This window comes from Drosophila grimshawi, unplaced genomic scaffold (assembly GCF_018153295.1).
Source record: "Drosophila grimshawi isolate 15287-2541.00 unplaced genomic scaffold, ASM1815329v1 contig_1367, whole genome shotgun sequence".
Classification (NCBI taxonomy): Eukaryota; Metazoa; Arthropoda; class Insecta; order Diptera; family Drosophilidae; genus Drosophila; species Drosophila grimshawi.
Window position 1 is genome coordinate 2,987,850 of NW_025062889.1, and position 102,797 is coordinate 3,090,646.

The 102,797-nt window shown below is 40.7% G+C and overlaps 21 protein-coding genes across 32 annotated transcripts; 13 read left to right on the forward strand and 8 right to left on the reverse strand.

Moving 5' to 3' along the window:
* Positions 1–21,044: 21,044 nt before the first annotated feature.
* LOC6569140 (GPI mannosyltransferase 2) lies at positions 21,045–25,841 on the reverse strand. Of its 3 annotated transcripts, none has more exons than XM_001995038.3 (5): positions 25,674–25,841; positions 25,405–25,614; positions 23,349–23,922; positions 22,500–22,931; positions 21,045–21,217 (listed from the first exon to the last, which is right to left on the reverse strand). In XM_001995038.3, the coding sequence occupies exons 2-4, from the start codon at positions 25,607–25,609 to the stop codon at positions 22,502–22,504; spliced, it is 1,209 nt and encodes a 402-aa protein (XP_001995074.2). In that variant the 5' UTR covers positions 25,610–25,614; positions 25,674–25,841; the 3' UTR covers positions 21,045–21,217; positions 22,500–22,501. The 3 variants fall into 3 exon arrangements, with proteins under 3 accessions (XP_001995074.2, XP_043072128.1, XP_001995073.1); XM_043216193.1 differs by having other exon boundaries at positions 23,349–23,940; XM_001995037.3 differs by lacking the exons at positions 21,045–21,217; positions 22,500–22,931; positions 23,349–23,922 and having other exon boundaries at positions 24,099–25,614; positions 25,674–25,834.
* Positions 21,366–22,533, forward strand: LOC6569141 (glyceraldehyde-3-phosphate dehydrogenase). Its single transcript, XM_001995039.2, has one exon. The coding sequence runs from the start codon at positions 21,404–21,406 to the stop codon at positions 22,460–22,462; it is 1,059 nt and encodes a 352-aa protein (XP_001995075.1). The 5' UTR covers positions 21,366–21,403; the 3' UTR covers positions 22,463–22,533.
* Positions 25,842–26,094: 253 nt separating the features above from the next.
* On the reverse strand, positions 26,095–27,293 carry LOC6569065. The gene has a single exon (XM_001995036.3). It carries the CDS (start codon positions 27,126–27,128, stop codon positions 26,151–26,153), a length of 978 nt encoding a protein of 325 aa, XP_001995072.1. The 5' UTR covers positions 27,129–27,293; the 3' UTR covers positions 26,095–26,150.
* Positions 27,294–27,726: 433 nt separating this feature from the next.
* Positions 27,727–34,474, reverse strand: LOC6569064. Of its 2 annotated transcripts, XM_032741190.2 has the most exons (10): positions 34,429–34,474; positions 33,772–33,903; positions 33,538–33,707; positions 32,369–32,567; positions 32,087–32,291; positions 30,091–32,018; positions 29,927–30,029; positions 29,586–29,862; positions 29,234–29,528; positions 27,727–28,819 (listed from the first exon to the last, which is right to left on the reverse strand). In XM_032741190.2, the coding sequence occupies exons 1-10, from the start codon at positions 34,457–34,459 to the stop codon at positions 28,308–28,310; spliced, it is 3,852 nt and encodes a 1,283-aa protein (XP_032597081.1). In that variant the 5' UTR covers positions 34,460–34,474; the 3' UTR covers positions 27,727–28,307. The 2 variants fall into 2 exon arrangements, with proteins under 2 accessions (XP_032597081.1, XP_001995071.2); XM_001995035.2 differs by lacking the exon at positions 34,429–34,474 and having other exon boundaries at positions 33,772–34,207.
* A 434-nt stretch (positions 34,475–34,908) lies between these two features.
* On the reverse strand, positions 34,909–37,776 carry LOC6569063 (WD repeat and HMG-box DNA-binding protein 1). The gene has a single exon (XM_001995034.3). It carries the CDS (start codon positions 37,706–37,708, stop codon positions 34,997–34,999), a length of 2,712 nt encoding a protein of 903 aa, XP_001995070.2. The 5' UTR covers positions 37,709–37,776; the 3' UTR covers positions 34,909–34,996.
* Positions 37,777–38,143: 367 nt separating this feature from the next.
* LOC6569062 (arginine-hydroxylase NDUFAF5, mitochondrial) lies at positions 38,144–39,372 on the forward strand. Its single transcript, XM_001995033.3, has 3 exons — positions 38,144–38,241; positions 38,304–38,559; positions 38,625–39,372. Exons 1-3 carry the CDS (start codon positions 38,186–38,188, stop codon positions 39,231–39,233), a joined length of 921 nt encoding a protein of 306 aa, XP_001995069.1. The 5' UTR covers positions 38,144–38,185; the 3' UTR covers positions 39,234–39,372.
* A 513-nt stretch (positions 39,373–39,885) lies between these two features.
* Positions 39,886–46,748, reverse strand: LOC6569061 (USP6 N-terminal-like protein). 4 transcript variants are annotated; one of them, XM_032741007.2, is made up of 6 exons: positions 45,608–46,061; positions 44,093–44,774; positions 43,651–44,033; positions 43,517–43,581; positions 40,578–40,683; positions 39,886–40,503 (listed from the first exon to the last, which is right to left on the reverse strand). In XM_032741007.2, exons 1-6 carry the CDS (start codon positions 45,802–45,804, stop codon positions 40,437–40,439), a joined length of 1,500 nt encoding a protein of 499 aa, XP_032596898.1. In that variant the 5' UTR covers positions 45,805–46,061; the 3' UTR covers positions 39,886–40,436. The 4 variants fall into 4 exon arrangements, with proteins under 4 accessions (XP_032596898.1, XP_032596899.1, XP_001995068.1 ...); XM_032741008.2 differs by having other exon boundaries at positions 40,578–40,632; positions 45,608–46,044; XM_001995032.2 differs by lacking the exons at positions 39,886–40,503; positions 40,578–40,683 and adding exons at positions 41,099–42,333; positions 46,643–46,744 and having other exon boundaries at positions 45,608–45,950.
* Positions 46,749–46,899: 151 nt separating this feature from the next.
* On the forward strand, positions 46,900–50,781 carry LOC6569060 (F-box only protein 28). The gene is made up of 6 exons (XM_001995031.3): positions 46,900–47,085; positions 47,305–47,685; positions 48,556–48,804; positions 48,876–49,071; positions 49,143–49,450; positions 49,513–50,781. Exons 2-6 carry the CDS (start codon positions 47,392–47,394, stop codon positions 50,251–50,253), a joined length of 1,788 nt encoding a protein of 595 aa, XP_001995067.1. The 5' UTR covers positions 46,900–47,085; positions 47,305–47,391; the 3' UTR covers positions 50,254–50,781.
* A 247-nt stretch (positions 50,782–51,028) lies between these two features.
* On the forward strand, positions 51,029–53,548 carry LOC6569059 (SET domain-containing protein SmydA-8). Its single transcript, XM_001995030.3, has 3 exons — positions 51,029–51,286; positions 51,348–52,611; positions 52,688–53,548. The coding sequence occupies exons 1-3, from the start codon at positions 51,234–51,236 to the stop codon at positions 52,838–52,840; spliced, it is 1,470 nt and encodes a 489-aa protein (XP_001995066.1). The 5' UTR covers positions 51,029–51,233; the 3' UTR covers positions 52,841–53,548.
* Positions 53,549–53,596: 48 nt separating this feature from the next.
* On the forward strand, positions 53,597–55,447 carry LOC6569058 (SET domain-containing protein SmydA-8). The gene is made up of 4 exons (XM_001995029.3): positions 53,597–53,778; positions 53,838–53,966; positions 54,045–55,167; positions 55,230–55,447. The coding sequence occupies exons 1-4, from the start codon at positions 53,678–53,680 to the stop codon at positions 55,398–55,400; spliced, it is 1,524 nt and encodes a 507-aa protein (XP_001995065.2). The 5' UTR covers positions 53,597–53,677; the 3' UTR covers positions 55,401–55,447.
* A 191-nt stretch (positions 55,448–55,638) lies between these two features.
* LOC6569103 (uncharacterized protein KIAA0930 homolog) lies at positions 55,639–61,761 on the forward strand. Of its 4 annotated transcripts, none has more exons than XM_032740906.2 (8): positions 55,639–55,701; positions 55,992–56,182; positions 57,389–57,555; positions 57,618–58,040; positions 58,112–58,556; positions 59,809–61,200; positions 61,310–61,459; positions 61,526–61,761. In XM_032740906.2, exons 2-8 carry the CDS (start codon positions 56,068–56,070, stop codon positions 61,564–61,566), a joined length of 2,733 nt encoding a protein of 910 aa, XP_032596797.1. In that variant the 5' UTR covers positions 55,639–55,701; positions 55,992–56,067; the 3' UTR covers positions 61,567–61,761. The 4 variants fall into 4 exon arrangements, with proteins under 4 accessions (XP_032596797.1, XP_032596796.1, XP_001995064.1 ...); XM_032740905.1 differs by lacking the exon at positions 55,639–55,701 and adding an exon at positions 55,759–55,895; XM_001995028.2 differs by lacking the exon at positions 55,639–55,701 and having other exon boundaries at positions 55,903–56,182.
* Positions 61,762–63,023: 1,262 nt separating this feature from the next.
* LOC6569101 (spondin-1) lies at positions 63,024–69,429 on the forward strand. The gene is made up of 5 exons (XM_001995026.2): positions 63,024–63,315; positions 67,008–67,402; positions 67,456–67,917; positions 68,000–68,225; positions 68,303–69,429. Exons 1-5 carry the CDS (start codon positions 63,114–63,116, stop codon positions 69,325–69,327), a joined length of 2,310 nt encoding a protein of 769 aa, XP_001995062.1. The 5' UTR covers positions 63,024–63,113; the 3' UTR covers positions 69,328–69,429.
* LOC6569102 (protein teflon) lies at positions 63,442–66,810 on the reverse strand. The gene is made up of 4 exons (XM_032740873.1): positions 66,307–66,810; positions 64,905–66,250; positions 64,626–64,850; positions 63,442–64,554 (listed from the first exon to the last, which is right to left on the reverse strand). Exons 1-4 carry the CDS (start codon positions 66,734–66,736, stop codon positions 64,024–64,026), a joined length of 2,532 nt encoding a protein of 843 aa, XP_032596764.1. The 5' UTR covers positions 66,737–66,810; the 3' UTR covers positions 63,442–64,023.
* A 517-nt stretch (positions 69,430–69,946) lies between the features above and the next one.
* Positions 69,947–71,376, forward strand: LOC6569100 (sulfotransferase 1C4). Its single transcript, XM_001995025.3, has 5 exons — positions 69,947–70,072; positions 70,132–70,366; positions 70,430–70,634; positions 70,691–70,817; positions 70,870–71,376. The coding sequence occupies exons 1-5, from the start codon at positions 70,000–70,002 to the stop codon at positions 71,268–71,270; spliced, it is 1,041 nt and encodes a 346-aa protein (XP_001995061.1). The 5' UTR covers positions 69,947–69,999; the 3' UTR covers positions 71,271–71,376.
* A 144-nt stretch (positions 71,377–71,520) lies between these two features.
* Positions 71,521–73,191, forward strand: LOC6569099 (probable asparagine--tRNA ligase, mitochondrial). The gene is made up of 4 exons (XM_001995024.2): positions 71,521–71,659; positions 71,718–71,925; positions 71,983–72,209; positions 72,278–73,191. The coding sequence occupies exons 1-4, from the start codon at positions 71,570–71,572 to the stop codon at positions 73,133–73,135; spliced, it is 1,383 nt and encodes a 460-aa protein (XP_001995060.1). The 5' UTR covers positions 71,521–71,569; the 3' UTR covers positions 73,136–73,191.
* A 59-nt stretch (positions 73,192–73,250) lies between these two features.
* On the reverse strand, positions 73,251–74,794 carry LOC6569098 (nuclear inhibitor of protein phosphatase 1). The gene is made up of 4 exons (XM_001995023.3): positions 74,441–74,794; positions 74,166–74,386; positions 73,471–74,104; positions 73,251–73,410 (listed from the first exon to the last, which is right to left on the reverse strand). The coding sequence occupies exons 1-4, from the start codon at positions 74,682–74,684 to the stop codon at positions 73,289–73,291; spliced, it is 1,221 nt and encodes a 406-aa protein (XP_001995059.1). The 5' UTR covers positions 74,685–74,794; the 3' UTR covers positions 73,251–73,288.
* Positions 74,795–75,588: 794 nt separating this feature from the next.
* Positions 75,589–81,494, forward strand: LOC6569097. The gene is made up of 12 exons (XM_001995022.3): positions 75,589–76,116; positions 76,185–76,302; positions 76,678–77,346; positions 77,410–77,535; positions 77,595–77,954; positions 78,020–78,829; positions 78,893–79,072; positions 79,130–79,225; positions 79,294–79,329; positions 79,401–79,685; positions 79,835–80,768; positions 80,831–81,494. The coding sequence occupies exons 1-12, from the start codon at positions 75,733–75,735 to the stop codon at positions 80,943–80,945; spliced, it is 4,113 nt and encodes a 1,370-aa protein (XP_001995058.2). The 5' UTR covers positions 75,589–75,732; the 3' UTR covers positions 80,946–81,494.
* Positions 81,495–81,852: 358 nt separating this feature from the next.
* Positions 81,853–85,062, forward strand: LOC6569083 (zinc finger and BTB domain-containing protein 41). The gene is made up of 6 exons (XM_001995021.2): positions 81,853–82,614; positions 82,686–83,006; positions 83,062–83,283; positions 83,502–83,603; positions 83,677–84,463; positions 84,530–85,062. Exons 1-6 carry the CDS (start codon positions 82,047–82,049, stop codon positions 84,786–84,788), a joined length of 2,259 nt encoding a protein of 752 aa, XP_001995057.1. The 5' UTR covers positions 81,853–82,046; the 3' UTR covers positions 84,789–85,062.
* A 134-nt stretch (positions 85,063–85,196) lies between these two features.
* Positions 85,197–85,939, reverse strand: LOC6569082 (NADH dehydrogenase [ubiquinone] 1 alpha subcomplex subunit 6). The gene is made up of 3 exons (XM_001995020.3): positions 85,734–85,939; positions 85,539–85,654; positions 85,197–85,473 (listed from the first exon to the last, which is right to left on the reverse strand). Exons 1-3 carry the CDS (start codon positions 85,861–85,863, stop codon positions 85,345–85,347), a joined length of 375 nt encoding a protein of 124 aa, XP_001995056.1. The 5' UTR covers positions 85,864–85,939; the 3' UTR covers positions 85,197–85,344.
* A 692-nt stretch (positions 85,940–86,631) lies between these two features.
* Positions 86,632–96,940, forward strand: LOC6569081 (myb-like protein X). 3 transcript variants are annotated; one of them, XM_032740909.2, is made up of 2 exons: positions 86,632–86,649; positions 95,015–96,940. In XM_032740909.2, the coding sequence occupies exon 2, from the start codon at positions 95,130–95,132 to the stop codon at positions 96,555–96,557; it is 1,428 nt and encodes a 475-aa protein (XP_032596800.2). In that variant the 5' UTR covers positions 86,632–86,649; positions 95,015–95,129; the 3' UTR covers positions 96,558–96,940. The 3 variants fall into 3 exon arrangements, with proteins under 3 accessions (XP_032596800.2, XP_001995055.2, XP_032596799.2); XM_001995019.3 differs by lacking the exon at positions 86,632–86,649 and adding an exon at positions 89,107–89,274; XM_032740908.2 differs by lacking the exon at positions 86,632–86,649 and adding an exon at positions 89,147–89,295.
* An 884-nt stretch (positions 96,941–97,824) lies between these two features.
* On the forward strand, positions 97,825–102,301 carry LOC6569080 (centrosomal protein of 131 kDa). The gene is made up of 9 exons (XM_032741165.2): positions 97,825–97,908; positions 97,990–98,211; positions 98,563–99,970; positions 100,029–100,146; positions 100,370–100,507; positions 100,581–101,001; positions 101,061–101,716; positions 101,776–102,069; positions 102,137–102,301. The coding sequence occupies exons 1-9, from the start codon at positions 97,882–97,884 to the stop codon at positions 102,267–102,269; spliced, it is 3,417 nt and encodes a 1,138-aa protein (XP_032597056.1). The 5' UTR covers positions 97,825–97,881; the 3' UTR covers positions 102,270–102,301.
* Positions 102,302–102,797: the final 496 nt, after the last annotated feature.

Consider the following 102,797-nt stretch of genomic DNA (forward strand, 5'->3'; position numbering starts at 1 on the left):
AATATGACCATATGACCATGAGTTACTTTCCAACTGCGTAAATATACACATCATATAATTGCTTTGACATTGAGCATAGTTGAATAAAACTTTTGCTAACATTAAATCCTTTAAGTAGCCCTCTAGAGAGAGATAGAGGTAGAAAGCAAGAGATAGAGAGAGCGAGAGAGAGAGAGAGAGTCGACTCGCAGAAGCGGAAATTACAAATTACAATTTTCAAAGACAACAACAGCTGTGATTTTGGAGCATTTGGTAGCTCATCTCAACTATAAAATCTGGCAATAAATTTCCGTTCTTAATGCGCCGCTTATCGCTCAATTGGTGCAGACTAAGCAGCTTTTCCAGAATTTCGCTCTTACCCCGACTTTGGTACGGGTCGGGGTTTGTTCACATGTTGTTCGGGTTGTAAACAAAAAACTAACAAACGGAAATCGTTTGTATACAAAATTTTTGTTAAATTAAAATAATTAAATAGGTAATAAATGACTTTAGCATAGCCAGCACTCAAATTGTTTTTCTAGTGAAAACATTTTGAAAAATATGTAATGATTTTTGCTAAAAATACGAACATTTAAATTGTATAAGTCATATTGAAATAATCTAGAAAACATACTTTGTACAAAATAAACTCGAAAGTAAAAATTGCATGACTTCGACAAAGTTATGCCAACTTAGAAACTTGAAATGCCAAAATAAAAAACAGTGTTTTTCCTCAGAGTATCGAAAGTTTATACTAAATATACCACTATGTAAAGTTTTGTACAAGTGCTGCAGTTCTGTTTATATTATGATCCAGCGAAAAGCTTCACGAGCTGTTTTATATTTGTTTTTATCGTTTTCGCAGCATTGCCATTGAAAGCATTTCGTAATTCTCAAATGTAAATGCTGTTTTTTTTTAGCTGTATTAAAACATTTAAATGTGTAAATATGTTAATATGTTTTTGGGGGTCGCAGCCTCTGTTCGCATGAATAAAACATTCAAATGTTAAATCAAAATAAGTAAGAAATAAAAAAAACTCTCAATTTATTAGTCATTTAAATGCGGTTTCACTTTGACAAAGAGCGATAGGCTCAGAGTTGTGAGATATACAGAGGATATACAAAAATCAATTGAGAGAATTTATTGCGTTTGACAATCCCCTCCACACACACACACACACACACACACATCCACAACAAGTCAAGCAAGAAAAGAATGCTGCATATTTAAAGGCCCAAATATTTGCCACCACGACAAAAGTGAAAAGTTTTTTAATGCCCGTGTTCTGCAACGAGCTCTTATCTCGTTCCTATACCATTAAAGATACAATTTTCAAGAAGTTTTTGAATTTAAATATCAAAAATATAAGCTTATCAAAAACATAAGCGAAAATCTTTGAAAATTACGAGAATTTCAGTTGATATCAGTGGGAAAATGGATTTTCAGAACGTTACTTTCGAGTCTTTGCCTTGTTTGCACTCATTTTAATAGAAACCACCCATTATTACTTGAAAACAATGGCCTTTATCAGCTTGGAGCTTCTTCAAAGCTGCCGCAGCTTTTCGGCTAGCTGTTAAAGCATTATTTATTGTTGTTTACAGAGTGTTAAAAATGTTTTTGCGTTAAATTAGAATGAATTGTACTTGAGGCAAAAATTAAAGACAACTCAAACTTGAATCGAGCGAGCTAATTAATTAATATGCAAACACAATGCTGCACAATAAATGTTTGCCACTTAAGTCAAAGACCAAAACACAAGCGAAAAACAATTAGGAAGACGCTGATTACGAGTTGAAAGAGTCGAAGATATCCTGTGATAAAGTAAGAAGAAACGATTAACAAAAGTACAAAAGTGATGCCCACAACTTTGGCAAACCTTTCTCTTACCCACAGGGTATAGCAATGCGCAGTAGCATATTGAACCCATTCAATGCTCAATTGGAGTGATTTACTCGAATTACTTAATGAAAGTGGCCCATCGATTCAAGTGACTCACCCTACTACTGCTAATGCTGATGCTGTTGCTCCTCTGTCCCCCTATATTCCATAGTTATGGAATTGAGCAAGCCAATGGCTGAGTGGAGAGAAGTACGTGCTCGGCACTAGGTAGAATGCTTATAAATTAAGTTAATTGCTTTGCATTAATTAGGCGCATATTGTATGGCCATGCACGAGTCCCTCTCTAAAATTAATGAAATTTTATACAAACAAGAGTTTCAATGCAACAAAATAATTGCTACATTTTTCTAGCATTGTCAAAATAAAACTAACAACAATTAATTTTCATTTTTGGCATTTGTAATTTAACGCCTTGACAATTTCTAAATGCCGATGAAAACAATACTGATAGTGTGTTAAAAGCTGTACTGAAACCATGTTCATTCTGCTGCCTGTCACAATGTAAATAAACCAACATATGCATAAATCAATGTTTTGGGGGCGTTGTGCAAGCGTGACTATTGACAGATGGAGCCGCCCCCTTGCAATAATCGGAGCCTGACATGTTTTGGGCAGCATTGTCAACTCCTGTTTGCAGTATGCGCAGATTGCACATTCAGTTAAATACCCTACGAAATTGTTGAGGAAATTGTTAAGAAGCAAGAAGTAAAAGCTATGACAAAGTGAAAAACTAAATAAGTTTTTGCAGGTGTGCAGAGAATAAAATCTGAATAAACTACACTAAGAAAAGCGAGAATCCAATTAAAAAGTTAAAGACAATCTTAAATAAAAACAATAAGAGAAACAAAACTGAATAACACAATGTCAGAAAAGTGAGAGGCCAATGACAAGGACCAGGGTAGATTCGAAGTGAGGGTGAACAAAGCTCAATAAGAAAAGCGAGAAACCAATTATAAGGTTGAAGTCCAGGGTTAAGAGAAGTAGAGCTGTATAAAACCAGATAAGAAAAGCGAGAAGGCAATCAGAAGGTTAGGGTCCAGGTTATCTGTTCGTCTATCATACAATATTAGAGCACCGTTTGTCTGTTCAACTCGATTTTGTGTTTTTGACTAGCATACGGGCGCCATTTTGTGGCAACAACTGGCAGCGATTGCAGCTGCAGGCCACCATTTAATGCTACACGCAACTTCATGTCATGCATGCAGAGACACACCCACGGACACACACACACAGACACACACACGCACACAGGCATAAGCACACATACATAGTCAATTTCATGGAACTGCTTGTTTTGATATGCATTAATTTATAAGCGCCGAGAAGAGTTACAATTATAAGTTTCTGCGCAAGTTTTTGAATTGATTTGCCTTTTGGTTTTACACAAATAGTTTACAAATATTATTTTAGTTACATGGTATTATAATCTTAAATATTATTTATAATTTGCAAAATGTATGCAGAAACAACAAACTAACAGAGCTCTGTGCTTAGTTGGGTTTATAACCTGACAGCTGCTGGCATCCCTTGAGTCTACTTCTTCTTCTGCTCGATGTCTTCCTTTTGGCTGGTCTTGCACAATAGGCAAAATGAAAATCTATCTAGTACAAATTTGCATCTTCCAAATGAAAATAAGATTTTATATGAAGCAATATATAATAATATCCGATGACTAAAAATTTTCAGATTTTACAAAGTTTTTGGTATAATTTGCCAATTCTATCCACAGTGCGTGGCTCTAAGCTACTTTGTATGCAAAGCATACTCAGCATGTGGCTCATTGCTGCTCCTCTTTCGAAGGAGTGTCTCTCTGTGTGTGTGTGGGTGTGTTTGCTTCTGTGCCTGCCTGCTCGTTTGTGTTTATTTGTATTGGTTGCTTGTGGCTTTGCCTTTTTCTATGACACTTTTGGTGTGACAGCATCTGCATCTTGTGTGTTAAGTCTATAAAACATTTCTAGCACTTTTCCAATTTGATTTTATTTATATTAAAACAGTTGTGCTGCTGCGCTTGCCACACTGCCTGACACTGTTATCCAACAAGGCAACTGACTCTATCAATGTGTTTCCTTATTTGCAAATTACGTTTGCCATTGTTTGACCAAATTATCAATTCATTCTTTTTCAGCAGATGTGCAATCAAAACTTTTCACAGTCATAGCTTTGTCTAAAGTGATCCGATTTTCAAAACACCAGCATATTTTGGAAACGTTTTAGAACCCTTGAACAATACTCCCAAAAAGTCAAAACTTTCAACAGTCATAACATGGATAATATGGTCAATGCTGATTGACTATTGATGCTGATCAGAATTATATATGCCTTATGGGATCGAAGAATCTTCATTCTGCCTGTTACTTTACTAACTGTTGCACAACTTCATTATCCATCTTTATTAACTGTCAATGTGTTTAATTTGCAAAAATAGACTTAAGTCAAAAATATTTAAAATAGTGCAACGGTTTGTTAAATATAAAATCACCACAACGATTAAATTGATTAAGCTTAAGAGCAAGGACTTGAACAACTTTCATTTAATCACCTCAGAACGCTTAAATGCTCACAGCACTTATGGGTAATATGACCAGGCACTTGAGGATGAGATTTTCTAACACTTAAATGTTATATAATAAACATCTCATGGGCAAAACGTGACCTTCGTTGAGTGGTTAAACTTCAGGGACATAAAGAAATTTGAATTTTAATTAAATACACTTCAATTATAGCGTCGAGAACTGCGTTTTTTCTTTTTTTTTTTTGCAAACACGCAGCTTTGACAGGCTGCTTTGAAATGCTTAACCCATGCTCTAGCTGAAGGCAATCTCGTGCTTAATTAATATGCGTTCACGTGTCCATTTTTCCGTGAAAATCTTTGCAGCTGCTTTTTGTGATTTAACGCATCATTTGCATTTCTAATTAGTGCATTTTAGCGTTTCGTTCAACATTTAAATTGGCGTGATTTTGGCTTGCAGCTGTTTCGAGAAATTGTATGTGGCATGAAGCATGCTGCACGCTTTCTTTCTTCAATTAAATTCCATTTGAACTGATTTCTTTGACCTGCTTTAAATTGACTTATCGTTTCAATTGTCAGAAACGGTTTTAAGCGCTTAAGCTGCCATTCAATAAACATAAAGTTAAGCCAAAGCGATTAACTTAAGCATATTTAAACTGTTCAACTATCTCTTTAAGTTTGCATCTAGTTTGTTTTTTTTTTTGCCATATAGTTGAAACTGTGCCAAAGGGTTGCTGCTAAAATAGGGGTGCCTTGAATTTGAAATTGTGGTGCGCTTTTGTCGAGGGGTTTCTCGCCATCGCCCGACTCTTGACGCCCCGCTCATTATCCGTCTGTGTCACATACATTTTATGTATGTGTCATTTGATAGCGTATAGTTAAAGCTAAGCTATACTCAAATTATGTCTCCGTCTACAATATATTTGATTACAATCATGCTCTTCGACTCTCTAATTTGCTGCCAGCACGCAAGTATTGGCTTTGGGGTTGAGACAGTTTATAATACTTCATTTAACCTTCAAGCAATGTTACTTAAAGACGCAATAAGCTTATTGATATGTGATTCTTAGAAATGGGCGTTTAGTTATTATTACAATGTCAGCACACAAGACTCAATTAAACAGCTTAATAAATAAATTAATAGATCGATATTAATTAAAATAATTATAGTAATTATTCTACAAAACACATTTGTATTTAAGTACAAGCTAAAAATCAGACACCACTAGAGAAGTGCCCCAAAAAATAAGCCTTGAACCGCTGACAGCTATTCGCCTATTGATTTTACAGTGCCCGAAACTATTTAAACTTTTAGACAACGCCTCCCTCCGCCTCCGGCCCATTTTTGGTAATTTTCGGCAATACTCAACATGCTTGGCATTGGTGGCTGCAGCTGTCCCTCTTCATTGCCGCCTGCTGCGCTGCCTTGTTTCATTTCCGGTTTGTCAGGCCGAATACTATGCGGGTTTTTGGTTTGATTGAAGGTTTTCTTTTGGTAAAGAGGCAAGTGGTAAAACAAGTTGCAACTTTGCCACATTTCCACTATTGGTTATCTACATAAATTTTACTCATTTTTCTCTTTTATTTTACGAAACCGACTTATGATTAGCAAGTTTTTGTGGCAGCATTTCCGCACAATGGAAGTTCTTCGATTTCTAAATGAAACTGACTTGTTTTTAGCTCTTTTTACCGCTTTTTGTTGACTGACCTCACACAGTCGTTGAACTGTGAATGTGTCTGATATTCGGTGTAGTCGTTTGGCGTCTGTGTTCAAAATTCATTTACCGTTCTCACAAAAGTATGCTACGATTTTTGTAGCATTTGCCCCAAGGGCAATCACATGACGTATACATAATATTGCAGCTGCCAAGAGTACTTAATTTAGTCCAATGCTACCCAATATTTATTTAGTTCGTGTCTTTATTGTATATTGATGCTCTTATATGTACTTTTCTTTCCAAATTTTCTTTGAAGCCCTCTTCTTTACTTGTCCATTTTATATTTTTGGCCAGAGTTTTGACCCTTTTTTGTTGTGTACACTTTGCTGGTGAGTAATTTAGGATTGCATACGAACTCTGTAACAAAGCATTGATCAGTTCAGTTTTGAAAAAGTTAAATTGTTGACTGTCCCTTAATGGGATTTTGAAAGGACGTTGTCATAGAAACAATCAGTTAAACAAATAAGTGATTGATTAAAAAGAATTGCTTTTTTTGTTTTTGTATAATTCAAATTACAAAAGAGCTGAACTTTGAATGCAGACACAGGCCTCATGCCATTTGCTAGTCTATTCAAGCGCAACAGTCGCTTAGCAAACATATTTCCATTATAAATTCATAAGAACATTACGTACATATGTAAACTATCCTTTGCAAGGGTATTTCAATTTTGTTTGTCAAACCGTAGATGGCTTTTATGTGATGACTTTTATATTCATTGCGGCAGACGAAAAATTTCTATTTGCCATTTAGTTTTATTCGTCCTGGGCCCCAAGCACTTCGAATATTAAATTGTAGTACACCGCAGTTGTGGCTGCTTAAGGGTAGTTACAAACACAAACGAACAAATACCTAAAATATAGACATTCTATGTACAATATATGTGTCGTATACTTGATACTCGCGCGCTAATTGCATGTGAGCAAGTGCTAACCATTACCAATTCATGTGTTCAAGATGCAAGAGGCCGCAGGAATTAATAATACAAAGGTTTCAAGTTGTCTGCGAGCGCGTTTCAGTGTCATTAAAATAATTATCGACGAGTGCGTCGAGTCACCGTCGTTGAGCGTCATTTATTCAAATTATTTCCAGCTTAATGCCACATTACACATGCCCTGATTTGTAGCTCTGTTGTGTGTAAGTGTGTGTGAATTTTCTTCTTTTTTCGTTCTTTCTTTGGGAGGTCCCCACTGTACTGAGTAAAGTTTCTTTTTTTGGGTTACGTTGCCATTTCCATTTAACATTTGCGGAATGTGAAACTGACACCTAAAAGCAAAAATAAAATCGTTTTCTGGCCGACAAATGTTGACAAATTTGCATGGCACAGCGCACTTCCTGTTTTGAGGGAGGACACTAAGGGCTGCCGATAAGCAAACAAGTTGCCAATGCCTTTGGGGATGAACAAAAAATATATATACAAAAAATTAAGTTCACCATGCTCTGCCGTTTTAATTGCGCAGATAGCGTGAAATGCCCGCTCAAAGAACAACAGTCGAGAAACAACAGAGCAACGAAAATGGCTTCTGGCCATATCCGGCATTTGATTTATGTGGCAAAATAGTTAGGCATACCAAATTTGGCCGAGACTGTTTGGGGACGTTTTCTCCCTTTCGGCAGGTCTTTATGTCTTTATCACTTTGGGGAGTTAACAGGCACGTTGCACGTCGTCCAGGCAAATTAGTTTGGGGTTGTGTGTGCCTTGGGGTCATTTAAATACATATTTATAATTTGGGTCCATATCCCAGCGCAGACTTTTGTCACATATAATTGTCATTTGACAGATGCAGCATGGTCGCCGTCGGCTGCAGAAATTAACTATGATTTTAAATGTATCCAAAAATACACTCATATAAAAATGTCACTGGAAGAAAAACGCAATTTAAATTTAAAAACACACAAAGAATTTCGATCATAAAAAATATAAATAAATATATTCATCTTAATTTAAAAAAAACTGTGTGTTTTTTAATTCTCCAAATCATTATTTTAAGAGTTCGCTGCAGACAATTTTCATATTTATCATAGTCACATTTTCGACGAGTGTCGCTCGATTGTGCGACAAGCAATAATAACAAATGTCAAATGCCACAAACCTCAGTCATTGTGTGTTTAACAATAAACAACAAGCCGCAAAGCCACAGATACAGCCACACTCACACACTCACACAGCCACACACAAACACAATCACAATAAGCACACACTCACACAACATCGATCAGATGTGTCTCTGAAGGAAGCCACATCAGCTTAGCTGCATGGCTTTCAGTTAAGTCTTTAGTTTAGCCACTCTATAAATGAACAATGGCAACTATTGACAGCCACAGAAGAGAAGCACTTCAGGAGAGAGTTTAGTGTGCCAAAGGATAAGTCGATGTGTTTGGGTTTTATGTGCTCTTAGCTTGCCCTGGCCTAGCCTAAGACTTTAAGTTGTTGTTGTTGTCGTGCGGCTTATTACCTTGTTTATAGCCCATTATTCAGTTTGAGATTGTACGCCTAAGTCTTTTACGCCTCTTCACAGCCCATAAGCAGTGTAAATTGCCGCCTCTGCCACGCCCATACAATATGCAGACTAACTGCAGCTCATTAGCACGCCAATTGCTGCTGACAAATATATTCTTTTTTGGCAACGCCCCGTTGCATGCTACATTTACAAATGGCGAGACATAAGCACAGCATGAAACGGATATACATGCAACAAAAACAATAACAAAAGAGCGCAACAGTTAAAAAATAAGCCAACAGCTGACTCAGCGCTTTTAATTAATTCAATTTGCATACATTTTGACAGCTGCTGTTAAAGAGCGCTGCTCAAACGAAGCCCCAAGTCATTCTGCTGGCTAAATATATGAACACACGGCGTAACTGAAAGAAATACAATTTAATTATGTCCAGGTTTAACGAACAGTTACCCCGCAAAAAAGCCATGATAAATGTAATCTTGTTTCTTGTTTCAAATAGGAAACAGTTTTGTCAAAATAGACGGATTAGCCAGAGTAGCTTGTTAGATAGTTTAAAAATTACAAAAGTTGCAAACACTAATTGCTTCTGTCTTATTAAACGATGTATGATACTCTCTTCCTCTCATTACATTTACAGGGTATCGAAATACAGCAAGCAGGCAGCCAGGCAGCGCCTGTAAATGAGCTGCATTTAAAATGAATGTAGAAGAGGTTGACTGGAGCGCGGAGCTTGCCAATTTGCAGCTACTCAAAAGCCACACGTGTAAATATTTATTTAAAGCCAGACAGCTCTGAATTTTTGTATATGTACGTAGGTATGTATATAGGTATGTATGCCACGCATGCCACATGCCACGATATGCGGGCAAACGCGACGTATACGTAATGTACGCTTAATTTTTCCATCGACTTGCACACCAAAATTTAAATGACATAAAAAATGGTTAGTTATGCAAGCCAAATTGCATTTGAGCAAACTGAAAAAGGTTCGTTATGCAAGCCATGAAAATGCGCAAGAAGTTTAAAGTAAGCTGCTACATAGTATTTGGAAATATCACTTGAAAACTTTTTACAAATTTACAAGCGATTTTTCCAAATGCAAGCTGATGATGATGTCATCAATTGAGGCGCATCGATAACAATTCTGTGGCCCAACAAAAAATAGCTGCGAACGGCCAAGAAATTGTCAGTGAAACTTTCAGTGAGAGGTGCACAGAAAATACAGAGAACATTGGCATTCACTTGTGGCACGAGTTTCAATAAAAAAATTCACTTCAATATGCAACATGGGTGTAAATGGTGTGGTGCTGTGTATGTGTGTGTGTGTGGTTGCAAAAATGATGCGTGTAACGAACGCTGTTGCTGAGCACCCATCACATGCTGCTTGTCAGCTCTGGACACGTAGACAGAGGTTAGCATGTGCGTACTTATCAAGCCTACACTCAAAGAAAAGCCAGCAAAGGTTAAGCACATTTACAAATAATACATAAAATGAGCGTAAAATGTAATAGCGACTATTCTAAGCTAGTAGGTGGTGTATCTGTTACATAACAGAGAGCTAATTTTAGATAATAGAAAACTGCACCCACATTTTCTCAGTGCAGCCAGGCTGATAAACTGTAGTTAATACTGCACCTGACACACATATATACATATATTTATATATATGCATATAGTTGTTGAGAGCAGAGTTAAGTTTTGAATGCGCTCAATGATTGCACATGTCCCAAGGGAGTGACGCCCAATGCCACGCCCACAACACACACCTACGCACACACGAATTTGCCAATCGATAGAGCAGTCGACACTGTCACACTGAAGTGAGTGTGGCAATAATTAGCTTTGTGTTGCGGCTTAGGAGTTGCCCCAGTCACAAGTGCAATCAACTGTGGCAACATGAGTTTAAAAACCCAACGTCCCACACCTCCTTGCCCCAATAGCCGGAACTTGGCCACATTGTTGCCTATGAGAGGTGATGGTGGGGGTGGTGGAGGGGCACAACATTTTCACGCGCATTTTCCTAAATTGTTTTTGCGCGCTTGGCGTAATTACAAGAGTTGCGCCAACAAAACAAAAATATTGAAGTCAAGCGTATCCGACTGCGAAATACTCTGATTCTATGTGTAATACGAGTTGAAAATATGGGAGAAAAAGTGGAGTATGATATTAATGCTGAGTGTTGATATATATATATATGAATTTATTACAAGTCTTCAGTTTTTATTGAAGCACATTACACAAAACTAATATATTACTTTCTAATACCATCTATCAGAGTACAACAAAAAATGAGTCCAACCAAATGTATGTTGATACGTGTAAGTGTGCATAATAACAGTTAGGGGCATTTTCCACGCCCACGCCCACCTCCACGCCCTATTAATGTGTGTCGTCTGCGTTGGCTAATAGCCCAGGTTATTATATTTGATATGCATTAAAGCACAAACAGAACGAAAGAAGTACACACACATATATACATATATACATAAGCATAAAGAGTAAATGCCTCCATGAAGTCATCATCATAATCATCATCAACATCATCGATGAACAAACAACCCACGGCGTATGAGTAATCGAACATTAAACTGATGAATATGTGCTTAATATAAATATTGAAAGAGTGCCCGATGTTAAAATGAAATTTATTTATTTAAACATATGCGTTGTGGGTGCGCTTTGCGCATTTACTTTACAATTTTCATTTATATATTGCGTATAATTACAAATTGTTTATATTCCTATAGACGAATAACAAAATTATTAGGTATTTGACCGAGAGTTATGAACAGACACATATATCTTTATAAATCAACTGACGTCACAAGCACAAAATTAAAGATGAATATAGCATTAAGTACACTTTTAGTTATATGTTTATAAATATAATTATAAAGATGAACAATGAAAAAAACCCACAACTACCATTTGAATTGAATTAAATAAAAACAGATTTTTTGTATTACAATATATTCTCAAGAAGTTCAGAAAATTTGCATCAGTTATGTTAAAAGCACAAACCTTAAGACACTTCCGTCCGAAAATAAGCATAAAGCTAGGCAAATAATGCCTACTTGGCCTTAACCAGCGTATTCGAAAATATAACTCAAATACGAATGCAAATAAATTGCTGCGATATATATGTATTCTTTTTGCTTTACGCGTTCTGACTAATCAAATCGCAGCTATGAAAGTAACGAAGTAACTCTGCGCGGTCTTTATATATTTTATGCGGCAGTTGCACAAAGGGGAAGCTGGCACTCATTATTCATTTGAGGCAGTGGGAATTCCATTTTCTATTTAAAGCCGCAGTATAAGTTTTTGCCTTGTTTGCGACTCGCTTTCAATAGCCAATTAAGAGCTTTGTCTGCCTCCGTCCTCTACGCACTCGTCCATCCCAGAACGTCAATAGATGTGCTGCAAAAAGATACATAAAATATGCTGTGGACAGGAGTCTACAGAACAGCATCTGGCATCTGGCACAGTTCCCTATTGTCCCGCATCCCGTGTCCCGTGTCCTGAATTCTGTGCTTATCTCACCGTCAACAAAACGGGGAAGGAATCCGTCGAGCTCTTTATATGCATGATTCTATTTCAACGCTGCCTGTTTGTGGATTATGTGGCATTTTGTTGTTTCTCTTAGTTCTTCGGTTTTAGCGCCAGCTTCGGCAGCAGCAACCAAAGTGTGCCAACTGAAAATAAACATAAGCAAATCTTTGTTTGAAAGTTTTTCGTATGCTTGCGTTTTCCCGCAACATTTCCACGCATTTTTCGTGTCTTGTCACACACTTTTAATAAGCATAATGCTGCACACATAAGCCAAAATTCTCTGAATTTTCACTTGATAATTATTAAAAATTTTTAATTGAATCTGAAAAGCACTTTCAGCTTGTTTTTCATTTTCAATTAGATTATGTAGAAATTTGTTGGAGAGTACCAGAATTTCTAATCAACAATTTGCTTCTGTAAAGTGGCTAATGCATATTTTACATAATTTAATTCTTGAATATTTTATGTAACAGATTATAAGCAAAACTTAAATTGCACAAACATTTTTAGATCTCAGCTATAACTTTTTTCTGATAAAAATAAGTTTAAGTACAATTCAAACCAGCGAGAATACGTTTTAATATTATTAGTAATTTTAATCTCATAGTCATGTTTTTCTCGATCCACCAGAGGTGAAGCGTTTCTGTCCAAAAGCCTTCATCAATTGGGTTGGCAACAAATCCGATTAATGTAAGCATATCTTGAAACGTTAACTAACAATTCAGTTTGACACTCCCAGAAATAGGCTCTACGTAGTCCGCAGTGCGTCAGAAAAGAGAAGTGCCAAGCAATGGCCAAGATAGTGAATGCTCCTGCAGAGCCATGCTTGACGGTGAGCAAACTAACTGTTCTAAATGTCTATAGTATAATATTTATAATATAAAAACTTACTGTTAAATTGCATTGTAATAACTAAAAAGCTGTGGTTTCATCGATGGCTAATATCCTTAAAAGCTGGGTTCAGGGTATCTCCAAGAGTCTCGACATTAATAATATATACTCAGTACAGTACAGACTATAATTAAATGACTTTCGATTAAAATTTAATATTAATTATAAAGTGAAATTCTACAATGATATGGAAAATTCCATTTCATTTGAAATAATCCATGCTATCAAATAGTTTTCCCTCCTGAGCATGCCACACACGAAACGGTATTAAAATCGAATTGAATTCATAATTCATGTGGTGGAAATGTTTCATTTTGTTTCTTTTTTTTGCGTCGTGACAACTTCAACGTGGGCTCACAATTAACTTGTCAAACATGGTTTAATGAGAGTGTGCTCGGATTGCGAGTTTGTCTAAGGCTATTGTTAGCCCAGAGCGTGACAGACTGACACTCACACAGGGAGAGAGAGGGAGAAGGACAAATAGTGAGACTGAGTCAAGGTGAAGAACAAATAGCAATTCATATGCGCATTTTGTATTCATATTTATACGTAATTTGCTTTTAGCTGTACTTATATATGTAACTGGCTTTCTACCTGTCTTTGTGGTGAGTGCGCCTGCAGGTATTTAAATTAGAATACACTGTAACAATGGAATCATGGAGTGGTATAAAGTATGCATTTGTAAATGCATAAATCGGTGTGACTTTTAAGAGATTTAATGAATTAAAAAATATATATTAGATATACATATAATATATATATATTTATACATCAAATATATAAATACAAATAATCGTCACGCAAAAAAACGTCTTTAAAAATTTATTTAAATCAAAAGTAATCATTTGCATATAAACTCATATTAAATGCTGGAGAGCTTATGAGGGACTAGTATAGAAAAAATAAAAATGGAAGTAAATTTACTTAGGTTTGTTAAAGTGGAACGATAAAAAGATAAAAATAAATGGTCATAAGTAAAAAGAAAAACCAAAAACAAAAACGAGAAAGAGTCAAACTTTCTAATAGGATTTCAGATTTGTATAAAAGTCAATAAAAAAAGACTGCTATTCGAGCAATGCATTTTTTTTTATTAGCTATCAGTTGGTAAGTGCTCGAGGCACGTGGCTAGCAAACGTGTGTATATGTACATAATACAGGGCAGAAGCACATACACACACACACACACACACACACACAGATAAATAAAGCATTCCTACAAGTGCTTTGTTGTCGCTGCTTTTGAAGCACATGCATATTTACATTAATACATATTTTTAGACCACATTGCACAATGCCAGCAGCAAAATAAAGACAAGGACAAAAGCAGCTAACCTCCTTTCTCCGGCTCACCATCTGTCAAGGTAGTTGAGCTGAATGAGATGAGAGGTGCTTAGAAGGGATATCTTTGTTGTGGTTACAACCTGTGTTCATTTCTGCAAGGTTATTTTCCAGATTGAATATGGAGAAAATTGCAGTTTGTCCTCTACTCAGTCAGTTTTTTTTTGTTGATAAGCCAGTGAAGTGTTAAACTGCACTAAATGCTATTTAGCCTTGGCTAGTCGACTCATAAATTACTGATGCAACTTTATAAACAACACGACAACAAACTTGAAAGTGCCATCAACTTTGTTTGTATTCCACTCGAGTTGAAACTGCTACTCCCTAGCTGTGTTTTCAGTTTAGCTGATGTGATGTCTACATTTTACTATTATTTATCACCTCGTGCACTTTGGGCACGCAACTCAGCAGCCAAGTTGTGTCGCCATGTCGCCCACAAATGCTACCCACCCACTGACTTCTATGCTGCCAGTTGACTTCGCCTTGCATGTACTTGGCCATTGTTTGTTCCTTGCCCTGGCTGCTGTCTGGTGAACGTGCTCATAAACAATTATTTATGCACAACAAAGAATCAACTCAAATGCTAAAAAAAAAATACTTTTTTTCGTAGCTGTAACAATGAGAAGACACTGAAAATGTCAGGGCATAAATTCTAGAGTGCACAACCGTTTTTTATTTGTTTTTCTATTTGGCACGAGAAGCGCCAAATTGTCCTTTTTATGTGTTACCTCAATTTGTTTTCCTGCATGACTAAGAATTTGGGTTCTTACATTTGTATTTTTTGTTGTGATGACGAAACATTAATATGCCACCTGTTAAACGGAAGAATAATGCAAACAAATTCGATATGCATAACGAATTTACTTTATGTCTTTAAGTGACTTAAAGTTCTTGCTTTAATCAAACCAACTACAAATTTATAACAACTGTTTAAGAATATTTACAAGACTTTCAATCAAAAACCATTTCCGAAGCATTTCCCACATCTAAACAACTAAACCAAACATTTTTCCCTTCAAACATTTTCAGCCATAATTCGTGCACTTTGTCAGTTATTCATTTTTGTTCAAGTTGTTTACAATAATTTTGACAAAAAAAAAAATAAATTTAAAAAACTTTTTGTATGCCTTTCAGAACATTTTTTCTTTTGCTTTTTTGTGCCTCTTTCTATTGTAATTTAACATGCACAATACAAGGGAATTGCGCCAAGTGTCCGCGGCTTTGCCACCTTGCAGCGCATCCTATGCCGCATTGAAGTTGACAGCTGCCCTCCCCAAAAACCCGAAAAAAAAACTTTTGGAAAATGAGCAGCGGGCTGTCTGCTCCTTTTTATTCTTTTGTTGCTACCGTTTGGCCTTATAATATTTAAATAATAAATGAGTTTTTGACAGGCGGGCAACAGTTGGGATTTGTTTGGGTCAATCATCGGAGGGCGGAATTCCAGTCCTTCAATTTTTATTTGAAGGACTTGTTTATTTGGGCTGGCATGGAATTGAATAAATCACTTTAACTTCTCAGTTGCAGCTCATTACAAGAATTCACTCTCTTTTATTTTTATGGAGTGTGATATATGTGTGTGTGGATGGATATTTTTCACAGTTTTTCAACGTCATTTCCTCAGTGCAGTCATTTTTCAAGGGCTGCTGCTGTTTCTGCGGTTTTCGTTTCCTTTTCGAAACTTTATAGCAACATTGTTGTTGCTGCTGTTGACAATATTTGTCGTTTGTTGCCATTATTGTTGTTGGCGTTGTCAGTGGCGTGCAAGTGTAATTGGTTTAGCTGACAGTTTAACTCAGTATTCAACAGAAACAACAATTTTGTTGACTTCTGCACTCGAACCGTAATGAAATTTCATGACATTTGGCTCTTATGACATTACGTATACGTCGCGTTGCACGCTTAAGCTTAATGCTCGTCGTACATTTATGGGAACTGCAGTGCGCATCAATCCAATTGGTACTCTACTACTACTAATATATACTCTATATATACATACAGACATCATATATCAACGTAATTGCTGCGGTTGCTTTAGCCTCAAACTAAATTAATTGCCTAACCCTTATTGCAATTCAATTTGAGGACAATTTTTCAAGTAGCCAGCTCGTAAATAAGAAAAGAAATCTAAATCCATCGAACTTTTAAGTGCCTTACGATCTCATTTAAGCTGACCTGTCTTAAACGACCTGGCCAAGCAGCTGCAAATTTGTTTATTGCAGCAATAAGAAGATGTAAATAAAAGAAAAACTCTTTTCTCATAAGCGAGCAAAGCTTGGCAAAGTTTCTAAAGGCAAAATTGACTTTGAAATTGGCTCTGCCATCGTAACTATCAAATTCTATTGCATTTATTTTACAATTGATGGTGGGTGGAGAAGATGTGCTGCGTAGCTGCTGCAGTTTCTGAGGAGAAAATGATGCCATTTATTTTTATACTTTAAGCGCTAAAATTGTAAGAATTGTTTCTTTCTGTGAGACACGAGGCAAAGAAGAAGTTCGGGAATCATTTCTGGCACCGTATAACCATATAAAAGAAAGTACATAAAACACCTGCTCTACTTTATAAAGCACTTATTCCCTATATAGATATGAATGACTATTCTATTCTTACACATTTTCCCACACGACCTCATTTTCTCAGTTCATTTGGCCAATTGCAGAGTATGTTCAACTCGAGCAACTTCTTGCACATTGAGATATATATTTCTCTTTAGTTTACTGTCATTTTGTGTGCGCTACTCGTAAGCTGAATGGCTCGTTTCTGTTTCTTATGTACTAGTGCGATAACTCAACCGAAAGCAATGCAAAAATCCTTATGCTAAATTCTGGTGCCACGAAAAAGAATTGAGCAATACGGTTTGGTCTGGAAGTGTGTAACGCCTGCATGGAGCTTTTGATTTAATTTCCCGGCCTGAGCACACTTGAGCGAACAATTAGATGTCAGTGGTAGTAGTCGTTGTAGTAGTCTCCAAATTCGCCTTTGTTTGCCTCATTGTTCGGTGAACAGCAGTTGAAGAGCGCAGTTGGGTTTGACAATTCAATTTGTAGTCGAGTCGAATCGAATTCCGAATCTAAATTTCACTTGCAGCATGGCATTTTAAATTTGAATTATTTGGGTAAAAGAAGATGTCTGCCAACTGATTTTTGGTAAACTTGATTATTGTTGCAGCTGCTGCGTTATGCATTGACTTGCAGCGCATAATCAGCAGTTATTTTAGCCAGCTCTGTAGTATGATTATAGCCATTGCTTTTCCAGCTTTAGCCGCTTAAGTTACTGATCAACTCAGCTGTTTGCTTGCCAAAAACAATTTGCGCTTAATGTTGACAGCTTCAATTTTTTCTGTCTCTCTTTCTTTTGGCTATCACTTTCAGTTTATTGATATTGGCCATGGCTTTAATGTTATTGGCTCTTAAAGTACCACTATTTATGTTAGCTACTTATTTATGCTGCTTTCGCCAACTCCAACAACAAGTGGCCCATAAATACATTTATAAAGATACCCTTGAGACGCATTTAACATGAACCCTAAATGATAAACAATTTTCTGCACAAAACTTTTATGTAAGGGTTTAGTTTATTTATTGGTAAATAATATGAAATAGCCAATTTTGCTAGTGGAGAAATTTGCAATGTTTTCTGCGTATGAGCTTATTATTATTATTATAGTTATTGAGTATTTATTCAATTTGTTAACAACAAGAAATTTACTTACAACACTAATTCTATAATATTTTATTCTTGCTTATTAGTCTGTGCTTGTTTTTCCTAGTTTTTCCAGATATTAGCTCGTTATTTTCAACCTTGCTACTTCTTGGAAAAGATTCATTGCAAAGAATTATCTTGCAACTGCATTTTCAGAATTGCCAAGTAAAATTCCTTGAAATATCTTTTTAAATTCACCTGATGGCATTATTTTGCCACCATTTATTTTCAAATGAAACTCTGTTAAACGAAATTTTCTTACTAAGTGCAAACAAGTAATTTAAATAATTGTACATTTTTTCCAAAAGCTTAAGCCTAATAATCCATTTTACAAAAGTTGTATTAAATGTTAATAGTTAATAAAACTTTTACTTTTATCATTAACACAAAACTTTCCAGCCGAAAAACTAAAGTATACAATAAACTTTTAAGGCTAGAGTTAAGAAACGGTATATTAAGATCACGATAAGCATTAGCAGCTAAAGTTTCTTCAAAAATTACACAAGCTGACCCTCTCAAATTCAGAATTTGTGTTCGTTACTCTTGGTTGAAAAAACACCTATAATAAAATGCATCTAGAAACCTTGGAAATACATTTAAAAAAGCTTGGTTAAATTTGAACTTTGACATAAACTTTATGCAACTCAAAACTTTACTCGTGACGCCGCAGTTGGGAAAACAGTTTTAATTTTAAAGTTTGCCGCATACATTTCGACAAAGGCACAACAGAAACGTAAATAAGTAAAGCAACAAAGTCACAATGCATTTCTGTATCGAAGACTTTTGCAATGACATCTGCTGGCTGAAGTTTTATTTTCCATTTAGGCAGACTTTATGATCAGCCAGAATAAAATATACAATATATACACCATAACAATACACAAATATGAATATAATACGCAAGAACTTCACGTCTGCTGCTGCTGTTGCTGCTTCTTGATGTTAACTTCAACAATTTCGTAATCAGCGACCCCTTTTTTTTTTTGGTGCGGTGCCAGAACTCACCATGAAATGGCCAGGACCCAATGGCCAGGAGAGCGAAAGAATGGGAGAGCAAGCGAAAGAGAGAGCACAAAGTTTCCCTGTGTGTGGGCGTTAAGCTGTATTCGTCTAAGTACGAATGCTACGCGACATGTTGCGTGCTTCGAGGAGAAGTTGAGTAGCTGGCAGCACGTTGCTAAAGTAAAATGTTTCTAAGACAGCGAAACAAAGCAAAACAAAAAAAAAACAAGCTGAATAAATAGCATCATGTTGCTAGACTTAAATGTGGCTAATACAGTGAAATAAATTAAAGATGACAAGCTGATTAAATAGCAGCAAGTTCCTAACTGAAATGTTCCTAGCAAATTGTAACAACTTAAAATTGGATATATATCAATTCAAATTTTTGAAAATATATTATTATTTCTTATATTGCGGCCAATCCAAGTCGAATAAATCACAGCATGTTGCTAAAACTGAAAATGTTGCCAAACAAAATTAGGTTGACAAACTGAGTTCGCAACACCAACTTTAATATTTTCATTGAAATAAATTAATTTGACACGCCAAATATATCATTAAACTACAATACAATTTAATCTATATATTGTCAACCTTTTCACAACTTCAAACTAAAATTGTTGTTTATAACACGCAACGCTGAAAAGTTGAATATTTGATAAGCATGTTGCTAAAGCTGAAATGTTGCTAGCACAAAGTTATTTGGTCAAACTTTTCGAAATAAGCATTTGCTTAAAATATATAAATTTCGACACGCCAAACTTTCAAATTGAATGCTTAAAAGCCAGTCGACATACAAAGTGTTTCTTGGCCCAGAACCACTCCCCAAGGACCCTGCTACCACAATTTGCCATCAAATATGCAAAGGAAAGGATGTCGGGGTTGGGGAGAGAAGTGGAGGAGTATATGCCAACACACAGACAAAGGTGAATAATGGCACCCACGGCACAGACGCAGCTGATTTTGTATGTTTGAGCAATACGTATTTGCATTTTTGGTTTTGGCAACACCTTTTTGGCCCCGCAGCAACTTGGCCCCCGGCAGCTGGCCACGATTGATTTATAAGCAACACATAAAATGTAGCTCAGCATAAAATATGACCGAAAAAACGACTTCAAAATACTCTCAATGCCTCTTTTCAAAACGCTAAGCCTCATTTGAAAGCTTCACTAACTTTCGTTCCAGCTTTTAGCCAGTTTTGTTACCTCTGCTGTTTTGTTCATCTAAACTGCCCCCATGAATTTGTTATAATTTATTTAAAGCTCCATTTAACTACTGGCATTTTTGCCACACTCCACAGTTTTGTAACTTTGCCTTAAACTGTATTTGCACACACTCTTTTGACCACTTTTGCATTCGGCTTTCTTTATTGCTTTTGGCCAGTTAATTATGCGCCAACGGCGCAGTTTGCAGCAGCATCCAACAGCAAACAGCAACAACAATTTGTTGGATAAAATATAGTCGAGAGGCGGTATCTGAAAATTTTACGACTCGCAGGCTTGATTTGTTTTTGTTTGCACTGACTGCCTGAATGGAGCAGTCTGCTACCACAAACACACACATCTACACATACCCACACACACACACAAGGCAAACACAGACGCCGGGTCCTACTCGCTTGAGCTACATTCATTTCCACAAAAGGCAATTGGTTGCTTGCGTCGTTTTGTTTGGTAATTCAACCAAAACAAAGTTCAACCACGGCAAAAACTTCGGTCTGTTACGTATTCATCTAGTTAAGGGCTTACGAAAATGCGATGAAAATATCCAAAGTAAATGTACGTTTAAACTTTTTTTAATCTAACTGGACTAAAACTAAAAGTAACTAAAGTAAGATTACCATTTGATACAGCCATCCATCGATTATCATAATTAAGATCAGAACAGAAATTCAATTAACTTAGATTTTCTTAAATAAATAATTCAACTAAAATCACATTCATTATTTATAAAAATCCGTCATAAACTCAGAAATATGTTTATAAAAACACCATACCAAATTTGTTTTCTTAGCATTAATATGACTCTTTACTATTTAATAATTATAATAATGCATAATTAGATCAATTTACTATATCTAGCATATATCAAGAAATTATATAAATTATACTATAAGTCCTGTTTATTTGGAGATGCGCAAATCTGTAGAGAATAAATCTGTCCAGCGGAATTCCTAGAAGAAAAAAAGTACATTTACAGTGAAAAAATAAAATGGATTTGAAACCTGTAAGCAGCAAACGTCAAAAAGTGTTTTAAGTATGATTTAGAAATTTTAGAATATTCAGATAGCTCTGTGTGCAAGGACAGAAGTATTTTTGGAAAATTTTCCCATTTGTGTATAAAAATTTTGTTTGAAAAAATGTCTGGTATTGCTATTAACGGTTTTGGGCGCATCGGACGTGTTTTTCTGCGCGAGGCAATAAAGCGAGAAGATGTTCAGGTGGTGGCCATCAATGATCCCTCTATGGATCCCAAATATATGGCCTATATGCTGCGCTTCGATTCGTCGCATGGTATATTCCCCAAGAAGATTGCAATTGATGGCAACAAATTGGTCACTTGTGGCCAAAAGATACAGATAACCAATGAGATGGATCCCAAGAAGATCCGCTGGAAAGATATGGGCGTGGAGACGGTAGTGGAATGCACGGGAAAATTTACGACACTCGAAACGGCCAAGGCACATTTGGATGCTGGGGCCAAGAAGGTGGTTATATCCGCACCATCAGCGGATGCGCCTATGTTTGTGTGTGGCGTTAATCTGGATAAGTATGAGCCCAAAATGAAAATCATATCGAATGCCTCGTGCACCACCAACTGTCTGGCGCCTGTGGTCAAAGTGGTGCATGATAATTTTAAAATTCTCGAGGGTTTGATGACAACGGTGCATGCTTGTACTGCCACCCAAAAGTTACTTGATGGTCCTAGCAAGAAGGTGTGGCGCGATGGCCGCAGTGGCATGTGTAACATAATCCCGGCTAGCACTGGTGCTGCCAAAGCAGTGGGTAAAGTTATACCCGATCTGAATGGTAAGCTAACCGGAATGGCATTCCGGGTGCCCACACCAAATGTTTCCGTTGTGGATTTGACGTGTCGTTTGGGCACCGCCGCCAAAATGGATGAGATCAAGGCGGCGATCAAAGCAGCCGCCAATGATGAACTGAAGGGTATTTTGGGCTACACTGAAGATGATGTGGTCTCCACCGATTTCAATGGTGCACGTTACGCATCGATATTCGATGCGAAGGCGTGCATAGCTCTAAATGACAATTTCGTCAAACTAATCGCTTGGTATGACAATGAGACTGGCTACTCGAATCGCCTAATAGATCTCGTTCTATACTCACAGACATTGGATAAATGTGCCGCTGAAGAACAGAAAAAGAAGTGCGAAAGTAAGGAAAAAGGCAAAAACTAAATAAATCATAGAATAAATAAATACGTTTCAAGCTTACCGTTAAACGACACTCGAATTTCGTTGAAACTGAACCGATGAGATGCTCATTATTTCATTGTCGGCATCGATAGTTTGCTGCTGCTGCTGCTCTTCCAACGTCGTCATCGTTGTCGTTGTCGCTGCCTCAACGACAATGTCGTCGAGCGTTGGCGTCTTGATTCGATTTCTAATGATCAAATCCCGTTCGGCGGGCGCTTGTAAATGCAGCGGATTTGTGGCCAGCTCGGCGGCCACTAAATCATCGCCCTGCAGACCCAGCGTCATATTAACCTTGGCATGCTGACCAGCAGCCAATTCATTATTACTAGGTGGCTCGACGACGGGCGGCGGACGCAGTCGTGCCGGATCCAGTAGTGAATGCATCTTTTGTTTGCGTGGCGTGCGAGCGGGTGAAGCTTTCCTTGAATTATAGTTTCTTAGCTGCTTGGCACTGTTGGAGACATTAAGAATATATGAATACCATATTTAGATAGTTTTGATGAAAATTTCATGACTAGGATATATAACCTGTATCCAGATATTTCTGCCACTCAGAGAATGACACTGCTTTAAGTACAATTAAGAGTTGCAATCTTTATGTTTCAGATTTTTTTTTTTTTTATATTTTTATTTTAAACAATATTTTGTTGTCTATTTTATATTATTATCTTACATTACTTTTATTTTATTTTATATTTTCATTTTTTTAGTTTTTATATTATTATTTAATATTATTTTTTGTTATTTTAAATATTTGTTATTTACTACATTATTTTACATATTTTATTTTTTAATTTAATATTTTTATATTATACTACACATGTTTAAGCTGAGTACAGGATATAACTCCACACATATACACACTTACGCCTCCATCAGCTTGAGCAGGAGATGATGGTAAGCCTCGTATTCGTCTTTGGCAAACTCGTTGGGATCGTGGCGTGCATGCTCGTACATATCGCAGAACTGATGTATTATGCGCTGCCCCGTACCATTAAGTGTAACGGAAAGTGTGGTGAGCAGAAAGGCACGCAGGCTCTCGTGAGCGTGGCGAGTGCTGCCATCGGCACGAGCGATCTCCGACTCGAGCAGCTTGACATCGTCGACGGCACGCATGCGATAATGGTAAGGCGGCAGTTGTTGGTTTGGCGCCGGTTCGGGCTGTACAATATACTTCTGCGCATCGGTCCACAGCAGCTTTGGCTCCTGGGCAATTTTCTGTATGCAATCCAAACGGCGTTCGATTTCGCGACGCAGCCCCTTTTTCGCATCGTTGCCCACTGGGACGTGTGGGCCACGACGACTGCGTATCGTAAAGCGCATTATCTGGCGCTTGGCAAAGATGAAGAGCATAACGCACATTAGGACGCCGCCGGCAATGATAATAATTAACATAACACCCGAAAGCTCCTCCATTTTTTTGACGCGTTTTTCACACTCAACTACGGAAAATAAATTGTCTTTTGTCTTGTTATGATTGTTTTCGATAATAAACATGCGAACAATGTGAATGGCGATATATAAAGTAATCGATGTGCGTGCATGACTATTTGCATCGGCAATGCATTTATCGATAAGTGAGCGTAGAATCTGGTTTCAAACATTTATTTAATTTAGTTAAGCAATTTGCAATTGCATTGGTTCTTTTCTTTTCTTGTTTTTTTTAGGTGGTCAACATTATCACGTGCTAAAACGAGTTTAAACTAATCCAATGCTAATGCAGTCTCTCTTTGGCAAAAAATTGTTAATACGAGGTGCCCTTTCAACAGTTCAAGTCCAAGGAAAATTGTTGCAAAAGAGAACGGTGCCACAGGTACAGTAGGTGGTGCACCAGACAAACAGAGCGCCTGCCTGCGAGCGCAACGAGAGCTGTGACAACGACTTGGGCATATGATCCGCCGCAAACCAATAGAAAATAGGTGAGGCCGACGCCAAGAGACGCGTCGACACCTGAATGTTCACGAATAGGGCACAGACCATTGTAAGGAATGCGCCATGGAGTATAAATGGCAACGCCTTCTGTCCCTTGAGTAACTCTCGCAGGTTGGCGGCATTTGCTGGCCAACTCCTCGTCACCAAATGCCACAAGTAATCACAGTAATGCCAGTGCATGAAGAGCAACATAGGCAGAGCCAGCAAAAAATTGGGCAGCTGCTTCCATTGATAGTAGCGCAAGAAGCCCACATCCCAATAGGTCGATTGGACATAATTGTATGGGAATGGCAGGGTATACTGGCACCAGGGCGATGCATCCGGTCCCCGACCAGAGACCAAATAATTTCGTTCGCTTGCCAATTGCAGGACTTGCTGGGGATGATTAACTTTGATGCTGGGCATGCAATACAACCGATATATGTAGAAATAAAAGGCATGCAAGATGCTCAACGGCACCAACAAAGCCAGCGACATCTTGAACAGCGTCTGACAACGCTTCACTCCGACCGTGAGGATTAGATGTCGGGCAAAGAAGTAAATTGGAAACCCGAGGGCAATCAATCCATTCGAGCGGCACATGATGCACGCCGTCAAACTGGCACAAATGCGCATGTAATGAAATTGTTGCTTTGGTCGGACACATTCCAGCATCAAGATGAGACTCGAGTAGGCGAACAGAGTTTCCGAGTAAGCGGCACTGAAGAAAATGCTCGCCGGATTGAAGCAGAAGACGAGCGCCGCATTCCAACTCTTGTGTGCATCGTTGAATATTCGTTGGGTCAACTGATACAGATAGTTGGCTGCCTCACAGAAAAGCCACAAATTCAACAGAATTGCCACGAGTAGCGTCAACGCTGGCAACGAAAGTGGCACATTAAACACTTGGCAAGCGGTAGCCAAATTGCGCACAATAACCGGATAGAGGGGATAGAAGGCCAGCGTATTCTCGTACGTATACAAATAGTTGGCAATGTGCAGAAAGTATTCACCATCCCAGTGCCGTAATCCGCCCAAACATCCCATCACAATCTTGTCCAGAAATTGCGCATTTGTGGCATTATTATTATTGTATTCATCCAGTGGCATACGAAATACGTCGGGTTTGTGATCGGGCACTAGCCAGTTGGCCACCATTTGTAGGGCTAATATGATGAGGCGACTGGTCAGCGCCAGTTTGGTCACCTTCAGTGTCATTATTCCTGTAAATTGGAGTCATATAAATCATGTGATTCATTCCATATTTGTAAAAGTTACTCACCAAATTTTTTATGTGCTATTGCTGCTGCTGCTGCTGCAGTTGTAGTTGTAAAATCGTCTGTGTATTTTTCTAAGCTCAACAAAATAATTCGAGTGTGTTTGTGTGTGTAACAGTCGTGTGATGACTTCCTAGTTTCTATTCGACATTTAACTGGCCGGCTAGTCCATTTTAAAATCAAAATAATCAACTATATATATATATATATATATGTATATATACACATATATATATTTTGGCTAAATGCGACCGGCAAGCCAAATAACAAAAAAGTGTGACCACACAGTTCAGCTGCCGAGTATGCGATATATATTCGTATTTAAAATCGATAAGTATCAGATAAGGCGCGGATTTTTAAATTTGCACTGAATTACGGATTCTTAGTTATATATTTTATAATTAATTAAGAATTGCAACTCAATACTTAGATACATGACTCTAAAATTTGTATTTATCAGCATTCGTACATTTAACTAACAACTAGTCGCCTTCGGACCCGGATTCAATCTTTTCAGCTAAGGCTACATTATCGAACAAGCTCATCAGTTCGATCTCCTTACGCTTGATGCGCTCCTTTATGTTGGTAATGGACTCCGTCTTGGGTATGTCGCGTGTAAAGAACTCGTCCATAGATTTGAAGATGGTGCCGCATTGATTTGATTCGTATTTGGCCAGAGCAGCAGCAGCTAGAGGCGATGCTTTCTTCGGGTTTGGGCGTCGTGTTACATAGTTGCTCTCCATGAACTGCTTCAGCTCATCCAAACGATGTTCCTCGTCCTGTTCGTGTGTCGAAAATTTACGCATCGTTGGGCGATCCACCTTCCTCTTGCTCTCCAAGCGAGCTTGATCAATTTGCTTGGTCAGCTCTGGAGAGGGCGTCAATAGCTTCACATCGCCGACGATCAGGTCATGATTAAGTATTTCTCTCTCATTGCTCTGGATGCCCGTCTCAATCAGTTGCTGACTCTCTATGCGAGATTCACTTTGAGCATCAATTAGAATATCTCTCTTTAGTATTGGACTATTGACAGCTGGCCGACGTTGCTGCTGCTGCGATCTCTCCCTCGATCCGGGACTCAGCAAAAGACACTCACGATCAATGGACTGGTTGCCAACAAACGATGTGGATCTTGGCTGGCGCGGATTTGCACGCCTTGTGTCCAATACTTTGGTGCGATTGGTTGCCGCTCGTAGGGTCGAGGCAATGGTGTTCTTTTCTAGACTCCGTGCTGTCGTCGATAGCCGTGCGATTGTCATTGGAGGAGCCGATCTCTTCCAGCTAGCGGAGCCACCATCGCCATCGCCGCCGGTGCTGTGTCGTACTGCTCCGATCGTGTGTGATGATAGCGGCGCCGTTGATCTGGTACCACCTCGTGATCCTCCTTCTGTCGGCAGCCTGCGATTCCCAGTGGGTGCTGGTATGGTAGTGGGCGTGACTAGTCGGCTCCGCGCACTCATATTGAAAACGTGTATGTCGATCGTTAGGCGAACAATTTTTGCAAGTTCGTTTCAATTATGGGAAAATAACTTCCTTAGACTACACTGTAATTTGAAAGAGTTAAGGACAATTTACAAAAATTATTTTTGTCTATGGATCATTGAGCCGTGTTTAACGAAATAAAGTTGTGTATAGATTTTTTCATACCTTATGCTAAATGCCTTTTCAATTTTTAAGTGCCAACTTTGTTTGATTGTTAGCACACAGTGTCCCCTAGAATGAATGAACGTACCACCATGCCACTACGAGCAATGAGTGTAAACAAATTATACTGATGACTGTTTATGTTAGTTATGTTTTGTTATGCTTAGGTTATCAACTCACATCACTTTAGCATAATTAGCATAGGATCCACATCCTCCTCTCGACGCTGTAATTAGCTGAAGCTACCTTAAGTTTGCATAAGCAATTCATTGTTACTCAACCCTAGAAGTGTACTGAAGCAGAAAATACAAGTGAAGTTATTATTTTGAACAAAGTTTAGTGAAAATAGAACACATTGGAAGGAAAATTATTTTTTTGACTGAAGCACACAATGAAGAACACAATACAGTTTGTTGTCCAATAAGCATTTAGTTTATATTTATTCTCGATTAACATGGATATAAATGAATTTTTAAATTTTCCGCTTAATATATTAATGTGCACATTTCTTCCTTAATTTTTTTGGCATACAGAATGCACAAATCAAAATTTCGACTAAAACATATATTCGCAGAAATGTTTTGAACATTGGTGTAGCTTTTGTTACTGGCTGGGTTTCAAAACCAACAAAACATCGTGTCTAGGTACAAATTTCATTGCATTATACATAAATATGATAAGAAAAATCACACACTGACATATTTTATACACTTAGTATGATGTGCGAATCCAATTGAAAAGATTGTACATACATACATAATAAATATATAAAAATGTCATTGAAAATTCACAATTGATATATTAAAACAAGCTTTACGTAACTTGTTTTAATACACACCTTGTGAATTTTAACTGTTTGCAATAGATTGCAAAAAGAGCAGCATTAATGGCTGCATCCTTTGCAATTTGACACAAACAGCAAACGTTAAAAAAGATAACACTGGGCACATTTAAGCCCGGTGTAGTCCTCGTAGTTTATATACTATAAGACATACTTATAATATAACACATTCTGATTCTTTCTTTGCGATTGGTGGCTGTGGCCTTCTCAATGGTGATGGCTGTGGCCTTCTCAATGGTGATGGCTGCGGCCTTATCCATGGTGATGGCTGTGACATTCTCCGTGGTGGTGGCTGTGGCATTGTCCATGGTGATGGCTGTGGCATTGTCCGTAGTGGTGGCTGTGGCATTGTCCTTGGTGATGGCTGTGGCATTGTCCTTGGTGATGGCTGTGGCATTGTCCGTGGTGGTACATTGACTGGCGGTGGGGGCCTGTTATTATGTGCTAGTCGTGGTGCACGTGGAGCAATTGTCACGGGGGGCATATTAATTGTTAAATTCTGCATTTCACTTCGGATTGGCGGCTCTGAATCGGTATCGCTGTCCCCATTAGTCGGCACACTGGGCAGCTCGTCAAAAATCTCCTCAAGCTCGGATTTTTTAGCCACCAGGGTGCTCAATTCCACCAGCTTCTTATTATAGACCGCCTTGCTGCGTGGTTTTGTTGCTAAAATAAAATAAATGTAAGCCATTATATATTTAGAAAGACATTAAAAAAGACAAACAAATGGCAGCCAGAGAAATGTGACAAGTATTGTTATAAGTAGAAAAAAGATTATCACAAGCATATGCAAATTTATTACGTTATTGAATTATTGCAAATACAGTTGCTGCAATGGCTTGATTTTGGGATACAAAACAGCCGTGAATATTTTTATATATAAATATGTTATATATAAGAAATAAAACGATTTAAGAATGCTTGGAGGTATCAAAGCCAATTATCCCTTATGGGCGATCATTCGAAATCCAAAATTTGCTGCATTATAGGCATCTTTATGCAGGCATTTATGATCGTTTTCACAAATTCTTTGGTTTCTTTGGTAATGATATTGATAATTATGACAACGATTATTATTACTTCGCTTGAATGTCTGTCCCAATGACTGCGCACAGTTATTGTTGTTGGTGTTATTAATCCTTGCGATCTTTTGGCGATACCCATTTTTCAGATTATTTGTATTATTATCAGCATCGGATTGAGCGTTTGCCTCGTTCGTCTTATTATCATCCGGATAATAGGGCGAACCGACGAGCGTTTTACGAATCCGGCAAATGTCGATGATATGACGAAATTCCTCATTCTTGCTAAGCGTGCGCGGATTACCAATTAATATAAGCAAAGACATTGGACGCGATAGCAAAACGTTCAAACGCTGCGAATGATTAATGATTAGAGAAATTAAAATTTAGTTAACACGGAACACACTCACTCGACTATTATTGAGGAATCCCAAGTATTCGGTAAATGAGCGCACAAACGAAACAATTATTATTTGCTTCTCTTTGCCCTGAAACGATTCAACCGATCCACAATCGATTTGATGCCAATTGCGCATGTTGAGTTGCTCCTGGATGCGTTGATATTGATTCTTATACGGCGATATAATGCCAATATCCGTTTGTGCCAATTTCTCACCATTGATGCCTAAATACATTAGATCCTTCACATAATCCATGACAGCATCAATCTCTTTATTGTTGCATAAACTGCACACGAGAAGATAAATTGATTAGTTTTGAAATTTTGAATATTCAAGCTTGAGGAACTCACCTTTTCGAACTTTGCTGATTCATAGCACCAAAAACCGAATGAAATATGATGGGAAAATCAGCGTTAGGCGCATGAAACCAGTTTTTAGCAAGATCCACATTTTCTGCAAAATAAGAATGTATAAGAATTTGCTGTGATATATATATTTAATAATTGGTCCATACTCAATGGGGCCTTCGATTTGAGTTCACTGTTGTAGTAGAGACCATTGTAGAGCGCAACAATTTCGGGATGGGAACGATAGTTATGCACGAGTCGCGTCTGCACGGCTGCATTGTAATCACCATTCTCGTCCAGGCCATAGCAATCGCGCTGGATCAGACGTTCAAACAGCGATACGCCTAGACCCCAATCACCGGCACGTTGCGATTGCAGCACTGCCCCCAGTTGCTTATGATCTCCGGACAGTATTAGGTTTGTTGTCGGTGCAATGGTACAGGCAATGCCCATTAAGACCTCCGGTTCGGTTGATGCGGCCGCCTCATCGACGAATACATGCGAGAATACTTTGCGCTTACACTCGTCACTTCCAAAGCCACCCGTTGAGAGTTTGCCTGCCAAACTTAGTGTACAGACAACAATCCGATAATCGTGCACCGCCTCCACGGCGGGATAAAAATGCGCAGAATACATGTTGGAATATTCGAGCAAGAGATCATCGATGCCATCGATGCGACGATCGCAACTGGCCGAAAAGACGCGTACCAGCGGACGCGATTGACCGTTATTCACTTTGGCAATGCAGCGCAGCAGACGCAACGCAATCTCATCACAAGCCGTATTCGAGCCGGCGAGCACAAGAATGTGTGTCTCCGGCCGTTCCACATACAACTGATAGATGGCCTCACAAATTGTGGCAGTTTTACCGGTGCCCGGTGGCCCTAATATAATATACGGTGCTGGCAGCTTGTCGGCTAGAGCAATCTGTTGCACAGCCCGCAGCTGTTGGAAATTACAACCGATTTGCAGATTGTTCAGTCGTAAGGCACCTTTGGCCAGCGGCTGCCTGTCTATGTTCTGTGGAAAGAGCAGACGCTGTACATGATCCGCATTCATTGACTTGAGTTGCTCCAGTGCACGATACTGATAGCGTTGAATGGAACGCAGCGGACGAAAGATGAGCGTAAATGTGGTATTATCCGGTAGACTACGATCACAAGTGATGTTGACGCGCTGATCCGATACGCCCAGAATGCGTGCGAAATAAATACGCGGCTCCTTACGATTCTTCTCCGGTTCGCCAAACTGTTTGTTTGTCGCGTGGCCCCAACGGACGAGCGCATCAAATTCCATCAGTGCCAATTTCATTTGCAGCTCATTATTATCCAACAATTGGCACACACTATTCGCCATGCCAGGCCCCTTCGGAATTGAGTTGGTGCAACGCTCGTTGATGATCAGCACATCATCGCCTGGTGAAAGTACAGTATTCGCACTTGCCGTATTGGACCGCAGCTTAACGGACAAGTCTTTGCCAAACTGATGCAGCTCCATTTTTGAGTGTTTAAGTGCCACATAGGATTGTATGCGCTCAATATCCTCCACCTGGAGCAGAGTGCCCAGTGCCCCGTATAAATTCGTAGGCGTTAGTATCTTTCCGAGATCACAATAGTTGCCATAATCCTGATTGTAGGCGACCAGCTGCTTTTGGGCAATCGGCGCATTAAGTTTCACGGCCTTCAGGACCTCATCGGGCGGTATTGCCGGCTCCAGGTGTCCGCCCTTAAATTGCTTACCTTTGGAGAGTCGATATGGATTCACATTGAAAATGACATTGGGCAATGCCTCGGTGCGCATGAAATGATGCTGTTCGACATAATGTTTACGTTCGCCCTTCACCAGCTGACTATAGCCAATAACAATGGGCTGTTCCCGCAATATCATAAATACATGCGAGTCGACAAAGAAGATCATTTGGCCATTATCGGATATGTCGACCGGTAGACGATGATTGTAGACATAGTAGAACTGACGTGATTGTACAATTATAATCTTTTCAATCACAATGTCCTTGAGTTGCGTTGCAAGCGTAAATCCAAAATAATGGCTATCTACGCAGCTTTGATACGATAGCTTCAGCATGGGTTTCGCACTGTAATCATAAGAGAATGATTATAGATTAAAGATCTGGGCATCTATCTAAATATATAAATATCGTACTATTTTTCCATTTTGCGCAACGACTCAAATTCCGACTCATCGCCATGGTATTCGATGTGTTCCTCGTATTTCTCAATGCTTTCAAAATTGCATTGACAAATGTAGCATCCCATCGAATTCAGCTCGAAATTCTTGTTGCGCTTTTGAATTTGGGTCTTTTCATAATTCAATGCCACCAGTTCGGCGGAATCGTCCAGTACATATTCTATGGTAGGAAGTACAGCAGAAATCAATCAATATCCTACGATATGGAAATATGATTAAAGAATAAAGAGATATTACTCTGGGTAATCGAATCATCATCAAGCGATGCGTTTATCACACTACTAACGGCAACTGGATCATTTTGCCGCTGATTCTCTTCCATGTTGTTACATTTTTCCTTGCGAAACTCCATCATGGTCAGGTTCTTGATGCGGTAATTGTAATCGCCGCGCGGCGTATTCATCAAAAAGTTTGTACGCTTCAACAGTGTTCCGATCTATAAATAGAAAAGACAGTTATAAACATGAATATATACACAGCTATCAATCGATTTTGCTTTGTTGTCGCTTATATAGTATAAACATAAAATATATGTAAATATCACTCGAGATGAGTCAACTAGGTTTGAGTAAGGGGAATCACAGCAACACGCTAGCTCCACTTGGCATACAACTCTTTAGAAACATATACATACATAAAATGTAGTATGGGATTTAACGTATAAATTGGTTGTGCATTACACTTGCGAAAAATGAAAACTATCAGATAAAAATAATATTTGTCCTATAAATAAGCTTGTATTTAGATTCCACAAAACCGGCATAGCACACACTTCTTAATTTTTTTTGTAAACAGCTGATTAGCGTCAGATAGAACAATTAAAAAAAAAACCGGATATATTTTGTGGGCAAGCCCCACAGCCGAGACGAAAAGAGTGAGAGAAATCACAACTGATAGAACAAAGGCAAAACATCAGCATGCGATTGAGTGAGCAAAGAGTGCATGGAATTTAAGTACTTTTGGATGAGTAACAGTTATTAATTTGCACTTATCTTGGATTTGTTAATTCAATATTATCAGTAAATTCATTAATTTTCAAGGAGCTTACGATTGCAAAAGAATATTTTTTAAGTAAATACTAATTTTCAATTCGTTCTGGTTTATATAAATGCTAATAATTAAAGTTTATGGCATATTTATGGCTGACAGCCAACATAACCTAACCTAACCACTAAGCAGACAATACGATCTTAAAATTGGTCTCATTGACTCGATATGCAAATTGCTTGTTCGAACAGCCGTTTGCGCACAGTGACATGATCCCGTTGAAAGCAATCTTTGTATGAATGCGTATATTGTATTGCCTCTATTTATGGTCTGATTAGTGCTTTAACCAAACACTAGTAATGATTTGTAACTTTTGCATCACCATATCGAATTCGAAATTATAGTTAATCAATACTCACATTGTAGGGGCCATTGATGGTCAGTTTGGTGCGCAACTCTTTGGGCTCCGACTGCAGATGCTCCTCGAATTTGCATCGAAGGATGCGCTTATCCACGAACCAATCTCTGCGGGCGCTCACTACTTGTTCCTCGGCCATCTTGAGCAGAAAGCTTCCAATCAGTTCACGTTCTAATTACGGGTGTGTAAACTAGTGTTTAATTTTTTTTGTAACCTACCTAGGTTGCCTACTTACCCCATGCCTTGCGTTGCGGATCGCCATTAGAATCTTCAATTTTGTTGTCGTTGTCGTCGGTTTTATGATTTGAAAATATATCTGAATTTTCTGGCGGCGTCGCTTGCGGCGAAACGGAAGGTGGCATTGTTGCTGTGTTTGTAATGATTTTTAATTTAGTATTTACAGGAATCGCCATCTTTTGACCATTGGTTATTTGTAGTTTTTCATTTGACATGATAAATATGGGTACGAACACAAAGGAACAAACAATAAAACTGTTTCGCTGGCAAACAAACATACACCTGCATACACGTAGCGCGACGCACATACAAACTTATACGGTCACAAAGAACAAAACACACAATCGTTCTCCGTATTTTTACTTCTTCTTTTTATTAACAATCGGCAAGAGCAACGCTCTCTCACACTACACGCTGTAACAGTTAAACGGTCAATGGCGACAGCGCTTTGAGCGCAACTGTTTATATAGAAATGCACTTGCGCCTACGTCACAAAATACAAAACTATGTGATGGTCTGGTCTCTCCGTTTTATTTTTTTAAGCGTTGCTATATACATGTATGTATGCATATGGATACATATATATATATACATATACATATATATATATATGCGTATATATACTTACATGTGTGTATGTACTTCTTTCACTTACCACTGCGAATTTTTGTTTGAGTTAAAAACATGCCACGCCTTCTTAATATGTATTGAATGTATTTTTGTTTTGTATTTTGTGTGTTTGTTTGTTAGTATTAAAATATTGGGTGTAATACGATTTTAAATTAAACTGAATAGTTCCTCTGTGTGACTTAAAATTCTTTCTACTTATGAAATTACACAAAACAAACGGCACGTACACCATTTTTCAAGTAACCACGTGATAAACAAAGTGCATTTTATTCCAGATCTTTCCACTTTATCGGGGAATAACAAAAATCGTACTCTCTGCAGTGTGACCAGTTTTGGCAATTGTGAGCAAAACGTTTCTTTGACTTGGGTACAGTGTGACCGACTGCTAATGCAGTGTGACCTGAACTTGCGAATTCAAATTAATTTTTAATTTTCATATAATTACGAATAAATTCAGTTATTGGGCTAACAACTAAAATTTAAAAAGACAAATACATAAAGCCAATTAGATCATTGTATCTATTATTAAAACATAAAAAAAATTAATTCATACAACTAAACATTACAACACTATTCATAAAATGAGCAAGATTTTATTTCTTAGCCAACTTGAGTTTCTCGGAGCCAAAGATGACGCCAGTGTCGACCAGTTTGCGTTTCATGGCAAACGGATTGACCGAATTAAGAGGCGATCGCTGATCACTTTCAGTTGCTGACTTGGTGTCGCTCGTCTGCGATTCTGATTCACCAAACAGATTTTCTTGCGTATCCAATGGAGTGATGGTAGCATCTGGAGTCGCTGGACGAGATGCGGCTGCCGCTTTGAATAGATTGGGTGAATTCGAGAAGCGTTTCAGCGCACTACGTTTCGATGCGCTTAGCTCCATGGCCTTGGGCGCCAATTTCGGAGTCCCAGCAGTCGATAGCTGGGGCATCATGGGCAGCACAATGGTCGCCGCAATGCCATTGGCGCCGAGGAGCTGTTGCTGTTTACGCGCCTCCTGCACCGCCTCCAGTTGTGGCAATAGTTCACACAATCTATCCGACAGATGAATGCGGCCACGCTTCGAGGCATACTTGACGGCAAGCTGAAGGAGCTCGGTGCAGGCAATATTCTCCACAAGTTCCCTGGCGCGTGCCTCGCACTCGTTGCTACAGGCCAAGGCGAACAGCTTGATGGCCATTTCCTTTTGCAGCTTCTCGGCGCCGTCCACTTGCATAATACACGCCCGCATTAGCGTATCCTCCAGCTCCGTCTTCTCCAACTCAATGTCGCAGAGTGGCAGTTGTAGGCGCAACTCCTGCACCATTGGACGTGGATTTGTCATCGGATATGAGCTGGCGCGGCACAGCACCGCTTGAATGATCTGCCTCGGCTCTGAAAGTGAAACTATAAAATAATTATTGCAAACACTTGTGCTCTGTTTCAATGTGTCACATATGGGAAACCAGGCATTGCTTGCCCGCCTATACAGCTGGACGAGACCCATATTATCGGCCAAGCAGGGCGAGCCAACATCCGAGAAACCCAGCCAGCTCAATTGTCGACCCGGCGTCAATGAAACCGGCACCTGTTCCACGCGTAAACTCAAGCCACTGACATGGATCAACATGCCGGCGAGATGCTGTTGCTGCTGGCTGCAACCGGCGGAATGGTAGACGCACAGCAAACTATGCTCATGTCCAGCCAGCGCTAGTACAGGTCCTGGAATGCTGAGCACCTCCCTTTGGGTGCCCATCACGCTGAAGAGTCGCAGAAAGTGATTACTGGTGGCGACAGCAATCAGTTGGCTGGTTGCCACCAGCGCCTCCACGCTCTCGCAATCGGGTAGACTGAGTGACCATTCCTTATTCCCGGCCGCCGCCAAGGCAATCACGACCAGCTTGCCGCTCTCCGTGGAGGCCAAGGCCAAAGCGCTGCGACTCAAACTCGCCACATTATGTTGATTGTAATTGTTGCTCAAGTGGAGTGCATGATGCACACTGGCATCATGGAATTCCACATCAATGGCACCATCTCCATTGGGTTCCGCATGCGCTGACACAATGCCGACATCGTTCCATGCCAAATAGCGATGCTCTAGCTCATTTGGAGTAGCACCCGGCTGGAAGGCCGCCTGCTGCTTGAACAGTTTCACTTGTGGAGTTGCAGACGGTGCATGGCTGCTGCTCGCCAAGGAGTGTCGGGAGTGCTCATCATCATCATCCTGAGCCTCTGCCTCTGCATAGTTCGCATTGCTCATAACTTTGCGCTTCAGCTGCTCCAGACTAACGCCATCGCCATCGTCGGCATCGTCCACTTCCCCTCCATTGCCCTGTTCAAATTCGAAATCTGTACCTGCCAGCAGCTCATCCGATTCGCCCACCAGCTCGAGTTCATCTTGTGTCTCATCACCAAGGAATATGGTGCCCAGCTGGCCGGTGGCATCACAAAAGGCCAACTCATCCATATTAGCTGGATTCCAGGCAAGGCACGTAATCGCCTTGCAATCAGACGGTGGCGCCTCCACTTGGAGCGCCCGTCGCCGTTTCACATCAAAGATGCTCAATTCACCGCTGGTCGTCCCAGCGGCCAGACGCTCCCCGTTCGGTGAGAACTGACAGCAGCTATAGTTACTGGAGACGCGTTCATCCAACAGCTTATATGCCAACTCCCAGTTGGATGTGTTCAGCACTAAAATCTCCTTGTCCAATGCATAGGCCAATTGCTCACCGCACTGCGGTTCAAAGCTGGGCGTGCCAAAGAGGCTGGCGCTTTCGAAACTATTCACGCGAGGCAATCCGGACACGCTCTTCACCTCGACGCCCGTGGCAAAATTCCAAATCTTTAAGTGGCCATCGCCTGCAATGGAGGCCAACAGTTGTCGTTCGGCGTGCACATCCAACGCCAAAATGGGTCCCTTGTGACCCTCCAGCATAGTCTCTTGGCCAGCATTATCACCACGCAGCACTTTTATGCTGGTATCTTCACTGCCCGCAGCCGTAAATTCGCCACAAACTCGTAGGCAAGTCGCTGGCGCTGTAAATCGCATCAGGATGCCATCACTGTCCATGTCGGGGAACGTATACGCATGCACCGTATTGCGATCTGTGGAGGCGAGCAGTCGTGTGCCCGTATGGGCAATGCACATCACAAATTCACCCAGGCAGGTGGAGCGAGGATCATCGTCGCTTATGCAGGTCCAGTGGCGAATGTCGCCATCGGTGCCGCATGTGATTATGTAATCACCCTTTGGCGTGTACAGCAGTCCCGTGTAGCCATTGGTGTGCGCGTAGCGCAGCGAGCTGCGCGAGAAATTCATCATTTCAATTCAAATCAATAATACAAACGACGATCTTCACTTTTGCAGCGTTTCGCGCCAAAACAAAACTTAGCAGTGCTGAACAGCGCGGACAGTTGCCCTACGCTGAGCAGCACTGATTTGTAGTTGATAAAATCAAACTACTCACTTAAAAGTACTCAAACAAGTCTGCGAACAGTCGTACTATACAGTTATTCTAAATAAACTGCACAATTTGAATGAAATTAATGAAAAGTAGATACACATAAAAGGATGAATGCATATGGTCTCTGTTAATTGGAAGCACCCTGTATTAACAGCATATGGTATTTTGTTAACAACATACTAGCCGTAGAGAGAAACAGCTGTGATTTGTATTATTGTTTTCGTAGCCGGCATTACGGCATTAATAATTATTATTTAATGATGTTTAAAACCTGCACAAAACGCTTAACACAGAATTGTGGCGCCTGGCGCTGCTTGACAACGCAGCCAACACACATGAACATATTCGACAGGAATGCAAAGCGGCTGCAAAAGGAACGTGCTGCACTCAGGTAATTTTTATTTGCTGTTATTATTGCTGCCACTGCAACAAATAATATAAATGTTTTTACAGCGCCGATGTGGGTCTATATGATTACCTAAAGGAGGAGGTGGGCTTTCGCCTAGCGGATCGTGTGTTTGACATTAAGCGCGAGTTCAAGACAGCCGCCGATATCGGTTGTAATCGTGGCTTTATCTCCCGACACATACTCGCCGAGTGCGTGGAGCATCTGACGCTGACGGATACGAGCGCCACAATGTTGGAGCAGGCACAGGGCACGCCCGGCTTGCAGATGCACAAGCAGCTGCAGGATGAGGAGCAATTGGATGTGGGTATACGGCAAAAATCTTTTATTTTAATGGGGAATCTTAATGTAATCCATTGCTTTTGCAGTTTGAGGAGAATTCGCTGGATCTGATCATCTCCAGCTTGAGCTTGCACTGGGTCAACGATTTGCCTGGTTGTTTTGCGCGCATCAAGCGCAGCTTGAAACCTGATGGCGTCTTTATAGCTTCGCTCTTTGGCGGCGACACACTCTATGAGCTGCGCTCCTCACTGCAACTGGCCGAGCTGGAGCGGAAAGGTGGCATTGCGCCGCACGTTTCGCCCTTTACACAGATACGCGACATTGGTTCTCTGCTGAATCGGGCCGGGTTTACGATGCTAACCATTGATACGGATGAGCTGATCATTGGGTACCCGAGCATGTTTGAGCTGATGTGGGATCTCAAGGGCATGGCCGAGAATAATGCGGCGTTCAATAGGCCGGCGCATCTCAGTCGCGAGACGATGCTGGCGGCCAGTGCCATCTACAAGGAGCTGTACGGCAAACCCAACGAAGAGGGCATTCCGGCCACTTTTCAAATTATTTACCTTGTTGGCTGGAAACCGGGTCCCAATCAGCCGCAGCCCTTGCCACGCGGCACAGCCGAGGTATCCCTTAAGGATCTGGGCACAATCTTTGAAAAGGGTGGCAAAATTAAATTGGATCAAGATACGTAAAGTTTGGTGCTGTAGATTCTAATAAAAAGTTTTACAAAAAATTCAATTTTGTTTATTTAGAAACTGAATTTACATTAACCTTGAAATTTAAACAAAAAAAAAAGAAAACTAAATAAAAACCACAAATTGATTGTTTTGAGAGAGCAAAGTATCTTGATTATACTGCTTGATAAATTTAAATTTACGCATATACATAGTTTTCCATTTTTGTAAATTATAAATTACCTAAAATTAGTTATAAACTTGCATTTGGTTTTATATTAAGATACGCATACATAACTATATATATAAATAATCGTAATCATAATCATTCATCTTGTTGCTCTTGTTGCATTTATATTTGGTAGCATTTTGTTGTTGTTGCTGTTGTTTAATGCTTAATGTTTAATATACTTCATGGACGTAACTTTGTGTTTTGTTTTGAATTTTTAACGTTGCTTTGTATTTTGTTCGGTACGTATATACAAGTACAATTTACAACATGTCTATAATATCTATAATTTATATTTATATATTGTAATTTAATATGCAATTTAGTTGTTTAGTTTATCTTTGTTTTTGTTTTTTTTTGTTTTGTATTAAATACGAGTTGCTCTTGCTACAATATTTATATTTTGTATTTTATATATTTTTTGTATTCTCTTTAGTTTTTTGCGTTTAATTCTCGATTGCTTTTTGTTGCTTGAATGTTTTGTTAAATGTTTTAGGCCCTTTTCCCAGTTGGCCCTTTGTCAGTTTTATTTGTTTGTATTTATTTTTGGCTATGTTATATTCAAATTTTCTTTACAAGCACACTTTGTTAAGATTTGTTTTTGTTTTTATGTACAAAGGATATCAAAAATGGTTTGCCGAATATTATTGATATTTGAGAGCAAGAAACTTGAAATTTTCGAAAATTGTGTGTGTGGTGTGTTTGTTTTGGTTGTGGCAAGGCGACAAAGCTTAAAGCTAGACCCAGGACGACGATGACAAGATTCAGAGCTGCCTCAGCGGCTAGGCTTTGTTTGTCGTCGTCGTCCTGGCTAATCATCCAAGCGCCAGCGGCGAACGTGGCGGCACCGGCGGCGGTGTGGATGTGGCTGTGATTGTTGCTGTTGCTGTTATTGTTGTTGCTGTTGCTATTGTTGTTGTTGATACTGATGATGTTGTGGTGTTCTTACTGTTGTTTGCTACCGTCGCATTCGACGACGGCGGCAGCTGACGTCAGGTGCCTAGTAGCAGTTCGCGCTGTGGTGCATTTTGCAGCAAATTGGCGGTTTTCAAATGAACGCTACAAATATATAAATATAACAATTAGCTTCAATCGAAATCAGTCAAAATTTATATATTGAGTATTGTGCTCACTTATTGTCCTCCAGCGACATGGTCTCCGATGAGCCGTGCGAGGCAACTGAAGTACCTGCAAGCGAACTTCGTATTGAGTGCGAATCCTCGGGAACAGTAAGCGTAACTAATATTTTTGTTTTGTTTTTTTGTTTTTATAGTATTTTATATAGATAGACGTTTATACGTTTTTTTAAAGTTATTTTTTTGCCAATGTTTTTTTGTGTAGCGTTTTTTTCGTTGTTGTTCCAAATTGATTATTTCGTTTTCCCATTTAGCCAATGCGTTGTAGAATTTATTTTGTTTGTATTTTTGATGTTTTGAAAAAGAATTTGCATTTAGTTTGAGTATACGAATTTTGGGTTAGAGATGTTAGTGTATGTGTTGTAGTGGGTGTTGTGCAAAATAAAATATTTTTTTTTTTTTACTTTTTTTTTTTATTAATCAAACAAGAGCTGCATAAGTTCAGAGTTATGCTAGCTTCTAGTAATTGAGAACATGCAAAAGTCGAAAGAACATAAACAAAAACTAGCAACAAATTATGAATTCAGTACAAAAAATTATATTTTTATTTATGTGTGGCATTTAACTAATTTTGTATATTATATATATTACATACGATTTTGCTAGAGCTACAATGTGAATTTGGCTTCAACTCGAACAGTAAACAATAAACTAATGTTTTGAGTGTAGCAAAATATGTAAATGCAATACTCAACTTAGGCAGAAATAATAGTACATTTTGTATATATGCAGTTACAACATATATGTAAGCATAAGTATATCAGTAGTTTGTATATATATATATATAATATATTGTATATATAAGTAAGTAAATAAGTTCACGATAGTTTTATGGGTTGTGCATTGAAAATCGTTGTACGTATTGCTGGAATCGTTGGTTTCTTAGGAATTATCAGTTGTTTTCTTTTGTTTGTTTCTTTGTAGATATCGTATGACGTGTGACTAAGTAATATCAGAGTGTGTGAGAAATGTTTCTTTTTGCAACGTATTACACTAATATACATAAAGCAAAATGACGATAGCCAATGTTGTTGTACACAAAAATTAAAGCTAATACACTGTAATTTGAACTAATCAATTGGCATAACAATTTCAATTGAGCAAACGGCAAACCAAAAAACAAAAAAACAGGGTATAATCGTAAATTAAATACTCAAGTACAAAATCAAACTTAAATGCTACGGCATAAATATATATACTATATAGAAAGCAGACTAAAGACGCGTATTTTCCACGCTCAGCGCATCATCGTCATCTTCAACATCATTATCGATATTATGATTAAGTTCGTCTTTGTGCTGATTGTTTAGAATTTGTTGTTTCCCATGAGGAGCGACGCTGCCTGCGATTCCATTCTGATTCTGGACAAGAATGCGTGTGCCGTGAGGTGATTGTTTGATTGATGGTTGTTGGTAGTGGTGGTGATGACTCTCTGGCTGCAAATGTAGCATATGCTGGCTCTGCAGCGGCTCCAGGGCCCTGTCCAGATCGAGTCGATTGCGACTATCGCTATTATCGCTGCTGTAGCTGTGCCTCGGATTTGATAATCTATCGTGGTGCATGTGGTGGTGCTGCTGCTGATATTGCCAGGCGGCATAGTTGAGATTGTTAACGCTCTGGCTGCGATTGTCGTCGGGGCCGTTGGTGGTGGTGGTGATCACGTAGCCATTGCTGCACAGCGAATAACTGCTATTTGCGGTCGAGGTGGCTAAACTAGTCATACTCTGATAGGTTTTCATTGAATACGCATCACCTACGAACACAATGAGAGTTTTTTGGGAATTGATTGGCGGAGTTTAGTTTAATTTTTCAGATTCAGTCAGACGACAGACAGACACACACACAAGTTGGTTATCACAGTTATTATCCATATAACAGATCCAGCGCAGAGACATTTAGCGTTAAGCGTTTATGAGCGAAGACATTGTTAGACAAATGCGTTATTTTTTATTTATTTTTTTTTGAGAGAACGAGTTATAATTACAAAATGGGTGTGTTTATGTGTGTGTGTGTGGGGGGAGGGGCGTTGAAGGGGTTGACCATGTGTGAACTTAGCGCATTTATTTAATAGGCGTGACACTGCGAGGGTTAGATATATATATTTGTATATATATGATATCACTTATCAATTGGCTTATCCCTTAAAAATATATATTTACAGTTTTTATGTTTATTAATTATTATTTTTTTAGTTTAGTAAAAATATTATAAAACGAAACTGGGCTGAGTCGCTGCTAAACAGGCATATGTACATTTATAAGTCACCTAGAAATCCCAGAAAATGGCCGCTGACTCATGCAACAAATTGTTGAGTTAAAGTTCAATGCAAACAATTTAATAGAAGAGACCCATGAAACTTATTAAACTCGTTCCATTTATACGATGGCTCTTATTGTAATAAAGTTTATCATGAAATAGCAACTCGCTTAAGAACAGATAACCTCATAATAATCAAATATAAAAGAAATCTAAATAAAAATATAGCTAATTTAAATACATATATGTTCACTAGATGACAACAAAACCCATAAGTATAAGGATCGTATATATATACAAAATGGGGACATAAAACAATAAATACATATCCCATAAGCTCAAATACAAATACAAACAAGTAAAGACGATCATAAAACTATATAATACATGTGTAAAATAAAATAACAATATTTGTATTGCTTTACAAAGTAAAATAATTCAAGATATAAATTCTGATTTTAAAGCTTGCACCACACACTAAAACAACATTGTCAAGTGCTTTTTTTATATATATATATGTATACATAATTTTTATACAAATTGATTAGAGTTAGCTGTTACGTTTAGTATAGAGAAGCAAGCGTTAGTAATCGGTGTGTATATATATAAAGATAGTAAAGTAATTAGTTGTTGTGCAAAGATCATATAAACAAATTGTCATTTGTTCCTTTCAAACTCACCCGTTGCGCATTCGGATGTCTCATAGGATACTGTTGATTGTACCTCGATTGCATTGTGTTCTTGTCTGCAATTAATATATATAATTAATTGATATTTATAATACGATTAATTTGAATTAGAAAATGTTGACAACCTTGACATTATATCGGTTAAGACTTGCTTCTCCGTATTGGTATAGTCACGCCTCTGTCCCGTCTTCTTATCCCGATCAGCCTCGACAAATACGCCCAGCTCTCGTGTGGGAAACTCATTGGATTTTGCTGGTGGCGGCACATCCAATTTCAAATCCCTTAGCTTCTTCATAATACGCTCCAACGCTTGAACAGCATCGTCGTCATTATAACCGAAATTCTTGTGCAGCTTCACCTGCAAATATTCAATGATGGCATCCATATCCTTCAGGCGCAACAGCTCATCCTTGTGCAGATAGAGTATGGTAACAGCCATGGCCAAAATGACGCGATCGCCATCCAGCAGAAAAATATCCCAAACACGTAAACTCAGACTAAAAGGCACCTGTGTAGAGATAGTTCCAACTCAATTTAGTTAAGTAGACAAATATACAATTTACTTACGCGCTCCACAAAGACGACAAAGAACCACTTGATGGCATACAGCAACGCATCCACATTATGTTTGATAAAATGTTTGTGTAATTTACGCATCAACTTGGACAGAATGCGATCGTGATGCTCGATGAAGCGCGTCAGCTTGGGGAAACCCTCAATGAACAGGCCGTGCATGCCAAATTTGGGATCCGTAATCAGTGTGTTTAGAGCCCAGAATGCCTCCTCCTCCTGCATGTAGAGCAGCAGAACGCCCGCCACACACGCCATGCCCTGGCAATAGCCCAACTCTGAATTATAAACGCTATATGCATTTAATATATTGAACAGGGAGCATTGCTTGACACTGTAGCGTTCCCGATAGGCGACATTGTCTCGAAACTGACGATTGACGTCCGCATCGATTTGACGCGTCTCCGTTGCATTCTCTTTGGCCATTTGCAGCATACGCGCATAGATGCCCTCATTGGTATCCATTGACTGTTGCACGTTAAGCAATTTCTTCCAGGCTGGCCAACGCATACGATCCGGTATACCTTTGTAGACGCGCTTGTGCAGCTTCTCATGTGGCGGTGGCCAATCCTTCAACATTTTCACCCATTTCTTGTCGCGCTCCAATTCGATCTTGATGCGCTGCGCCTCTTCGGAGTCGCGTGAGGATGGCAGGCAGGCGGCGTGCATGAAGCCGTATCTAAGAACATCAAGAAACAAGAATAAACAAAAGAAAAAGAACAACAACAATTAGTTGGCAATTTGCCAGTGTCTGATAAGATATCAAATATGCTTGCCAAGCGATTTCCCACCAGGTGTAAGAAAAATTCCTATTACTTTATTTATACTTTATGTTCTGTGTGCGATAATAGCTTGATAAATGTTGTCAGCTTATCATGTGGATAATGATACTGTGTTTGAGTTCCATGAACTTTATTTACTAAACTCAGAGTTCAATTTTATAAAAGTTTTGCATGCTCTTGTGGTTGGGCATCTTAACCAAATCAATTTTTCTTTGTCTGAATCACAGCCAAAGATGTTTTTTAAATAGCCCCCGAAATCGTATAAATTTTCTAATATTTTCTTATTTATTGTTTTTAGTTTTAATTTAATTTGAAATATTCTTATCCTTTTGTATCGACTGACTTTAGTTGACATTAATCAAATAAATAAATAAATAGTCAATCAGAAAATAATTATTTAATACAATTTATAAATATTTTTTATCCTTTTAATTTGAATTTAAAATTAAATTTTATTTTAATTGAAGTTATTGGTTATTGACACTAAATAAATTAATAAACAATTAAACAGAAAACAAACACTCATCTTTCTCAATTACCTTAAGCAAAACGCCCTCAGATTTTAGTTGCCAATCATTCAAAATAAAAAAAAACAAGTCATAAGCAGCTGCTCGCTGAATTATCATGACATCATGTCATCAAATCACAACAACAAACATTGTACAAACGATGAAACAGATTTCGAGAGAGGGTGACTGACGAGGGGGGATATTTAAAGAGTTTTACTTACTTATCGGTTTTGTGATAGATCTCAAATGTTGGATTCTCCCAGGAGTCGACCTTATTTGAGGGATCCGTTCCCAGTTCATAGCGTTTAAATATATCCTCACGCTCATCCTCGGCACGTTTAACTAATGCGCATTGTTGATCATGTTGCTGTTCCTGTTCCTGTTCGCCATTGTTATGGACGGGCGGAGCGGCTGTCATTGTGGGCGTGGCAACGTCGGCATCCAATTGCAGCTTTCACTTGCAGTTGTTGTTGTTCTTGTTGTTGTTTTAGATTTGGTCTTCTTTTGCTGTCTCTGCTGTAGATGCTGCTTAGCAAGAATTCTGTTTAATGGGAGCGGCTGCTGCTGTTTGGCGATAGCGCGAAACTTTTATTTTTTTTAAGATAAAGGCCAGAAAACAATAGCATTAACATATGAAAGCGAACTCAAAGAGAGAAAGAGAGCCGCACACAAACACAGACAGCAATCAACAGTAAGTTTTGTACATTCATTTATAAATGCAAGTCTTGGATTTCACTGCAAAAAAAAAAAGTTTGCTGCATATATATGTGTCTGTGAGCTTTGCTTATTAAATATGCAGCAACAACAATAACAGAGAGTGAGCGAGAGGGAAGGGGACAGTGCTAGCAGCGTGGCCAAATGACGTGATATTCAATAATATTTAAACGCGTCCCTGAAGCGGCGGCATCAACAACAAGTAAACACAGAATGCTACTCAAAAAACGCCCCCACATTTAGCGCTTGTTGTTGTTGCTGCAAAATTCGAATTCGAAAAGCACTTGCACTAATCATATACGTTTATTTTATACATAATCCTTTTTATCTTGCACTTCCTGTTTTGATTTTGCTGCGATTTTTTTTTTGTATTTTTGTCAACAGCTCACTCACTCATACACACACACAGCACGCACACACACACGCACTCACGCACACATAAACACAATGCGTTTTGTTCTGCCTGCTTTCACTGTCTCTGCAGCTTTGCTGATGTTTGTTTTGTTTTACATTTGGTGTATATGGTTTATTGTGCTTATTACCATTTAATTTTGTTATTATTTATGTACAAATTGTGTTCAATTATTTAAAATGGGCACGATTGCTATTTTTTCAGCCCGCATGTTGAACGACTTAACAGAACTGACTGCCCACTTAACAGAATACTGCACGTTAACAGCACATACAGCGTTGCCACTTAAGTAATACATTTGGCGGGCCAGCATCTGTCTGGCAACGCCGGCGGCACTGAGCCAGCTCGATAATCGTTGACAATCGATAGGCAATTGATATTAAGTTCGTACGTCTTCGACCATTTTTTTTGCGTGTACGTAGTTTTAATTGTGCTCATGTAAAATTGTGTAAAAATCCCATGAAAACGAATTAAATATAGGAAAAAAGTGTTGTGCTGTGCACTAAACGCTTCAGCACGCTAAAAACGATACAAAAAACGATGCGCACACAATAATTCCATTGAATAAAACGGGTGAGAAAATGGTTTATGCCATTGAAGTGCGTAGCAAATTACACTATGCGAGTTTCCACTCCAGCCACTCGTTCACAACGAGTAGTTGTCGTCGATTAACGTCGCTGTCGTCGTCGTCGACAATCAGTCAATAATCGAAATCCAACAAAACCCGCCATTAACAAGCATTGCCTGTCCTCTGCTCCCCTCTCACTCCGTCTTTATCGTTGTCATTCGCAGTATTCTTCGAGATCGACATTTGAGAGCTGCAATCAAAATTTCTTTGTGCATTTTTTGGCTGCAAGTGCAACAACTGCAACATTCAGCATGGTCTCAACGCGTCAAATGTGCGGCAGTGGTGCAGGCTGCGGCGGTGGCTCAATGTTCGAGGAGACGCCAACATCCTCGCGTGCCACTGTGGTGAGACGCACCACAACCAATTACCAACAACAACAGCAGGAACAGGAGCAGCAGGAGCAGGTTGCCAGCTCCTCCTCCACTGCCTCCTCGTTGGATGTGGCAGCCTCGCAGCCTCCTTTGGACTTTCTCGATTTGCCCACGGAACTGATCATTAAAACGCTTGGCTATTTGGATTATAAGAAAATCAGCAATCTGAGATTGGTAAGTCGTCGTATTTTATTTAATCAATAAAATGCAATTTGCAAAAAAATAAATGTAAGTAGAATGCGCGTGGGTCGCTTCTAGCTAATGTTGGTTGTGTATGAGAGAGGGGCGGGGTAGCGGTTAGCGGGGCATGTTATTCAACTACCTGCATGCACTTGTGTTGTTTTTGCCTATATTTGTTGTTGTTGTTGCTACTGCTGCTTTAGTTGTGTTATTTTTACCACTCAAAAGTCGATGCCGTTTACGAGCTGAGCGCGTGTCGTGACACGATGTGTTGAGCAGAAATAGACACGACAATGAAGCGGACAAAAATACAGAGCAGAAATTTAATCCTCTTTTTTTGTTATCAACATCTTCCTATTGGCGGCCTTCGTAAAAAATACTCTGGAAACTTGAGAGTTTTCATTCGAAGCAGCAAGTTTTTTTTGTAGCAATTGACATGAAATAGTTTATTGTTAATGTGAATGTATGCATGCATATATTGTATATTATGTATATATTTGTTATGACATGTTATGATTAAATAGCTCATTGTCGATTTGAATAAATATATATATTTATTTTTAGTTTAAACAAATTTTCGTGTCACGGGTCTACGTCTGTTTTTTTTGCTTTGGCATTTTTTTTTTGTTTCTGTCATGAAACAGATTTTGTGTGCATGTCTGTTTGCTTGAGTGTGAGTATCTATGTGTGTGTTGTGTATGCGTGTGTGTTGTGTGTACGTGTGTGTTGTGTCTTGGTGAAGTAGGTAGTCAAATGTAATCTGATATATTTTGTAGATGCTCTTAAAATTTGGGATGCGGGAGCTTCTCTTTTTCTTTTTTGTATTTAAAACTGAATAAAAATGAAGATATAAAATTGTTGCAGGTGTCGCATCGCATGAACGAAATTTGCATGAATATGCTGAATGCAACATTTGCGCGACAAATCAAGACAACGTTGAAACGCTTCCAATTGATCAAGTCGAGCATGCCACGCAGGGAATCAGCACGTCGCCATCATCCGTTGTCCTGCGAATGCGACATCATCGAGACATGCTACATGCGTCTCTCACTGCTCCAGATGTCCATGGGCAAGCACATCGAGCGCGGACATTGCTGTTTCTTTCCGGGTGCCGTAAGTCGATATATATATATAAATATATATATATATCTGTTATCCATTTAATATATTCAACTCCATTGCAGATATTGGATGAGGTGCATTCGATTTTGAATTATATCAGTATTACGCCACGTTTGCAGCGTCCATATCGCGTGACGGATGAACTCTTTGATCTCTCCACCATGGCCATGGAGTACTTTAAGGATCGCATTGAGCCCACGCTGCCGGGACTGGCGTATTTCAATAAGGACTTCTTAATGCCCGCAATAACAAAGCGGCGTTAGTTTCACATTGATTTTATTTCAACTTGTTCAACTATTAATCAGATTCTCTCTCTTTCGCTGTCGCAGCCACATTGGCTATTAGCTCGGACCTCTCGGACAGCGCAAATAACTCACCACCTCAAAATCATATGGTCTTGCGTAAGGGCATACGCAAGATTAAGCAGGGCATGAAAATGTACAATAATCAGCTATCGGTGCTGCGCAATGAATTGCGCACTTGCAAGCGTAAGGCTGGTGAGCAGAGCAAACAGCTCGCCGAGCAACAGAATCTCCTCGCCGAGCAGCAGAAGCAAACGCTCGAGTATGCAAATCGTCTGGACGAGAACGACAAAAAGAATGAGGACATGTCTCGCAAATTCTCCACATTGTTGCAGGTTAATCGCAAGATTCAGTTTAATCCTTAAATCAATTGATAATTACTGTTTGGTTTCTGTAGGAACTCAACAAGTGTAAGACCGAGCTACAATTCTGGCGTTCCAAGAGTCCCGCCATACCCTTGGCGTGCAGCTCATGTAATCAGAAGGTGTCCCCAGTGCTGCCGCCCGAGGATCTGCAGGCGCTTGTCAATCAGGGTGTCGATCCCGAGAATATCATAATCATTAACGATGAGATCGATGCGGATGTGGATGCGAATGGAGATGGTGATGAGGGCGATAATGCTAACGGAATTCCGTTGACAGTCTCTGTGAACAATCCGTTCGCATTTCCGGACGAAACCACCACGGCAAAACTGTTGGCTGTCGAAACGGCTGCAAAGAATCTGAAACGTAAATATGCGGCAACGTTGGCAATGGACACTGAAATCGCCAACGTCGCTGTCGAAGCAACGTCCAATGTAATTGCGTCCAATGCGACACCGTCTAATTCAAAAGTGGAGACAGTTGCAGGCTCAGCCGGCTGTGGCGGCTATTCCACAAAACTCTTTTATGGCAATCATCAGCGCAGTGGCGTCATTGTCAGTCCAGTGTCCATGAAACTGGCATTGCTCACCTGCAATAACAGTGCAAAAATAGCACCAATAGTGGAACCAAATTTGGTTGAATCTTTGCCAGTGGCTGTGGTATCTGGAACGGACTCCTCGAATCTGGGCGTCGAGCAGCAGTTGGAGTCGAAGAAGGCACGTAGAGTACAAAAGGCCAATCGGTGCTTCAATGCACATGGCAAACGCAGTAAATAAGCAAAAAAAAAACATATACACACAAAAAAAAAGATTACAGTTTTTTTACTACTTATACATACACATACATATATATATATATATATATTTACATATAAAAGTCGCACATGCCTCCAAGCTCTGGGTGTAAATGTGTGTGCGCGTCTGTAGTGTTAATAACAAAAAAATCAGAGGAATCAAATTAAATATATATATATACATACAATACATACATATATATCTTTTACGTACATCGGTTTGCATTAGGCATTCTTGATTATCAATAATATGATTATGATTATGATTATGATTATTACCATTTACAAAATGTATCTGTATGTTCTTTGGCAACAAAAATGCCAACAACACACACACACACGCAAACAAAATACAGGCACAAATAAAAAAAATCACTTCAAACACAACACACTGAAAAACTTAAAGATACACTTCAACTTGTATGTAGTTTATTGCGAGCAAAAAAAACCCGATAATAATAATTTAAAAGCAACATAATTTTAATTATTAGTAGACCCACACAAACACAACAAATCTTAAAGCAGGTGTGAAAAATGCCATGAAAATAAAAATGGCAAAGAAATATTTTAAATAAAACTTTAAACGCATACAACAAAAAAAAAAAATGAAATGCAACAAAACAACCCTGTCCAATACTTAATCGATTACTAGGTGATTGCGAGGGCAAATTAGCAGTTAAATATCGAAAACAATGAAGATATGTGTGCCGAAGAGAGAGGGGCAACTAACTAAAAATAATCGACGCACGCAATTAGTGAAAGTACCGAGGGAAATTCTGCTTGCCTACAGAGAGACCGAGAGGGAGAGAGCAGATGAGATGATCGGGTATATTTATAATTGGCGACTCCAACGATGGTCGAGTTAGTCGTCGCTTTGGCTGCGAAACGAGCGCAACGTGGAAAATTAAAAAAAAAGAAAACCAAAAAAAAAAGGAAATTTTCAAGTAGACGTAATCGAATGCAATGCAAGATTTCAGCGAAAACTTGCACGATGTCTGCAATGAAAAGTTGGGCAGGTGCGCTGGAATTCTGTGTCAAAAATAGACTTCCTATTTCCAATACACTGATTTATTTCAGGCATCTTGTGGCCAGCTTGAGCATTGAGGCCGGCGACACGCTGCTGGAGGAGCGACCGCTGCTGGTGACGCCCCACTGGGAGTGTGGCCAGCTGAAGTGTGCCCAGTGTCTGCAGGAATCGTATGTGATGTGCCGCAAGTGTCAGGTGTATCCGCTCTGCATGGACTGCAGCGAACACGATGCCTTCGAGTGTGAGTTCTTTGCCAGCGGCGCTGGTTGTCGCATTGGCAAAGATCTGCTCGTGAAGAACTATAGCATTTGTGGTCTGTTGAAGTTGCTGCTACTGCTGGAGCAGCCCGAGCTCCGGGCACAGTGCCAGTTGCTTGTCAGTCGTCCGATTAAATTGGACGATTATCGCAACGAGGCTGGCATGTGGCAGGAGCATGAGGAGCATGTGGTGCGTCCCTTAATGGCAAGTGGCTTAGCAGAGGCGTTGCCTGGACAACAGTTGAGCTCAGATGTGCTGCATGCCCACTGCATCCGGATCGATAGCAACTCGTTTGAGGTGACGGGCCGGGATGGTGAGCAGTTGAAGGGTGTCTATGTGTGCGGTGCTGGGCTGCCCCATCATTGTGTGCCCAACACGGTCGTCGCCCTGGACGATCAGTTCAACATGAAACTGTATGCGGCTGTGCCGCTGGCAACTGGCGATATTATTTATGCATCGTATACGAATCCGCTGATGGGCACCAGCCAGCGACAGCATCAGTTGCGTCTCAGTCGGCACATGGAGTGCGCCTGCACACGTTGCCTGGATCCCACCGAACTCGGCACGCACATGAGCAGCATGAAGTGCAGGGAATGCACTGATGGCTATGCTGTGCCTGATCTAAGTGGCACTGGTGATTGGCACTGTCTGGGTGTTGATTGTGAGGGAGTTATTCCAGCTGCCGATGTGCATGAGCTGCTCGCGGAGGTGGGCGGTGCGATGGTGGAGGCCAAGGGTGAACTGAACGCCTATGAAGCGTTGCTAGCCCAACACAAGCCTCTGCTGCATCCCAATCATTTTCTACTGCTAGACATCAAGCAGAATATTGCCAGCATTTTACGTGCCGAGGCCTTGATGAATTCCCTCAATGATCCCTGCAAAAAGCTGCTCGCGCGTCGCGTGGAACTCTGTGGAGATTTGTTGCCCGTTTGCCGGGCTGTTGTCCCGGGCATCTCTAAGCTGTATGCGATTGCTCTGTTCGAGTACCTGCTGACCTTTGTGGAACTCACCGAATTGCAATTTGCCGAAGCGGATGTGGACAAAAAACAGTATGCGGTAAGTAAAGAGAAGATTTATATATGTATTAATTGGATAACTGCTGATCTCTTGTGGATATCTCTCGGACCAATAGGCTCTGCTGTCACGTGCACGTTCGGTGGCCAAGGAGGCATTGGATTTGCTGCAATTTGAGCCGGAAAATTCGGCAGAGGGTTTTCTAACCGAACGCATCAGCATGGAACTCGAGCGCATTGAATCGGATATTATGAAATATGGGAAACTTTAAGAGAATTTTTTAACCAGTAGAATTTTCATAAAAATTAGTATCACAAATTCCTATAAATCGACAAAACTCTGTTAGTTAGAACTTTGTTTGAATATTTTCAAGTATACCAAAAATATTTGTCTCTACAAATTCTCAAGCATTAAGTCTATATCGTCAACCCTTCTCATATGGAATTTTAAAAACCCTTTAAAAATGTATCGATAGCAATTATAATATAAACAAGAAACAGTACAATTCATTATCGTGACTCTCAACTTTACTCTACAATCTACAAATCCTCAAACTTAAAATGTATATCGTAATATTGTGTGTACAGGGTGACTAAACTGAATGTTCAAGAACTTAGACAACATGAAATTTGAATTGTTAAGAATTTTAAATGTATTTTAATTGTTAACAATAATTTAATTATTTTCTTCTGTATTTAAATCTTTTTTATTTGGCATATTAAAATTCTTTTAAATATGGTTGTCAATTTATAGTCATTCAATATAAATAATAGTGTAGTAAGAACTCTGTTCTAAAATCAATAGAATATATTTTTATGTATCTCAAAACTGATGCCGCTTAGAATGTAAGCACCTTGCTCATATAGTTTCTAATATAATGGCCCTGATCGTGCCCAGGGCGGAAGGTTCAATAGCCAAGCAGCTGCAGCCAAGGAAAAGTAATTTGGATGGGGGGAAATCAAGCGAGGAATCACTGGTCGAAATAAATAAAGAATTGCAATAAAATATAAATAAATACAGTCAGTCGCATTTAGCGAGACAATATGTGTATGTAATATATATATACATCGGATGTACTCAGTCCGACTCTGATAATTGACGACAGCACATGCAAATTAGCGCAATCTTTAAGAGAACCAATAGAATGGCTGCTGTATCTGAAGATTTTGCCAAGAAGTGTGAAGTGAAGGAGAATGAGACAATGGGCAGGTGGGTTCAATTGACAAGGACACTCAAGATTAGAAGTGACCAATCCAATTGGATTATAGATATGTGATTGCCTCGACCAATATAAGAGAGGGTGAAACGGTGCTGTGCGAACAGCCGATATTGCTGCTCTCAAATAATACGGATCGGCGCTGCAGCAGCTGCTATAAGCTGACCAACTCCTTTTGCGGGTATGTATCTTCGATAATCCCATAATTCTCAATAACTGCCGGATTATATAAAAATCTATCCTATCGGGGAGTTGCCAGCAAGTGTCGCCTCCTTCCCCTATGCGGCGAATGTGTGCACCACGATGCAAGGGATTGTAAGCGACTCGCCGAGCTGCAGCTGGAAGAAGAGCAAGTGGAGAAGCTCCAAGCCCAAGCAGAAGTGAACAATGCTCTCACGTATTTGGTGCTGAGGGAGCATAAGGAGACCCAGCCACAATATGAGCAACTGCTGCAGATGGAGTCACATCTGGCGCTACGCCGGAACACAGAGATCTGGCGCACATATCGCGAGCAGGTCGTCTTGCCTTTGCAGTCTACTGGACTCCTACAGCAATTACGCAATGGCGCGGAGATTGATGAGGAGCTGTTGCAGCATCTGCTCGGCACTACCGACGTCAATGGCTTTGAGATCCGTGCTCCGGAATCGGGTGGCACCTTGCGTGGCCTTTATATTCGTGCGGCACTCTTTCCTCACAGCTGCACACCCAATCTGGTGACAGCTATCGATGAGGAGAGACGCATTAAGGTCTATGCGAATCGCTATATACCGGCTGGTGAAATACTCTACAATTGCTATACCAACATTCTGCTGGGTACTGAGGAGAGGCGTCTCATCCTCAAGCAGGGCAAATGCTTTGATTGCCAGTGTGCCCGTTGCCAGGATCCCACAGAGCTGGGCACTCACATGAGCAGCTTTGTGTGTAAGACCTGCAAGGGTGGCTATATAGTGAAACAGTTGGAGTCGGGCATCTGGCAGTGTCTGCTTAATCCAGAGCATACTCTAAAGCCGGAGTTTGTTGCAAACGTTTTGGAGCGGGCCAAAGAAGAGGTATTCCATGCTCGTGATGATATTTATAGGTTGGAATTGCTCCTGGCTAAGCTATCACGACTGCTGCATGGCAACCATTATATTATGTTGGATCTGAAGCAGAATATTGCCTCAATACTGAGGCAGATTTTACAGAATATGGCCCATCGGCCGAATCGTAAGGTTTACGAGCGTAAGATTCGCCTCTGCCAGGAGATATTGTTGGTGCTGAAGGTCCTTACACCGGGCATATCCCGTCTAAAGGCTATAGCTCTATATGAACTGGCCAACACACAGGCGGAGCTCGCCCGGAAATTGTTCAGCGAGCAGGAGCAGAGTACCCAGGATTTGCTAGTGAGTTGCATTCTTACTACTACATTGAATATTAAAATATTTAATTTACATTTCAATCCCAGGCAGAGCTGCACCAAACCGAGGTTATGATCCGGGAATCTCTTCGTATGTTGCTCTATGAGCCAATTTCTACGCCAGAGGGGCAATTGGCGCACGGTATGCTAAGGGAGCTGAAGGAGCTGCAGAATGATATGAAAATGCTTCAGCAGTCCAATGACGATGTGGTTCATTAACATAAATTGTACAATTTGATTATATTAAAGCAATAACTTTTCAATGATTTTCAAAAAAGATGTACAAAAATTGGCGCACAAAATCGATATCTTCCGAGCTTGTGTTATCGGAACTTTGACAGTGGCGGTGGTCGATAAATGCAAGTGTCATATATGTACTGTTTAATTGTATTAAAAGCTATTGGTATTGTTCAATTATAAAAAGCTTGAAATTCAGCCTGATACAATTGTTATTTCTATATGCGAAACAAAAGCGTCGATTGTCATGACAACAGAAACAGCTGATCGACCAAAATAAAAGGTGACTGATAAAAGCGGAGGCAATGCAAGCGGCAGCAGCAACAGCAGCTGTATAACTAAACAACCCCCAGCTCAAAAAAGGGGGATGACAACAAATGTGAGCAGTGCAAAAAAAGCTGCTGCCAATCACAATTTGCGCTCTTCACTACGAATTAGTTACTCAGCAGTTGCTCAACACTCGTGGCGCTTAGCTCTGTAAATTCAATAGCAAAAAAAAAGAAAACCAACATGAAATTATTTGCACAAAACCCAAAGTGACTAATGCTGCTCAAGATTGTGAAATAATTACAGCCCATTGTTGTCTACTTGCGAAAGAGAGGCAGAGAAAAAACCCCCGCAAACCAACGACGTCATAGCAATAGCAATAATGGCTTTGGCCAGCGCAGCAGGCGCTCTGCTCAAACCACAGACGCCGCTCCAGCAGCTGCTCGAGGACATCAACTTCCAGCGCACCAAGGAGATGCGACAGCTGCTCAAAGATGGTAATTATTAATTAGCTTAACTCATTTTAATAATAACTTTTGCTGAAAATCTGTCTACATTTGCACATTATCGATTTGTCAAAACGCCCCATCCGGCAACTCCTTCCTCCTACCCTTACTCACGCACACAGCTGTTTTCCCTTGTGTATGTGTGTGTGTGCGTGTGTGTGCTCCACTTCCTTGCATAGATACACAAGTGCGGTTGTACATAGATTAGTTTGTAAGTATTGGTAATCACTTTAAGCTTTTTATCCGCTTGTTTCTTTTGATTTTGTTTACAATGCAAATTTTGCTGTTTAAGGCTCGCTTGGGCAGCTTTCGGCTTTTGTCTGTGTGGGTGTTACAGTGTGTGTTGTAAAGTTGGCTGATATAAATCTTTTGGCAGTGCTGTGTAAGAACATTTGTACGCTTTTACACACACACATTTCTATCGGCTAAACTTTTTAGGACAATATAGTGCTTACACTACATTAATAACCGTTATATTTGTATCACTTTTAAATGTTGCTGTAATATCATAAATACTTTACAGTAGTAGCTGTAAAATTATTACGTTTCAGTTCTAGCGTTGAATCAGTTTCGCAAATAATTAAAAATACTTTAAAACCCAAAATAAACAATTTAAATTATTTAAAACAAAACACTTTATCTGTTACTTGGAATCCCATAGTAATGTAGGTCGCTACTGCCAAGTTAATCATAATATGTGTAAATTAAATTTTTCAGTAGCAATAATTGCGACACCCCATCTGAGGTTTCTCTCCATTAAACCTATCAAATCAAAAAGAATTCTAACTTGAAGAATATCGTTTGCGAACTTTTGTATTCGATTTTTAATATCAAGTTTCATCAATTCAAAATGTATTGTTCAACTTGACTTATGTGTTTGGCTATATAGGCATATAACTCAGATTTAAAACAAAAGTACACTGAGGATGGGGCAACTTTCCACCGCATACACAAAACTTTCAATCAGTGTGCCCAATAGTTCACATAATCCACTACTCCTCAATCCAACGTATTGTGAAAAGTCCATCTAAAAGAAGCTTCATCGACTAGCATAAAATATTTAGCTACACGCATAGAAATATAGAATCTTAGAGTCGTTTCCCGTTTGTAGCTTATACTATAATCCTTATTGTTAGTATTATTTATGACATTTATTTTACATAATTTACTTACTCTATTAATATAATTATTACACAGATGGTGGCTTTGTGGTGCTGCAAGGTACAACTTACTGGACTGATTTGTTTGTGCGTCATTTTCTATTTCAAACGGAGCCCGTGCACAGCATCGACTCGGATGATTTGCTCTTCTTTGTGCGCAAGAAGCACGTGAAGAGCTCCTCGCGCCACATGCCCAAATATGAGGTGTATATTTTACATGATTAATTGGCTAATCTATAGATTATTCACACATATTCATTTTGCAGACTGAAGTTGAGGTATTTCGCAAGGATTCACGCAAACTGCCCATTGGTGATCCGGATGTGGACTGGGAGGAGACTGTTTACCTGAATATGGTCATACATCAGTTCGATTACACGCTGACTCTGGCCATTTGCACAAGGACCTCGCCAAAGGAGCTGCAGGTGCTGCGTCGTCACTCGCAGCGCGTCTACGCCAGTCCCAGTCGCAGGAAAATGGACACCAAAGGCGAGGGCGAAGAGATCACATACCCACACATCTGCTTCATGGTCGACAATTTCGATGAGGTCTTCAGCGATATCCTGGTGCGCGATGGCGAAATGGTCTGCGTCGAACTCGTGGCCAATGATAAGGATGGCGCCGTTCAAGGCGTAATTTTTCTCGGTTCCATACGCTACGATGCGCTGAAGAAGGTCTACGATGCTAGAGTAAGTGTAGCTTGAGGATGCCCTTTCTTAAATGTTTGCTCTAACATCTGTTTCTATTTTGCTGTTTCTAGCAATCGAGTCTGAGCTCCAAGGTAGCGCAACGCATGTCCTTTGGCCTATTTAGCAGCGGTGCTGGTGTGCAGACACGCTGCGAATTCGTGCGCATGAAGGGACCGCAGGGCAAAGGACATGCCGAGATGGCAGTGACCAAACCGAAAGGCTCCGGCGTCGAGACGCCCACCAGCGAACCGGGCTTCTGTGCCACCGATATGTGGGACGAGTGGGAAGAGGAGAACGATGACTATTGCACGTATCGGCATCAACGTCGTCTCAGCGATCCCAGCGCCAATCTCAATAATTTCTCACGCTACGGCTGGCGCACCAAGAACACCGGCCAGGACATGGTGACCAGCGGCACTAGCTCCAGCGCCGGCGCTAAAGCGCGCTCCGAGAACGAAGGCCTCGACTCCTTGGCCAGCGAAGTGTCCGAAATCGAAGCGGGCGATTTGCGCGACGGTAAGCTCCGTTTTTCTTCTTGCTTTCCTTTCGTTTTTGAAATTATATTTGCAACGGTTTCACAATCACTTTTCCTTTTGTTTTTGCATGTTTTGTAAATTGTGTATAATTGTAAGATAACTAAAAATAAGTCATTATGTAGTTAGTTGGAGTATTTAGTATTTGCTTCGATTTGTTGCGCTTTTTTCCTGCTTGCTTTGATTTAACTTGTAAACATGTTGTGGTTCCTACGATTTTCCTTAAATCAACAATTTTTCAAATTCAAATTAACCAACATTAATCTGTGTGTACATATACAAATATATATATATATATATAAGCAAAAGGACTAACCAGTAAAAATATATATATATATCCAAACAATACATGACTTTGCCGAGAAAGCAGGACAACTAAAACTACAGAGTATTAAATTTTAATTATGTATTTAATATTTGCTTTTCCGTTTAATAATGTCAAATTATGTTCACAACCAAAGGGGTTATTTTTTCTTAGGATCGGTTAAGTGTTTTTTAGAAAAGATTTGTAGATAAAAAAACTTGTAGGAATGCTAAAAGTTGAGATGTAGAGAGATGTGTGAAAAGATTCTGAAAATGTACGCATTGCTCGCAAATTTCACTGCGAAGCTAAAATGGACTAGTTTGGCCAAAATAAACATTGAGTTAAATTTCGTGAAAGATTCTAGAATGTAGAAAATTGACAAATTGATGAATGTATACAGCTAGAATAATGATTAATGATTTCTATTGTGCCAGAAGGAACAATTAAAGCCAGCCCTAAATACGATCATCTTCGAGCGATCATTTCAATCCCAATATTAGCATAGTTTGGAGCTCTTAGTAGGGTATTCAACTCAACTCAACTCTTTGCTAGCCATTGTACATAGCATCAGCACCAGCTTCCTTGGGGCCACTTCAGCCCGTGTTTATACAATATTAGGCTTTATCCTTTAAAACACTACTCAAACTCCTAATAATCCGCATCCCACAAAAAATCTAAAATTAATACAAAAAACATACCACAAAATAGTACTGTCTCGCCTATAGCCGCTACTCCCTTCCCCTGGTTTATTATTATTATTAATTTGTGTTTATTTATGATTTTGCTGCTTAACCCAATTTTGATTTGTTTGTTGGACAACTTAATTTTTAAGGTTGCTTGAAGACCGAATTGATTGTGTTCGGGCTCTTATATGTGTGTCGTTGTATATGCTTTATAAAACGCAAACAAACCGATCTATATCTACTTGTAGATCAGCAACGTCCTGCTTTCTCGGCCTCCGCGGCAAAACTGCACCCAAATCCGAATTGTGAAACGCTCAAGCCAGCAGCTGGCGAGTCGCCAATTGTCCCCGAATCCCCTGATCCGGCGGCAGCTAGTGCTGTGCCCGCTGTGACACCGCCGCCGCTCAGCGTTGCCGTTGAGGTAACCGTTCCGCTGAATAGCTCCGGCGGCAACAACAGCAGCACCTCCACCGGCTGCAATTGCTTTGGCGGCAAAAAGTTCAAGAAACGCTGGACAGCGGCCGGCGCCACCTGTACCCCACAGATGTCCGAGGTTTATTGTCCCAGCTGCGAGGATGCGTCCAACGAGACGCCCGCCTGCCTCAGCAAAATGCCCGACAAACGACCGACACGCCTGAAGCCAAAGCCGCCCAGTTTACTGTGCGTCGAGAGCGAATTAGTGGTCAGCAAACGAGGTAATCTACGTCTGGGCACGGACACTAAGCGCAAAGCCAGCAATATAACACGCAGCGTATCCTTGAGTGCTGCGGATCGCAGGACAAGCTTGCCAATGCCCAAAAAGGTCGCGGTGCCAGCGCGAGTGCGTTTAGTCAAGCCCAAGGAACTGGACAAGACGAAGGATGCGGATAAGGATAAGGAGAACGATAAAAAGTCCACGAATCAAAAGACAAATTTGCTCGCAAAAATTTCGCCCAAAAGGCTGCGCAGTGCCAAACCCAGTGAAAAGGACAAGGAAAAGGAGAAAACCAAAAAGGAGCAGGATAAAGATAAGGACAAGTCCAGAGACAAATCCAAAATGGCAAACAAGTCGAAGACTGCCAGTAATAACAATAACAATGCCAAGGCGGCGGCACCCAAAACGGAGGAATACGAACTGGCTGATGATGCTACCTCGCTGAATGGCGATGCCTTGGATTGTGCCGGCGATGGTGCCGGCGCCGCCAAGATTGCCATACTCAGCGAGAGTGACAGCAAGCTGATGATAAGTGTGCGCGGCCGTGAGGAGCTCCCCGTGGTGGAGCAAACGCCGACGCCACCGCCGCCGCTAACAACAACAACAACGCAAATATTTGAAAAGTGTTTACTTGTACCTGTGAAATCAGAGAGCCATCCATTGCAGCCGGCGACAACGTCGTCGGACAGCGCAACAAACAATGATAATAATGAGGAGGATAACGAAGAGGAGGAGTCGGTACCAACAGAGCAGCAATCGCTGCTCAATGGCGATTTGGCGAATGGCAATCAAATGCCCATGCCCACAGCGGCTAGCAGTGCCACATTGCCGCGCACCGCAAAGCAATCGTACTACAATAAGGTGCTGCATCTGGTGCCCAAGCGTCGCACACCGGACGGAACCAATATCTACTATTGGTGTGATCTGCCCAAAAGGGCGCTCAAAGGTCATTTAACTCAATTCTTCCTAATTAACTCCACTTGTCTCTAGTCTAAAAACTCATCGTTTAATCTCTCTTCTCTTTCTAAAATTGAATTTCGTTTATATGCTTGCAGAATTGGATGATGGCGCCTATAATCCCTTGTGGACCAGTCGTGGCTTTACGCAATCCTTTCACTTCTGGAAGGAAAATCGAAGGCAGCAGTCTACTCCGCTCAATGCATTCCTTACCTATGTCACACTGCCCTGGTGGAGCATTGCCAAGGGCAAGTAGTAATCCCAAAAATTTTATTTACCCTATTATTATTAATGGTTTTTATTCCGAATTGCAGATCTGCTGGATCATCGAGAGACGCCCATACTGACTTTTTAGTATTAGATGTTGCTCCATGCTTGTGATTTGCTGCTTAACAATGCTTTAAAGTATTATTATATTCTATTTATTTACACATGTCACAAAATTTTTGCTATATTTTAACAATGTTTATTTGTAATTTTTGTAATTGTTAATCTGTAATTTGTATATCCCAATAAGTTGTTTGCTCAGCTTTACTTACTAGAATATTAATAACTGTTCAAGATTTGTTTATATTTTTGATGTTTTGATTTATTTTAATTATTCGTAAATTGTTTTATTCAAACAAATATTTAATGACTGCTCTTACTTCACTTTAAGTTTTGTGACATGGTATTTTATTAGTTCATCATCTGGAAAATCATGTGATCTTTTATTTAATTATATAACTTAGGTTGCAGTCCTTGTTTATAACTGTACCATCATTCATTATATTTTACTTGGTTTATATATTTGATATTGTGATCCATTTGAATTTCCCCAGTCGAAAAATCTTAATATCTTAAAAAGTATTTAATAACTGCTCTCACTTCAATTTATTTTAAGTTATTATAAGTTATGTGACAGTGTATTTTATTAGTTCTCATTATCTGGCAAATCATGTGATCTTATTTTATATATTTATATAACTCAGGTTGCAGTCCTTATATATAGCTGCTCCATCAATCATTATCTTTTATTTGGTATACTTCCTTGACCAATGCCAACGTAAGTTTTACTAGCCCGCAACTGAGTTGAGTTTCCTAAGCTGCAAATAGAATCAAGTTGTCTAGGGCATTATTAGATATACTAACTATATACTATATGTAGTATGAATATATCTGTAGATGCAGCGCTGAGCCAACCTACAAATTTATAAAAAAAAACTTATATACGTATATACTTACTACGAAGCTGCATTTTGAGGTTATATATTAATGAATTGTTAACAACAAAAAAACACAAAATAAAATATATATATATATGTATGTAATAACAACATTTGTAAATTATATATGGCAACATTATATATATATATATATATTTATTTATTTATTAGAAAAGAGCAAAACTGCAAAACGAATTAATAAAAAACATTGCATACAATAATTTCTATATATATTGAATGAATCTTTTATAGAGGAGATGCAAAGAAAATCAACTTAATCAAGGCCTTATCAGCATTTAATATATATACTACATTCAACAGGTCAGCAGCACAGTAAAACAGGAAGACTAAACAAATATCAATCCATACTAAATATCAGTTGGAAGTGTTTAATATAAACTTCTAAGAGCTTTCTCTTTTATCCAAGCAGATCCCGGCGAGACTGTTTTTAATCTCAAGGAGCAAAGTACAGATGCAAATCCATATAAGAATATAGATGAGCTCGTGTATGTACTACATAACACTTCTGATTACATTACATATACACACATTCAGCAATCGGCGGTCAGCTTGAAGATGATAATTCAAATGTGTTGCGGATTCAGTCTGTTCGTGTGCATTGTCGAAGGCGGTCGCTTATTAAGTATTTGTGCGCACAGCTGCTTGTGAAGGGGAATTTGGAAACATAAAGATTATAATGTGGCAATCACAGCGATTACTTGCTGCTGCTGCTGTTCTCGTTGTTGTCTGTCTTGCGGCGGGCGCAATTAGTCCAGCTGCGGGCTGCCCCCGGGCGCCCACACACTTGCCCCATGGACGACGCACACGAGGCGACAATGGATACAAATTAATTGTGGCTGATGGACCCAACGGATATGTGCCCGGCAAGGCTTACAACTGTAAGTTCGATCCGAGCACAAAACAAATCATTCATAATCAACACGCCCGGGTCACGGCCTCATGACCCCTAAAATCACAAGCAAGACAAAGCGCTTGCGATAAGAATTAACAGTATAAATAAAATGTTTTTTTTTTTTTTTTTTTTGTTTGTGCTTTATTTTTCAATTGAAAGTAACAAATGGCATATTTTTATAATTTTACTCAATGAAATACGAGTTGAATATAGTAACTTTATAACACTATTTAGTTAATAGTTAAACAAGATAATGCTTAAACTTGACAACATATTTCACACTCTACAATATTTGAAGTGTAGAAGTAATATAATGTTTAACTCCAAAAAAATGAAATAATTTTCGGTATCATTTGCAAAACACAATTCTTACAAATTGAGTCGAATGATTGGAAAATATTAACATATTAAATAAACTTAACAGAGTTAAGGGAGTTGGTTTGCGTATGGCACTCAGAAACGGAAATATAACTTTGACTTTGAAAATAATATGCTAATTTTCCAGAATGAATTGATCTCAGATCCCATTCGTAAGCACACTTTGCACAAAAATGAAAAAGAACTTAATATGGAACTGTTCTTAACTATGAACATCTTGAACATAATATTTGTATTAATAACATAATTTTAACTGCGTTTTGAACTTTAGCAAAACTCCAATCTGTTTTTAATGTTTCTCTGCATGAGACAATGGTTACATTTCCTTGTTATGGACGAGCCGCGCATGATTGACCATGAACCCTTTTTTCTTGAAAATTCGGTTGCAATGAGGGCAGGTGAAATCGCATAGATGAGTCTGGCGATGTCTCTCGTAGCGTAACTTGCTGCAGCTACTTTCCTCGCACCACTCGCAGTAATATAGATAATGGTTCATCTTGGGCAGATAGCCAAACAGTTGTAGATAATGGTCGATGGTTGATGGGAGTGTGACCTTTTTGAAGAACTTCAGATCGATTTGTTGCGCATGCCACGCATGGATCAAATTCAAAATTCGCTTCAGTTCGCTCTCGCTCAAGTTGCTCCCAAATTCACGGTTAGCGTCTGCTGTGAGCATCGACAGCTCGCTCCGAGACTTTTCAGTGAATTGGGATCTACAACTCTTGGGATTCCACACGGAATTGTATGAGCGTAACATTTTGCTAAATTTAACTGCTCGCGTGCGCAACAAATCGGATGTCTCAATGGGCTTACGATCTTCATATTGGCTGTCCTTAATAATGGGCAACTGTAAGTAAAGAAAAACAAGCATTCTTATTTATTTATATCTTTATATATAGTATATGTGCCCGGACTTACGCCAACTACTTGAAGCAGACTAAAGTCGGCGCGTAGAATATTATTGGGCACTGCTTTAGTTTCACTTTCAATTGCCAAATTAGTTGGGGCAGCATTTAAATCCGTTTTTTGCTCGCCCTTAACTTGATTCAGTATCTTTTCAAAGGAATCACGGTTGCGCTTCTCACTGGTTTCAGCCAATTCCCACAAACTATCTGCATCCAATTGTGTGGTTTCCAAGTCACTCTAAAAAATAAACAGATTAATCTGCTCAATAGAGGTGCAAAAGATATGACTTACCTGTAGAAATGCCATTACGCTGTCGGATAAATCAAAATTTAGAGAGTTTTGTTCTGTTTTGGTTCGCTTTGTGTCAACTGCATCTAACGACGCATTGGAATTATTATTGATTATTGCTCCCTTGCGTTTTTTAGACTGCTTTGGACAAGGCTCTGTTTCTGGCTTTAGTGGCTCCCTTTTAAATGCCACTTGATGAAAAGAGGGACGTCTGGTTGGTTTTTTTGTCAACATTGGTAGACTGTTAACGATAGTGCATGAAGATCTGCGTACGCGCTTTTCGTTGTCCTTGCTTTGACTGGTTTCTACTTTCATTTCAGTTTGAGTGTTTATTAAATTTACTCTAATCGTTGGCAAAATTTCCACTTTGTTTATAATAATGGGAGATTTTGGACAGTGTTTTTCAATGCTGTTCTTTGTGTCTATTACATTCTTTACCATAATATGTGAAGGGTTTGCCTCACCTTGACTGAAATCAGTCTTCTTTGGTTGTCTTATAGAGGGTAAAGGTATCTTCTGGCTAGTGCTGACCATATTGCAATCTGTAATCATGTTGATTTTCTTCTTCTCAATCTCAGTTATAGGCTTAGGCTGTGCAGCACTTAAATACATAGAAGATGAAGGCCTCATGATCACAACTTCATTCTCCGGCTTAAAAAGTATATTAGCTGCAGGTATTGCCTTTACGGCTATAGAATACTTCAATTCCTTAGACTGGTTCTCTTTGGTATTATTTTGCTCTGCGATAGATTTGACTTTACTGAATTGATTGGTTTCAGTTTTCATGTTAGAAGCTGTGTGCATCTCTTGCATAATTGAATTTTTAGCAGTTGGAAGTATTTTACCATTAGGCAGCAACATTTTCATCTCCGCACAGATATTGTCTAGGCAAACTCGGTCAATTGGTTTCCGAGGCTCGTTTTCGAGGGAACGGAGAATCCGTTTCTTGATGTTGCTCATCTGTTGCTGCTGCACACGCTTGCGGGCAGAGCGTGCAATTGCATAGCTCTTCAGATTACAAATGGATTGCGGTTTTTCGGTTTTCATTTTGGCAGCCATCTCCCAACGATGGCGGAAACGCTTCAAGTTGGTTGCTGCTTTTTGGTTTGTAGGCTTAAGTGGTGTTGTGTCTTTGATTTGCGGCTTATCATTTAAATAATTTGCGGATTGGGATTGTTCGTTGCGGACTTCGATGCTTTGCAGTCCAGCAGCCTGCTGCAGTTTTTGCAGCTCCAAACCATCATCTGTGTTATCTTCTAATTGTGTTTGAGTTGCCTCCACACTTTGGTCATCCTTAAGCAACATGGCTACGACTTCGGCGACCACATCTCCATCTTTCGTTCCGGTATCTATTTCAAAAAGAAGTTTTGTACCAGAGTAAGTATCAAAAGGTCAGCAGAATTACCGTTTGCTTGCCACTGCATTACAGATTCCTTTCCTTTTTTGTAATCCACATCGTATGCGGCCAACGCATCTAATATGTTCTTATTCCTTGCTTGGCTTGACTTGGTTTCCGGCTCCAGCTCATAGCTAGTGTTTGATGGTATTCCAGAATCACTGCTGCTGCTGCTTTCCGCTTGAGATTCCAAATCTTCCGCTGCGTCAGTCTGAGGCAGCAGCTGCTCTATGTTGTATACGTTATACGGCTTGTCGAACCCAAGCACATCGTTGTGCATCCATTGCAAGTGATGCAGAAATTCCACGAGATTCTCAAAAAGGTCACTACAAAAATTGCAGTACATTTTGATCACATTATTCTTGGGCGAAACGATCACATCGCCGCACTTCTCGTAATTAACACAACTATTTGACATCGGATTGAGAATCGAACTCATTTTTGCAAAAATATCTTTCTTAATAATTTTTTAAATCAGCAGCCACATCCAAACAAAAAAGGCGGGACGCTTCGAACGTGAACAATGAGCAAGGTTTGGTTGATAGTCGATAACATTCATTGTTGTATTTAACATGAATGTATCGAAACTAATTCGATTTATATTTAAAGCATCGAGTACTAGTAGCAAATGGTATTGGAATTTAACGTTATCGATCGAAAATCGTTGCTAGTTATTTGAATTTATGAGATTGCTTCTAATTATTTTTCAGTGCTTCTACTTGGCTCACGCACCCATACGAAAATCCAGCATTTCACACACTTCACCATTGCCGCTGAGGCGCACACAGGTGGCCGACGTGCCCAGGTGGCCAGTCCACGTCGTGTTGGTCGCTTCCAGCTATTCAGCGATTCCCTCACCAAATTCAATGAACGCTGTGTGAATACCGTTTCGGAGGCCGATGATCTGCCCAAAACAGAAGTACAGGTCATGTGGGTTGCACCTGAGACCGGTTCGGGCTGCGTTTCGCTATCCGCTATGGTTTATGAGGGTCCACGCGCCTGGTTCTCCGATGACGGCCAACTCACCCAGGTTATGTGTGAGCACAAACCAAATGCGGTGGCAACACAAAAGGAATGCTGCGCCTGCGATGAAGCCAAGTATAGCGTAAGTTCCATAAAATATATAAAGTTAAATCTTATTTTAATTGCCCAACTCAGTTTGTTTTCGAGGGCATCTGGTCGAATGAGACACATCCCAAGGATTACCCCTTCGCCATCTGGCTGACCCACTTTTCTGATGTAATTGGTGCCTCCCACGAAGCGAACTTCTCCTTCTGGGGCGAGAATCATATAGCCACCGATGGCTTCCGCTCCTTGGCCGAATGGGGTTCACCGACCGCGCTGGAGACGGAGCTGCGTGCTCAAGGCCCAAAATTGCGAACACTTATCAAGGCGGCTGGCCTTTGGTATCCCAATGTGAATCAGAACACTTCGTCTAAATTCCGTGTGGATCGCAAGCATCCGAAAGTCTCCTTGGCTTCCATGTTTGGACCCTCACCCGACTGGATGGTTGGCATCAGTGGTGTGGATCTTTGCACCGCCGACTGCAGCTGGAAGGAATCGATGGACTTTGATCTGTTTCCATGGGATGCTGGCACCGATAGCGGCATTACCTATATGGTAAGTAAATATTAAGGAATTACAAACATATTTCTAAGATTTATTCGAGGATTATTTTAATTTATTTCTTTCTCTTTTGTAGTCCCCCAACGCGGAGACGCAGCCTCGCGAGCGCATGTACAGAATTACAACCATGTATCCCGAGGATCCACGTGCACCCTTCTATAATCCTCAGAGCAATAAGATGATGCCGCTGGCCAAGCTCCATCTGCGTCGCGAGAAGATTATCTCACGCAATTGTGATGATGATTTCCTACAAGCGCTCCAGCTGGAAGTATCCGATGATGCCGAAGAACAGGACACACGTAGTAAGCTATACTACATTCTAGAGATTACATTGGATTAAGCATTCAATCTTCTAATAATTATAAACATCTGTCCACAGCCGAGTGCCGCGTGGGCAATTACAATGCTTGGAGTCCGTGCTCCGTAAGCTGTGGCAAGGGCATTCGGATGCGTAGTCGCCAATTTTTAAATGCTGAGCTGGCACAGCAGAGCAAATGCGCCCGCCAGTTGGTGGCCAAGGAGATGTGTGTGGCAGCGGTGCCCGAATGTCCTAACGGCTCGGCTGCTCAGGATCGTGACGAGGATGAGGGTGAGAATCTGGCCAATTCACAGTCCTTGGTCAATGACAATGGCGAGGGAGCTGGCCTGTGTAAGACGACACCGTGGAGCGTGTGGTCTGAGTGCTCGGCGAGCTGTGGCATTGGCATCACAATGCGCACGCGAACCTTCACCAATCACCTGGGACGCAAACGTTGTCCGCACGTGAGCATTGTGGAGAAGAACAAGTGCATGCGACCGGATTGTACTTTCGAGCAGGTGGAATTGCCCGATCCCGATTGCCCCACCACCCAGTGGAGTGACTGGAGTCCATGCTCGGGCTCTTGCGGACGTGGCAGCTCCATTCGCAAGCGATTGCTGCTGCTGGAGGATGGACCCATGAAGGAGAGTTGCACGAAGCGCATGGAGCTGCATCAGCAGCGGGAATGCCAGCATTCTGTCGACTGTCACATCAACATGGAGATGGCCAAGGATATTTGTGTGCAACAGCCAGAGGCGGGTCCCTGTCGTGGCAGCTATCAACGCTATGCCTACAATGCCCAATCGAATCGCTGTGAATCCTTCACCTACGGTGGCTGTCGGGGTAATCGCAACAATTTCCTTACCGAAGGCGATTGCCTGAATACATGCAGCAAGATCTTGTCAAGCACACCTAGTCCAAGGGGTGGCGAGCAAAGCGGGGGCTGCGTCATGTCGGAATGGTCCAATTGGTCGCCGTGCAGCGTCACCTGCGGCGTCGGTTACTCCGAGGGCTATCGCTACGTGATCAGCGAGCCCCAACGTGGCGGACAACCCTGCCCCAAGCGTCTCTCCAAGCAGCGTCGTTGCTCAATGCCAGCCTGCTAAATCCAATATGCCTTTTCAAGCCTCTTTTTTGTGCAATTCCAAAAGTAAATCAGTGATTAAAACTCGTAATACTTTACGCAATAAATTTACTACACTTTTTAAGTGTTTTGTTTTTATTATTATTTTGCTGATTAAACGCAAGTTAACATCATTAAAAGTAACTAGGTTGATGCTTATATAAAATTTACTGCGTTGGATATATTAATTTTATAATTCCATTTTGAGTTGGTAAAAATAATAATTCAAAATTTAATAATAAAAATTATTACACATTATTTCTAAAAGCTAGAAAAACTTTATAATTTTTAGAGCAATTTTCAGTTAGATTATTTTTCTCAGTGCTAAAGATGTTAAGTATTACAGGGTATTTGTGCAGTTTGCCATTTAAATGTTATAAACGAAGACGTTACTATTTTTCGCCTAGACAAGCAAATTCAGTTATAATTGAAATCACTGCCAACGGGCTGTCGAATACTGTCAGAGAGAGAGAGAGAGAGAGAGAGAAAGAGGAATGCAGAGGTCACTTTCTCTGAGCCGAACGTGTTGCACTCAAATATATATGTGTATATATATGTATGTCGCTGGCTTTCCCGGCCAACTTTTTGTTGACTGGTTGGGCGGCGTCGAGTTTAGTTGGTGTTTGCAACTTGTCGTGTGCATCTCACAGACAAAATGGATAAGTTTCCTTTTGAAATACGCGATGTGGATCCAGCAACCAATGCGGAGCTGCTGGAATACTTTATAGGTGAGCTTGTCGCACGTCTTAAGTATGTGGACGTTAAGTTAATCCCCTGGTATGGACAGGTGAGCGGACCGGCTTTGTTCAAGTTGGACCAGAGGGATATTTCTTTCCATACAAGTACAAAACGGAGGCGAAACATTATTACAACTTTGAGGCACGACCCGATGACATTTGGATAGCTACTGTGCCGCGTTCGGGCACCACTTGGACGCAGGAGCTCATCTGGTTGGTGGCCAATCAATTAGACTTTGAGCAGGCAAAGGAACGTCCGTTAACTGAACGTTTTCCCTTTCTCGAGTGAGTTTTTTTTCGTTTGGTTTCTGGTTAGGATTCCTTATTTAAAATTACTTTTTCTGTTAGATTTCCCTTGTTCTTGCATGATGCTGTCAAGGAAGAGCTGTTAGCTGAAAATTGTGACTCACCGGCTGCTTTAGAGTTTATTGAGCTGATTTCTCGACCGGGCTATGAGACACTTGAGCAACTTCCCCGTAACCAGAGGCGTTTTATTAAGACCCATTTTCCCTTCTCATTAATCCCACCCAGTGTCTTGGAGAAGAAATGCAAGGCAAGTGGTTTTTAAACACACAATAAAAAGTTGTTATTTACATTTGTTATTTTCAGATAATTTATGTGGCCCGTAATCCCAAAGATGTGGCCGTCTCCTATTATCATCTCAATCGTTTATTCCGCACACTAGGATATTGTGGGGACTTTGAGCGCTATTGGCGTTACTTCCAGCGAGGATTGAGTATGTTAAATTCATGTGCAATATTTATCCAAAAACAAATTCTCTTTTACAGATCCCTGGCTACCTTACTACAGTCACATAAAGGAGGCAAAACAGCAAAGAGATTTGCCAAATGTACTTTATTTGAACTATGAGGATATGCTGGTAGATTTGCCAGGAGCAATAATGAAAATTGGTAACTTCTTGGATTGCACGCCAAATGCCGAAGGATTGGAGAAATTACTCAATCACTTGAGCTTTAAGAGTTTTCGTGAAAATAAATCGGTTAATATGCATCAAATGGCAGCCGTTGGTGTCCTGAACCAAGGCGAGGCTGGATTTGTGCGCAGCGGCGGCAAGGATTCCAAGGATGCCAAACAGCATGATCAAAAGGAATTTGCGGAGAATCCGAATCTGCTAAAGCTCGCTAATGATTGGATACAGCAGGAAGTTAAATGTTTTAAATCAATTTAAAAATACCGCTTACTTAAATGCAATCGATACAAATCGATACTTGTCTCAACTGCGAATAATTACTCAAGGCTGGTATGCAGCACAGATGAGTAATGTAATAAAATGAAGAGAAACAAAATATATATTTTCTTATTCAACTTTTTTTACTTACCATTTAACATAACCAATATTAACAGCCATAAAATATGAAATGCAATTCGTGGAAGTTTTGCATGGCAATCATTTTATTCAAGTTTTGTACTTGATCAGCAGACTTTGCTTAACTTTGCTAACAGCTAAATAAAGGTTCCTCAAAGCCAATGTTATCCATTAGAAGATATTTTAGCAGTGTTCAACGCATTGCACAAATTGCTAATGCTAGCAAACCGGGTGAAACGCTCCAAGTGCAGGTGAGCAAAAGAGAATCGAGTATTAATTGAGTTTTGGTCGAACAAAAATTCCATTTAGGGTTGGATAAAGAATGTACGCCGCCTTAAGAACAACATTTTTCTGGACATCAATGATGGTTCGACGAGTGAGAAGTTTCAGCTGGTTGTGCCACGCAATGCGTCCACACAGCAACTGGCATCGGGCAGTGTGATCAGCGCCGTGGGACGTGTCCAGCTGGCGCCAAATGGACACTACGAGCTGCATGCGGATGCGGTGCAATGTTTGGGTGAATCTGTGCACAGCTTATATAATGCTTTCAAGCTCATCAATTAAATGTTTACAGCTGAGGGTCATCTGCAGGATGGTTATCCCTTCACACCCAAGCAAAAACATGCTCCGGAATATGTCCGAGAGCATCTGCATCTGCGCGCTCGCGTCGATTACATTGCCGCCCAGATGCGTATCCGGCACAAGGCACAGAAGGCGATCCACGACTACATGGATGAGCTGCACTTTGTGCAGATCAACACACCCATCCTGACCACAAATGACTGCGAGGGCGCCGGCGAGGTGGAAAGCAATAGCTGCTCAACTGATCCCTTGGATTCATTTTATTAAATCTACACTTTTTTTTATAGGTCTTTCGAGTACAACCGGATTCGGAGCAGCTGCTCAAGCAAATGGCGCGTCCCAGTGTGCCTGTCGAGCAGAGCTATTTCGATCAGAAAGTATTTCTGAGCGTGTCCGGTCAACTGCACTTAGAGGCCATGTCCTACGGCCTAGGCAACACTTACACCCTTGCGCCCGCCTTTCGCGCAGAAAACTCCAAATCTCCGCTGCACTTGGCCGAGTTCTATATGTTCGAGGCGGAACTGGTGCACATGGAGCAGCTGGATGCGCTGGCGGCATTCATAGAGCGCATGCTGAAAGACATAACACAAAGACTGCTCAACAGTAGTGCGTCAGATTTGCATTTTTGCCAGGAGAGCGCTAATGCTGGCTCAGATATCGCCTGGCTGCAGTTGCCATGGCAGAGGCTCAGCTATGATGCGGCCATGGCAATAATTATGGAGCACAAGGATAAGTTCAAGAGTGCCGTTAGCGCCGCTGATGGTTTCAGCAAGGAGCAGGAGCTATTTCTGGTCGCGCACTGTGGTGCGCCCGTCTTTGTGATTGATTGGCCCACGCAGCAGAAACCCTTCTATATGAAAGTCTCACGCAGCGATCCGCAACGTGTCCATGCCCTGGATCTGCTCATGCCCGCCGTGGGTGAGCTGTGCGGCGGCAGTCTGCGTGAATGTGATGCGCAGCTGCTCCAGGCGCATCCACAGTTGCCCAGGGATCTGAGCTGGTATGTGGAACTGCGTAAGTTTGGTGGTCTGCACACGGGCGGATTTGGCATGGGCTTCGAGCGCTATTTGCAGCTGGTGACGGGTGTGAAGAATATACGGGATGTGATAGCCTTTCCCCGCTATCCGCATAGTTGTAAAATGTAGTCAAAGATCTGATTAGGTTTTTGTGTATAAATTTTTGTTATTGCTACTAAAAACGATTTCGTGGAAGATTCCATTTTTTGGGAAGTCGAACTAATGTGTGTGTTAACTACTAAGACGAAGATTAAGCTTAAGGATTCCGTGTCCTGTTGTTCCTTACAACTGGCCCAGCATGGGCTTACGTCCGGGCCACGCTTCCTTCGCGTATTTCTTCTTCTGCGGACACAATGAGTCGCCCTCGCCACTCGTCTCGTGAAGCTCATCCACAAAGCGACGCACTGCAAAATATGCGAATAATATGAGCAAGGTTGGAAGAGAGGAATGTATCTTTAACACACCGTTTGCATTTGCCATGGCCAACTTTTGGGCTATTGTCGAGCTTGTGAGCTCCTCAAAGATGGGCGTCACATCTGGCGCAGGATTGGGCAGCATAATGCCTAATTTGGAGCCAATTCCCATCGGGGAGATGGGCTCAAATTCACTGCTGCTACTGCTCTTGTGCTGGACAGCATCATATGCACTTGCAGGCAATCCCTGATACAATGAATTCACTGGGGAATGAGCAGTGCTCTGACTTGTTGATGATGGCAATTGATGATGCTGCTGCTGTTGTTGCTGTTGCTGCTGTTGTTGTTTCATCTCCACAATGCTCTGCTGGAACATCTGATGACTGGCGGCCAAAGCGCTGACAGCATTTGCATTAATTACATTGCCTCCAGTGTGAAGACCCATGTGATTGGGTTCGTAGCGTGAACGCTTGGCCGGCACCACAGTGGTCTGCACCAGATTGCGAAACCGTCCCACATTGGGATCAACATCCTCGGGATTGATAATGATCTCCTCATCATTGAATGTCACATTGCGTCGCTTGCGTCCCTGTTTCAAGGCATTTTGCTTGCGCAAATTGTTGTCATCGGCAATGCCCAGCATGGAGATGCGACGATTATGCGCCGTATTGTACTCGGTCAAATTCTAAAACGAAGCTTAATTAGTATAACTATCGAAACTCTCGTTCTAGTACATTCACACTCACATCAAGTTCGGTTTGACTCTCTGGCAGTCCCAGCAAGGCGCCATCGCTGGTTTCACTCAGCGGCAGATCCTCCATGATGTTGCTGTGCTGACCACCCGCCGAGGGTCGCTCGCGCAGTATATAGTTTCGTGTGGAGGCACCAAAGTGAAAGGTGCTATTGATCTGTAGCTGGGTGGGCTTATGCGCCTCCAGACGCAGAGTGCCAATAAATGTCCCATGAGCTAAAATATTAATCATTGTTTACAATTTCAGTAAAATGCTGCGTAAATATTTACTGGAGCCGAGATCGACGAGGTAGGCGATATTGAGATGCTTATGGTAGACAAAGGCCGAGTGGACGCGGGAACAGGAGGCGTGATCAATGCAGAAATCATTCATTTGACTGTTGCGTCCAAAGAGATAGCAACGCTTCTCGTCCACCATCAGTTTCTGCACCAGTTTGTCATCCTTGAGCACGTCGAGGTGAAGGCCAGTCGGCGGTTTGCCAGCCCAACTGGGTATATCATAACTATTTGCCATTCAAGCAGCACACAGCTTTTAAATACAATATAAAAACACACACACGGAATAAATCGTTAAATCTTCAATGGTTTAATTTGATGTGTACACAACTTGTGTACCGGCTACCAAATGTACTAAAAATTACCAATGGCTGTGTAGCTATGTGTGAATGGCAATTTGCAACAAGAAGTTGGCAAGTCTGGCAGCGATAAACAATGAGCACAGAATATATAAACAATAATTATATTGAAAGTGCGCGAGTTTATTTAAAACTAGCTGCACCCAGTACAATTCTCATAAGATGCTGTCTTTGCAGCACAGGTGGCATAAGAGATTGGACACTCTATCGCCGCCACTTGGCAGCCAGCCATGCTATTGGCAATCGCTTAGGAAATTCGCAATTGGATTTTGATTTTGCACTGTGGCAAACAGCCGCACATTTGTGACACATGCCATATGGGATTTTCACATGCCAGCAAGTTGCGTCTGCATAGAAATCGTTTTCATGAGCGAACCACGCGATGGCAGTGCAACTTGTGCAGCTATTGTGCGCCCAACAAGTGGGATTTGCAATCGCACCTGCCAACGCACAGTGGCGAGCGCAATTATTAGTGTGAGCAGTGCGGAATCAGCACCAAATCCAGTTCAGCTTTAGCAGTCCATCGACGCACACATTTGGCTGTTAAAACTATAAAATGTGCTTATTGTGCCAGGCAATATCACGAGAATTATCTGCTCAAATGTCACTTGAAGAAAATGCATGCAGACGAGGAGCTCTTTGATTAATACTGTTGTACATTTTAATAATTGTAGCAAATCACAAGAATTGTCTTAGTTTTTAATTTCCTCGACAAGAAACTTATTCTTATTTGCTTGCCATTCACACGAAGCGCAATGATAAATGCAACCCTGCAGAGACGCGACGGCGTCACATTGTTAATGCTTTTATTAATGTCTGCGCTTCTAGCGAAACAATAATTTAGTGCGCGACCCAAAAATTAGTGTACAATTTGTTTTATAAAAGCAATAGCTGTTGCCTCCGCCGTGTTGAGTTAGATATGCCAACATGGCGCACAAACGTTTGAAAGCAGCGGACATGGAAATCAATTACAAATTCGCATGTCGCTGTTGCCTCAAATCCGAGGCGGAATTCTTCAAGCTGGACTCTCTCATCGACTGTGGCAACGATGATGCCAATGACAATGACAATGATGCATCGTCCACAACAAAATTGCCCCTGTTGCGTTTACTGCTCTTCTGCATGCGCACCGAAAATCTACCAGAGCTGCCGCAATACATTTGCGTGGAATGCCGAAAAAGTTTACAAATTGCCTACTATTTCATAAAGAATGGTTTGCGTGCCCACGAAATACTGTGTCGCAAACTGTGTCCGAGCAAGCTGCAAACCAAACCGCGCATGAACGGACAACATTTAGCCCTAAGGATCGAGGTAAAGTTCAATGTTTGTTATATATACATTTGAGTTGTTTGCTTAAAGACATTTATTTTGATTGGCAGGCAAAAGCTGTCAGAGCGTTCCAGGACACGCACAGGGAGAAACCCCTAAAAGGCAAAATATGCGGTGAGGTTATCCACAATCGCTTAGAGCTGAAACAGCATCTACGAACGCATTCAGGTAAAAAAACCAAATCAGTGTCTTAGTGAAGAAGACAATAAGAAAGCTGGATAAGTATATAATATGATCAGTCGAGCAGCTAAAGATATACTTATATGTATATATATTTGTTTGTTCTTCTGCCAACTAGTTTTCCTGTCTACAAATCTTAATGAAACGTGACAGGGATTCTTATCTGGGATGTTATATGTATTTATCCTAAAGTTCCCTCAAAGTTTTATTTCTTTTTTGGTTTTTATGCAAGTATATTTAATCTGGAGCACTCCAAAGATAACCAATCGTTAATTCGTAAAAAAGAGCAGTTTTCTCAGTGCTCTTCGCAGAGTCTCTCTTTAAGTGAATTTTTTCTGATTACACCTCATCTCTTCTTCCCAGAGTCTCGACACCAGTGTAAATTGTGCAACTTTGTAACGCTTAAGCATCGCCAGCTGCTGGAGCACTATCGCAAATCGCATGGCTTGACAACGGCCCAAATTGAGCATCAGTTGAAAATACGAAGATCGCTGCAGGTGGCTGCCAGTACAACAACAAAAGCTACAACAGCTGCATCTACAGAAACGCCTGCCGCTGCTGCTGCTGCAGATGATGATGGTCAGGTGAAGGTGTGCACAATGGAGGACATGGAGCTGCTGATACCGACAGTGTTGACGCCCGAGGATTTCACGCATCCACAACTAGATGCGGATCAATTGCGTGACATTGAACAGCAATTGACAAGCAGCTCGCTGGGATCGGCCAACACCACAGCTGCTTCCACGGAACCAGTGACGGCAAATGCCCGCGGAAGCAGTGCCAATATGAGCATAGGTGCAGAATTTCTGGTCATGCCCGATGGCTCGTTGCAGCAGGTGAATGATGCTGGCGTTGTCTTCGAATATATTGATGATAGTAAAAATGCGGCCAGCAGAGCAACAACAACAAACACAACGACCAATGTGACGCTGGAGAGCCTGTTGAGTGACTCGAAAACCGATTTAATCTATGATGCAATGGACATTGATCTGAGTCCTATGGTTGTCGATAATGCGCTGCCACAGATAACAGGTGCGCGTAAATATGATACCATTTGGTGTACTTAACTAATGTATACCCTTTATTTTATTGCAGTCAAACCCAAGGGGCGACCAGCGCCAGCGCCAGCGTCAACTGGTGCCCTGAAACACAAATGCAAGCTGTGTCCCAAAGCATTTCCGACGGTGGCCCGCCTCAAATCTCACCAGCTAACGCATAGCCGTAAGCAATTTATATTCTACATAAAATACTGGTTTACTTTAATTACTTGTTTCTTATAGATTTACCTAAATTCTATTGTGATCAGTGCACATTTTATTCTCTACGCAGCGCCGATCTCATCCAGCATTATACGAGCGAGCATAATATATGCGTTAGCGATACGAAAGCTAGTCAAGTGGAGAAATCACCAATGATGACGGCAATGTTAACGGATCGCAATCGCATCTTTTCCTGCGATATGTGTCTGTTTGAGACGCCGAGCGGCGGTCAGCTGCGCTTGCATTACAGTGATAAGCATCTCATTGTGCCCAGTGAAGTACAGCTGCGTCCCAGCTGGATCAGGGATCAGCAGGATGGCAATGCGAAGCTGAAAAGTGGCGATGCCAACACACAACCAGACATTCCACTGGGCATTAAATGTACTTACTTAATACTAATCTATAATTGCAACTATTTGCGCTAATATTATTCTGTTCTCAAACAGATCCAACCATGACGCAGTGTGCAGCAGCCACAATGGCAACAACGACGGCGAAAACAACAAGCATGGTGCAACAGCCGCAGGCAATAACAACAACAACAACGGCAGTGACTTCCACGGGTGGTATCAATGTTGTTGTCGATGCCAGCTCATTGTTCTATGCAGCAACTGCTGCTGAAAATGTAGGAACAACGGCGGCAACAACGACTGCGACCACGGGTGCAACAGCAACAACAACAACGGACGCAACAGCTACAAATTCAAGCACACTTGCAATATTTCCAGAACAATGCCTGGCAACAACAACAACAGCAAAAGCAGCAATAACAAATCAACAGGAGGCAAGCAATCAGGCAGTGACAACATCAACAAGAACAACAAATCCCAATACTAGCACATTTGGTGATATGCAAGAGTTTATAGATAATACGGATGTGGCAGCCATATGCACAATACCCGCCGACGATATGCCTGTGGATGGCGATGATATCGTCATCGATAATAATAATATTAGTTTGGATTTTGATGCCGAAAATCTATTTGAGGAATTTGAAGATGTCGAAGTTGGCGAAGAGGTTGACGATGACGACGCTGAGGAGGATGACGAGGATGAGGATGATGCGGAGAATGATGATGAGAATGATAACAATGATGCGGCTGCCGATCAAAATCTCTTGCTAACCAGCGACGATGACGATGTGGATGACTTTGACGACGAACAATCGAAGCATCTGCAGAAACCCTATTGCATCTTTTGCAACAAAAAGTTTACCAGCCAATACAAGTTTGAGAATCATATGTTTGTGCATCGCGGTGAGTGCGAAACTAAATAATATATTATTTATTTTATTATTATTAATACTATTAATCGTTTAGGTTTGGCCCCCTATCGCTGCGAGCTGTGCACCAATCTGTACAATATGAAACGTCTGCTCATACGACACTATAAAACAGTTCACAAAAAAATGCCCACGCGAGACATGGTGCAGGCCAAAGGCGACAAGGTAGCCGTACCGTGTACGGCTATCGAAAAGATAAATATAAATGCGGACAAAAGTAAACATGAAATGATAAACTGTTAAATTGATGTATTAATGTGTTTTTTTAATTTAGATCCTTTGCTGATGTGCGCGAAGTGTCCCTTTGAATGTGAGCTGGATGTGGATATGCGCAAGCATTTAAATGCCCATCATGGCATCAATGATGGCGGTAAGCTAATTTTATATATATTTATATATATTATATATAATAACATGATCTTGTTTTTACCTAAACAGTTTCCATTCATGCCAACGAAGTGTTTATCATACGCAGTAAGTTGAACATAAGATTCTTAAAGGTTTTACTTGTTGCTTAATCGGAATCTTTATAAATTCTCCTCAAGAACTGCCCTATGAGTGTCCACGCTGCATTCGTTCATTTGCGGCAAAGCGAACGTTGACACGCCACTTGCAGCGTAGCCATTTGGTGGATACAATCATTGAGATGCAGGCGCTTCAATTGACAACCAGTTCGGCGGCAACGACAACCACAGCAACGACAACAACCACATTGCCAAACAATGCCAGCGATGGTAATAAGGCCAAATCAAATGCGGTTGTGGAGTCGTCCAATAATGGCAATATCGATGTCGATGTCGATCTTGGCGATGGCGGCGATGGAAAATGCGGTAAGCGGGTCAATAGCCTTGCCAAAATGAATTTAAACTCAAATTCCAAATATGCCCAAAACATGCCGCAACAACAACAACGACAACAACAACTTTTAAATTTAAACTTTGAAATGTTTTTTTAACCATACCGATGCCCAATGATATAGAAGAGCAAGCATTGGCCAAGGATACAGGATCAGAAATGGAAAACTCCGACACAGAAATGGATACAAAGGGTTCACTAAAAGAAGTTATAAATGCGGCAGCAACAACAGACGTAAGAGAAGCACCAACTGTAGCAGAAGCAAAAACAACCACTGCCACTGTAAAAACAGATGCTTCTCCCACAACAACAACAACCACAACAGATTTTACACCAACAACACAACAGTCTGCAGTGTCAACGCTTTTTCCAACTTTTGACTTTGATCTTGACTTCATTGGCAATGTGGCACATGCCACAACGCTCAAGAACAACAACGATGATAGCTTCAATGTGGCATCTCTGCCTCCGCCCCTACTGCTAAATGGCAGCGATAAATTGCTGACTGCCGCGCTGGAGCCGTCGCCCGTTAAGGATTTGCGTCCACGTCTGCCCCGTACCCCCATCTATGTGTGCAAGCAATGCAATCAAACGTTCGACGAGCTGCCCAAGCTGTTGCAGCACGAGCTGCAGCAACATTCCAGTGGCACGAAGTCCTCGCTACGCAGCAGCTACCAGCATCAGTGCAAGATCTGTAATGCCTCCTATCGCACTGTGACCCTGCTGAATTATCATATGAAGCAACATGCGCAGGTCAAAGTGCCATGCAAGGAGTTTCAGGTTAGCACGGAAGTGGAGCCCGATCATGTTCAGTCCGATCATCGTGGCAATAGTGGTCCACTCAAGTGTGGCATCGACGGCTGCCGGAAGACCTTCAATTACAAGCATCATTTAAAGCGACATCAGACCGCATCACATACGCCTGTTCAATATATATGTCCCGAGTGCGGACGCGATATGCTGACCAGTCTGTATCTGAGGAATCACATGTCCATGCACCGGGGCACCCACTCCTACAAATGCCCCAAGTGCGTGCGTACCTATATGCGCCGTAATCCGTAAGTCTCTCTATATTAAATATTTAATTTATATATATGTATTAATAATTTTCTTCTTTTAGTTTCCGTCGACATGCGTTACGGGAGCACAAATGGGAATTGACGGATGCGGAAATTGATAAAATATATTGTGAAAATGATTCAACGCCATCAATAATATTGCGCGATGTGCGGTGATCGGAGCCATTTGACGACGCCTCAAGTTGAACAGAGGCATTAATTATTAATGTACAAAGTTAGCTTTATAGTTAAACATTTTCTTTCCCTCAACTCAACTCGGATTGTATCATTGTTAAGTTATAAATGCGAAGCACTAATCACGGCACATATTATTTATATCTCTATCCTTAAGCACACCTATTGCAATATCATATTTAATTTTTGTTTTCATTGTACCTTTGCAACAGGGGTATATTTATTATGTTCCACAAGCATATTATTTCATATTCAGTTTTTAGTCTCCAAGATTTTCAGTTAGGTAGCTAGAAATTAGACGCGAATTTCATCCAGTACATGCATTATTACTTAAACACATATTATGTTAGCAGTATAAAAAAACATAGACAATCTTGAATGTTGCTAATATTGATGTATATATTGATGCACTAAGGAATTCACTTATCACTAAACAAAAGTTTTAACAATTTGTTCTAAAACACCAGTAATTGTTAAACAAAATAACAACAAAAATAGTGTAAATTAAAGCCCATATACTTATGTAACGACCATAAGAACAAATATCTTTGACCTTTTTCTTGTTTAAAAGTAAAAATATACAATCTTAGTGTCCGTTTAAACCAATCACCAAGCAATGCGCAACTTTCAATTTGCGCGGGCTGCGTATTTGTATATCGATAGTCGCTTGTAAGATATCGACAGTTTTAGCCTTTTTGGTGATTATGCTCTTCGTTTGGCTGTAGCCATTTGATGAATTAAAAATGATCAATTAGATTTGGTTGAGCTTAAGCATATTGAAAAAGGAAAAAAGGTTTAACTAATATAATAATTGCAGCTCAAGCGAGCACGACGTCGTTCAATAGAACTGGTTCTCAGTGCTTGCAAAAAAACTTTCTGGCAACTCTCTGATTAAAGATTCTCTAACAACATTTCGCAAGCGAGAACATGAAAAAAAAACCATAGCGGCATTGTCAGATTCATAACTGTAAACCAACATTAAATTATAAACGTTCTGAAACTGATACAAATACTACTAAATTTTAAACGTTTGCGGGCACACACAAGACAAGAAAAAAGAGAAAATTGTGTGTGTTTGTTCGAATGGCCGCCGCAGCGGATGCTGCAAAATCGAACGCGTTGCTCGCGACGAACAAAGCCAATAATACAAAATGCCGCGCTTGCCTCGCCGTCGGTCGCCAGACGGTCAAACTGGATGCCAAAATACCGGAACTGAAGACCGTGCGTACTTACGGCCAGGGATTGCGCCAGTGCACGAATATATCGTTAACCGCTCGCTCCGCCGGTGGCTACAGGTGGCCCATGCAGATCTGTTTGCGCTGCTGTCGCGCCCTCGAGGTGACCATGCATTTTGTGGAACTGACACTGGAATCGAATCGGAAATTGTTTGCTGAGTCGCAAAATCTCAAGTCGATGACGACGACGACGATGACGCTGACGACTGCTTCGGGTGAGCTGAAGCGCAAGGCGAGTGGCAGCAGTGAGCTGCTGCATTGGAATCAATTCAGTCAGGAGTTTGAGCAATTTGTGGAGAGTTACGATGGGATCACAGCGCCCATCGAGGAGAACGTGCTGTATATGCGGGGTGCCAAGGTACCGCGCCTCGATGCGGACATGGCGCCCAACAGGCAGCCACCCGAGGAGGATGATGGTAAGCGGTTGGAGAGATTGACACGAATTTCTATATCTATTTAAAAATTCATATTCACTCCCTTTGCACAGTCATCTTATTTGATGTAAAGTATGAGAGCAATGATCAGGATCAGGAGGATGAGAACGATGGCTCCGATGCGAAGAATAGCGAAACCTTCTATGACACTAGTATTATGAATGAGAGCAATCAATCCGTCGCAGCTGGCATTAAAAGCAGCGCCGAGAACAACAACAATTATAATTTTAATAACAAGAATGGGGATGTGGAGGGCGATCTCATCCAGCGTGCCCTCTTCATGACACTCAACGATGATGCCAACAGCAGCAGCAGCCAAACAACAACGCACGATTTACAATCCATTGAGTCCATCAAAGCCACATTATTAAAATGTAAGCATGAAATATTCAAATGTTTAATTATATATTAAATGTGTCTTCTGTTTAGCTACGGAGGAGGAGCAGCTGGCAGGGACAAGTGGCAGCGGCTTGAGGAGCAGTTTGACCAGCAAATCAAATCAGCCCAGCAGAGAGATCAATGTCCAGATACCGTTGCTCAGCTGCAGCATGTGTAAACAGACGCACACGGAGGCCAAACAGATGAGAACACACTATATGCGTGCCCACAGCTGTGATGTGCCCGAGGATGATATCATTGGCCTGACCAAAAGTGGGTGAAAGCTGCCTGACTAATAATAGAGTACAACTACAGCTGAAAGGCTGATCCTCAGAGCTATAATATACAATATATGTAGTATATATGGTTCAAGTTTTTTGAAACATTTTCCATCTATGTGTCCATTTGTTTATATCTATATATATTTACTATTTACATACATTTTGTTATCTATCTCTTACCATCTCTCCTTATTTTTGAATTATATATAGATCAAAGCTTTAAGTGTCGTCCATGCAATGATTATGTGACAAACAGTCGCACGGATATGCAACAGCATCTGATTGAGCACCACAAAATCGATGGGGATTTTGGTGAGTCTGAAAAGGAATCGAAATTTCATATGTATAATATATATATATATTAAAATCTATCCAACACTTGCAGAAATGTATTGTTATGTGCAGCAGAATTGTCCCGCCTGTGGGCGCATCTTCAAGGATCAGCGATCGGCACGCACGCACTACACACGCATGCACACACCACAACAGCAACAACAGCAACAACAACAGCAACAACAACAACAGCAGCAACAACAGCAGCAGAAGCAGCTTCAGCAACAAAAACCGCAACAGTTGCAGCCACAATCTGGCAATTCAGTTGAGCAGCAGCCGCAACAATTTGTGTGTACCGCCTGCGATAAGGTATTCAATTTAAAGGGCAGTCTGCAGGCGCATCAACGTTTCTGCCAGGTGAAGCAGCCGATGCACTGCACCTTCTGTAAGCAGCAGTTTAGCAGCATGAGGAAATACGAGTTGCACTTGCACCAGCAGCACGCTGTGGACACGTTGCACGAATGCGAGATATGCCTGAAGAATTTCAAGAATAGCGATTCGCTGGCAGTGCATCGCAAGCGGCACTCGGAGCGACATTTTCACTGTGACAAGTGTTCGCTGAACTACATCAATGCGGCGGAGTTGCGGGTGCACTACGAGCGTGCACATGTCCACGAGGAGCAGGTGGTCACCTGTCGCAGCTGTGACAGCACATTTCAGAATTACGCCCTGCTTCGCGAACACGAACAGCGCTCGCATCAGAAACTCAAGATTTGGCGCTGCGACAGTTGCAGTTTCGAGACGAAATCGCGCGCTCGACTGCGTCAACATCAGTACGAACACATGGACTATCCGTACAAGTGCCAGCACTGTCCCGAGGAGTTTGCCGATCGCGGCAAGTGAGTATCGCAAAGCAGCAATCTCTTAGAGAAAAGATTAAACATTATTTCCTCATTCCTTTGCAGAATCCGTCAACATTCCAAGAAGGTGCACTCGGTGGAGTTGAGCGATGAGGAGCTGGCGGATATGTTTCGGGAACGCATCGGCTACACCAATCGCCATGATGCGTTCAGCAAGATAAGCACCTCCCTGGAGATACCCGGTTTCAGTGATGATTGCTTTACGGAGCTGAAGAGTCTGGGCCTCGATTATGATGATATAACAACCGATCTCTTCTCGAATTCCAGTAGTGCACTGGACACTCTGCTCGAATTGGTACCCTGAAAATGCATGAATGCATAGAATTTAAGTAAACCTGTTAATGATCACAGCTAACGAGAGCTTGAAGACTGTCCGCACCTATCAATCAATCAGTTAACAAACCACAGCATCCACAACAAACCATTCATTTCCTGATTTTAAATTGTTTTTTCGACATACACCAACAATCACCAACAAGAGTATATATATACACACATATATCGGGCTTATATAGAGATGAATAATTTTCTATTGAATAAACAACAAAAATCAAGCGCTTGAAAAGCGCGCCCGAAAATTAAGGCGAATTATTTTAGCCAGCTGTAGATAAAATTCCTGTTTTTGCTGCGAAGGTACATTTCAAATTTCCCTTTTACTTTAAAGTGAAATTTATATAGTAAAAGGCAACGAAGACAAGAAAAAGAGGATGACTTGTAGCTGCTATCGGTAAGAGCATTTTTTAAAAAATATTCTATTTCAATTCCACAAGATTCATTGGTTATTTTATGCCAAACAAATTTGTATTTAAATTTAAACTATTTAAATTTGTAAAGCAATTGCATTTAGTTTTTGTTTAAAGCTAATTAACGCCCTGAATGAACTTGGAGAGAAAATCTGTGGGTTTGGGTTCCTGTGACTCCTTCCAATAGCGCATAATGTGACCCTTTTGCTTCCAGATCTCAACCGATTCCTTCAACTCCATTTGGCCCTGCAATCGAGTTAACCAATTAGAATGCTTCTTCAAGGATCAAGGATCGGAAATCGAGGACTTACTTTAATGACTAGCATGTCGATGACGCGGATATCGGTCACAGAGCGATTCTTGACAAACTCCTCGCGTAATTTATCGCGGCACTGCTCCACACTCATGGGTATGTCGTAGTCCATAACTGTAAATTCAGATATATTTTTTTGTTTATATTTATCGCTGCAGCCGACAGTTTTGATGACATAACCAAATGGACTTACCAATATAGGGAATCTGACGATACCAGGCCTTGTAGAGATTGAGGGCACGCTTGCGCGCCTCATCGCGATCCACGGAGAGGATGGGACGCACTTGTTGCACGGCACGTTTGACGGCTTCACGTCCAGCCATAATTTCTATGAATTTCGAGCAAAAACTAAGTTTCGTGCAAAACGACGCTGCTTCTTCTTAACCGCAGACAAGAACAGCTGTGCGTATCTGTGCTGCCACTTGCGGTAATATCGATACATGCAACTAATCAAGAGTTGCAAAACACATCGCAGTTATCGCAGTATCGATAAGTCTGTGTATGCGAATTGCGCGCTTAAATTTCAAATATTTATGTATATTGTTGTTGGATATGTTGGATTTTAGTCATGCTTTTGCGCATTGTTTTTTTTTTACGTCCATTGTGGGAATATAAAGGACAGTCATTGTGCCGATCGGCCCCCCAAAGCTATGCACAAAAAGTGCACATTGTCATTGTAACAATAATAGAGACAGCTGAGGCAAAAAAAATTACACTTTCATTCATTAAAGCTGGCTATTGTTGATGCTTTGTAGGCCTGTTGTTGCTGTGCTTTTGTTGTTCTTTTTTTTTTGTTTTTGTTGTTAAAGCTGAGCGCGCTGCTGTTGTTTACCGACCGTCGATCGACAGTCGACTCTGCGCTCAGTTCAAAACACGTTATGCGCTTGTGCAGAGCGTTTTTGCGCTTAACCAATTTAACACAGCCAGCAAGCCGAGTTTCGAAAGTTTAATTTTTGTGCACCCCAACAAACGCGTGTGATTTGCAATAACAACAATTACAACAACAACAAATCAGAAAAATAATTTTTGTATATGATACGTTTCGTGTGTTACAAGCAATTTGTAATTTATTATGCAAATGCAGTAAGCGAGCTATAAACACATTTTTGGTAGGTCAAAACAATTTCTATTTTAATTGGCAGCGCCCAACAAATTTACCATATGAGAAAAGAAAGCTAGCTGCCAACAACAAAAAATTTAACAAAACTATGGACAAGAAACCTAGCATACAGATATGGGGACGAACTGTATTTATAGCGCATAATTAAGCCAATCAAAATGTGAAGTGAAGAGAAATAAAATTTCAGCGAATTGCGTGTGCTGTGCGTATTTTGGTTTGGATTCTATAAATTGGCACGATTGCAGCAGCTGATCAAAAGAATTTTTAGTTATGATAAATGTAGCATAAATGCTTTCTAGTGCTGCTTAGCGCTAGTCAATCAGTCTATTGTTGTTGTTGCACTCTATATACGCAAATTAGTGTTGCTAATTGAACACATTTTCTTTGTCAAGGTTATGAGCAACGCTGACTGCGACGCCGGCTTAAGTGCACACTCGTCTTGACGAATCGCTCTCTCTCTCTCCGCCTCTCTCTCACTCTTGCTGTGTGTTTGTACGTCAATTAGTGTTGTTCAACTGGACAAATATAGATTGTTGTAAAGAATGCTAAGAAACAATGACTTTAACATGTCCACTCGAATACCAACACCAGTTACTGGTTAATAATTGTTATGATGTGCAAATAATGTAGCAGCAACAAATTCTAGAGACAGTTATTAGCACATTTTGATATTGAGCGTTACGTTAAAAAACTGGCTTATTTTCCTAGCACACTGTGCAAGTGAATAGAAAAGACTCATACACACAAACACAAACACTCATACACATTTATACCAGTTTACGTAGCAACGAGCGCTTATTAAGAGCGATACCGTGTACCGTTTTATCTCGTCCACGCCTTGAACGCCACCTTCTCCTCGCTCTCCTCGTTCTCCTTCTCGTGTGCCTCCTCTTTCTGCACTTGGCCACACTCACAAGTCAAACGGCTTTTGATTTGAGCGCCTTGGCCACATTTCATGGCCAAAACGCATTAAGTTTATAAATTATTATTTATATTGGTGCGCGGAAGCTCGCCCGCATTACGCTTTAGGGCGTGTAAACGACAAACATACTTTTTTTTTGGGGGGTAGGGGTACCCATATCGCTTCAAGCAATCAGTGAGAATAAAACACGACCAAAATTGGTACTGCCAAAAGTTATCAAATCGATACGAGAAGCGACTGTCAACAATTTCTATATGTATGTATTAGTATTTCTCTTTTTTTGCTGGAGTGTTTATGCGGGCAAGTAAACGTGATCAAACTGTTATTCTCGCACAAATAAAATACCGGATTAACAACGTGCTTAGCTTGATTGTTGCTTATAAGGGGAATTCCAGCTGCGGTAATTGTTGCTGCTGCCATATTTTTAATTTGCCTGTGTAATTACTTTAATTTACCTTTTGAGAAATTTTATTTTTGGCTAAGACTCTTGCCTTATATGTATATGATTGGGGAGTCCCGAAGGGATTTTTACATATTTCATATTTGATTTATTGTTAAATTTGTTTTATTTTCCCATTTCTTAAAAGCTGCTTACATATTAAAGTTCTTATTCAATTGTGGTTAAGATGCTTATCTTTCGCTTTGAGCTTATTAGAAATGAGTAACGCTTTAGTTGGCCTTTTTTGAATGACTGATAAAGCTGTCATACAAAGTATTTGTTTATTTGCCAAACTCTTAAGTTATTAACAAGTCTACCTGTCTGATTAAATGAATCTCATATATGAATGTGTGCAAATAAGTAATAATTGCAGCCTTTGAAAAACAGTTAACAACTGCAATCTTTGACCTATATTACGCTACACATGTTATTATTATTGTATCACTGCCGTTGGCTAAGCTTATTGAATCGAGTTCACAAACTGTGAGTCAAGATTGTGCAAACTAGTTGCTGTATACGAAAATATAAAAACAAAAGCTACAAGCAACTTTGAACAACTTGCATAATTCATGATCACGTTGATCACGTTGATCACGTGCGATGAGCACGTGTAAACGCATTTAATGTGTAGCAATTACGGGCCAAGTTTGGTAAACATATTTGCACAAACCATTTATGTCAGTTCTTTGATTTTTGGTTAGCCAAACAACAGAGTCAAGTGTCGGAAACGCCATTAATTTTTGGCCAAATTATGCATAATTTGTGGAACAATTAAAGTAAAGCTTTTTTTTTGTTTTGCTTTTTTTGGGTGAAATGTTTTGGTTACATTTAGCTGCATCTGCCTTTCACACTGTAGGGCATTTGTTTAGTTATTAAGCGTCAACTTTTTTATTTTCTTTTTTCTCCTTGTTTTGTTGTTTTTTTTTTCTTTTTGATTCACATATTTATTTTGCGCCAGCTATGCGCACGAGCACTTTGCGCGATAACCGAACAACAATAATAACAGTTAACAGTAACAACAATAACAACATAAACAGCAACGACAACGACGACGACGTCGACGTCGAAATCCTGACAACGACTCGACTCCAGCGGCAAGAGCAGCAGCGAGGTGCTCGTCAGTGTTGAAGTTGGGTTCAGGTTCAGTTTCAGTTACGTTTTGGCGTTTTACGGTAACGCAGCGGACAAGCGACAACAATAACAAGCAGCAGCAGCAACAGCAACAATAAAATCACACACACACAGTTAGAGAGGTGCGTGTGTTGTTGTGCTTGGTAATCGCTCTGCCAAAAATATAATAATAATAATAATAATCATAATCATAATACTGCTAACGTATAAATCTTAACTGAGACAGCATTCTATATGCGATTACAATTGCGCATACGTCGCGTTGTTCGTAGTAAAAATCGCAAAAATCTAAAAAGAGCGAAGACATATAAAAGGCCGCTTAACTTTTGTGCGTGACTGTAAAAATTTTGATGTTCGTCCGTTAAATTTGCCAAAGTGTGGCCAATTGTCGTGTTTCTGTAAATTTTCGCAGCATCTCGATTTTTTCGTTCTCTTCTCAAAAATTTACAGTTCACGCGACTAATGTAATATGAATATAACTAAACAAACACTCACACACTCATACTCACACACACAGACACCATTTAAATGTTTGGCTGGGCTGCATTTAAACGGCAAATGGTTTTCACTTTTTTGTTTTTGGGTTTTTGCGCTGGCTTGCATGCAAAAGCAACTCTGTATTTTTACCGTTATGTGCAATGGGTTCGTGCCTTGAACCCAGCTTGAAGTATTCGTAGATTTTTTTTGTATTTAATGCTTGTGGTTTTTAATGCATTGCGTTTTCACTTTCTTTCTTGTCGAGGCCGTTAATCATGTGATTAGATAATAAATTACATTACATTCTTGAGTTGTTGTTGTTTTTGTTGGATTTATTGGATTATGATGCGGCTTATCAGTTGTTGCTTTTGTATGTTGCCAAAAAAGTTCTTGCCGCTTTATGAGTGGCATGATAAGATTAGTGTCTGTTCAACTCCAGTATCTATATGTATATATATGGACCTTAAAATAGATTATTATGCACGTATGCCTTGAAAAAATCGAGACCAAAGCAGGCACAACCACAGAAATTAATTACTATAACAAATTACACAAAAATGCTTGTAGTAATGTTAAAGTTCTTACAATTCACTTAAAAATAATTTAAAAATATACAGAAAAACATGTGTCTATTTAAAGTAGAAATATATTTTACATCAGCGTATTTCTCCAAGTGCAGCTGCGCAATTTCCAGTTAAGCTAAGCGGGACAAGTTGAGATGCTCATACTCGTAAAAATAATAATAATAATATGAAATATAACAACTCAATGCAATTGTTGTGGCAATATCACGGCTTGAGACGGTGCGAGAGTTCACACAGATACGGACAGAAGACTTGGCAACACACACGCACACACGCACACACTTCTCTCGTTCAGGCCAAAAAAATAGATATATAAAAAAGGGGGCCAAGTAACCAATTTGATTTACCAATGATAGACGCACCAAACGCACGCAACAACAGCAACAAAAAGACAGAGAAATAACCCAAAACTTGAACGAATGTGAATGGCCGTTGAGTATATATTTTTTTCGGTTCGGGTTCTGGGACTTGGGCCGGGTCTCTTTTATTGCCCCGTAATATGTGCTGTGTTGGAATGCTTTTTTTTTATTATTATTTTTGGTTTTGTTTTGGTATTTTCTGTATTGTCTCGGGGCATTTGTCACACTAGCAATTCACACCTCAAATTTTCAACAGATTTTTTTTGCTAAAATCAACCATTTTTTTGCTTCATTTCTGTGCCCATAAATAGCTGAAAGCTTTTAAATTTGGCCAAATGGAGAGCTAGATAAGCGTTATTATCATAGGACGGGTTACTTCAAATAATATAAGAAAGTTGATTGGTTATAAATTTAGGTTTTAGCATTTGATTTGCAAATTGACATTTACAGCTATAAATCAGGAGGCTACAATGTAAATGCTTTCGCTTTCTTTGCCTCACAGCCAAGGTCTTGGGACAAAAGCCGGTTTTCTTGGTTTGGCTCAATAGCAATATTCAAGCGGAAACCTTACAGATACATAAAGCATACACCATGCTATATTTATACGTGTGCATAATTGTCTTTTTTTATTTAATTTTTTGCCAATTAATCAATGACTATTTATAAACTTGAAAATTACCCAACAACTATTCTTGAGAGTTTGTTTTTTTTAAGTGCAATTTGTTGTAGTCAGCGTATAATATTCAAATTAGGCACAGTTCTCGCTCACCTTATGCAAATTTTTTTTACCTCTAAGATACAAATGTAAACAAGTATGATTGCTCTAGTCGAGTGCTCGATTAGAAGATACCCTGGTCAGGTCTTTTGAGCGTACATGTAGATAGATATAGAAAGGCTAAGTTATGCAGATGATTAACATAATGTCAAGGTATTTATATAATCAATAAGATAGATGTATCTATAAAATTATTACTTAAATTGCCATCGCTAATTTTTTTGTGTTGATATTGTCTAAACGGAGGAAATTATTGAAAAATTGAAAATGTGAGAACTTGTATTCTAAATTAACTAGGGCACGGTTATATCGACCCCTGATGAATAATATATATACTTATTGGGATCACAGATGTCTCTTTCTGTTTGTTACATTTTTTAAACTTCATTTTACCTTTTCAACGGATTCTGGGTATACAGAGCTAGTAGAGATAATTGGATGGAGGAGAGAAAAAATTACTAGATCCATTTAAAATAACCTATATACTTTGAAAGATGTTGTATTATTTTACCTTTATGAACAAGTATTCCATTCAGCACATTTCCAAAGTTGCAGGGTATCTGCAAATAAACTTCAGCATCGAAATATTCCACACAAAAAATGCCAATTTCAAGGTCAATTTGTGTTTTCAAGTGCAGCTTCTGTTGTAGACCCCCTTAAATCGATAATGGGCAAAATATTATTTTTGACGTAAATTAGAAAAAACGACAAGAAAAAAATGTGCAAAATGTGTACAGCTTAATTCATTTTATTTTTGCTGCAAACAGTTGTCGTCGAATTGCGTTGCATATTTGTGCTTAATTAGCGAGCCGCCGAAACCACCCATAAAAGCGACCCACAAAGAACCAAATCAAACAGCTGTAAAAATAAGCCGCCGTCGGCAAAGTACAAAAACTATAAGATTTCTGTGCGGTTTATTTGTGTTTGGCTTAATTGAAATTATTTTGTGTAATTGTTTCACATTATTTAATTGTTTGTCATGGGCTTTTGGGGAGGGCAAAAGATAAATAAAAACTGGTTATTTGGCACGTTCAACAACTTAATGGACTGAATAATTAAGTCACTATGTCACTATTCGGAGCTCAGTCTGATATACAGTCTTACTCATCGAGCAATAGTCAAATTCAGTCAGTTCATAAGTAAAGGTGCTTAAGTACAGTGAACACTGTACAAGGGTACCTGTGTCAACAGGTTGAAGTGTTAAACGAAATGCACTTGATTAATTTCATAATGCTATTGGTTCAGCTGTTACTTTGAGTAAAAAACATATGACGAGTAAATAATAATGCATAACTCGAATAATTAAGCTCGATTTTTATTAAACTTAGACGGCTGAAGCTATTTTAAATGTAAATAAGTAAATAACTTAACTTTTATAAGCTAATTTTAGACTTCGTCGACATTTGCTGTTTAAACTGTCCAAACAAGTTTCTCAATCAATAAAATTAGTTGCACTTGGCATTTATTTAGCTCATTTAGATGCGTCGCAATTGCCAAAGCCAGACGACATAAAACAAGCTACAACAACAGCAGCAACAAACAAGCAGTACACAGAGAAAAAAGTTGCATTACATTTTTCTCAAAGTATTTTTCTAAATTGTCAATCCCAAAAATATGTTGCTTTTTTTCTGCAAATATTTTCCATTGCTAAGAAATGGATTCCTAAAAAGTAGAAATGCAAGCCCTGCTTTTTTTCTGAGTGTAGCCAAGAACAGTAAGTTCAATTACAAGTGGAGCAATAAAATTGAAAATCAAATCAAATAAACTGTGAAGCTGACCTCTGGCTAAGTAATTGAATGCGCATAGAATTTATGATTGGCTGCAATGCAGCACTCCATAAATTGTGCAGTGTTTAATTAAATTGCTCACAGACATTGTAAATCGGGGATAAGATAGGGGAATTGTCGGGAAAGGGAGGGGCTTTGGCCATCAAAATTAAACTCATATCAGTTGTGATCGAGTGTGTGTGTGTTTATGTGTGGCATATTGATAAGACGCAAGCAAACCAGTTGGTCAAACAGTCAGAGACAGGTATATATATATAAAGTCAGTCAGCCAGTCAATCAGCCAGATAGTCACTGAGTCAGTTAGCCAGTTGGTTGGTCACATGCACTTGATCGATCTGTGTCGTGGGCTGGTCGCCTGCCAATTAGACCAGGCCGTAACAAAAACCATGTGGCTTTGTCATTTGCACGGGTTGCTCTGCTCACTACCAGCTAATTGATATTTAAGCCTAGTACATAGCTCTATAAACAATCAATGGCATTTGGGTTTTGTATTTTTTTTCGACAATGACCACTTGATGACCCTGGACGGGCTTTTCATTACGTAATTACGCATACGCCGTGTGAAACTGTGGCGGAAAAAACTAACAAGCGAAAACAAAATGACAAATTGCCGGCGAAAGTAAATAACTGAATGCAAAACTTGTGCATTACTGATGAGTTTTGAGAGTGTTTGCCATGTGATTGATAGCACATGGAGCTGAGATAAAGCTACAAAAACTGCACAGTCGCATAGTGTTATATAACGCCCCAGTTGATAAGCCTAAGGAAAAATCATGGTCATAAAAACAACTGACGTACGGATGATCGTAAAGATATCTTGTCGCAGCGCTAAAATTCTATTGTAGCCGTTCAAATTCTGTGGAATCGCTAGTCTAATCTTGAAATCTATAGTTGTTATTCGAGCGAACAAGTTGTACTATAAAATTAACCCTATAAATTTGGGTAAAAGGTTTTACTGAACTTGTGCAAAGTTGGAAGTATACAATATACATATAAACAAACGAGTCGATTTATGAAGAAACCAATTTCAGAGACTTTAAAAGTTCCCGTTCACCACGCGCAGATCATGATCATGAATAGCAATATAATTGATCTACTTCAAGATCGGAGAGGAAACGTAGAACAACTGGGTTCAGAGTATTGCCTAGTTGAGCACTCTCGACTATAGCACACCAACTTGTTTTTAATATACACCTTTCTATAGGCTTGTAAATATGTAATGGAGTAGTCTTGAACAGGTTAATAGTCGTATAAACTCACAATTTATTAGGCTCATTTACAATGTTAGAAATGCATTTAAAATTGGCAGTTTAAAGCACTCTTAAATTTATTTGGTGGACTTTGTGCCATTTTCCAATCATCTAATAAATAATAATAACTTATAAATCAGTTGCAGCTTTAATTTGCTTATTTATGATTTGATAAATGCCTGGGATTATCAATATAATAGCAAACAATCGGGAATTTAATTCAAGTGCTGATTAACAATAAAAAACAGTCGAAAAAAAACAGACCCTCAACAAACGATGAATAATTGCTGCCAGAAGTGAAGCTAATCAAATTTATTGAGGATGATTCATATTTAAATGTGCCCGGGGCGATAGTAAATCTAAAAAAGAAATAGAAGAGTTTTAAGACTGAATAGTTTAAAGAAAGCAGTTCAACGCAATTCAGTAGATCTATAATCAAAAAATCCAAAATCAATAATAATTTCCGTTTGGCCAATTTACAAATTTGATTTCTGGCTGCGTTTTCACCGCAAAATTGAGCTTGATTATGATTTGGCTAAAACCAAAAAAAAAACACCAAAATTTGCATTTGACTAATTTTTTGTTCATTTTTTTTGTGTTTTTGGCAACATCTGCTGTTTTTATTTACAGCTAAACAGAGGCGAAGCACCGTTAGTGACGAACGGAAAGTAAAAGCGCGTTTAAGATACAAAACACAACACTCTCTCATACACACACACACACACACGCACAGGGAGCTGTTAACATGGCCGATACCATCAACAAGCCGAGCATACAAATCCGCAGCGGTTTGCCTTCGCCCCTCAGCGATAAGAGCCCTTCGCCGGCAACCAAACTGTTGATCAGTCATGGCAAACCGAACTTTACAATTGCCACACGTAACTCACCCAAAGCCGAGGAAGACAACAGCAATGTGAATCCATTGTCACCACAAGCGATAGCCAACAACAATTACAATCCCTACAAGTGCGCCAACAATAATAAATTTGTGGTCGGCACCAAGTTCAATGGCGTCTTCAAGCCCTCACCTTTGCTCGCCAACGGCAATGGCAATGTCAGCTCGGAGTCGTCCAATGAGGCCGCTAAGGTGGTGCTGCGACGTGCACAGCCCGCGGAGCCATTGGCATCGCTGTCAACGGATGCCGAGTCGGATGACAATGTGCCGGAGTTTATACGGCGACAGCGACGCATTCAGGAGCGTCTGGCCAAGGAGAATGTGCTGGACTTTGAGAATCGTCGCAGTGGCTATTTTACGCATGTCATGATCTCACCGGATTCACCGAATCGCACCAGTTTTGTCGAGACAATGGCCAGTCCGGCTATAGTGCCAGCATTGGAAATGCCGCTGGTGCCAGCGAAGATTGAGGAGGAGGAACAGCAGCAGCAGCAGCAGGTGGTGCAGAATGGACATAGCGTGGAGCAGCTTAGCAATGGTCACAGTGAGCAGCAGGAGAAGGCGAAGGTAGAGGAGCAGCAGCAGAGGGAAGAGCAGCAGAAGCGGGAGCAGGAGCAGAAGGAGCGGGAGCAGAAAGAGCAGGAGCAGAAGGAGCAGGAGCAGAGGGAGTTGGAGCAGAAGGAGCAGCTGAAACAGCAGGAGGAAAAGTTGAAGCAGGAACAGGAGCAGGAGCAGACTAAGCAGGAGCAACCCCTAACCAATGGACATGCACAGGAGCAGCACGATGTGGCAGCCGAGGATGTAGCCAAGGCCATTGAAGAGGTCAACAAGGCTGTAGCAGGTGAGGAGGAGGCGGATGAGCCAGTGGTGGAGCAGGAGCAACACGACAAAGTCACGCCCGCCGCCGTAGAAGCTAAAGTGGAGGTTGTTACTCCAAATCCAAATCCAGCAAGCAGCAGCAGCAATCAGGCAACAGAAGATTCATCCATAACCATATCGCATACAAATGGACACAGCGGCGATGTGCCCAGTGTAGCCACACCCGATCCCAGTGGCGCTCTCGGCGTCAACTATGAGCCCAAGACCGTTGTCAGTTTCGCCCAAGAGTTGGGTGGCGGTGAGAATAACTATCCGGATAAGGTGCAGGTCCTTAAGGATGCGACGCCAGCGTCGCCAGCGGATGCCCAGATGCAGGAGTTGAGCAAACTCAAGTTTGACATACAGAACGATGGACAAAATGGTGAAGTTCTCGTCACGCCTGTCCTCCGGGCGGATTAAGTGCCGCTGCCGTCCGCTTGGGGGCGTTTTAGTGCAATTTGTTATTAATCAAAAGGAAATATGAGAAAAGATAAAAAACCATTCAACTATGTATTGTGTATTTTGTGTTAGCCACTAAGTTCATTATGAGAAATGTTGCCAAATTTAATTTTATGCTTTGCGCAATCAGTCAGTATCCTACACACACACACACACACACACACACACACAACACACAACACACAAAACACACTCACACAACACACACACACACACAGTATGCGCCAACTGTTGAGGCTGTCGCCAAACTTGAAGTTTGTGTATTTGACGACCAGCTGCACTTAACTATGTTTACTTCAAACAATTTGCTTTATTTAAATAAATTATTATTAATAAAATAAAAACAATTGTTTTTTTTTACAGATAACCTAATCTAATGCTACATTTGTAGTTAGAAACACGATCCATGATTCAAAATTAATGTAAGAACTTTGTCAAAAGTGATCAAATTTAATCATGGTTTGTCCTTATGAATAAAACTATGTTCAAAGTTGGATTAGCTTGAAATTCATTCCTGAAAATTCAATCATACAGAAGCAGGTCCATTTTCTGCCAAGTCTACATTTTGGCACAAAAGTTCGCTATTCACAGTTGGTATTGATTTTAAGATCATGACTCAATAAAAAAGTACTTTTTGTGATATTTCTATCCGATTGTACTTTGACCTTTGTCTGGCAAATCGGCTGTTGCTGTCCTTGGTTTCAGTTTTAATAATAACACTCCGTTCAAATGAAATGATGAATTTCCAACATTGGCTTTGGCACGTTGGCAACAAGTTCTGCATTTCATTGATTTTGATTGATGGCGGAGGTGTGGTCATAATCTTTACATTTTTATTATTTATAAATGTCATCAAGTTTTTAAAAATTGTGCATGAATCGGAAATGAAACACGTGCCGCTAGAAAACACCTGTGATATAGGGATATATATACAAAAATATATAATTGGGTGGTGCTTGAGTGAGCGTGACGTTAGCCATGGCAACCATGTCCACGTCCTGTGTCCAGGCACTTTTTAGGGGGTTGCACTTGCTGACCAACATTGTGAATACATCTGCTATTGTCCCCGGGTCGCAATGTGCGTTTAATCGATATTTGAGCCAGGGGCGGGTTTTATTTTGGTTTTTGGCCAAAACAAACCCGACCCGACCATGTTCACATTCAGAATCAGTTGGCTGTGGCGTCGTTGTCAGTGTGGCTACGAAAATGAAAACTCTCTCTCCGATTGAAAAGTGAAAACTGAGCGTACTACATTTCATTTCATTTTTTTTTTGTTGTGGCTATTATGGATTTATGTCTTAGGGGCTCGCAGGTAGGTTCAAGTCCAGGACTCTCTCTCTTTCTCTCTCGCTGGAAGTATTATCATTTGACTCGCAACTCTATCCATAACTAGATAAACCTCGCCACACGACAGAAATCGAAGGCCAAATACAATAGTCGCTCGTTGACCACACTCCATAATCCTACGCCACATTTTCGACCACGTTCCGCCAACTTTCTGCAGCAGCGCAGTCGCTCCTCGCCCTTCCTGGGACGACCACAGTCGGCGGATCCCAAGTTTGGACGCAAACTGAGCGTCTATTTTGGCGAAAAGGAGCTGCGACATAGCAAAAACGTGAGTACAGCGAATATGAAGCTCTATTTTCCGATTGCCATGCATTTAGGCGTATAGTCAGTGGATAATATATTCCAGTTATTACACTCAGAAAAGAAATCAGCCTGAATTCTAGAAAGTATTTCTTGTTTTAGAAATTCAAATAAATCAGGTAATGAAATTTATTGGCGCCTTAGCACCAAGTGTATTGGCGAATTTCTAAGTAAAAGGTAGCTTTTTTTCTGAGTGTAGTCATGCAACATATTTTCAGAAGTAGTACGCTTGTGAAATCGTAGAAAATCCACACTTGTGAATGGAAAATAGGGTTGCAAGTAGCAGCTACCGCAAGTGACTCTATTTCCGCCCTTTCAGCGCCAATTATCCTCGACGGATCTGTTGAAGTCGCTGCTGGAGGAGCCCATCAAGCGCAGCTGGCTGTGCCGCAGCGCCTGTAATTCTTCCACCGACGATCAGTCGGACTGCTCCCAGAAGTCGCCGCACAGCAGCGAGGGCGAGCAGCTGGAACGTTTTCTGGTTAGTATGCCGAACGGTGCCGGCGACAAATCCAAATCCTATGCTTCCAGCTCCAACTGGTCCAATGGTGGCCAGGCGAGCCTGAGTAATGCGGCGCTGCTGGCGAAGAGCGTTAAGCCGGATCTGCCGGGCCGCGTGTCCTTCAGCAAGCCGAGCACAATGCTGGGTCCCGATGCGGACTCCAGCGATTGTGACAACGACAAGCAGGAGATGCGAAACAGCATCTCGGCACCGGGTCCGCTTACGTTGCCCAGCTTTGGCTATGGCAATGGCAACAAAGTAGATACCAGCGATACAAGTGCACAAAAGAAATCCGTTCACTTTGGCTCACCAGCAGCTGGCGGCGTTGAGGTGCTGGCCGAGACGTATGAGTATCCCAAGTGTCCGTCGGAGAATTGCACGTGCAGCACCAGATCCTCCTCCACGGCCAGCACCAATGAACCGGCCACAGATCCCAAATGTGCCTGTGATGCGCCCAGTTGTCGTTTTGCCGAGTCCAAAACCAAATTGGAGCTTCCGTTGCCAACACCCGAACTGAATGTCATCAGGGAGTATAAACAGGCTGTGGACAAATTGCCCAAGGAACCCTTGAACAACATAGAACTGCCCAATTATCTAGATAAATATGCTGCCCAAGCCAGAGACAAGCAAAATAATCTATCCGAAAAGAATCTGAGCACAACTCATAATAATAATAATGGTTCGGTTCAGAGCAGCACTGGCGCCACCTATCGCACGGAGGCGCAACGTAACTTTGGGGCGGAAAACAATTTTCTGCCCGTTGTCCAGGATGATCGTCGGAGTTATGGCAATAGCAATAGCTCGGATGCTGTCATCAATAACTATTTAAAAATCGCTGCCACGCCCCCCTTTGTGGGCAAAAAGAAGGAGAATGTTAAGCCGGCGAGTGCTGAGCCAGCCAGCCGTAATCCAAACAAATTGAAATTTCTCTCAAAAACCACAGCTGCAACAACAATAGCAGCTGGTAAACTGAAGAAGGTGGTGAGCGTTGGCAGCCTGCGGGAGGAGCGCAAATTGAGTGAATATAATCTGGACAAGGTCGATAGCTGGATGAGTATGCAGGAGCAGAAGCAGGCGCTGGCACAGTTTGAGGAGCTGCACAAACAGGGATTGGATGAGCTCGACGAAGGCAATGATAGCGCCTCGCAGCTATCGGACTCGAGGGGTTCCACCTACGATGAGATTGTGTCCGTCATCAAAGAGATCGAGGAGGACAAGAAGCGAGGTAAAGTAGCTTCAGTCTTGTTGGTTATTTGTTGAATCAGTAAATAAACATTTCACAGACAACTTTGCTGAGCGTTTGCCCAGCGAGCTGAATCTAAAACTGGATTCACGTTGCGAGACAGCGGAAACAACCAGCCAAAATGGCGATAGGGCAACAGAAAGTGGGGATAAGTACAAGTGAGTTGAGAGTATTATTAAAAGTATCAAATGTATGTAGTAGTCTTATATATTTTGGAGTAATCCTTTTCCCAGATAACTGCAACTTTTACAGATATACTTTAGGGTTACTTATACCATTCGACCTATTCCATTTAGGACCGATTTGGGGTTTTAGTAGGATTTTTGCTATTCACATAATTTTTCTAGTCAAATTTAAAATATTGGCTTATATATTTTCCAGAGACATATTAGCTTATTTGAATAATGTGGAGAGCAGCTGTGACAAAACGCTGATGGAGACACGACGCTCCATGCCGGACAGCAATCGCTCCGAGGTGGAGTTTGTCGTCGAGCCGGATATCACCGATGAGGTGCCCAAGTGAGTCAAATTATACTCTACCTAAAGATAACTTATATGGTGCTTAATCCTGCTTAATTCTCCTGCTGACCAGACTCTCGGAGCTGCTGATGCTGCCCAATCATCAGTTGGCGCGTCGCGTCATTGCTCTCAGTCTCCGTGCGAATGAGCTGGCGAATGCCATACATCTCTCCAAGGAGCATGTTGTCCAGCTGCGCAGCGAGAAACAGAAATCGCTGCGCGCCGAGAAATCGAATAGTTCGAGCAAAATGCGGGATCAAAAGAAACACTACGAGGAGGTGGTCACCCGGCATCAGGGCTTCATTGAGCAGCTGCTCAAGGATAAGGGTTCGCTGTGTGAGAAGGTAGCAGCGCTTACGCGACGCCTGGAGAGCCAGAATCAGGCGTGGGAGCATCGCTTGGAGACGGAACTGACGCGCACCAAGGAGACGACAATGGCGGGCGAGAAAATCAGACGGGAGCGCTGGGTGCGCGAGAATACCAAGAAAATTAAGGTACACTGGAGGCGTGGCCAGAAATGGATGTCTCTATCTCTAACTACTTTCCTTTGCAGGAGCTGACCGTTAAGGGTCTGGAGGCGGAGATCAATAAGATGAACTGCGATCATCAGCGTGAGGTGACGGAACTGAAGCGTTCGCATCAGATGCAACTGCTGGACGTGCTAGAGGAGGCGCGCGTGAAGCACGAGCAGATTGAGAACGGCATACGCGAGAGTTGTGCCCAGGATCGTGAGACGATCATTGAGAAGGAGCGCACAGCGATCCGAGAGCGACTCGAACGTCAGCTGGAGGAGGAACAGAAAACGCAGGCGGAACTGCGACAGAAACTGGCCGATGATTTTGCCACGGAACGCGAGCGTCTCCAGTCGGAGCTGCGGCAAAAGGAGAGCGATCATCTGGCCAAGCGACAGGAGGCGCAGCGGGAACAGGACAGCGAACTGGAGCAGGCCAAATTCGAGATGCAGGAGAAAATGGCCAAGCAGGAGGAGAAGTATCAGAATCGCATCAACACAGTCGAACAGCAATATCTAGCCGATTTCGAGCTGTGGAAATCGGAGTACGAGAACAAGATGAAGCTCAACCAGGCGGAGAAGGAGAATGCCATCAGGCAACACTATCGCATGGAACGCGATCGCCAGCTGGATGAGCTCGTCGTCCGCATGGAGGCGGATGCCCTGCAAAGCAACGAGGAACACGAACAAAAAATGATGCAAGTAGATCAAATATAATAAACATAATCGATATTAACACAATCAAATTGGTAAACAGGCGCCTCAAGGAGAAGTACGAAAAGGATTTAACTGTGGCGGAGAATGTGGAAAAAACGCTGCGGGAAAAGTATGCAGAGATTCGCGGCAAGTTGGCCGAGGCGGATGCCCAAGTGCGCAATGGCCAGGCGGAGGTGCAACAGCTCCAGCTGGAGCTCAATCACAGCAAGAAGATGTGCGGCGATTTCATCAACGAGCGCGATAAACTACGCGACAATCTCAATGCAGACATACAAAATGAGTTGGGTTTGCTCAACGAGCGACACAAACAGGAAATGGATCAGCTACAAAAACGGTAAACAAATTTTTTGCAATATATATTTTATCTCACAGTTAATCAATTTCTTTATTCCTTTATCCAGGGTACATCACACTATCCATCGGCAGGAGGAGACCATTGAGGTGCTAAAGACTGACAATGATCAGCTGCGGCAACAGTGCCTCAAATTGAATGCAGTCATTCGACAACAGCGCAAAGACTATTGTGTTAAGTAGTTAGGCTGACTATTTAAGCAATATATATATATATATATAATAAATTATAGATAGTCATACACACATATACACTTAATAATCTTTAGTGTTAAAAATTAAAAAAGACTTTTTTTATGTGATTTATTTACTAGCAGTCCAAATGTAGTCGAGCTTGAGAATACAAGAATTTTGTGAGTTCGACTCAAAGCCATTCGACCTGCGATGAAATTTTGACAAGTGTCTGGGTTCCTAGATGGCCCCATATTTCATTAAATACGCTTCGATGAAGTAGGTCCTTGTGATTCGCTTTGAGGCAGTCCTTAAAGTATGCAACACAAATCAATCAATGCTGTTTGCCAGTGATGCCGCAAAGTATACAATAAAAATTGTTGCATGACTACTGTGGCCGTTAGCTAAATGTACTTTGCTTATAACAGCGATCTGCTAAGATAATAATGTAAAACAAGCACAAATTCCACCGGTAAGAAACAAAAACCATTTTCAGACAAGGCATTTCATATTCGCTACGTTTAATTTAATGCTGCGAGT

Excerpts from the sequence above, each read along its gene's own strand:
- LOC6569141 (XM_001995039.2), top strand. The coding sequence starts at position 21,404 with ATGTCTGGTATTGCTATTAACGGTTTTGGGCGCATCGGACGTGTTTTT.
- LOC6569140 (XM_001995037.3), bottom strand. The coding sequence starts at position 25,609 with ATGACACTGAAGGTGACCAAACTGGCGCTGACCAGTCGCCTCATCATA.
- LOC6569065 (XM_001995036.3), bottom strand. The coding sequence starts at position 27,128 with ATGAGTGCGCGGAGCCGACTAGTCACGCCCACTACCATACCAGCACCC.
- LOC6569064 (XM_001995035.2), bottom strand. The coding sequence starts at position 34,081 with ATGTGCGTCGCGCTACGTGTATGCAGGTGTATGTTTGTTTGCCAGCGA. Across the intron at positions 32,292-32,368 it reads TGATGATTCGATTACCCAGA|AATATGTACTGGACGATTCC; the intron begins GTAATATCTCTT and ends TTCCTACCATAG. Across the intron at positions 30,030-30,090 it reads CAAATCGAAGGCCCCATTGA|AAAATGTGGATCTTGCTAAA; the intron begins GTATGGACCAAT and ends CTTATTTTGCAG.
- LOC6569063 (XM_001995034.3), bottom strand. The coding sequence starts at position 37,708 with ATGATGAATTTCTCGCGCAGCTCGCTGCGCTACGCGCACACCAATGGC.
- LOC6569062 (XM_001995033.3), top strand. The coding sequence starts at position 38,186 with ATGAACATATTCGACAGGAATGCAAAGCGGCTGCAAAAGGAACGTGCT. Across the intron at positions 38,242-38,303 it reads AAGGAACGTGCTGCACTCAG|CGCCGATGTGGGTCTATATG; the intron begins GTAATTTTTATT and ends ATGTTTTTACAG. Across the intron at positions 38,560-38,624 it reads AGGATGAGGAGCAATTGGAT|TTTGAGGAGAATTCGCTGGA; the intron begins GTGGGTATACGG and ends TTGCTTTTGCAG.
- LOC6569061 (XM_001995032.2), bottom strand. The coding sequence starts at position 45,804 with ATGACAGCCGCTCCGCCCGTCCATAACAATGGCGAACAGGAACAGGAA. Across the intron at positions 44,775-45,607 it reads ATCTATCACAAAACCGATAA|ATACGGCTTCATGCACGCCG; the intron begins GTAAGTAAAACT and ends TGATGTTCTTAG. Across the intron at positions 44,034-44,092 it reads TTGTCGTCTTTGTGGAGCGC|GTGCCTTTTAGTCTGAGTTT; the intron begins GTAAGTAAATTG and ends ATCTCTACACAG.
- LOC6569060 (XM_001995031.3), top strand. The coding sequence starts at position 47,392 with ATGGTCTCAACGCGTCAAATGTGCGGCAGTGGTGCAGGCTGCGGCGGT. Across the intron at positions 47,686-48,555 it reads AAATCAGCAATCTGAGATTG|GTGTCGCATCGCATGAACGA; the intron begins GTAAGTCGTCGT and ends AAATTGTTGCAG. Across the intron at positions 48,805-48,875 it reads GCTGTTTCTTTCCGGGTGCC|ATATTGGATGAGGTGCATTC; the intron begins GTAAGTCGATAT and ends ACTCCATTGCAG.
- LOC6569059 (XM_001995030.3), top strand. The coding sequence starts at position 51,234 with ATGCAAGATTTCAGCGAAAACTTGCACGATGTCTGCAATGAAAAGTTG. Across the intron at positions 51,287-51,347 it reads TGCAATGAAAAGTTGGGCAG|GCATCTTGTGGCCAGCTTGA; the intron begins GTGCGCTGGAAT and ends GATTTATTTCAG. Across the intron at positions 52,612-52,687 it reads TGGACAAAAAACAGTATGCG|GCTCTGCTGTCACGTGCACG; the intron begins GTAAGTAAAGAG and ends TCGGACCAATAG.
- LOC6569058 (XM_001995029.3), top strand. The coding sequence starts at position 53,678 with ATGCAAATTAGCGCAATCTTTAAGAGAACCAATAGAATGGCTGCTGTA. Across the intron at positions 53,779-53,837 it reads GAGAATGAGACAATGGGCAG|ATATGTGATTGCCTCGACCA; the intron begins GTGGGTTCAATT and ends ATTGGATTATAG. Across the intron at positions 53,967-54,044 it reads CTGACCAACTCCTTTTGCGG|CAAGTGTCGCCTCCTTCCCC; the intron begins GTATGTATCTTC and ends GGGAGTTGCCAG.
- LOC6569103 (XM_032740905.1), top strand. The coding sequence starts at position 55,786 with ATGACAACAAATGTGAGCAGTGCAAAAAAAGCTGCTGCCAATCACAAT. Across the intron at positions 55,896-55,991 it reads CACTCGTGGCGCTTAGCTCT|CCCATTGTTGTCTACTTGCG; the intron begins GTAAATTCAATA and ends AAATAATTACAG. Across the intron at positions 61,460-61,525 it reads CTGGTGGAGCATTGCCAAGG|ATCTGCTGGATCATCGAGAG; the intron begins GCAAGTAGTAAT and ends TCCGAATTGCAG.
- LOC6569101 (XM_001995026.2), top strand. The coding sequence starts at position 63,114 with ATGTGGCAATCACAGCGATTACTTGCTGCTGCTGCTGTTCTCGTTGTT. Across the intron at positions 63,316-67,007 it reads GCCCGGCAAGGCTTACAACT|TGCTTCTACTTGGCTCACGC; the intron begins GTAAGTTCGATC and ends ATTATTTTTCAG. Across the intron at positions 67,403-67,455 it reads GCGATGAAGCCAAGTATAGC|TTTGTTTTCGAGGGCATCTG; the intron begins GTAAGTTCCATA and ends TGCCCAACTCAG.
- LOC6569102 (XM_032740873.1), bottom strand. The coding sequence starts at position 66,736 with ATGAGTTCGATTCTCAATCCGATGTCAAATAGTTGTGTTAATTACGAG. Across the intron at positions 66,251-66,306 it reads AATGCAGTGGCAAGCAAACG|ATACCGGAACGAAAGATGGA; the intron begins GTAATTCTGCTG and ends TTTTTGAAATAG. Across the intron at positions 64,851-64,904 it reads GCGTAATGGCATTTCTACAG|AGTGACTTGGAAACCACACA; the intron begins GTAAGTCATATC and ends TTTATTTTTTAG.
- LOC6569100 (XM_001995025.3), top strand. The coding sequence starts at position 70,000 with ATGGATAAGTTTCCTTTTGAAATACGCGATGTGGATCCAGCAACCAAT. Across the intron at positions 70,073-70,131 it reads GCTGCTGGAATACTTTATAG|GTGAGCGGACCGGCTTTGTT; the intron begins GTGAGCTTGTCG and ends TGGTATGGACAG. Across the intron at positions 70,818-70,869 it reads TTACTTCCAGCGAGGATTGA|ATCCCTGGCTACCTTACTAC; the intron begins GTATGTTAAATT and ends TCTCTTTTACAG.
- LOC6569099 (XM_001995024.2), top strand. The coding sequence starts at position 71,570 with ATGTTATCCATTAGAAGATATTTTAGCAGTGTTCAACGCATTGCACAA. Across the intron at positions 71,660-71,717 it reads GTGAAACGCTCCAAGTGCAG|GGTTGGATAAAGAATGTACG; the intron begins GTGAGCAAAAGA and ends AATTCCATTTAG. Across the intron at positions 72,210-72,277 it reads ACTGCGAGGGCGCCGGCGAG|GTCTTTCGAGTACAACCGGA; the intron begins GTGGAAAGCAAT and ends TTTTTTTTATAG.
- LOC6569098 (XM_001995023.3), bottom strand. The coding sequence starts at position 74,684 with ATGGCAAATAGTTATGATATACCCAGTTGGGCTGGCAAACCGCCGACT. Across the intron at positions 74,105-74,165 it reads AGAGTCAAACCGAACTTGAT|AATTTGACCGAGTACAATAC; the intron begins GTGAGTGTGAAT and ends GCTTCGTTTTAG. Across the intron at positions 73,411-73,470 it reads GGCCATGGCAAATGCAAACG|TGCGTCGCTTTGTGGATGAG; the intron begins GTGTGTTAAAGA and ends CATATTTTGCAG.
- LOC6569097 (XM_001995022.3), top strand. The coding sequence starts at position 75,733 with ATGGCGCACAAACGTTTGAAAGCAGCGGACATGGAAATCAATTACAAA. Across the intron at positions 79,330-79,400 it reads CGAAGTGTTTATCATACGCA|AACTGCCCTATGAGTGTCCA; the intron begins GTAAGTTGAACA and ends ATTCTCCTCAAG. Across the intron at positions 79,686-79,834 it reads TGGCGGCGATGGAAAATGCG|AAGAGCAAGCATTGGCCAAG; the intron begins GTAAGCGGGTCA and ends CCAATGATATAG.
- LOC6569083 (XM_001995021.2), top strand. The coding sequence starts at position 82,047 with ATGGCCGCCGCAGCGGATGCTGCAAAATCGAACGCGTTGCTCGCGACG. Across the intron at positions 83,007-83,061 it reads CAAAGCCACATTATTAAAAT|CTACGGAGGAGGAGCAGCTG; the intron begins GTAAGCATGAAA and ends TCTTCTGTTTAG. Across the intron at positions 83,604-83,676 it reads CAAAATCGATGGGGATTTTG|AAATGTATTGTTATGTGCAG; the intron begins GTGAGTCTGAAA and ends CAACACTTGCAG.
- LOC6569082 (XM_001995020.3), bottom strand. The coding sequence starts at position 85,863 with ATGGCTGGACGTGAAGCCGTCAAACGTGCCGTGCAACAAGTGCGTCCC. Across the intron at positions 85,655-85,733 it reads TCGTCAGATTCCCTATATTG|TTATGGACTACGACATACCC; the intron begins GTAAGTCCATTT and ends CTGAATTTACAG. Across the intron at positions 85,474-85,538 it reads TCGACATGCTAGTCATTAAA|GGCCAAATGGAGTTGAAGGA; the intron begins GTAAGTCCTCGA and ends ACTCGATTGCAG.
- LOC6569081 (XM_032740909.2), top strand. The coding sequence starts at position 95,130 with ATGGCCGATACCATCAACAAGCCGAGCATACAAATCCGCAGCGGTTTG.
- LOC6569080 (XM_032741165.2), top strand. The coding sequence starts at position 97,882 with ATGGATTTATGTCTTAGGGGCTCGCAG. Across the intron at positions 101,002-101,060 it reads AGAATACCAAGAAAATTAAG|GAGCTGACCGTTAAGGGTCT; the intron begins GTACACTGGAGG and ends TTTCCTTTGCAG. Across the intron at positions 102,070-102,136 it reads ATGGATCAGCTACAAAAACG|GGTACATCACACTATCCATC; the intron begins GTAAACAAATTT and ends TCCTTTATCCAG.